The sequence below is a fragment of the Spermophilus citellus genome (assembly GCF_964194105.1).
Source record: "Spermophilus citellus genome assembly, chromosome: 1".
NCBI lineage: Eukaryota > Metazoa > Chordata > Mammalia > Rodentia > Sciuridae > Spermophilus > Spermophilus citellus.
In genome coordinates, this window is record NC_138182.1 from 86,454,563 (window position 1) to 86,579,101 (window position 124,539).

Here is a 124,539-nt window from a genome sequence, read left to right on the forward strand (position 1 = left end):
TTAGGACCTATTAAACTAGTATCTGTTTTCAAATCCATTAAAACCATTAAATGTGCTTCTAACAGATATTAATAGTAACCAGTAAAATATAAATTCATATTGTTCTTTAAAACATAAATGGGAAAACACACAAACTACTTTATTTGAAAATAAGATAGCCCTCACTGGTCCCCAAGCTCACGAACTTGATCTCTGGCTATTGCTGCCCAGTATATGTTTTATGCTCTAGGCAAAATGTCCACTTTTACAGCTATGATCAACAAAGTTTATTACTTTCTTTGGGCCTGGAAGCTAAAGACCTGGGTTCAAATATGAGGTAACATGTTGTTGATTAAGCAGGGCATGACCTCTCTGAACATCAATTTCCTCATTATAAAATGAGAAAAATAATACTTAACTCAGTTTTAAAAATTTATTTATTCTAATTTGTTATACCTGAGAACAGAATGCATTTCAATTCATAGTACACATATAGAGCATAATTTTTCATTTCTTTGGTTGTACACAAAGTAGAATCACACCATTCCTGTCTTCATACATGTACTTAGGGTAACCATGGCCATCTCATTCCACCATCTTTCCACCATCTTTCCTATCCCCATGCCCCCTCCCTTCCTCTACAACCCTTTTGCCCTATCCAAAGTTACTCCATTCCTCCCATGCTCTACCCTGCTCCCATTATGGATCAGCATCAACATATTAGAGAAAACATTCATCCTTTAGTTTTTTGGGATTGGCTTACTTCACTTAGCATGATATTCTCCAACACCATCCATTTACCTGCAAATGCCATGATTTTATTCTCTTTTAATGCTGAATAATATTCCATTGAGTATATGTACCATAGTTTCTTTATCTATTCATCTATGGAAGGGCATCTAGGTTGGTTCCACAATTTAGCTATTGTGACTTGTGCTGTTATAAACATTGATGTGGCTGCATCTCTGTAGTATGCTGTTTTTAAGTCCTTTGGGTATAAACCGAAGAGTGGGATAGCTGGGTCAAATGGTGGTTCCATTAATTTAAATTTTCCAAGGAATCTCCATACTGCTTTCCAGATTGGTTGCACCAATTTGCAGTCCCACCAGCAGTGTATGAGTGTGCCTTTTCCCCCACATCCTCCCCACCACTTACTGTTCTTAGTACTTAATAGCTGCCATTCTGATTGGTGTGAGATGAAATCTTAAGAGTAGTTTTGATTTGCAAGAAATGCTAGAGATGTTGAACATTTTTTCATATATTTGTTGATTGATTGTGTATCATCTTGTGATAGGATTGAGAATTATGTGTTCATTTATTGATTGGGTTATTTGGTTTTTGGTGTTAAGTTTTTTGAGTTCTTTACATATCATAGATATTAGGTGTTCTATCTGATGTGTGTGTGGTAAAAATTTGTTCCCAAATTATAGGCTCTCTCTTCACTTCACTGATTGCTTCTTTTGCTGAGAAGAAGCTTTTCAGTTTGAATCCATCCCATTTATTGATTCTTGATTTTATTTCTTATGCTATAAGAATCTTGTTAAAGGCAGCTGGAGCCTAATCAAACATGATGAATATTTGGCCCTAATTTTTCTTCTATTAGGCGTAGAGTCTCTAGTCTAATTCCTAGGTCCTGGATCCACTTTGAGTTTTTGTGCATGGAGAGAGACAGGGACCTAATTTCATTTTGCTGCCTATGGATTTCCAGTTTTCCCTATACCATTTGTTGAAAAGGCTATCTTATCTACAGTTTATGTTTTTGGCGCCTTTGACTAGTATGATATAATTGTATTAATGTGGGTTTGTCTTTGTGTCTTCTATTCTGTACCATTGGTCTACCAGTCTGTTTTGGTGCCAATACCATGCCGTTTTGTTATTATGGCTCTGTAGTATAGTTTAAGGTCTGGTATAGAGATGCCACCTGCTTCATTTTTATTGCTAAGAATTGCTTTAGCTATTCTGGGTCTCTTATTTTTCGAGATGAATTTCATGATTGCTTTTTCTATTTTTATGAGGAATGTCTTTGGGATTTTGATTGGAATTGCATTAAATCTGTATAGTCCTTTTGATAATTTTGCCTATCCAAGAACAAGGGAGATCTTTCCATTGTAGAGACCTTTCACTTCTTCCAAAGGTTTTTTTTTTTTTTTTTTTTTTTAGGCTATTGTAAATGGGGTAGGTTTGAGACTCAGTTTTTGTGAGAAATAATATTATGAGTACAACACTTAGCACAGTGCTGGTCACATGGTTACTTTAAGGTGTTGCATAATCATGAAATTGTGAATTGTGATTAGATAGTGCCTTGTGGCATTTCTGTGACTCAGTGAAAGTATTATAGTTATTAGGATTTTTAGAATTTACAGGTGTTTGAAAAAGTTGCAAGAGTATAGTCTGTAACTGGCAGGGCCAAGCCCTAGACTGCTGACACCAAACCTTATGTTCTTTCAGATTCTTTACATCAATCCTCAGCTCCCTAAGAAACCTTTTCAACATGCTGATTTCTCTTTATCAAGAGAAAGTATGCTTCTTAACCTTCCTTGTAGTGTTTGGTCCACAATGGATTCTGTTGTTGTATTACCTATGTGTATATCCTGACCCCTCAACTTTTAACTTCCTTGAGTGTTTGAGGATAGTGATTGTGGTGGGTTTCAGTTGTTTGGCCATAAGTCCTAACAGACTATAAAACAAATACAAATGCTCATTAAGTAACTAGGTAATGAATTTAATTCTATTGATCCCTCAAAATGCATTTCAGGTTATGAGAAAATTCATAGCTGCCCCTAGGTGAGATGAATATTTTGTAGAGTATTAATTATTCAGTAACATTTTGTGAAACAGGCACCCTGAACCTTTGTAGAATTTAAAAAGAAAGGTAAGTGAAGACTATTGTGTTCAGAAGTTGCTTTAAATATTTTAGCCCTGAGATTATCATGGCTCCCACATTCTACTTGTGCTCATGTAAATGTACCAAGTTTACTCATAAGGAACTAGGAAACATTTGGTCATAAAATGATCCAGAAAGTTTAACTTACCTGCTAGAGGAATTAGATCATATTATAATTCTTAAGAAAAAAAATGAATGTTATACACACAAACACAGAGTATAGACTGCCTAATAATAGCTAATATCTAATGAATGTCTATATGCTAGTTCTGAGATAAGTGCTTTACACATAAATTTAAGCAAATGAACTTGGAGGTATACTTTACATACAATGCAAATTACCAATTTAAAATAAACAAGTTTTGAATTTTGAAAAATGAATACATGTAACCACCACATGTATTCATTTTTCAAAATGAATGTTCTTACTGAACATGCATTTTTTCCTAGTAATATATTCCAGTACTATTTGTTAAAAAGACTATCATTCTCTGATTAAATGCTTTTGTACGTTTGTTGAAAATCAATTGCTTGTATGTTTTGGTCTCTTTCTAACTCTTAATTTTGCTCTCTTAACTTGTTTGCCAGTTCTTTCTTCTATACAACCTTGCCTTGATTATTGTAAATTTAGAGTAAAAGTCTAAAATCAGCTAATGTATCCTGTAATTCTTCATCCTAATTGTTTTGTTTTTCCATAATACTTAAAAAATAATTATTAATTCCTATCAGATAACTCCCCAGAAATTTGAATGTAGACATTTGTGAAGCATTAACATTGTCTTCCAGGGCTGGGGCTGGGGCTCAGCAGTAGCACACTCACCTAACATGTGTGAGGCGCTGGGTTTGATCCTCAGTACCACATAAAAATAAATAAATAAAATAAAAGCATTGTGTCCAACTACAACTAAAAATAATAATAATAATAAAATAAAAATTTAAAAAAATTGTCTTCCAATTCATGAAAACAGTGTAATTTCTCATTCATTTAGATATGCTTTCTTTCCTCAATGTTTTTGTAGTTTCCAATAAACATACTTTGAACACATTTTGTAAGATTTGTAGCCAAGTATTTCATATTTTGGGGGGCTATCGTACATACTTTAAATTTCTTTCAATTCCTAATTATTCACAGCTAGTTCACAGAAACTTGATCATTTATATATCTACCTTGTATCCTGCAACTTTGCTAAACTCACTACTGGTTCATGACTTTTTTGTAAATTCTTTGGAATTTCCCATATACACAATCATGTTGACTGTTAATGGAAACAGTTTCATTTCTTCCTTCCCATTCTGAATGTCTTTTACTTTGTTCAATTTAGTGCAAACTGATAGTTAACATTTAACAATGTGGGTAGAATAATTTCAGAAATGACTATAACAGCACAGCTAGAACAAATAAATGTTGATTATTTCAGTCCAGTTCTTTTTAAAATTCAAGTGTATAAAGTTGCTACATGCCTATTATATGCCAACACTATGTTAGGTAGACCATAGATCATTGCTCTGAAGACAAAGTAGGAAAAGTAGATACATTGTGACTGGCGGGAAGGGTGGTTAGCAATGGCCTCTCTGAGGAAGTGGCATGTATGCAGACCTAAATGAACTGAAGACAGCAGATAAAATCCACGGCAAACAAACTCCAGGCAGAAGGCACAGCAAACAAAAATGCAGAGACAGGATGTGCTTGACATTTTCGAAGGGGAACAAGGAGGGTAAGGTAATCAAGGTATAGCCATCAGTGGCACAGTGTCAGGAAAGGAGAATAGAGAGCAAGCTAACAAACTGGGCTATTTTAGACAGTATTAAGAAATTCTTACTAGTCAATGTGTGACAAAAGGCCACTGAAGGATTAAGAGCACTTGTGACCATTCTTATTTTTCTTTTTGGTGCTGAGGATTGAACCCAGGGGTGCTTTACCACTGAGCTACTGATGGTCCTTTTGTAATTTTTGAATTTTGAGACAGGGTCTTGCTAAACTGCCCAGACTAGCCTCAAATTTGCAATCCTGCTTCAGTCTCTTGAGTAGCTGGGATTATAGGCATGTACCACCATGCACTGCCTCATTATTCTTAAAAAAAGAAATCACTAGCTCTTGTGTGGCAGAGACTATAGCATGGTGGGAATACAAAGAAACTGAAACCAGAGGGATCTAGATGGTGTTGAGAGATGATAGGAGCCAGGGAGGGGATATTAAAATTTCTTTTGCTTGCACAACTGGGGTAAGTTGGTGACATGGTTTCATGGCTGATAAGGATGTACAGGTTCTGGCCATCTGCACTCAGTGAATTCATATGTTCTGTGTCACTGATGTGTGGCCACCTTCCTACCTGTTGACACTGCTCTTAACTATGCCTTTTACTTGAGGGGCCCAGGTTATTCACTAGGGAATGCCTACTTCTCTAACTTCTCTGTCCATCCTATTCTGGCGCAATAGACTCCATTCATTTCTGCCAATGTGCCAAGCCCATTTCCGCAACAGGATCTTCACACTGGCGATCCTCCTGTGTGCAAAGCTCTTCTGCTCACATTTCACAGGTTTCAAGTATTTTGCATTCAAGTCTCAAATCAAATATCACTTTTTTGGAATCTTCTGATGATCGACCTTAAAACTGGTCCTCAAAAACATTCTCCTTTACTTCATTTTGTTCATAGATTTTTATAATGTGATACTGTTATTTGTAACCTATATAACTTAACTGTTGATCCGTCAGATACAATGTACAGGAGGCTTTGTGCAGTTACAATGCACAAAGCACTGCTTAGCATATTGCTGGCATGCAACAGAAGGAATGAAACAAAGAATGAATGAAAAACTTAAATCCTAAGAAGAGGAAACTTCCTAAAACCTCCTACATCTATCATAGTGTTTGCTCTCTGACACCTCAACTTTTGATAAAAGCTGTCTCACCTTTATTTAATTTCTAGGTACCATTTGAATTCTTGTGGCAAGACTACTACCATTAGGTTGACCGTTTTTGTACTGATGATGGCCTAAATTAATTCATATATATGATTCTTAAAGTAATTCAGGATGAGCACACCAAATCTTTTGGAAATCATACTAGTCAGCTTTTCCTTGCTGTAACCAAAACACCTAACAAGAACAACTTAGAGGAGGGAGTTTATTTTGGCTCGCACACTGCTCTGGGCCCAAGGTGAGGCAGAACATCCTGGCAAAAGGATATAGTGGAGGAGCACTCCTCTGCTCATGGTGACCAGGCAATAAATGGAGAAAGAAAGGGGAAGTGGCTGCAGGGAAGATGAACCCTTCTAGGATGTGCCTCCAGTGACCCCCCTCCAGTCATGCCCCATCTGCCTACAGTCATATTACAACCTCCTAATTCCATCATGTCACCTCTGAATATTCCTGCATTAACATAGGAGCTTTGAGGGGACACCTAGTATCCAAACTATAACAGAAATCATGCCATGAGGGATGAAGTGGTTCTTATTGTGTTCAGCCTTAGATTTTTATTACTGAAATCTTTTTTCTTCTAGAGGTTATGAGGCCGACCTTAGCAATGTTCACCTATCTTTTTATATTGCCAGGGTATTATCATGCCTTGTGTTTTAACTGTCCCAAATTTTACAACAGCTTTTTTTTTTTTTGGCAGGGCGGGGGTGGTGCAATGCTAACTGTAATTGTTTTATGTTTTCCCTCTCCCTCTCCACCCAATACATATTCCATTATGTTGCAAGGCTTTAACTCTTTTCAACAAGTTGAAAAACAGAGGGCTGTAATTTTTAAGAAGCAGTATCTAGGTCTGGTAAACAAAGTAGACTTCAGCTATCTCATTTTTCTGTTGCAAAGGCCAAATAATATTTAAATGTTCATTACTTAAGTTACTAAATGAAGAAGAACTTTTGTGTTTCCAAGACTAATGAGAATCAGGAATTTTCGGGGTGGGGGTCACAGGGCGGGGGGGGGGTCAAGGTACCAGGGATTGAATTCAGAGGCACTTGACCACTGAGCTACATATCCTCAGCCCTATTTTATATTTTATTTACAGACAGGTTCTTACTGAGTTACAGGTTCTTACTGAGCACTTCTCTTTTGCTGAGGCAGGCTTTGAAATCAAGATTCTTCTGCTTCAGCCTCCTGAGCTGCTAGGACTACAGGCATGCCATCAATGTGCCCAGCAGGAATTTGTTTTTTAAGCAATAAAATTGGCTTAAGGGGAGGAAGAGGGAAGGTACTGAGGAATGAGATTGAATTATGTTATGTGTATGTATGAATATGGCATAATGAATCCCACTATAGTGTATAATTATAATGTACCAATAAAAACTTTGATAGTGACAATAAAAAAATGGATTATGGCTAGCATCACAATTTTCAAGAGTTATTTTTTTTCATTTTAGGGATGAACAAAATACGGATTCTATGATTGAGGGTTTTTAAAGGTGAAAGGCAAAAAAAGGAAGTATGAAATATGTAGATAGAAAAACAAATTGTAGCACTGATAAATGTGAATGAAGTCAGGATAAGGCAGGGGCTTTTTACTAGATTACAAGTATTTTGGAAAATGTGCATATAACTAATTTCCATCTTTTCAAAAATATTCTATAATCAAGTGTCCTTGTTTTGTGAGTACCTAGATGTGAAATAAAATAAAACATTTTCCAGGAGAAATAAAGTTCTTGTTTGGATATATTCAGTGTGAGATATTATCTGATACCAAAAAGTCCATTCATTCATTCACTCACTATGTATACTTCTGTTAAGGCCCTCTTCTAGTTGCCAGGACTATTGTAGAAAATAAATATGCCTCTCTTTTCTGGTGGGAGAGGAAAAATGGCCAATGGGTATTCTTGTTATTGATGCTAATGCTGCCTGGGAAAGCAATGGGAAGAAAGAGTGCTGGTGTGTGGAGGCAGGCATAGGCAGCCATTTGATATGAAGTGGAAAAGGAGTCTCTGAGAAGGTAAGATTTGAGCAGAACAGAGAGAAGTGAGAGTAAGCCAAGAACCTTGCTGGGGAGAACATTTGAGGGAGCCACAGAGGGAACAATAGGTGTAAAAGCCTGAGACAAGATGTGTTTGGCAGGCCTAAGGAACAGCAAGGATTGGGGAACTGAAGTAAAGCAGATGGAAAGGAGAGTAATAGAGGATGGTAAACATACAAAGAGTGGGGGCCGATGTGCAGGGACTCAATGGGCACAGTAAAGATCTGGCTTTTAGTGAGACAGATGCATTAAAGGGATGAGAGTGGAGGAGTGACATGATTTCAGTGTTAAAAAGCCTATGCAGGCTGCAGTTTTGAGAAGACTAGGGATTGGGCAAGGGTGGAAGTAGGCGGAAGGTTATAGGAGAGGCTCAGCTTCATGATCATAAGAGGAAACTATGATTATTCTTCAGTGTGCTATTCTGCTAAGCTAGTATGTTCAGTAGATTAGGTGGATTCAAAGCATTTTTCATTCAGGACATTTTCAATTTATGATGGGTTTATCAGGATGTAATCCCATGTATGTTGAGAAGCATCTGTATCCAATCAATCTTTCTTTACCACCACACCATCCTGCCCCAAGCCATTGTGAGCTCTTTTCTAGACTATTCCTGCTGTGTTGCCCACTGTTTCCAGAGAGGACAATACTGTATATCACAAGCCCACGAAAAGATCCAAATTTGAAATTCCAAAGTACAGTCTCCACTGAATGCTATGGCTTTCATGCCACTGTAAATCCAAACCATCCCAAAAGAGGCCATCTCAGACCTGCCAGCATTCTCTGTCCCATTCCCCAGCTTTTCTTTTTCTTTTTTGTGGCACTGGAGACTGAACCCAGGGTCTTGTGCACTGGGCAAGTGCTTGCCACAACTCCACCACTACACTACATCCCCACCCAGACTTTGTATTTTAAAAGAAAAGCTGGCAAGATTTGTACCTGGAATGGATACAGGATGTGTGAAAGAGGATGACACCATGGCTACTGCCTGGCCTAAACTGCTAGAAGGGTAGGCATCCAGTCATACACATGATTAAGTCTGGAGGAGTAGGGGGCTAAAGGCTGGAGCCTGCAGTTGCCAAATCTGGGTAAAAATACAATCAGTCTACATAACGAGAAGTATTAAGTCAGACACAACAGGCGAGTCTGGCCAGTTTGTCAAAGTTATAAGCCTGGATGACATCACCTACAAAACAAATATGGGTATAGAAGCAAGGTCTGAGATGGAACAGAACTCTGCTCCCAGGGAGCTTCCATTCTCTGAGAAGAAACAAAATTAGCAAAAAATGTCACTAGTCATGTGATAAGTGCTATGTACAAAAAAACTGTGGAGTGGGATACAGAATGCTGGCAAATGTGTTCAAGTGGATGTCACTGACATAGATGCAATTAAATACAGAAACCTGGAGCTCAGGGAGAAAGCAGGCTGGATGTGTGAATTCAGTGGTCGCAATCCTATTTATTGCCACAAGACTAGATAGGATCAATCAGGGAGTGAATGTGGATAGAGAAAGTAAAGACACCAGAAACCTCAGCCCTTAGGCACTCCTAATATTTGGAGTGAAATTTGTTATATAGTTTTGCTTTTGGAAATTCAAGTAGGAAGAGGAGATGGGCTGCTAAGAGAGCAGCCCTCTCTCCAAGCCTCTTAAATGCTACTGTTTGGCTCAATCTTTTGACCAGTTTGGAGGTGAGTGGCTTTAGAGCTATTTATTTGCTTACAACCCTTAGGAGCTCCCTGTGACTACAAAATTAAGAGCTATTTAGAGGCTGGCCTAAAACCTGTAATCTTATTGTCTCAGCCTCCCAGGTCACTGGGATTATAGGCATGAGCCACCACACCACATTTCTCAGAATGCTACATAGAACCAACTAGGGAAGCTTTTCAAGAATGAGGAATCCATGTTTCCACCTAACCCTACTGAAGCAACCTATGAGACTAGAACCTAGGAGAGACACAGATAATTCTCAAATTCACTGAGCATAAAAACCATTGCAATTGGGCAGGAAGGAACATCAGAAAACAATTAAGAGTGAAAGGGACATAAGAACGCATGGTAATGGGTAAGACTGACAGCCAAACTGTGGAGGGCTTTGACTTAATTTTGTAGTCATAGGGAGCTTCTGAGGGTTCTAAGCAGGCAAGCTTCACAATCAGATTTATGCAGTGTCTACGTAAATTGGGGCAGAAAGACATCAAATGGAAACAAGAAATCAGCTCCCCAATATTACCATGGGACTGGGGGTGTAGCTCAGTGGTACAGCATTTGCCTAATGTGTGCAAGGTCCTGCTTTCAATCCTCAGTACTAAAACAACAAAACAAAAAATGTTACTATTATGGTAGAGTCTATCAGTACTATGATTCTTTAGTTCTTAAATTTTTTAGAATGTTTTTATATGAATGAGTTTGAATTTTGAGTAAAAAACCATTATAACAATTGTTATTATTTTTAATCTTCTATATTTTGTCTTCAAGGAGGGGAAAAATAATTATTTGGGATTAATAGTCAAGTCCTTCACAACATGACACAGATGATTTAGGTATTACTCCAAAGATACCTTCCAATTAGGGAGGTGTCTGTATTTAACAACTTACATTCAAATACTAAGCGTAACAGAAGAATCCATATCTAAGACTTAAGACATTAGTTTATTATGGAGGCAGAACATATAGATATCAATCAAAAACAACTTAAGAGATTTATTCAGAGGCCATTGGTTAAGGCACATTTTAAAATTAAAACAAAGCCCTTTGTGTGTATAAAAAAGTACAGGTCACTCCATATTTTGATTTATGAAAAATAAATTTATTACATAACACCTTGTTTTTAACAATGTTCAATTTTTTTTATTCAGAATACTGGTGTCATTCATGTAAAATAGATTGATACAGTACATTGTATGTTATAGGTTTTTTTTTTCCCTCAAAAATTCTAAGGCTCTCCTACTCCTTCTCCTTTGCTGAAGTAAGGGCACCCTAAACAACGTGCGAACAAGTTAAAAAAGAAAAATTAACTGAACAAAAATTTTTTAATAGCACTACACCAACCAGCTTTAAAATCAGGACAAAATATCTGAATTGGATGCCGCACCTTTTAAAGGAAGTTATCATTCATGCTTTTTTCATCTTAAAGCATGCTCACAAATCAGCAACACCAACAGGAAAAATAAAACACTGTCTATGACAATCATTTTAGTTTGTTTGCTGAACCAAACAGGTTTATATCAATGACAACATATTTAATTACTATCAAATAGCAGCTTTAATACCAGTCAAGTCATAGATTGAAAATAAAAACAAACTTAGAAGTTGGAAATTAATCTTTGGGAGTTTTGTAACCTTTCTGGAAAAAAACTATGTGGCTTTTTGTACTTTCAAAAAAACCCAAGCAATGTTCTTGGTCAAAAAACACTGATTAATGTAGAAAACCAATCAACCCACTGATAAGACACTAAAAAGAAAGGTGTACCAAAATAATCTCATTTTGAGTCTTGGTTATTTTGTTGAGTTAACATACTGTATGTTTCAAGTACCAGTTAAACTTTGTGTCTGTGTGTACTATTGGTCAGATAATGTTGTTACACTGAAATAAGTCACCACATACAACAACAAATGCTTGCCCCTAGCACATTTCACAGCTTCAACTGCTACAGACTGTCACTGAAAAAAATGCATTGGTCAGTCTGAACCATGTCAAGTAAACTATGGAAGTAGCAAATCCACAACACAAACTGTGCTAGCACTTTCTTTTCAAGTCTAACTCCAAAATAGGTACAACTTGGAAGCCACTACCCCAATCTGTGAAAAGTGGTGGAACTTGGCTACTGGACATTTTGAAGATGTGGTTGTACAGTACATTCTCATGGCCCATACCAGGTTCCCGCGGAGAGCTGCACAGTCAGTCCTGCAGCATTAGCAACAGTGCATTGACAAGATTCCAACGCAGCTCAGTACCGATGTGTCTGATGTGAGTACTGTGGAGGCTGCTGGGAGGTAGCTGAGTATCCCATGCTGCTCTGGGGCTGTGATGTGCTTGGTCCAGGGTTGGGATAGGCAGCATGTGGATTGGAACGCTGGAAAGGAGATGAGGGAGGAATGTGACTCAGGTGCTTAGGAGTAGCTAGGTCCCAAGCCAACAAGGCTGGGGTGTGCCTGAAGTGTCATTATGTTTCAAGAAGTAAGGATGTAAAAGTTTTGTGCTAGGTAGTAACTTTAGAATTAAAATGACAAAAAACCCAAATTGTTCTAACATCAGGTCAGAAATATTGCATAGTAATAAGCTGAATCTTATTACTATGCTGTGCAGTAATTCCTTTTAATATGCTTAGTGTCTACCTGATAAACAATAACTAATTTGCCTGAGATGTTTCCACATGAGTTTAATGATGTATACATTAAGAAATTCACAGTTGCCAGGCTTAGTAGCACACCCCTGTAATTCCAGCTGAGGCAGGAAGATTCCAAGTTCAAGGTCAGTCTGGGAAACCTGGCCTGAATGAAGTTAAGAAAGAAAGATAGAAAGGGCTGGGCATGTGCCTCAGTGGCACAGCACTTGACTAGCTAGCATGCACATGGCCAAGGGTTCAATCTTCAGCACCACCAAAAACAAACAAACAAAAATACAAAAACAAAAAATAAAAGCTATGCTCATTTCTTCAACAGAAATCATTCCCAACACCCATATATAATTAAAGAATAAAAATGATTATGACAAGAAAAGGTACTAGAGAATCAATTTCTATGGCACTGAAATATTTTTAATGCTGTTTAAATTATTCAATCTTATTTTTCTGCTACAGGTTTATATAGACAAGTACAAATATAATCATTGAAATATAAGAAGAGTGATATTCTCAATTCCAAAAATGGCATAAAGGGAAAGAATAGTGATATGGAGTGTTCAATTTTTGATCTGGTATATTACTATTTTCTTTCCTGTACCTCTTATACTATTAGCTTCTAAGACAAACACTATAACAAATTAGCTACACATTTGCTCTTTCAAAGCAAATTCAGTAAGTCATTTAATTCTAAATTCTGCTAACTTAGCAAAAAAAAAAAAAAATTTTTTTTTAAAAGAGTAGACCAGGAAACTATAGTTAGAAATACTATTTTTGAAATCACCCACGAAACCACCACCAATAAAGAAGCATAACATCATTTTCTGAGTTTCAGAAGCAAAGGGCCTTAAGCCAAGAGAGGTGCAATCTTCCCTTCCAGATGGGGAGCAAAAAGATAATGGAATACCAACATCCACAGATGCCTTGCTGTGTTCCCTACTGGGAGAGGGTCACAACTCAGGCAGACCAAGATTTGTGGTGTGACTGGTGGGACCTCTCCTAAACTAAAGCAAAGAGCTAAATACCTAATCCTAGAAGTGCAGTAATGTTTAGTACTGAACTTTAAACCAGTTTCATTAGATTTCTGTAATCTTTTTGTAGGTAAATAACTAATTGGTTATGTTTTCAGTATAATTCCTATTTCCAGTTTAGCTGGCAAATGATGAGAATAAACTGAGGAGAAAGGAAGGTGGTTATGATTTTGAAAACAAGTCTTTCCACAAAGAAAGTGACAGGATGGACCCACAAGTAGGCAACCAATCTGAATCCTGGTTCTACCACTGGCTTACTGGCTGACCTTGTGAAAGCTATTTGCAGAGGTAAGCCTTAAGTCTCCTGAAATGGCAATAATAAAACATTACCTCCTAGAGTATTATGACTTAAGGATAAAGCTGACACTTAGTAATATAAGTACTCAATAAGCTGTTCTTATTATTAAGAGCACCTCCGGCACCACCACCAAAGAAGTACTTACTGTATACTCTAAATACTAAGAATTTTAATGGCGATAATAATAAAAATGATTTAAAAACTATTTGGTATCCTCTATTAAGCACTTATGTCAGGATAGCCACTGTGCCTGAGCCATGCAATATTCCAATTTAATCTTCACTACAACCTCAATTTACCATTATCCATATTCTACAAATAAGGACACTAAGAACACTTGAATCATTTACTCAAGGTTTCCCAGAAATGACTAGACTGGGATGCAATACATTGTTCCTAATCTGACAACTCCAAGTTAGGTTTTATTAGGCCCGTTGTGTAGAGGAAAGAACTAAAGCTAGGAGGTACTGTATCACTTAACATAATATCACACAATTAAATAATGGCTTAAGATGTAGGTATCGTTCCAAGATGCCTGTTTTAAAAGTCTACCCCTTCCTAGGATAGCACTGACAGTATTTTTCCGTAATAGTGTACTTTCTCATGTACACAAGAAGTCAATGTTTCTCAATTACAACTCATTTTCCAAATGTCACAAGTTCCCTCTGCAAACACTGACATAGCAGGTCAATACAAAACAAATTTTAAATACCTGATAGTCTGAGGTCATGATTAGTCCACCTGAGGTAGTGGTAGGAGGAACAACTCTCACTTTTTTCAACGGGGGTCCCTGTGTGTGACTGCTGTCTTGGTTCCCTGGGTGGCCAGTTCCATTAGTGTGGTTATTGCCCTGCTGCTGCTGCTGGTTCTTCTCAATTGGTTAAACAGAAAAACAAAGTTCAACTCAGAAGGAGAACAAAATACAGCCACATCAGAAATGTCATGAAGGCAGTCAAGAATACAACACTGCCAACTTGTACTTTAATACTTACTTTGTCTCCTTTGTCATCAGGTTCTTCTTCTGTTAAAAATTCTCGTTTTGGGTAAGGGATTTGACAACCGGCAAAAACACTGATTACAAGAAGAAAAAAAAATTGTATGCTATTTGGCATCTCAAATGCTTCACTTATTAGGTAGTTTTTATTTTAATCTGAGATGAACTCTATTTCCACAATTGCAAATATAAGTACCTTTCATGCAACTATGACAGAATGAATTTTTCTTCCAATCGGTGACATTATAGCAGGCCATAATGGTCTTTTTTGTATAAAAATTATCAATAATCATCCAATATGACTCTACTTTCTTCTTTTACCCAAAACTTACTCTGCTACTACTACAACAAAAATACAGATTCCAGCTGAAATTTGTCACTGTTTAAAGACAATTTTTTTTAATACTACCTTCTACATTTAAAATAAAAGATAGTATAGGGAACACAAATTTATTTGGGAACAGTATTTGTGATTTTGGAACACAAAACTATAATTGCAGGCAATAAGCCATCTCAGTGAGTCTAAAGGAGTTACAGCATGCATAATCAACCCTGTCACTGAATAACTGTATTACTGCTGAAACGAACATGATCTACCTTTCATAAAGCAAGAGAACAGGAAGTCCTCTTAATCATAAAGCTCCTAAGTGACACTTCAATCAGCAGAGCTCAATTTCTGCTTGTCATAAGGATTTCCTTGCATCTCCATCAAAGAGAAGGGGCAACTTAGGGTTGACAACTAAAAGAAAAAAATGCTTCAAAAAATGCCATTATACTGTTAAATTCATAAATCTATCACTTACTCTGATGTAGGAAGTGGGTCTTCTAAGAAATAGGGATCCTGCATAGCCTGTTCTGAGGTAATTCGCTTTATTGGGTCCATGGTAAGCAACTTCTGAAGCTGAAACCATAAATCATAACAACATTACTTATTAGTTCTTATAGCTACCTGTTAACACATATGAGAAAGAATATTGTTTGAGGAATGATACCACAAAGTAGACGATATTTATTACTGCTGAATTAACAATGAGAAAATCCTAATTATTAAGTTTAATGCAGCAATTCAAATTATAGTAATTCTAATATTATTTCATTTGATTCTCATCCAAAGAATAACTACATTTATGCCTTGTCTAACTAAACCAATGATCTTTTCTCCTTCCTTCTCTAAACTGCTTTACCCAATTTATAATAAGACTAAAAAAGGAAAAATTGTTCTAACACAAATGATACACTAGCCATATGTAACAATGTAGATTTAGATCCAATTTAGATCCATTTTTCCATTTAAAATGGAATTAAATTTTTAAAAATCAGTTACACAGTCAGAATTTCAAATGCCAAATGTAGCTAGTTACTACCCTACCTGGGCAGTGCAGATAATCGTAAAATGTTCTACTGAATAGTGTCAGACTAGTCTAGATAAATATGGTAACACACAACTTGTAGAGACTGTGGAAATAAATTGCCTGGTTCAAATCCTGACAAAATATTAGTGGAGTGACATTGGGCAAGTTACTTCAACTCTTTGTAATCTAACTGTCAAATGGAAATTAAAAATGGTACCTACTTTCACAGGTTTATTTTCAAGATTAAATGAATAAATAGAAAGCAATTATAATGGTGTCTGCCATAAAGAAAGCACTATAAATATAAATGCTATTATAATTATTATTGTTACATAAAGAAATGCCACACAAATATGAAGATTCAATCTTCTATTTTAGTTAAAACATAGTTAATTGAAGGCTCCAAGAACTAGAATATTTGAGTCTAGCTTTTGATGTAAGTGACTGTAAACTGTGTGGTCTCACAATTTATACTCTTTGAGCTTGTATAGTTTTTTCAGATTTAGCATGTAGTAGAATCACCCAGAAGACTTCTGTAAACAGATTGCTAGACCCTGCTTCCAGAATTTTTGATTAGCAGATCTGGGCAGAAGCCCAAGAACCTGCATTTTCAATAGGTTCCTTAGGTAATGTGTGAGCTGCTGGACTGAAACCACATTTTGAAAGCCAATGAACTAACAGACACATTGAGATTTAATGTGAAATAACACAGTTTAGAGGTTAAAAGGACATAAATTATTTAAAAACAGACAAAACATTGGGATGGCGAGATTCAAATTTTATTTTAATGATCTGATATTCCAATGGAAGCCCAATTTTATTCTTAAGAGTTGAAAGGGAAAACTTGGATTTGCTATTTGCAATTTCCAGCAGGTTAATGGGAGTATAATGGAGTTTTCAGATGGGCCCATTCAAGATTTAAAGACAGGTCACCCCAATAAAAATGACAAATTATCAGGAAGGTGTATCTCTCTCAAGAGTTCCAGGGGTGATAGTAGTGACAGTCACCTCAGACTACAATGAGTGGCAAGGACTAGGGATGAATAAAAGTAATTCCTCCAAATCATGACTTTCAGTCTAGCATCACTGTCATCATTTTGCCACAATAAGTCAGTAAATAATTTTGAAGAATCTAACTTTAACTTGCTAATTTGGGTATGGTTGTTAAGTACATTAGAATATACACCATTATTTGAAAAAATATACTGGTAACATGACAGGTTAAGCAGTGATTTTTAAATGGTTGAAAAAATATGAAATATATAAAATACAACTTGTTATAATAGCAAGTAGAAGATATAGAAAGCAAAAGCAGAAGAGAAGAAAAAGCAGAAATAAAAGAAATGTTTGCCATCAAACCTGGTTGCTATAAAGCCATGTTCAAACCTTTTAAGGTTAAAGAACCCACTTAAGGGGCAGTTGTGGCTCAGTGGTAGGCTGCTTGCCTGGCATGTGTGAGGCACTGGGTTTGATCCTCAACACCACATATAAATAAATAAAATAAAGGTATTGTGCCCATCTACAATTAAAAAAAAAAAAAAAAAACTCAACCACCACCACCACAACAAAAACAACCCATTTAAAAATACTTGGGAATAAGGAATGAAGAATTTTAAGTCAAGCAAAATAGAATCTGCTTCTCCAAATCCCTTTTGTATATGTTATAAACCTGTTATACACCCTTTTTTGAAAACATAAAACTGAAAACCATTATCAATTATTACAGTGCAGCAATGGAAATTTCATTGTGAACATATTTAGGTTAAATATAATCTTGTCATAAATTACCTTGCTAGTAAGATTCATTTAGATTCTAGATAATTCTTCATTGCACACTGATAAATATGCCACCTCTCACATTCTTCCAGAAAAAGCAAATAATGCATAACAGCACTGAACTTCTAATACTTAAGTTTATCAGAGATATCTTAGGAGTTAAAAATTTTATAATCAATCTTTCAAGAGATTAAATGCAAAATAACCTATAGAAGTTATTGCTGAATAGAGGGAGTGTTCGGTACTTTTATGAGATTTTAAAATACTGATAGAAAATAATAATAATTTAAAAAATGTTCTTGACAGACTTGTTATAATCATTACCTTTATAAAAATCTAATGGGATTAAACATTAGTTTGTCAAGCCAGATATGAGTTTGGAAAAGTGAGTGTTTTGATGCTTTTATTGGTATGCACAAACAACACCCATGTATCATTAAAGAACTCTTAACAGCTAAGTAACCTATATGGTTATTTTATATAATTTATATAATGGATCAAACAAAGCCTTAGTTTGTGCTACTAGATAAACATGGGAAATGCATTTCATTAGTACTGTTATCTAAAGCTTACCAAGTGGAATGCTTTACTATCTGGTTTTACTTTGTGTTTTTCCATATACTTGATAAGACTGCAGTTGGTGTACCTGAAAGAGAAATACTATGAAATATTTACATTAGATTTGAGGTTAATTTTACATTGCCTAAGGTCCTTCCAAACAGAATTTCTTTGATCAAAACTGATATATAATAAAGTAGCATTACATCAATTTTGTACTTCATTCAGTATCCACACTGGTCACTTTTGAATGAATACCAATGATTAAATGCAAGACAATTTCATGAGTAACATACTGAACAGTATTTTTTCACATAAATTATATTTTAACAATTATTTTAAATAACACGGTCTAAAGTTTAACTTAACCTTACCAGTAAGTTCAAAATATAATTTTTATGAACTGGACTTTCCCAATTGTTGGACTCACATTGTAAATAAATGAAATATTGAAATATTCATTCTTCTCTTAGTAAAACTTGATTAAAATTACTACACAACTACATGGATAGGCTAGTGGCTCTTAGCAACATTGTTTAATCTCACTTCTTTAGCTTGACATTTCCAACTAATGTTGAGTTTCCAGAAAGTAGTAATGAATTGAATCTTTTTCTCATACGCAAATCAGCCAATAATTTTAGTCACTATAATATCACTTAAATATCTTAAGAAATGAAGACTAACATCATGAAAAAAAGTATTTGACTAAGCACAGTTAGTTATTAGAATATTTTTATGTTGAGTAATCTATTACGTTGAATATTCAATTTTATACTGAGTATTCCAGAAAAAAATCAACAAAGGGTCCATTTTCTTTGCAACTTACGTATTTCTTCTGAAATCTTTCATTAATGTTGAATGTTCGGGCATCTTTTTTATATCTTCCCAATCTTTATCTGTGAAATACATTGATATATTTTTATGTTGCCTAAATTCCTACTGTTAAGAATTTTAACAAAGGTTATCTCCATTTCATTACATTTCCTTACTTTTAAACCTTTTTGAAAGCCCAGACTTCAAATAAATGCTCAGAAACAGCAAACATCTTGAATAGTAAATATACATTGTGATTCCTTTATGGCTTGAGATATCTCTACTTACAATTTAAATTTTAAACTGTGTACTTTCTGTATATTTTACTATAATCTGCCTCAATTTTATCATTCAGAAGGAATGTTATAAATCCCTCTCACCTCTGTGGCTTTAAAATACACCCCTCATTAATAATATAGCTCTCCTTTCACCTTATTAAACACACTGCTTTCCATTAGCAATCAAGGTAAGCAGTAATTGTTTGCAAAACAGGGTGGGATACAACTATTATATTACCCCATTTTTGTCCCATCATCCCAGAAGTGGAATGTACATAAAAACTAATACATAACATATAACATAAGTACATAACATATACTTATGATAATATATTATAGTAATATTAATGTAATATAAGCTCTAGATTTGATTTCCAACCTACTTTAATGCATGTGTCAATTTTACTGCAATATATACAGAATTGAGACTTGAGGGACTTAATGGATTAACAAGTCAGCTGGCACCTTGGGTGGTTCAATATTATCACTCAACACAACCTGAGATATGAAACATGTTTTGGTTAATTTTATTGGTATTGGAGTTGCTCCAACATGCTAGATAACTTGTCTTCTCCCTTACTGTCAGTGGGATGTTACTGAGAGCCCACTAGGTGCACAGCATTGTACCAGACAGCTAATAGAACCTTAATTTATTTACTTTTTGGTGGACAGAAGGGTGTGGGGGTCTTTTTTTGGCAGGCTGGGAATCAAACCCAGGGCCTCATGCATGCTAGGTAAGTGCTCTACCACTGAGCTATAGCCCCAGCACTACCTTTAGCTTTCAAATGGCCTTTAGAAGTTTGTTTTTGAATTTAGGGTTTTTGCTACTTAGACATCATCACAGAAAAATGTAAACTAAAAATATGCTTGAATTCCTGAATGGAATTTTCTCCTTAACTTTATTTCTTGCTACAATTTCTTTATTTGCCTACTTTTAAAGCAAGAAATATTTACGTAATCTTCTAATTTTCCCTCAATTACATACCTCCTATAAAAATGATATATCTGTCATGTAGGCACCTTCCTTATCACTTTCTGGCTATGGGACTGCTATAACAAGCAGGTGGTTTCCTGACCTCAGTTACTTCTCTTCAATTAATTTTTACATTCCACTGCCATACTATTCTTTCTAGAACAGAACATAAGTCATGTCTCTGATAATCAAGAATTTACTAAGGATTCTCACTCATCTGTTCATCAGATCTAAACTCGGCTCCTTGCCTTTCAAGGCCTCCTAGAAACTGAGCCCACCTTAATTGATTGTTGAACCTGCATTAAAAAGCATCTCTGATAGAGACCTTCAGCACCCTCAAGCCCCTCACCACTTTCCTTTCCCTGTAGGCCTCAGAAATCTGAATAGGCAAATTTACAAGCACCAAGAAAAGGCTATTCCTCTCTATCTACTCAAACCAAAACTATTTTTAAAGCATTCTACTTATAGCAATACAATGAAAATTCCAATCACATCTGCTATATCAATATCAGTGTTTTCTACTCAAGATAGTGTCTGATTCATGGTAGGTTCTCAGTAAATAATTAGTGAATAAGTAAAATTCCTATCATAAAAAGTGGTCTTCTAAAACTGTTGAACAATTTTAAAAAATGGCAATATCTAAATAGTTACTCTTCATTTATTGATAACTGATACCTTTATTAAGAAGAAATATGGAATAAAACTTCCAGATACTTCTGTATTAGTCTTGAGTTTTAGTGACCTGAGGAATATCCCTAATAATATATAATTCTATTCAGTATTTGACTAGCCAAAATTATTTTTGGTGTTTAAACAAATTTTCATTATTCTGGCCCTGTGAGCAGTTTTCAGTGACTGATGAACTACCATTCTTGGATATAACCAGGGTATGGATATAGTTGGAAAGATGTAATGCTGAGGATGGGGCATCTATAAATTTTCTCCCTGCTACAAAAAAAGAGTAGGCTAATTTGTCATGTAGTAATATGACTTATACCCATATTCTGACTGTTCTAACAGATTACTTTAAAGAATATTTTTATTGACAAAGGTTAGAGAGTAAATATACTATTACTTGATATAATGTGATTGTGCTAGTGCTCTACACAGAAATAATTGTCAAGATTTATATTCAAATGCCAAGTAGTAGCAGCATTAAATGCTGCCAGGAAAAAAATTCTATCATTAATTTTGGAGTTTCTGCTGGTAAGAATAAAATGCATCTTTTTAATATGGATACTGCAAATATTTTATCATTTAAAATATCAGACAACAGAACAAAAAAGTAAAACAAAAGAAAACAAAAACACTCCTCAAATTCAGGAAAATAATTTCATGTTAATATGTGAATTCTACAAATTTTGTTATTTCTACAAATTTTTGATAAATGCAGTCATAAAAACTAAGACTGGAGTAAGAGCAGCTTTCATCAGCCAAAAATATACACCTTTCCAATGAAGATATCTAAGATCAAATAACAGTGATTTAAAAACAAAAACAAAAACATATTGTGTACCTGCAGGAAATCCCATTACATTGAATATTCTGTCCAGCTGGTCATGGTGATAAGGATTACTAGTTTTGATGTCCTCTTGCCGACAGTGAAATATTGGTTCTGACGTTAGTAGTTCTGCAAATATACACCCTATAGCCCAAATATCTTTAAAATAAAAAGAAAAAAAAAGGAAAAAAAAAAAAAGGAAAAGGGGGGGAGGAAAAAAGAAAAAGTAGGAAAATAAAGTGGTTCTTTCCAAAAGAAAATGCATTTTTATTTTGGTGGGGAGTTGTTTTTTCCTTTTTTCTTCCCTAATAAGTCATATTAATTCCTAAGCAATGTAATTACTAAATATCATGGAACATTGTTTGTAAATACATATTCCCATACCACCCACCCAAATTTTTCATTTCATACTATACTGCAATCCTACCTAGGGACTTTATTCTAAGCCAAATAAAATTTATTAGCTGGATTTCTGGTGAGTTTTAAATGCCCCAAACATTGCCTTATATATGAAACGCATACAAAACTCCACATGGGACATGAGAACCATAAACAAATAAAGCTAAACAAAAACTAAACAGAAAACCCAAATGACCTTCCAAATTGGGCACCTGCTAAAAACAACAGGCACAAATTTTTATGATAAACTGATTTTTTCTTTATCTTCTTTACTTGTTAATTTACAAGGTCTTAGCAAGGTACTATGCCAAGAAGAAAAAGACAATGTCTGACCTCCAATATTCTAATGGAACAGTATTTCTATTTAAACAGTTTTTCTTTCAAAGTATTTATTTATGCTGTAGCAATGTCTGCTTCTGTAGTGTCCTCATTTGCAAATTTAAGTATTTAGTAAGTAGGACCAAAAATTTGGAATAAAAGACTATCTTTAAAATGGGTACAAAGGCTATAAATTAAAAAGAATAATTAAAAAGAATTATTTACAACAGCCAGGCAAATGTATTTCTCTATATATAACTAATTACGTTCCCTTCATTCAAAAGATATAGCCTTACTTTCTCTCATGTAAGTACTAAAAAGAACTATTAATAAAGGCAAGATCCATATGCCAATTTAGAATTTAAAGCTGAAAAATCAGTTAAGAAGTCTTAACAAATATCTAAGTTGTCAAAGTTATTTTCCCTAAAGTAAGTACAATGTTGTGTGTACAGCAGATACTCAATAAGTTTCTGAGTGATCCAAATAAACAGTGATAAATATAAATAATCATAGAGACAAATTTTTAAAAATAACTAATTTATTGAAGTTTATTGTTACTAACTACTACTTAAGTAGGAAATTAGAAAAATGTGATTTATAAATGAGAATCTCTAAACTTCAAAACTAGAAAACATTTAATTTAATGTAAATTATATTTACATTTTAAAGTTATAAATTAATCATTTATTTACATAAAGATTTACACTTTGACTACAAGAAAATGGTTTTTAAAAAATTTTTTCTCATCAGAGAACCATACTAGCCAATAATCTCATGTGGAAAAATCTCATAAAGAAATTCAGGCCAAGTTATTTGGTTTGTAGAATCAGAGAGTAAATGTGAAAACTAGTTATTTTGTGATTATTCTTTTTACATGGCTGCCCCATATAAATCTGACCTCTAAGAATCTGTGTGTGTGTGTGTGTGTGTGTGTGTGTGTGTGTTGGGGATGAACCTAGGAGCTCTACCACTGAACCACATCCCCAGCCGTTTTTATATTTTGAGACAGGGGCTCACTAAATTGCTTAGGGCCTCACACTCACAATCCTCCTTTCTCATCCTCCCAAGCTGCTGGGATTACAGGCATGTGCAACAGCACCGGCACCTCTTGAGAATCTAATCAACCGCCAAATAGGCCAGCTAAGTAGGATTACAAAAAAAGGATGATGGGTTATTTTTCATGTTTAAAACTTGACTCATAGTATACCAATATACACTAACAATTTGTCTGGTTAGCTACTAAAAATCCCAAAGAAAACATAAAATGTAAAGGAAGATGAAAGAGTAGTTATCTTTAAAGCCATACTGCTTTTAAAATAAAAAAGTAAGAAAAAAAGCGGTTATCTGAACCTTGTTTAGCCCTACCTCAATAATTTTTCTATACATTTTCTCTCAATTTCAGCACCCTTCTCTTCTTTGAAATCCTGATCAAGACAATAATCATGAACTTTGAATCAGCAGATTAGTCTATTATTTTAGACAGATGTCTAGTTTTTTCAAGTTGATATCCCCTTCTTAGCTTGCCTATATTTTTCAGATTGTGTCAAATTCATGAAAAAAATCTTTTTCTTGCTCATTGTAGCTGCCTAACTCTTTCCAAAAAGTCTTTCCAAATTAGAAACAAATAAAGCCTATCCACTTCACAAACTTTATGATGTTCCTATATACTTACTGGGCTCACCAGGCAAAATAGATAGTAACTGTCATCTTCTACAACCCAAATTGGGGTGTGTGTAATATTTTAATCAATAGGTATGTTAATAGCAAGCTTTAATCTTGACAAAAGGGAATAAATTTTCATTTCCCCTATTTTGTATATTTCTCACTTAGCAGAAAGTAACACATTTGTGAGCATTTGGCTCTCTAAGGACAGACATCAGAGCTTAAAATTCCACATCTTTTTAACTTTTAAGGTTGCTTTAGTGACAATTAGACAATCATTGTAACCCTCTTACAGAACTCTGAAGTCAAGCAAACATAAAAATAAAAAACAAAACATTCAAAACTGAATTCAAATTTGTTCTCAGGATTATAATGTTTACAGACTTATTACTTCCTCTCTTTAATAGTTCAGCTTGTAACCCTATACAATGAATGAATGACCAAAGCACTAAAATATGTTTAGAGTAGAGGGTAGGAACACATTAGTTTTATGTGTCCAGACCATATCTGTTCCTTCTTAGCAGTCTTCAGTTTAACATAATCCACCAAATTCCAGAAGAAATTTAATGCTTCCTAATGATGCTGTATGTATGTGCAAATTATATGCATGTTCACTAGGGTTCTTCTATTAGCTGCTCATACTTATCACACGGGGAAGCCAAAATGCTAGTGAAGTTCTTGGTAGGAAGTGTTAAAACTGGTGTGGGTAATTTGTTGGTTACTTTACTGAATGAACCTTTACTGAATGAACGTAGATAATAGAAATGGAACTATATGGTAGAAACTGGAACTAAGGAAGAAATTTCCTTTTTTTACTTTTAAAAACCCCTATTAAATGGCACATATATGATTTCTCTCAAACAATAAAAAAGCCTAACATTAATAAGATACCTAAATATAATTTTTTAGTCAATGTTTTGATAGAAGGAAAGTGTTCTGCAAGATTGATCTTGTTAGTGTATTATTCCATCTCTTTGGTTTAATGACTTAGCTTACAGTTCAGGTTCAAGGGACAGGAGGTGGGGACCACCCCGATGAAGAAATGGCATTGACTTTGGTTTCAATCATTTGCAGCGAAGTGGGTTCCCTCTGCAACTACCCTACCATAGAAGGCAGTGTTTAGCTACAGAACTTTCAGAGCTGAAGGAGACCAATGAGTTGATTGAAGCTAAATTCCTCTGTTTGGAAAGTGAGACTAAATGATTAAATAAATGTCTTACCTAAACACACTCCCCAGAGTAAAACTGTTAAGACTATAACTCAGACTGGTGGTCTTTGTTACTACCACTGTTCAAAGATGACATTGTTTTATGCATATATTTACACAATCTTCTCAACTAGATTGTAAAGCTCTTAAAGGTAAAGCCTATCACTTGCATTCTTACTGTCTTTTCCTATGTTAAGTTTAAATAGTAGTTACCCAAATTTTAACACTGATGACAAGGAGGAAGAGGGAGAAAAACAAGAAGATAGGCCTTCCCTCTCCCAAATTATGCAGCAATTGGAACAAGACAGTCTATCTTTTTTTTAATGGTTCTTTTTAATATATTTTATATATATATATATATATATATATATATATATATATATATATATATATATGTTTATATATATGTGTATATATATATGTTTATATATATATATATATATATATATATATATATATAAACATTAGGATTCATTTTGACATAATTATAAAAGCATGGGATATAATTTGTTCTAATTAAGTCCCCAGTACTTTCTAACAGCTGGTATTTTAACTTTCTGGCACACATCTTGTGTTAAAACTGCTGGACTATAGGACATGCTGGTGAACAAGAGGGTATCTGATTTTTCTTGATGTTCCCCATAAAATATAAATTTCTTAGAAAAAAACAAGAAAATAATTAAATAATGAGCCAGAGCCCAAAGCTTTTGAGATAGTATATTTGTTACTCAATTTAAATCAATTCAAAGTCTCAGGTGAACAGTCAATTGGAGTTAAAATTACACCATCAGTTCTTTATTTGTATAGTCTACTAATTTATCTTAACAAAAGTAATAATGCTTTGAAATACTCATCCTAGGTGAAAAACTAGCTTTGTATCATGTTACTTCACATATGCAACTTAAATGCATTTGGAAGACACTTGCAACAAAGATATCCAAATGGGTTTATATAGTAACATATTGAAAAAACAGAACTAGCTTAAATAATTCTTAATTTTCCTTCTAACTGATTTAAACAAATATCATTTTGGAATAATTTTAGATTTACAGGAAAAACTATAAAGATAGTACAGAGAATTTCCATATCTATCTACCTTACCTTTGTATTTATTTTTCTATAAAATGAAATGTGATCAAGCAGATATGCAGATTAGTGAACATGTTGGATTCAAGATTAACTGGGACAATGATCACAATCACTTCTCCTTTTCCTTTCTAGAGGCTATATTAAAATGATAGCAAAATCATAACAGTTTAAGTCCATAGTAACAAAAAGGACAAGAGGACTATCAGGGACAAGATTCATTCACCTAAGAAAGAAAACTAAGTTCTTTAAAAAAAAAAAAAAAAGTTTGTGCTGCATACCAGACAGACACTGGCTTCTGGTGTGATCAGGTAGGTGAGGTCTATGTGTTTGGTGGACTCTAGATACCATTCAGAGTAACAAAGCTACTAAGGTAGAAGTATAATGGGGGAGGATGGGACTACCTCACACTGTGTGATCAAGGAAGTTCTCATGAAAAGGCAGTATTTTGACTAAGGTCTGAATGAAAAAAAGAAATGCAGAAACCCATTTTAGGCAGATACATATAAAAATGTTTCTGGGCCAGGAGTGGTGGTGTTTGCCTGTAATCCCAGTGGTTCGGGAGGCAGAGGTAGGATTCCAAGTTCAAAGCCAGTCTCAGCAAAAGCAAGGAGCTAAGCAACTCAGTGAGACCCTGTCTCTAAATAAAATATGAAATAGGGCTGTGGCTGTGGCTCAGTGGTTGAGTGCCCCTGAGTTCAATCCCCAGTATCACCCCCAACCACACACACACACACACAAAAAAAGTTTCCAGAAGACGGAAGGCAGAAGAAATAGTTCAATGAAGGTCTCAGTCTACTGAACTGTTATTAAGTAGGAAGAACATTTTGTACTTGAAAATACCAGCTACAAGGCCTCTCTTTTGAACAATTGGTTCCCACCTCCCTGCCCCCCACCCCCCACTATTACACTGGACTGCCAGGTGTATACAGCTTGATCCAAAAGTTGGGGGAATCTGAATGGTCTTTTAATGGTCTCAGAGCAAAGACCTGGACATTCCAGCATTTAGGGTTTCTCTGGGTAATGGGAACTAATTAACCCCATTGGATAAGCCTGAAGTACGATCACCAATAGAGGAGCCCCATGATATAAGTACAGAAAGTTATCAAGTGGCTTTTAGTAACCTGATTCTTAAATACAAAGAAACAAATCGAAGGTCACCAAACAGTTAAAGCTTGTCATATGGAAGGAAGAGGTCAAGGTATCAAGGTATATAGTGATGAAAGAGCCTATAAAGAAAACACGGATTATTACTCTGATTATACTATAAATTACAACCAACAAATGTATACAGATATTTTCTTTCCATAAAACAAAACAAGATACCACAAAATAATCAGAGAATAAAGAGTTCCTAGAAAAGAGAAAACAGAAAAACATGAGAAGAGTAGTATAAAAGATTAATCCAAGAAGTTCAACACATGAAAATATTGAGTTTAGGTGGTGAAAAGTAGAAAACGTTGAGGAAGAAATTAAAGTACTACACGAGAGAATTTTCTAAAAGCAGATTATGAACTTCAGATTATGTACCCACAAAGTGGATAGCAAACCTATAAAATGTAATGATGAAAAGTCCTCGTTGTTTTCAGAAAGGAAAATTCCCTCAGGTGACCCACAAGTGATAGAGAATAAGAGTGGCATTCAATTTCATTAGTTACATTCATACCAGAAGTCAAAGGAGAAGTAACAAAGTTCTGAGGGAACATTATTTTGTGTCTATAGTTTACAAGCCTCTCTAAATACTAAACATAATAAAGAAATTTTTCAGAAAAATAAGAATTAGAAAATTTACCTGTAAGACATCAACACAGGTTACAGGAGAATACAGTACAGAAAAAAGGTATGGAATCATGGGATCCAGTACAAGAGATCCAACACAGAGGGAAAAAAATGGAAAAGCCTGGATGACTTGAGAACAGCCAACTGGACTGCCAAGAGAGGACTCCAGGATAGAGTTAGCTAATAAAAGAAAAATGGTTTTCGTTCCATCCTAGAGAATACAGAGTAAGTTGAAGAGGCCACAAACAATAAGGGTTGGGGGGTAGATAAAGACCACAAGAAAAAAATTCAACCAAATAAAAATGTCAGTAATGAAAATGTAGTAGTAAAGGTGGTAAATGAGTATTATATTCATAATATTATATAACTTAAATATAAACTACTGGGAATTATGTTAATAAACAGAGAAAAAAATGTATACACTGATAAAGAGATGATGATGACAATGACCACTATGATGACAACAACCATGATAGTACTAAGATTAGGCAAGAAGTATAAGAGCACTAACTTTCTACTTCTTCATCATATGTAAGTAATCAATACCATCAAATAAAGAGAAATGGATTATGATGTCCTAATTTCTACTTTCTTTCCAAAATTGTTATGGTGTGGATATGAGGTGTCCCCCTAAAATCTCTGTGCTAATGTAGGTATATTCAGAGGGAAAATGATTAGATTATGAGATCTATAAGCTGATCAGTATATCCTCATTTCATGTGGTTAACTACAGGCAAGTGGAGCAAGGCTGGAGAAGGCAAGTCCCTGGGGTCATTCCCTGGAAGGGCTCATCTTCCCTGCAGCCCCTTCCCCCTTGGCTCCTCTCTCTCTGTTTCCTGGCTGCCATAAATGAAGCAGCACTCCTCCACCATGCCCTTCCACCATGATGTTCTGCCTAACCTTGGGCCCAAAATAATGGAATCTAGCTAACCACAGACTAAACTTCTGGAACTATAAGCCGAAATAAACTTTGCATTCTCTTAAGTTGTTCTTGTTTAGTATTTTGGCCACAGTGATGAAGAGTTGACTAACACAAAAATCTTTTCCTTAAATTTTTGGGGAATCTTTTAGAACTAATATTTTGTTTAGTAAAAGAAACATTTGTCTGAAGTTCAAGGATTTCAAAATTGTACTGTTTTCTTTTTTCAAGTAAAATGAAACATAAAATGTTTGCTTAAAACAGAATGCATAATATGACCCTATTTATTTTTAAAAATTTTGAATATCTATTTTTCTATACAAAGAGACATGTGAAATAATATACTCCTAATGCTAATGACAGTATTTCTTAGTAGTGGAATTTTGGGTTAGTCTTTACTCTTACAAAAGACATGGAATTTTAATTAGTTGTACTCACCAATAGCTTTGGTATAATGTCTTGCTCCAAGAAGTAGTTCTGGGGCTCGGTACCAGAATGTTACAACCACTGGATCCAAATCTGCTAAAGGCTTCAGAGGTGAATTAAATAATCGGGCAAAGCCCATATCAGCTGTAAAAAAGAAAACAAACAAACAAACAAAAAGTTAAATAAATCGATTTTTACAAGTCTGATTAGTTTAATTTGCCACCATTATTTAGTAAGATATGGAAAATTTGTTAAAATCTAGTAGGGAGGGTGACCATAAAACATCTTACTCTTTTTAGAAGTCTAAACATAACACAAGTTTGAGATATTCTTTCTTTTCAAACTACTGTCACCCAGCTTTTCAATTGGGATAAAGACAAGCTCTGCTGCCAGAGGTCAAGAGAGACTCTATTTCTCTGGGCAACTTTTCATCTACCGCGTCACCACTAGGGTCAGGATTGCTGAGATGCATTTCCATTCTTTGTACTGGTCTCATGCATTGTTAGAGTAAGGCTTTCCATTATTTGCATTAACAAGCCTGTTCACTGGTGTAGTTAATCAGAAGTTGACTATGAAGTACTTTAACACCACTACTCTCCTCCCATTTTATTCAGGTTAATTTCATTAACTTAATTTTAGAGATCAAAGAATTTTTTCAAGCTGAAAGACCTTTAAAAGGTCATGTTATTTCATCATCTCCTTTTTCAAAGAGGAAACTGATGTTCAAGAAATCATAAACTCAAACCTCAGACTGATACTGACCTCAGATATAGTTCTTGGCACTTAACAATTTAACATATAACATAGCTGTTCAGGTATGGCTCTTTGTCCTGCTAAACTATAATCTTCTTTAAGGCAAAAACTGTGTCTTTTTCATTTCTTTATTCCTAATAGTGTCACATACAGTGTCAATTCACATAGCTTTTGCCTAACACAATCTTAATGACTACTATTCACACCTCCTATTCAAATATTTTAAGATTCATCCACTAGCGGATAATTTTACTTCTATTCTCCTAGTAAAGATTTTTAATGAAGTAGGCACTCCTTTAATTAACTTAATTATGGAGGGGGAAATAATTTAAAAATTTGGAAAAGAAGTAAAACCATGAGTCATATTACTAAATCCTGGTTTATAAAAGAATTAACAGCTCCTAAATGTGAATGCATTAGGATGTAGTGTCACCTGAACTTGCCAAAATCTTATGCATTACATAGAAGTATAATTCCAAACTAGATTATTTTATGGTATTATATAATGTTTTCCCAAATCATACAGTAACACATTTGTAACCACTCTTTGGCTGGGTCTTCTCTATTTTGCTTGCTTACTTGAACTTGCATTTGAATTTGATGCCACCAAATTGAATTGGACAGATTCCTTTAAAAGCACATTTGATGACTTAAGCATTTGATAACACAGGATGAATAATACTGACAGAGCCTAATTCTCAAATTCCAATGGTGTGGAGTACACTGAAGAGCACTAAATATTCTCACAACTAACAATTTGCAAAGTTTACATTATAAAAGAGTATTTCAAGTGTCTAATTAAAAATGGAAAGTGAGATTTTGGGGGGATTTATAAGGGAGGATAGGGGAAAATGGTTACGAACACCCAAGTTCTTCTGTGTTGTTAAAGTGGTGCAAATCAAGTTATAAACTCTAATTTATATTAAACGTTGCTACAAGAACTATTAACTTTATTATATGCTCTCACAATCCTACAGCCTTTAAATTAATTAAAGTAACTGAATTACTTTCTTCTACCCACACACGAAACAAACTAAATGTAAATAATAAACACAACTTAGAAATGACAATAAAAAATAACCAGTTAAGAAAAGAAGACTGAGCTATAAGAAAACATGTTAAGATCAAAACACCTATTAATTTTTTCCCATCAGGTAAAGGACTACCAGACAGTCTTGTCAGAACATAAGGTTCTGCACCTATTGGGCCTCATGGTTTTCCCTAAAGTTTGTAACTCCTAATCTAGATGAGGTCAACAGAGGCAATATGTTCTCATCTAATTTGGCTCAGGTAAATATGACGAATGGTAGAATTAACATTCTGTATGCCCTTGTGGTTCAAGGTGAGGGTGGCCTCTAACAGGGATAGAAGCCACTCACCTCCATAGGCTATGTTTAATGAAGGCAAAGGTTTCTAGGAAACTTGCACAGCTTGTTTTATAATTAGAACATTCCAGTCTCAAAAGATTGTCTGACACCTTTCAAGAGTGAGAAACATTTTTCACTTTTATGTATACTCTTTAGAAATGGTTTGGATCATATGGAACTACATGAATATATGCATATTATTACAGCAAAAAAATTAGAAGTGATATGCTGCCTGCAAAAGTTTTAAAAGAGTGCTACACTGTGACTTATCAAAGATATAACATACCAATTTTTACTCTTCCTCGCTCAGGACCTTCACCCATAACTAAAATATTAGCAGGTTTCTGTGGAAACAAAATAGTGTTTTTTTTCAGTAGACAGTAGTGTTTTTTTTTTAAATAGACAATATGCCCATCAATATAACATAAATCCACCTTTCAAAAAAACCTCATTTACTTCAAAATTAAAACCAAATATAGGAAGTCACCAAAGAAACTATACATGTATAAATGCAAAATAGTATGCAGGATTTCACGAAGGCCCAAATGTAGTGGTGCTTTTCTCCTTGGAGAACTAAGTCTTTTCGTGGTTCCCTTATTAGCCTAAGCTTTTTCACTACTGTGGAGAAACTTACAATGCTGATGTTCCTTCTTACTCTTTCTATTATATAAAATGTTGTGTGGCTTTAAGGAGAAAAGAATCTGCAAAGATCATTTAATACAAAGTAGCAAATTAATTACAGGCTGTGAGTCACCTGATATCCTTTTTTTGGAAAAAGCAAGATATGCATCTATGTTTAAATAAATGCAGAGAAATTTAGTATGTAAAGGCTACCCCCTCTTCCAGGAGGAAGAGCAGGAGACAGAAGAATGAAGGGTGAGGGAGAAAGGGAAAAGGCATTTGAATTTCCTCCCCCAAAATTCACCCCACTAACTATTTGATCTGACTTTAATTCTAGTATTGTGCTAAATACAAATAAAACTAGATTAGAATGCCTCTTCACATAATTAAGAATTTTAATGAAAACTGTTCAGAGTAGTAACCATTTCACAGGCTTCCCCAACATTATTTAGCAATAACCCCTATGCTATTACTTGTAATCTATATATACTTTTTTACCAATTACTAAAGATCTAATTTACTTTTATAACTAGAAGAGATAATGCTGAAATGGCAGAGTACAGATTTTTCTTTAACTGTTAAAACTTTTATTTAATGATATTTGGAAAATTTTTGCAAGATTAAGAAAAACAGAAAATTACATACAGACAAAATATAGAACTAAGTTTAAAAAGTTCCTAAAAATAAAAATTAGAACAAAAGCTATCAAAGTGACAGAGGCATGGATGAACTATTTGAAAATTTTCTTTGAATGTTTTCATTATGTTTATTTTTATTTTTATTAATTAAAATATTATTTTAATTCTAATTGGTCCCTCTCCACCTCTGAATAAGATTTATACCTTGCAATGGGATTCAAGGCAATTGCAAACAAGTTCTCAGCAACTCCAGCCCTATACCTTTCACAAATGTCATTTTTATACCATGACCCAAAGGACCTTTTCTTTGTTCTACTTAAAATTTGGTGCACCCCCTTAATGACAGAACAAATAAAAATATTTTGAATATAAACTGTTCAACTATAAAGTCACATATAGTTTTATAAAACATTGAAGTCTCTTTTAAAATATCTCTCTTTTGTCCTATCACAAATTACACATCTTTCATAAAGTACAAGTTAATTAACTGGTGATTAATTTTTCTAGCACTTCTATGATCAAATTTTTTAAGCATTTCAGTGTTTGATCCTGAAAGATTATCTCCATATATGACAACCCACTTGATTCTAATGTATGAAATATGATATGTCAAGAGCTTTGTAATGTTGTGAACAACCAATAAAAAAAAAAAATCTCACTTTCTCTCTCTCTTTTTTTTTTTTTTTCCCAAAACTCATCTTATTTATTCAGCAGCAGAGACTAGATATGAGAAGCCCTTGGATGGCTCCTATTGGTCAGGTTAGCACTAGAAAAAGGGGAAGAATCCTCTGACTTTTCACTTCAGATTCCTTTCACTCTAAATTTACTGGACTGAATAAGTTCGCACTGTTAAAGAATCAACAGATTCTTTGTCAAGGTCCAGATTAGTATTGGGCTTTAGGGACAAAGCTCCAGTTAATAAATTAAAAATTTCTTTGCTAAGCAACTCACAGCATAAGCTAAAGCAGGTCTTAAGGCAAAAAGCCACCTAACCAGCATTTCAGATTTCTCCCAATCCTACCTCTGCTTTTAAGTGAGCTCTGATTCAGTTTGAACATGCTATAGGCATAAATCAAGGAGAATAGTCTTCTCAAGCTTTGTTTTAATGATACTATAAACAATGGGTCCCTCCTCAGGTTATTTCCCATGAACAAGCCATTATAGTCTGATTTAATAGAGAAATCTAAGCATTATTTTCTTTTTTTTATCAAAGTAACACATGGAAATATCCAGAGAAAAATGCAGGAAAAGCCCAAATGATCATGACTACTCTGATCAGTGTTTCTGTGTTATTGATTAGTAAATATTGAGCAAGGCTTCAAAAGATTTGATACTGTTTCAGCACTAATATACTGAAACAATATTTTCCAAGAAAACTAATTTCTTTATATAAATTTCTTTCCTTTTCTCTCCTTATGTACCAGTAGCAGAATTTGGTAGCAGTTTTAAGATCTAGAACCAAAACTTCCAAGTGCAATGAAGCAATTAGTCATAACCATTATTATTATTTGGTAAATAATATCTGATCTTCTACATGCTATCAAACATAACCACCTTGAGAGACCCTACACAACTTTGCTGATAACATTCTGATGAAGAATATACTTCATTAAATTATATTTATTACCACAGAGATCAGAAGTCCAATATGACTTAAAAGCATTATAACATCATGGCAACATCTTCAAGTATAGCTATGCTATGTACAGAAATGATTACAAAACATGTGTTACTGTCTGCTGAACAATGATATAAATTAATGATATACTATTGTCTGAAGCGATGGTGTCTTAATTTCTCCCAGGAAGAAAAACAACTCTGTTTATAATGAAAAGAATATGGCCTTATTTTATAGTCTGATAGCTTTTCTTCTTCTATTTGTTGGTGTACTCCCCCCAAATCATTGATATTTCCTAAAATAGATGTTTGTATTGCAGAAACAACATTCCTATATGGGCATTTTGTGTGCTCCAAATTTTATTTCGCTGAGAGAAAGTGCACTGATGATTTTGGCAAACTGGATTCATTTTAGAGGTCAATCCTGACAGTACAGAGTTCTACCTGCAAAAAGACAAAGATTGGGCTGATTTATCACAGCTGTATGATAATGGCACAGAGGTAGAGAACAGTGTCAAGTTAACTGGAAGAATTTTATTCTAGGAATAAAATAGGATCTTCATAAGTTTATTAATGGGGCAGAGTAGACTACCAGTTAACAGGAAAAGTTGATTCTTCCTGGATCTGACTGTGAATAAAGAATACTGATTCATGAAAAAAAAAGCACTATATTAGTGCTCTCTGAGGTTTGTTCATAATCAAATCTTCACAAATATTATCCACAACACAATTACATGGCAATCTTTCTAGATACTCCATGATGAGATGAGTTTCAGTTTGGGCTGTGAACCATTTTTGTATAGGCTAAGTTGAGTGTATCCTTTCTGAACTGCTTGCAACCAGATGTGTTTCAGATTTTGGATTTCTTGTGAATTTTGAAATATATGCATAGGATGCATGTACCTTAGTGATTGGCCTAAAAGTTATGATGCAAGATTTCCTTATGTTTTATGTATACATAATCTGAAGGTAATTTTATACAATTTTTAAAGTATTTTATGCATGAATAAAGTTTTTTGTTATGGAAATTCCCATGCATAATATCATGCTGGCACTTAAAAAGCTCTTTATTTTGAAGCATTTCAGATTTAAGATATTCAGATTAAGGATGCTCAACCTGGATTACAATATATATGAAAAGAATCAACTAACTCTGATACATATATATAGGAAGTCCCCTACGAGATTCAAAAGCAGGCAGCAAAGTCTGAAATGGACACATTCTTGGTAATTAAAAAATTATTTTAATGAAATTTTTAAAGAATTAAGTTACAGGGTCTGGGGTTGTGGCTTGGAGGTAGAGTGCTCGCCTAGCATGCACGAGGCACTGGGTTCAATTCTCAGCACCACATAAATATAAAATAAAGACATTGTGTCAAAAAAAAAAAAAGAATTAAGTTACAGATAAAAATCTAGAAATCCAGTGAATGTGGTCTCTTAAGTTTATAAATTTTTATAATAAAGATTTTTTTAACCTTTTCTTTAAGATTGTGATTTTTTTTTTTTTACTTATAATACTAAACTTTAGTAGTATTGCTGACAACCTTTAAGCTAAAGGAGAAATTATCACCTTCCAGGAAAGTTATTTCTTTTCTGCCTTTCACTTAAATTTAAAGGGAATATAGAATTAAAAACCATTTGAATCTGCTTTGCGATAAGACAGCATGAATGTTATTGATAACAGCCAACTTCATCATCTATGGTATGAAGAGTACTACACAATCATTCATATTTTTACAGAATTAAGAGGAACTGTGGAATTAGAGATAAACAGGCACACAGACACTTCCTGCCTGAAAGACATCACAATCTAGACTAAGCGGGTGGAGTAAATTCAGGCTAGGAAGAACTTCAGATCTGACTGAATGGAAAGTAAAGGACAAGGCAGGGTGCCCCAAGGACTCATGAAAGCCCTGCATGCAATGTACGCAACAGCCACAGAGCTGGAGCTGTATCCTCCACAAGAGCACAAAGGGAGTATTTAGAGTGTACCACACACTGACAGTACTACTCAAAAACCACAGGGATGCTGACTAGTTTTGACTTATCTAAGAAGTCCTCTTTCAGGGACAATAAGAATGAGGTTCTTTGTCATCTTCAAAGCAAATCAAGTTCATGAGCATAATACTGCTAATAAAAGATGACATTTTCTTTTAATAACTTCCACATATTTTCATTGTATCCAGTCTACTTTTGTTTTCATCTACTTCTTATTAAACACTGTGAAAATGGCCTTTCAGCAAAATATTTTTCTCTAGAAGTATTTAAATTAACATGATTCAGACTATTAAGTTTAAAAATTCATGGGTTCAGAGTTTTTCAATGTAAAAATTCTTAAACTGTCCATTTTTGGCAACTGAGGCACAGCACACTAGTTAAAGTGCTAAACGATCAAGATGAAAATATAACCTATTTTCACTAATGCAAAAATCATTTACTAAGTGTTGCAGCCTAGCACAGGCAATATTTGCTTATTAACAAGGGAACAAAAGTGTATAGAACAGACACCACATGGCAATTAAATACACTTTTAAATATCCAGGCACAGATATAATGTATTTGTTCCTAATAAAGAATATGCTTGAGTGCGCATACTAATATGTGCATATACATATATATGTATAAATACATGTTCAAATATATATTTTCTAAAAAACAAAACTACATTTGCTCAAGTCTGATTCACTTACTGAATTTTTGTAAAACTGTGAAGTTCTATAATACAGTTTAAACAATCTCTAACAAAAAGTTAAATAAAAACAAAGGGATACACCTTTATACCACAATTTATCATATCTCTAAATTAAGAATTGTAATGCAAAAAAAAATAAGAGAGCTCATGTATAATGGCATAATTTGGCGTGAACATACTTTATATACAGAGTTACGAAAAATTGTGCTGTGAATGGATAATTATGAATGTAATGCATTCCACTATTGTCATGTATGTAAGAAAAAAAGAGTATTACAGTTATAAACAAACAAAAAACCAAAGGGATAACTGTTATTTGAAGACTAGAAAACTGAACAATATTAAGGAGACGAAATAATTCATCTTTTTTCTTTTTTTTTGGTACTGAGGACTGAACGCAGAGGCACTTTTCCACTGAACCATACCCCCAGCCCTGTTTTGTATTTTTATTTACAGATAGGGTCTCACTGAGTTGCTTAGTATCATCTGGCCATTGCTGAGGCTGTCTTTGAACTAGCAATCCTCTTGCCTCAGCCTCTGGAACCCTTGGGATTACAGGCATGCGCCATCTTGCCCAGCAGACCAAACATATCTTAAAGGAGAAGTATTAAGGAGAAGAGATAGAATATCAAAAACCTTTTTGCTTTCAAAATAGGTTGTTTTCTTTCACTATTATAGAGTATGAAAAAAATGAACAGTTTGTATTCAAATGTGATAATCACTGTAATATATAAACAGTATTGTTGACAATTTTAAGTTAAATATTTGGTAGTTATAACATTAAATAGTGAAAACAGTAATACTGTTTTGGGTTGTGTCTCCCCAAGTATTTCTTTCTTGAAAAATCAAATTTTGTGTATAAATTTTACTAACTATATTATATTCCTCTATTAATAGACAGATGGTTATACCACCCTATCCCCCACTTTACATTAATCTTAATGATGCTCCCATTCATATTCTTTGTTAAACTCTACCCCTCCCATCCCCTAAGCCCCTGATACATACTCCAGGTAATTTCCTTTGGATTAAACTCTCCAAAGTAGAATTATCAAATCAAATTAATACTGATTACTGATATAAAACTAGACTGAATTTTAGTTTCTAAGTTTCAAAAGTAATGTATGCTCAAACAACAAAACATGTGAAATGAAAAAAAAAGCACAATGAAAACAAATCATCTTTAAGCTAATAGATGATCACTAAAAACATTTTGGAATCCATCTTTTTTCTCTCTGTATAAAATTAACATTACTGTTTTCAGCCTTTTTCCCTCACTTAGTATTATATTGTGAATATTTTTTTTAATCTGAAAATTATTCTTCTGTTAGGTTCTATATGAAATCATTCTTCAGATACTGATTCACCATAATTTCAGAACTTGTCTCCTACTAAATAATTTAGGTTGTTCCTAGATCCTTAATAAAAGTATAATGCTATGCCAGGCACAGTGGCACATGCCTGTAATCCCAGCAGCTCCAGAGGGTGAGGCAGGAGGATTGTGAGTTCAGAGCCATGCCTCAGTAACTTAACAAGGCCCCACAGTGAGACTGTCTCTAAAATATAAAAAGGGCTGAGGATGTGGCTCAGTGGTTAAGCACTCCTGGGTTCAATCCCTGGTTAAAAAATATATATATAATGCTGGGGATGTGGCTCAAGCGGTAGCGCGCTCGCCTGGCATGTGCGCAGCTCTGGGTTTGATCCTCAGCACCACATACAATTATATTGTGTCCGCCGAAAACTAAAAAAAATAAATATTAAAAAATTCTCTCTCTCTAAAAAAAAAAAAAAAAAACCACACATAATGCCATCTCATTTTTCCCCCTTATGGTTATAATTAACCCCCTAAGAAGTCAAATTGCTGAGTAAAGATTATAAACATTTTTAAAGTTTTTATGATACAAATTAACAGATCTTGTCCTTGAAAGTTTAAAGTTATCAGTTTGGTAAATTCAACATCTTTTATAAACACAATACCATGAAATGTCCTAAAACCAATCTGCAAAACTAAAAGCTACATGCACACCTGCATCTTATATCAGCATCGTAAGACTGCATAATTTTACATGCTTAATTGACATTTAGTAGTAACAAATATTATAACTTGCATACTTTTTTTTTTTGAAACAAGAGATTGAACTCAGGGGAAACCTGACCACTGAGCCACATCCCTTACCCCATTTTGTATTGTATTTAGAGACAGGGTCTCACTGAGAGCTTAGTGCCTCAATTTTGCTGAGGCTAGCTTTGAACTTTCGATCCTCCTGCCTCCGGCCTCCCAAGCCGCTGGGATTATAGGCATGCACTACTGTGCCTGGCACTTGCATACTAATAAGTTATAATTTACTCACTCTAGTTTTTTTTTCTTTTTTTAAAGACTTTGGTTATCAAGCTTAAGTATTCAAAACAAGTCTATTCTAAATAGTAAATTATTTTACCATCTTTCTAACATTTAATTTGTTCTCACTACTAACTTTATATTTCATATTCTAGATAATTGTTTTTATTAGTATTTTTATATTCAGTCTATCATATCTTTAGTTATAGCTGTCAATTCTTAAGAGTTAGAAATTTACTTCTAGCTTTAGTTGTACTAAATATACTATTTTTTCACACACACTTTCTATCACATGATTCACACAGTAAATACAGTTTAATATGTAAGTAACAGTTAAAATTTAACTATAGATATGAAAATTCTTCTCCTTACTGACAAAAAGAATGATGATCTACTATAGTGATAAAGCCATAATGTTTATAGCAGTGCAATTCATAATAGCCAAGTTATGGAACCAGCCCAGATGTCTGTCCATCAGCAGAAGGTAAGTAGATCAAGAAAACATGTATTATGTACACAATGGACTTTCATTCAGCCATAAAGAAGATGGAATTATGGCATCTGTTTGTAATGGATGGAACTGAAGAACATCCCCTAAATGAAATAAGCCAGCATCACTCAAAGGTCAAATGTTTTCTCTCATATGCATACGCTAGAGCAGATGGTGGTAGGGGGGAGATTTCATGAAAATAGAAAGGAAATCAGTGGAGTAGAGGAAAAGGATAGAGGGGAGGGTGGAGTGACAGGAAAAGGGAGGAATCACTAAATTAGGCTATGTACACCTTATAAATATACCACAGTAAATTTCACATAAGTGTATATTTATAAAACACCAATTAAAAAAAAAAGACAACAAATAGAAGGAATACCAGTAGAGGAGAAAAAGGGGAAAAAGAGGAGGGGAAGGAAAGAAGAATTTCTGGGAACTACAATGGAGCAAATTACATTCCATGTATGCATGATTATGTCAAAATTAACCCTACTATTATGTATAACTACAATGCACTAATAAAAGCATTAAATAAAAAAGAATTTCATCTACAACTACGAAAAATTTTTTTAAAAAAGAATGATTTTCTTCATTGTAAAATAACTTCTGGTTAATCATATAACAAGTTCTTATAATTTTGAGTCTCTTCACACAATTTTTAATATTTCCAGCACTTTTTAAAAAACACATATATAATACATGCTGTCATAGGAAAGTTGATTTTTTCCTATATAATTTTCCTATATATAAAATATAAATATAATTAGCTATTCAGACTTAAGTACCTTTTTTGGTATATTTTCTTTCACTGATACATATTTTATTTCTATTATTTTATGTTTGACATTTTTTTACTTAACATTGTAACATTTAAATGTGCCATAAAAATAATTCTAAATGACTACACAATAGTTCATCTTTTCTATGTATCAGACCTTATGTTTAACTATTCTCTAGTTGCTAGATTTTTAGTGTGTCATTACCATTATTCTGTGATGGCCTTTTCTTCACTTTTTATAGTATGCATAGGAGAGTTTACTAAAAGCAATATTGTAAGATCAAAAGGCGTCTTTCAGAGTTCTTGATAATTCTTAACTCTCTAGAAAGGCTATCATTTTTGTCACAATAATTAGGGTTGAGCCTGAAAATAAAGTTAAGGATGCCATCAGCTGCCAGTTGTGTCACCTTAACCTCCATTTCTTCATCTATAAAATACAGATAAAAAGAATAACCTAATATTGCACAAATTAAATATGACTACTACACATGGTAATTATCATGGCACCTGATACATAAAAAGCTCTAAGTATATTATAATCATAATTAAAATGGCCGCTAACACTATAATTGTTTAACAATGATTCACTATGCAGGGATTCTTAAATAAAAACTTCTAGGGTCAAGGTGGGTAGAGGACCCAAGCATGATTAAATACTGCTTCCAGGATAATTTTCTACCCAGCTATAAGATGCCCCTAATAGTTTTTGTTTCCCACCTAGCTTTTAGTCTATGTCTTTTATAGATCAAAACCTTTATTATTTTATATATATATTTAGTTATACTTGGACACAATACCTTTATTTTATTTATTTTTATGTGGTGCTGAGGATCAAATCCAGAGCCCAGCATGTGCTAGGTGTGGGCTGAGCCTCAACCCCAGCCCCCAAAACCTTTATCATTAACAACAGCTTTAAAAAAATTAAATAAATAACAATATAATTTTTAAAATGAAATTTACCTGTAATAATCACATTAGAATTAAATCATTATAAACACTTTGTTGAACAGTTAAGTTTCTCTAAATCTATTACTTACATTTATTATGTAATAGATTTAGAGAAACTTAACTCTTTTTGATTATTTAACAATTAAAATACATATACACACACTCACACACACACACACATATACTATCCAACAAATAAATGAATAGTATAATTGCTTTCATCCCATTTTATTAACCTATCCCCTACCTTCACTATTTATTTCCAAACTAGAACTATTCCAGACTATTGTTAAATAATAGTGGTAACAGAAGGTTAGAATGATAATTGTTGCTGAATTGGAATATGGATGGGACACAGGATATATACTTTTCATACATGGAACTTTCCTTCCTTCTTATTTTATTAAATATTGTAATCAGAAATAATTACTGAATTTTGTCAAAAACTAATTTTGTAAAAACGTTATGTTACAATTATAACTACTGAGATAACCATAGTGTTATTCTCTCAGCACTATTAATAAGGAGAGTTTTGTTAACAGGTTTCCAAACATAGAATTAGTCACACATTCTTAAAATATATTTAACTTACTTAGAGCATTGTATTCTTTTAAATCTTTCTGGATCTTATTTATTAATATTTCATTTATGGTAGATGTAAATGTATCTACAAATAGGTCTAGTGAGCACCTTTTAAGTATGCTTACTACATAGTGGGGTACTATTCAAGATAATAATGTCCCCACTGGGACATTCTCAAAGGAAATCTCTACAGAGATTTATTTTCTATCAATTCTTACTCTTATGATTTAGGTATCATAAGTCCCCCAAAAGCTAATGATGATACAAGGTTTAGAAGAGAAATGATTGGATTATGAGAGCCTTAGCCCAATCGGTAAATTAGTCCCCTGATGGGATCAGTTAATCTGAATGCAGGTAGGATGTGGCTGGAGGAATAGGGTCATTGGGGGTATGCCTTTGGGGTATACATTTTATATCTAGCCAGTGAAGTTTTTCTCTGCTTTTTTATCATGTGAACTGCCTCCCTCCACCACATTCCTCTGGCACGATGCTCAACCTCACCTCAAGCCCCAAGAAATAGCGGCCTATGGACTGAGACCTCTGAAATCATGAGCCTCCAAATAAACTTTTCCTCCTCTACAGTTGTTCTGATTGGATCTTTTAGTAGCAGCAGAGGAAAAAAAAAGGAAAAAACTGACAAAAACACTTAATATGGCATAAAGAAACTCAATCTTGAGTAGATTTAGGGCAGGAGTGACTATAACTGAAACAGTTATGGTACTCTAAAACTCTCCAAATTTAATATACAATTTAATTCAACTTGAAGAAACAAAACTTTCATAATGAATTGAATACCCGCTCCCCCCGCACCAGCTTTCCAGGTTCTTCTGCTTTCAGGTGACATATTATGGGACTTAACCTCCATAACTGTGTGAGCCAGATACTCTAACAAATCCCCAAACATGCATCTTATTGGTTCTCTCTCACTGGAGAACTCTAATTTAAAAATTAATGGCTAATAGGCCAATCTTAAAAATACAATGTTACTTTTAATTTTGTAGAAAACATGTCAAAAGTCCAAGTCTTTAACACTAAGTGTGAACTATTTTAAGACCTGATGTAAGTGCATGAATATCAAACTACAGCAATGAAAGCATTATAAAATTACAAAACAAAAGCATCCTGAAAAACAAACTCTAAGTTAGAAATTAAAGTACTCATATTATGAAGAGTAATGAACTGATTGCTTAAATGTACTATAAAAGTTAAATATGAGAATTGCAAGTTCAGAAGAGCTGGTATGTTTAGAAGATATACAATGCCACCTTATCTGCAATTAAAAAGCAATTTACAAAGAACCTTAAGGTTTTTTTGGATAAAACAAGGGATGTATGTGAACTATGACAGCAATGTTCCAATGATTTTTGAATTGACTTGTAAGAACTGAGTTATTTTAGATAGTACAAGGAAGGAAGCTGGAGGATTTAAAATGTAGTATGAGTGGAAAAAGAAAAGGTTCTGTGCACCATTTTACTTCAATAAATCATAGCAGAGATAAAAGGGTAGTAAAAAGAAGAAATGGAACAGAGTTTGTATATGTCTGCAGATATGAAAAAACATCAGGTAATATCAGAAATAACATTCAGAAAATAACCAGGGGAAGGTGACCAAGGGAAGGGAGGAGAGGGAGGAAAGGAAGAAAAGGAGAGGTACAGGGAAATAAAACTAACCAAATTATACTGTTATGTTACATATGTATACCAATGTGTAACAATGAATCCCACTATTATATAATTAAAATCCTCCCATTAAAAAGGAAGAAAAATTTAAATTGACTTTAGATTGGAAGCTCCAAAACTATGAGTCAAAACAAACCCTTTCTCCTTTATAAGTTAATTATAGTGAAATATAAGTAATGAAATAATAAAATTATAGTAACATGATGCTGATTAATATACCTGTTTAATGTGAGTAGGCCTTGTCCAATTAATTAGGCTCTTAACAACAAATACTGACCATCCACAAACATGAAGGAATTCTACCAGCAATATTTGGACTTGAATTGCAAATCTTTCCTGGGTCTTCATGATGCAACCTACCCTGCAGATTTTGGATTCACCAAGCCTCTATAATGACATAAGCCAATTCCTTAAAATCTCTCTCAACCTCTTGTCTTTCTCCATACACACATCCATACCTCCTATTGGTTGTTTTCTGGAGAACCCTAATACAGATGGTAATGACAGAATTAACGCCAAACTATTTTCAATACTCCAGGAGAAGAGAGTAAAAGGAAAAAAGGGAGACTAGTCAAGAGAAATACTAAACCTAACTTAACAAACACCTTTGTCTTTGTTTATCCCTATTTCATAGCAAACAGATTAAATGTTAACAACTTACAGACATACACATATTCCAAAACTAATAAGTTGGTTTGGATCTATAAATTACCTCACAAAAATATAAATACTACCCATGCTTCCTTTTTAGACTCTTCTAAAAAAAATCCATATAGAACTAGGGATTTGGGGGCTGGGATTGTGGCAAAGCACTCGCCTAGCACGTGCGAGGCCCTGGGTTCGATCCTTAGCACCACATATACATAAATAAAATACAGGTATGTGTCCAACTACACTAAAAAATAAATATTAAAAAAAAAGAACTGGGGGTATGTTCAGTGGTAGAGAGCTTGCCTATCATGTACAAGGCGAGTTTAATCCGCAGCACCACAGAAAAAGAAGAAGCACTTACACATATGCCCTCATTAACACCCTCAGCCCAAAAGGATTCCAGAATTAAGAAATCTCTATTTACCACTAAGGATAACAAATTTTAATTATCGATCTGCTACTATGTCATGATTAATAGTGACAAGATAAATCTTTATTTAACAAATAGAACTATTAATTATAAAACTCAACTATACATATCAAAGAATTTCATAACTTTACCATCTCAAAGCAATATTTCCTCTTCATACTAAACCCAATTTTATTAAACAAAAATTTTAGTAGCATTCTAGGATATTATTAAAATGGTGTTTTGTGTGTGTTTGTGTGTGTGTGTACCCATCAGTGCGCCAATTATCTACCTTAGTATGTAGCTTCTGTGGCATGTCAATACCTCAACCAACTAGCCTAATTTGTACCTTCTGAAATCTACTGAGATTAATTAAAGTCATCATTGCCACAATTTATCCATATCTGACTGAAAATGAGAAGAAAATATAACGAAAGAACTGTTCATTTTATCTGTTCTGATACAGTAAATATTTAATATGCAAATAATAACAAATTTGAGAAAGCAAAGTTAGAAAAATGTTAAAAGACTTCTGAAAATGTTCTTAAAAGTAAATATAAAGCCAGGTGAGATGATGCATGCTTATAATTCCACAACTTGGGAGGCTGAGACAGGAGGATTTCAAGTTTGTGGTCAGCCTCAGCAATTTAGCAAGACCCTAAGCAATTGGCAAGACATTGTCTCAAAATAAAAACTAAAAAAGGCTGGGAACTTAACTCATTGGTAAAACTCCCCTGGGTTCAAATCCTAGTAGCCCCCATAAAAAAAGAGTAAATATGTTATTATCTTAATTAGTATCATAAGTATCTACAGGTGAAAAACTATATAACACAAAATTCCAAAGCTCAGTTACACTAAGGGCTCACATTTTTAAAAACAAGTCTTTTCTTGAGAAACTGGATTCAAACGGTGGTGGGTACTCGAACCTGTCTAGATTAGAGGCAGATAAACGACTCAGTGTTCTCTGTGTATATGAGACACACAGAACGGTTAGATGCTGAGAGCATTAAGAAGTCATGAACAGAAAATACAGGAAATATCACTTCAAGCACAGCAATCAAAGGAATAGATATTACATTACCATTTGCGAAAATAATTTTGGATCAATAAGACAAATTGCAAAGATAACAGAAGAGTAGGAATGGTTGGCCTCACTGAAGAGAAATATTTTGTTACTGATATTATTTTTTTAATATCTACTTTTTAGTTGTAGTTGGACACAATAACTTTATTTTATTTATGTATTTTTATGTGGTGCTGAGGATCGAACCCAGGGACTTGCATGTGCTAGGTGAGTGCTCTATTGCTGAGCCAGAACCCCAGCCCATTGTCATTGATACTGTTTAGAGTTGCCAACATCTGGTGATAATAAAAAGCAATAACATTTAATTTACTTTATTATTATTTAAAAATCATTGATAGGTAATCCTTTGTTGCCTATACTTAGAGTGCACTGATCCCCCAGGTCCTTATATCTTATTTGTTTGTTTTGTAGTACTAGGGATTGATCCCAAAGTCCTATGCAATAGGGAAGTGCTTTACCACTGAGCTACATTCTCAGCTTTTCCTACCTTTTAATATGCCTCTAACAGACTTCTTAAGTGATCTGTTCTGTGCTCCCCTTATGTCAAAGAGAATTGGTTTAAGCTACATTAGTATAAAGAGCTATACCAAAAAAGAGATAAAAGAAATTGAACCTCAAAATTATTTTTACTATTGTTAATTAGTACTGCTATAAGTACTTCAAATATATTATACACTATTAACATAAAAATGTAAATACTGGTTTGAAAAAAATCAGTCTGTTTCTCTAATAAACATACATATTTTTAAGAGAATAAAATTACAAGAAAAAATTATAGAGCCAACTTAGCATAATTGATTCTGTACACAAAAATGCTTTTTAGCTATGGAGTTTACACTTATGAAATGATAAAAAAGTCTGGCAGCCCAAAAGCAAAATGTTTTCCTTAACTTGACTCCACCACTAAAGGCTAAATTTTACTTTCAACTTCAAAAAACACAAAATATTAGTCTTCTGTTCTGTAACTCCATTATTGGTGAGCATTCTAATTCTACTAAAAATGACATTTGCGTAAGAAAAATAGTTCATCCAAAGTCCTACTCTACATATATTATGAGTATGAAAACAAAAGATAAAACAATTATTATTAAATGTACTATAAGGCAATTCCTTTAAGGTAGATGAAGGAAATAGAAATTGTATTACTGTATCAGCTTATCTGAAGGTCAGATGAACTACTGCTACAATAAGTACAGAGCAGATTGAAAAGAACATCATATGCCAGCCCCCCCAAGTCAGTTCTACCTCAAGTCTATGTACAAATATGATTAAAAACAAAACTGTTGTCACTCCTATCGTTGTGTCTCTAATTGCTGAAATAAAGTGCTATTATAAACCTTGCTAGAGTTACTACCTTTACAAAAGCATATGCAATTACACAATAATAAAATTAATCTGAGGTCTAAGTAATTTAAATGTATGAAGATTAAATGAATAATAATATGCTAGATAGTAAAAATACGCATAAACTATTTTGTCACATGAAGTAAAAATTAAAAAGCCAATTTGTGAAGTTTCTAAATTCTTAAAAGTTGAATGAACCTGAACATGGCAAGGTTTCTAATAATATATTTCAATTATGATTAATAAAGGATTATTGATTCCTTGCACAAAAATGTCTTTTAGCTATGGAGTTTACACTTATGGGGTTATATGGGGACTGCTAATATATGGGGTTAAAAAATAAGCTGATCAAATTAATTTTTCTCTTCTAATATGTAATAGTATGCAATAGATTCCAACAATTTTACTTTCACATTATTCATAAAACATTAATTTAGAGAGTATCCTTGGAATCTAATAATGGATGCAGAACAAGTCAATGGCTTTATTTATCGACTTAAAAAGAAATAACAGCTTAGAATAACAAATTTGTCTTCTTTCACCTTGCAATAAACACCAGCTAGTGAATGTCAGAGAAGTAGGATACATTACATAAAAAAGCACAAAGGCAGGCCATGTTTTGGGATTGCTGCACTCATTCCCTCAATAATGTTTGTATGCCTTCTTATAACATTGTTATCTACAGACAAACTAGAAATGCATCCAACTAGAATTGCATCTTTCTAGTATGAACACAACATAGATCAACTTACCAAATCCCTGTGCAACACCCAGTTAGCATGCAGGTAGTGAATTCCATCTAGGATCTGATACAATAGTGACTTCACCATTCCCCGAGGTAACTGAACTGGCTTCTTGTTTGCTTTAGAAGCTCTGTGAAACTTGATTATATGCTGAAAGAAAGAAAAAATATCATTTGAAGCTTGGAAAAGAAAAGAGGGCAAGATAATGTGAATATTCTCATAGGAAAAAAAAGAAACACTCAGGGATTCTGAAAGATACTGAAAGCATTATTTCACATTCTGCTGAATTAAAAAATAACTATAGGGGCTGGGGATGTGGCTCAAGCGGTAGCGCGCTCGCCTGGTATGCGTGCGGCCCGGGTTCGATCCTCAGCACCACATACCAACAAAAATGTTGTGTCCGCCAAGAACTAAAAAATAAATAAATAAATTAATAAATAAATATTAAAAATTCTCTCTCTCTCTCCTCTCTCACTCTCTCTTTAAAAAAAATGCTTTTTAAAAAAAATAACTATAAAATTCCCTAATTACTGAAGCTAAAAGTCTATTTCCCAAGCATACAATAGTGTCTTGGGAAAAAAAAAATGTTAAAAACAGAAAAGTAGAAAATAGTGTGCTTTTATTTTTAAAGTATAATTAAAATTTAATTACTTTTGAAGAATACTTGACCCGTGCTTACATGGTAGGAATTTTCAAGAACACAATCTTTTTCATTTTCTAGGGATTAAATGAAAATGAAAAATAACAGATACTTCTAGTTAGCTGACATAGTAGCTAACTATAATTCACTAAAGCATAATAATATTCAATAAAATACACAATACAAAATGCAAAAACTACACTATAAATAAATTTATCTGCAAAATTTTTTTATTGCTTCATTTTAATTAAAATATTCTTAAATTTCAGGAAAATTTTCAAGCAAGTATGCCTCACACATTATTATAGATATACCTTGTACCATATATTGCAAAAAAGTAGACTCTTGACCAGTATTTAGTGAATATCAAGCATGCTCTTCAAATTAATAAACATAATAAGAGTGAGCTTAACATTATATATTAACATTTTCATTTTCTATTTTCTTATGTTATAGAGAATACAGATGGATAAGGAATAACTAATGATTAATGAGTAAGTTTTACTTTACAAGAAAAAAATATACAGCAGAGAATACATGAGTAGAAAGTGAAGTATTATCAGTCAGAATATATATAGTATGCTTCATCTATAATTTAATAGTAGCATTATACTATTTTAAGTTTATGCTCAGTCTTTTTCTCCAGGTATTTGATAAACAAAATGGAGGCATAGCAACTTAATGATGTAGAACATTTTGTCCCCTATCCTAATGATGTGACAATCACGTCTGTTTTCCTTAAGAAGACCCATTGGCTCTCCACATTTCATTTAAAAAGGTTAAAATGGAGCATGTACAAAAAAAAAAAATTAAAATCCTGCCAGAATAAGAATGCAAGGAACAAATATGTAGGTGAGATAAGATCATTAATTTCATATACATTTCTTCAGCACACACTTTCATTAGAGTATTATAAATGACTTTTCTATTTCAATCAATAGTATAAAGCTACGGGAAACTATGGGTGGGAAAATACTTTTTTACTTTCATTTTCTTTAAATTCCAGGGCTCTACAACAAATATGTGATATATAAAATATGAGATCTCACCAATATCTAAGTTACTTTTTTTTTTTTTTGGTAGTTGTAGATGGACAGGACAGAATGGCTTTCTTTATTTTTATGTGGTGCTAAGGATCAAACCCAGTGCCTCACACATGCTAGGCAAGTGCTCTGCTACTGAGCTATAGCCCCAGCCCTCTAAGTTACTTTTAAAAATAGCCTTTTTATTACAACTGCTTTGCTAACTTCTGTTGCCTTAACCCAGCCTATTCACTTCAACATTTTAATTAAAATTAGAACACAGATAAAGGTATGGGTTTTAGTAAAGTGAATTATCATTAGTTTTTTTATGAAAATGAACATTAAGAATACTTATTTGGCTTTAACAAGTATTAGTTGAAAAAATAAAGCTAAACTCTACACATACCATACATTTATGCTATATAATTCACTGAAGTATAATAATTGTACCTGCATGTAAAATTAAATATTATACACCAGCCAGCTAGAAATCATGCTGAATGCAACATTATCTACTAATGTCTATGATAGTATACTACAAATTATATCTACAAACCTACCTTAAGAAAATTTGTCTTACGTTTGGATCATAAGATTGGATTTCATGTCAGGCATCAGTAGTATGAGTATTCAATGATAGCCACCCTGACTTAACAAATTTTCATTAATAAAATCCCAATTTGACTTGACTGCATTTCTTCTAAAATAAAAAAAGAAGCTATCACCTCAAAAAAGAATAATCACTATGGACAAGTTTCATAAAACATGAAGTTTCATAAAACATGTCTACTTCCTGTTCTCAAACAGTTCTTTCCAGATAACTTCTAAAAAATTTTATATCAAATCAAATTTGATCATGAAAAATGGTAATCCACAAATAGTGAATAATTCTTTGTGTACAGCTGAAAGCATATAAAACTCAGATCTAAGTTTCAAGTTTTAAAACTATTAAAGTTAAAATTATATAAGTGAGACAAACTCTTGAAATTAGTAAAACAGTTTGAAACTATTTTACTATTTTGACCCATTTTACTATTTTCAGAGGTAAATTTGTTTTTTAAAATAATTTTACTGACATTTGTTCTAGTTTTATTCCAAGATTTCTGTATACATTACAAACTACAGCTGACTTAAAACAAAAAACAGTTTTTGAAGATCTGGAAAATAAGCCATGATACTATGATCATTTGCACATCACTATATTCGTTCTCTTATATTTATCTCAATAAAAGTACAGGTATGCTAATTTAGGAAATACAGATTAGTATGCAATCTGATGAAATATTTGAAGACCTTCTTAAATATCAGGAAAAAAATATAGTTCACAAAATGTTACAGTTTGAACCTGGAATGTTTCCCGAAAGGCTCATGTGTTGGAGAAACAAATTTTACAATTAAATCTTAAGACTTTTTCAAATATCAATTTTAAAAACAATTTGCTTAGTAAACTGCAAAATATTAAAGTAGGTGTTTGTATTCAGCTATTTAGACAAAATATATCCAAATTCTTATAATTTTTTTCCAATTTAGTATCATTCTTTCATTGTATTAGCTAACCCAATAAACTACAGTCCCTTGATTTTGAGAAATCTTTAAATATTAAATTGGGTCTGAATATCTAAAAGTTTTACAACTAAAAGCCACAAGCCATAGTAGAATCTATTTTCATACTGATCTGTCATCTTGTGGTAGAGCTCTCATCTGCAAAGAATTTTTCCTACGCAAGAAGAAACCAATTCAAGTTAAGTACAATATTAAATTACTGCTGATTTAAAAATATATTAGACTATCAAATATCAATAGTGAATGATATCTAATAAATGATTAAGAGTAGTTTTCTACATCTGTATAGTACATTTAGTTCATAAAATCTGACAAACACAGAACCACTCTTCAGAAAAACCCTAACACAAAAGATAATATTATAGACAGGGAAAATGACAGACTTATATTCATGATTTAACACAATCATGATTAACTTCTCATTTTTAAACTCCTTCATACTTCAAAAAACAAGGGAAAAACATTGCTTTTAAGTTTATAGCAAAAGCTGCCTTTTTAATAAAAACTACAACAATAAAATAATATTTAATAGCATTTACAGGCTTTAGATTCTATTCTTTTAAAAAAATATGTGATACAAAGGTCAAACTGAGAGGATCAAAAAGTAGTAGTGGTTGAGAATCCCTAAAACAAAAAGTGAAATCCAGAATGTTCCAAATCCAAAACTCTTGTGTCAATAAGATGCCACTAGTGGAAAATTCCACAGCATTAAACTTTTCTCATGCACAAAATTATGACAAATACTGAAAGAATTATCTTCAGGCGCTATATAACGTGAATTTCATATTTAGAATTGGATCCATCCCCAAGATATATCTAACACACACACACACACACACACACACACACACACACACACAAACACGTATATCTTTTATATATATATGTGTGGACTATAAAGACTAAAAACAATTGTGTGTGTGTGTGTGTATACACACACACACACATATATATATATATATACACACACACTCACACAAACCCCTCTCTCTATATATATATGAAAAAAGCTGAAATCTGAAATACTTCCAGTCCCAAGCATTTTAGATAAGTACACTCAATCTATCAGACAAAGCAAAATACTCTAGTCTTGGTAATATATCATATCAGCCACATTCTATGAGGTAAGTGTTATTTTTAAAAATGTAAAGCTAATAGTGGAATTAGATTAGCTCCTAATTATTTTAACTCACTCTTAAAATTTCTGAATTCAGTGGCTCATCTCTACCAGCAATTCACCTTACCCAGAGATCATGTTCAGCATAATCAAATAGAAGCCAAACTTTCCGATCAGCATGAGACAGAAACACCTTCTGAAGAGAGATGACATTTGGATGTTTAAGCTCTCGAAGTAACTGCAAAATAAAGCAGATCCATTAAAAACTTTGGCCATAAAAATGTTAAAAAAAAAATACCAATATGGGCCTGATTATGTGCCTGTATCAGGAGGCTGAGGCAGTAGTATGGCAAATTCAAGGCCAGCCTAGGCTACTTAGGCCCTATCTCAAAATAAAAATAAATTTAAAAAGGGCTAAGTAGCTCAGTGATAAGAGTTCTCCTGGATTTAACACGTAATACCAAAAACAGAAAAAACTATCAAGCTGTGTATGATGTTGGGTGTCTGTAATAGCCTCTATTTAGAAGGCTAGAGGTGGAAGATGTGAAGACTGCCTAAGCCCAAAAGCTGGAGGCCAAAACCCATGCCCCTTCCCCCGCAAAAAAATTCATACTAGTTATAATTAAAAGACAATACAAATTCATTGGTAATCAATCTCAAACAACGAATAAGCACCCACACAACTTTGAAATACCTATACAAATTCTTCAATAATAAATGAAGGAAAATCTATGGGGAAAAGATACTGAGAAAGAATAACTGAATAAATTGATTTCATTATTATTTGATTGGTTGGTTATTTTAATATATTTATGTATATATCATAAAAATTATCTTTTTAACCATTTTTAAGTGTAAACATTGGTGACACTAAGTATATTTAATGTTGTGTAATCATCAAACTAATCATTTCAGAACTTTTTCATCTCCCAAAGAGAAACTCTGTACCCATTAAACAACCCAATTCCCCTTTTCCCTTAGCCCTTGGTAACCTCTACTACTTTCTGAGAATTTGCCTATTCTAGATCCCTAAAATAAGTAAATTCCCTGCCCTTTTGTGTCTGGTTTATTTCACTTAGCATAATGTCATCAAGGTTCATCCATGTTATAGAACATAATAGACTTTTATTCCTTTTTATGGATAAATACATTCTACTGTACATACACTTAGGGTTATACTTAGGGTTACCTCCCAATGAACTCATCATAAGATGAAAATCCCTAAGTCAAAAATGCATTTAATGAATTCACCTAATCTGTTTAACACTGTAGTTTAGCCACATACACTGTTGGATATGAATTAATTATTCTGGTCTCATGGAGAACTTGGAAAATGAAACTCACTGCCTGTGCTGAACATATTGCATATCAATTGAGGCAGTGGAAGGGTAAACTTCTAAATGTTTTAAATATGGTTTCTACTCAATGCATGTGGATTTCACACCACTGTAAAAATGAAAAGTCTTAGGTTGAATTGCTGTAAGTCAAGGACTGCCTGTATATTATCATGTATTTTTTTGATCCATTCATGCATTGATGGACATATAGGTCATTACAACCTTTTTGCTATTACGAATAATGCTACTATGAACATTGGTATACAGGTATCTATCTCTGCCTTCAATTCTTTGGTTATATACCTAGGAATGGAACTGCTAGATTGTTCCGTTGTTTCATAAGTGTATAAAAAGATAATAGTATTATCTTTACATACACTTATTGGTCATTAGTATATCTTCTTGGAGAGAAATGTTATTTCATCTATTTCATCTATTTTCTAATCAAGTTGTTTTGAACTGCAGAAGTTCTTTATCTAGTCTACATATTAATCTCTTGCCATATATAATTTGTAAATATTTTCTTCCATTGTAAATTGTCTATGTTTTGAAATTACAAAACAGTTAAAACAAATCTGCACCTTGTAATCATTTTTTTTAAAAATTCAAGGCTTTAACAAATTGTGATATTAGAAAATACGATATTCATCAATACCATACAGCAGTTGAGAGTCAAGATCAATAAACTCTGAGATACAGTACTTAATTTCAGGTATGTAAACTATGTAGTAACACTAATTTAAAATATGTAACCTTTTTCATAAAATAACACAGAATGTTACAAACAGAAGTATTGAAGCAGAGTATATTTTTGTGGGTTTAACCTTTCTAGTCTCCTAAAAGGATGTTCTTTTGTTTAAAATATTTTATATCTCCTTATTTTAGGATAACCAAAGTGGCTCTAATAATACATCTAGTTTAAAAGTTCGTGTACCTCCTGCCAAGAAAAAGCAAAAATAGCAACTACAACAAGAAAAGACATAATGCTCTTATCAATTAAAACAGACTTTTTCAGGGCCTTCCAAATGTGCTCCAAATAGCCATCTAAGAAAGTTAAGGTCTTAGAACTTAAGACTTCAGTGTCTTTGATAAGAACACTGCCAACGAAACAAGAAATCACCATAAATGAATTAACTAAACATCAAGTCACATATTAAATATTGTTCTCTGGAGGCAGTAAAAATTATTTCATGCAGGAGAAAGAAGATATTTCTGCTTTTACAATAAAATTTTTCAACTTATAAGAATTTGGAGGTTAATATACCAATTCTAAAAACCCTAAAGGTCACTACCAAAGGAACCATTTACTAATTAAATTAATATAAACCAGATGAATAACCTGACAGGCCAAGCTAGCTCTTGGGATCACCCAAGATCTTCCAGTTCACTGGAAGAGCTTAAGTTGATGCTAAGGCAGTATTAATTCCAGTTCAATGTTTCTTGTATTACCTCAAAACTGAAACATACTCCTAAACCAAATAGCTAGTTTAAATCCTTTCTGGAAACTGGTAGGATTTATAACTTAAACAAACTCCAAAACTTTGACAAAAGATCTCTCCAATTATTAGAAGCCTACATATAGTTATTTTTAGATGTCTCTTAATTTCAATTCCCATATGAAGTCTCACTCCTATATTTAAAAAAGAAACCAGTAGAAACTAGTAGCTTTTTCCTAGGTGCTAAGTATGATACTATACATATAAAATGCATTATCTCAATCATGACCTAAACCCATGAAATATTTATATTACTCCTATTTTTACAAATGAGGACACAGTGGTATAAGAGGGTTAAATAATTTATTCAAGGTCATATTCATAGGAAGACATAAGGCATACCTAAAATGTATTTAAAATTAACTTCCAAAATGCAAGCCAGTTCTTGTAACTACCGTGGTCTAATACCAATACCTCAAAAGAGATATTATCCTGAACAGTTCTCTTCAAAATCCAGAGACCCAGATGTTTTAAGAATACTGGATGGTTAACCCAACAATGTCATTCTCATCACTGCAGGGCTAGCTCCTAGCACACTGACTGGTACTTGGAGGACTTCATTAATTATTTGGTGAATATATAAATTAACAAAATGCACAACTAAACTGAAAGATGTTATATAATATACCATTGGGGCTTTTGATCTATGGACTAAAATCAATGCTTTCTTCATAAAAACCAACCTACTTGTTAAAAATACTTTTTCCCCCCAAAATTCATCTAATTAGCCAGACTCCCCCCCAAAAAAAAAAACTCAGAAGGCAATCACTAAGTAACTATTATAACAGTGGTAAGAGTATTATAAACTGAATTATGTTCACCCCAAATCATATGCTGAAGCCCTATTCCCCAATATTTTGGAATGTAACTGTATTTAGAGACAGGGCCGTTAAAGATGGAATGAATTTAAAACAAAGCCATTAGAGTTGACCTTATTCCAATCTGACCAGTGTTTCCTAAGAAGAAATGAAGACATACAAAGAGAAACCAAGAGTATTTCTGAAATGACCACTGGAAGAGACAGCAAGAGAAAGGTCACAGCCAACCCTGTCAGCACCTTGGTCCTAAGACTTGTAGCCCCCATACTAAGAAAATAAATTTCTTTTCTTTCTTTATTACCCAGTCTGTAAGTATTTTACTATAGTAGCCCTAGCAAACTAATATAGTAGGTAACTATCACATTTGAGTAAAACATCATCTTAGGATTTGTATTTTTGTTTTGTTTGTTTTGTTTTGATTTACGGAAGGCATATCAAGAGACAGGTCACTGTGGATTAAAAAAAGAAAGTCCCATACCCAAAAGACCTAAAAAGAGCATACTACAGGGACACAGGCACATCAATGTTTATAGCAGCACAATTCACGATAGCTAGAATGTGGAACCAACCTAGATGCCCTTCAATAGATGAATGGATTAAAAATATGTGGCATTTATACACAATGGAATATTACTCGGCACTAAAAAATATCAAGATCATGGCATTTGCAGGTAAATGGATGGCATTAGAGCAGATTATGCTAAGTGAAGTTAGCCAATGCCTAAAAAACAAATGCCGAATGTCTTCTCTGATATAAGGGGGGTGACTCAAAATGGGATAGGGAGGAAGAGCATGAGAAGAAGACTACCAATAAATAGGGAAAAGAGGTGGGAGGGAAAAAGAGGGAGAAGGGGAGTTGCACGGAAAATGGAAGGAGAAGCTCATTGTTATACAGAATACATATATGATGTTGTGATGAGAAAAAAAAAGTGTGTCACATTAGGTTGGATAGAGAGAAAGTATGGGAGAGGAGGGGAAGAGTAGGGGGGATAGGAAGGGCAGTAGAATAGAATAGACAACATGATTGATGTATGTACATTCCATGTATGTATTATATGTCAAAATACATTCTGCTGTCATGTATGACTAAAAAAATAAATAAAAATAAAAAATTAAAGTTAAAAAAAAAAAGTCCCTATATGGGCAGACAAAAAACAGAGACTGACAAACTGCAAGTGAATCTTTTTATCTGGGGACCCAAAAGTCTACCCTGCATCATATCGGGAATGAATCAGGTGAAATCAGTACACACATTAACCACAGGGTTTGTGTAGGCTAGGCATTTATCTTTATCCTTCCTTTTAAAAAATATAAATGCCAGGCATGAATGATGGTACACCCCTGTAATTCCAGCAGCTCAGGAAGCTGAGGAAGGAGGATCAAAGTTTAAAAAAAAAAAAAAGAAAAGAAAAAGAAAGGCCATATGAGATGAGAGGTGGAATCACAGAAGTAAACAATCTCTGTACAGAATCACCTCTCAGCAGATATTCATACCAAAAACCTTCTAAAAGACCAATATGCTGTGCTATTGCATTTGGCAGAGTTAACATCCATCAAAGCCCTCTATATGCCAGGCTCTGTGGAAGATGCCTTGCTACATCTTAGGGATAGCAAACGTTTTAAGAGCTTCTGCTGAAGTTCTCTAGTAGGAGACAAATGCAGGTATGCAGGCAATTCTGGCTGTAGCAGTAGTAACTAACATTTACTGAGTAACACTTTTTGAGTGTAGCTAACATTTAGAATGTATTATATCCTAGGAAATGTTCCAAGTTCCTCACAATAAACCCTATGAAACACTATTTTTATTCCCATGAGGAAAGTGAGATGCAGGAAAATTAAGAAACTTGTTTTGGTCTGACAGACTAGCGAAGTGGCAGAGCTCAGGGGGTCTGGTGAACATCCTGGCTACCAGGATGCTACTGTGTGGCTGATGCTCTGACACTGTGTGAATATGCCATTTTCCCTTCTGATGAAAAGGACTTCAGCACTATGTGACTCCAAGCAGAACACATGGCATACTGATGCCTAGTTCTTAACATTTTTAAGTTATTTTTGCCTTTTCAAATATTTTATGTTAAATCTTTTGAAAATAAAAGGTTTAAATACACTCATACGATGGTGGTTTCATCATAGGAATCACTTGTTTTTCCAATTCTACTGGGGATTTAAAAAAAAAAACTTACGATTTTCTGAGTATTAAGATTACTGATTTTAATCATCCCTGCTAAACTTTGACTCACTCACTCTAGCTGTTATCTACAACTTCACATTTCAAGTTTTAAAATATAAATAAATACAACATAAACTGATATTTAAAACAATGCTAATACATGCCACCTATAGTGACAAGTATGAAAGTAGATAAGAAAATTACTAATATTCTCAAAACTGCATTGCTTTCTAATATTAAAATTTCACAATATAGCAAAAACAAATTATAAATGTATACTGAAAGTACAGTGAAAGTTGAGTTGAAATCACTATTAGACAAATTAGTACAAAATTATTTCAAAAAAATTTTAAAGCTGTGGAACCTTTTCTTCAACTAAATTCTTATAAAAACCAAGATGTTTAGGTTAAAGCAGAAGTGAGCCTCAAAAGCTGAGACTCAATCTCTACCTCTGCTCCCCCATTCGAACTACAAGACAACTACTTGGAATACTAACAGTCTATTAATGCACAATTTAAATATGACAAAGTTAAAGAGATTCCAGCTCACAGGAAATTTTCAAAATGTATAAGAAAAACCACGTACAATAAAATGAAGATGAAAATATGCAAAGCCCTTTGCTTTTGAAGAAATTCTCACTTTCCTTCCTTCCTCCCTTCTCCAATTACTCTGAGTAAAGACCATATGACAAAATATATTAGAATACTGGATGGTTAACCTAACAATGGCATTATCATCACTGCAGGGCTAGCTCCTAGCACACTGACTGGTACTTTGCAGGACTTCATTAAGTATTTGGTGAATATACGAATACATATATGAATTAACAAAATGCACAACTAAACTGAAGGATGTTATATAATATACCATTGGGGCTTTTGGTCTATGGACTGAATTATGACACACTGATGAAGAAATGTGTTACCATCTAGTAGGGGTAACTGCTTAAAAAAATAAGTAAAATGAAAAAAACTCCTTTAAATTACAATTTTTTTTCTTATATGGGATGATTGATTCTGACCCCAAGAGGAACAAGCAGGCCCAGATATCTCCAAATCCACTTTTCTTTTCCTTCAATTCTTATGTGTCCAAAGACAGGGAACCAAACACACATTTGTAGGAGGGTATACAATTAAAATTTATAATAAATGTTATTAAACAAACAAGCTGGGTGTGATCATGGGAGTAAGAGAAGTAGGTGGTGGGGACACTGAGGGCTTCTCTGAGGAAGATTTAATAAATGGAAGGCAGGAAGACTGATAACATTTGCTAGAAATTATGGGAAACTTTTGGTTTCACAAATTTCACCTGTGTATATAGCCAATCTTATTTTACCTGTATTCATGCCCATTCCTCCCTCATCTTAAATTATTCTGAAAGAGATCCCAGATATCATATCATTTTACCAATAAATATTTTAGTATTTATTTCTAAAAACTGACTACAATGAAAATAAATTAATAATCAGTAACTATAACATAGCTAGAAAAATCTCATATTTAAAAATTAACAATACATTTCTAAATAATTCATGGTTAAAAGAAAATTTAAAGTAATTTGCACCAAGTGATATTAAAAATACAAAATTTGTGGAATGCAGGTAAAACACAATTTAGAAATTTATAGTTTTAAATGCTTCTATTAGAAAAGAATAGCTTTAAAACAAATGGCCTAAAGTTCTACCTTACAAAGATAAATATAAGCCCAAAGTAAATAAAAGAAGTGATAGAGCATAAATTTATGAAAGAAACACAAAGGTTACCAGAATCTACAACAAAACAACAAAAAAGGAAATCATTATCAAATATAAATATGAAAAGACAGTAAGGGAATATTATGAACAACTTTGTGCCAATAAATTCAACAATTTAAATTAAATGTACAAGATTATATAAAAATTTAACTTATTAAACATAAAATGAAAAATAAAATCTGAAAGGTTTTATATCTCAATAAGGTAAAATATTGGCTGGTGAAGTCTATCAGATATTTAAAGAAGAATAAATACAGATATTACCCAAACTGTCAAAAACAATAGGATAAAAAAGTAGTTCTTTTGCCACGTGCGATGGCACATGTCTGTAATCCCAATGGCTCTGAGGCAGGAGGATCACGAGTTCAAAGCGAGCCTAAAGCGAGCCTCAGCAACCTAGAAAGGCCTTAAGCAACTCAGCGAGACCCTACCACTAAATAAAGTACAAAAAAAAAAAGTGGGGGTTGGGGATGTAGCTCGGTGGTTAAGCACCCCTGAGTTTAATCCCCAGTACCAAAAACCAAACAAAACTATCCTTAACCATGTATAACAAATCAAATCCAAAAATATATCAAATATAGATTATCTCAGGAATGCAAAATTTAATAAGTACTACAAAATTAATTGTAATTTATGAACTCAATTATATATTTCAATGTACATACAAAAATACCTTTTATGTAAAAATTCTTAGGAAATTAGGACTAAAAGAGAACTTCGTAAAATCCTTATTGATGGCATCTTTGAAAAATCTATAGTTAACATTATACTAAATGGTGAAACTTCCCCTAAGATAGGGAACAAATCAAAGATGCCTGCTCTTACCATTATTCAAAATTACACAAAACACCCTGCCCAGTGCTAGGTAAGGAAATAAAAGAAAACAAAAAGCATACAGATGGAAAATAGTAAATATATCTTATTCATAGATGCCATAATTATTTATGTAGAAAATCCCAAGGAATCAACAAAAACCTGAATTTAGAAACATCTCAGATATGCAACACACAATTTTAAAGAATACAGAGTATAGACAGGAACAATAAACAAAAAGAATTTTTAAAAAATAATTCCATTTAGCATAAAAATATGAAGTGCTTTATGTTTTAAATTGATTCATGAAGAATCAACTTAACAAAAGGTGTGCACAACCTCTACATTAAAAACTATGAAACACTGTTGAGAAGAATTAAAGAAACCTTGCAAAATGGAAAGTATGTTTTTCTATTGGCTTGAAAGTCCCAATATTATTAATGTTAATTCTCCCTGGGTTCATAAAAATTATAATCCCTGCAGGTACTTTTTACAAGTAGAAACTGACTAGCTGATTCAAAATTTATATGATAATGCAAAGGATCTATAACAGTCAAAACAATCCTGATAAGAAATTAAAGCTGGTGAGTCTTACACAACCTGACTGTAAGTCTTCCTATAAAAGTAGAGTAATCTGGTACTGGCATAAGACTAGACATAGAGTCAATGGAACAGACTAAATAGTCTAGAAACAGCCCATATTTACAAAGTCCTTTAACAAAGACGTCTTCAATCAGATTGAAAAAAAAAAAAGGCATAAAAGGAAAACATCTGTAAGTTATATTTCAACAAAATTAAAACTTCATCCTATTTCTTTTTGTGTTTAACTGAATTTAGTAATCCTTATAGGTAAAGATAACCAAGTTTGTTCCAGAACTGAATGAAGTTTTGTATTTTAAAAACATTTTGTTAAAAAAAGTAATAAATATAAAGAAAAGTATATGAACTATAAGCATATAGCTCAATAAATTTTCACATATTGAACCCTTAGAACCAGACCCAGAACAAGATCAAAATACAGGACATTACTAGCACTAGTTCCCTGTCCCACTTCTTGTCACTGTTTCCTCCAAGGGCAATCACGATCCTGATTTCTAACATCACTGACCATAGTTCAAAGGATGTTAATTCCTTAAAACTGACTTGAATAAACAGAATAGTAAGATACTGATGAAATGATAGCTAATATATAGATATCTGCCTTAAGATTCAAGAGTATAAAAATTTATCAATTAACTGAAATACATCTTCCAATGTGATATACATACAGTTAAAAATGTCCTTCCTTATACATCCCTCATGGAAGTAATTCTTATATGTCCTTCAACACCTGGAACCTTACTTGTTTCTCTAGTCTCTTCCATTCCCACTTTTCTATCATGGTACTTTGCCCACTGTTTGCTTTATGAGATTTATGAGTTTCCTTCCTCAGAATAATATAAATACTTGAGGCTGGGGACCTCAACTTGTTCTGTATTTCTTTACTTTTCTTACTATAATCATTGACCTTGTCAACACAGTACATAATAAAGACTGTTGGATGAAGACATACTGGCATAGAATCTGTTAAACAAGTATAATAATTTAAATTAATATTTTAGTTCATAAAAGCTTTTATTTATGCAGAGAGAAGAGCTGAATATATATGTCCCAGAGTATTCTGATTAAAGCAGAAAATTAATTTGGTCCCATACTTTTTATAACAGTAAAAACTAAAGTAAAATCTCAAGGAAGTAATGCTGAGTTTAAATGTCTATGTAATTATTAAGTAATGTATTAACATGAAGAATATTTCCCCTTGGAATCAAAATGAGATTCCAATTACCATATGGAAAGTTATGCTTCCAAAAGGAAAAGGCATACATTTTTACATATTCAGATGAACAGACAGATATAATTCTAATCAAATAATACAATCTCATTTTAATTTGACATAAGTAATGAAATTAATCTTATCCTGTTAAGATAGAAATATTAATTTTATATGGTCTAACCACTTTTACTAACTCAAGTAAAATAACAGAAACTTAACTACTAGTGACATCTACTGAAAAGATATATATTCATATAAAATTACATTTATCTCAAGTAATTGCATTTATATTACACAGAAATATAATGCTACCTTTACTTCTTAAAAAGACACATTTTATAAATATTTAATATGGAAAATATTCATCAGCTTTCAATAAATGAGGTCAATTCAATACAGAAACCCACACAGTTGAAAAATTAGTTGGTAATAACAATGATAAAAAGAGTTTCACTTACTGCTATTTCTCTACATGCCGACATAGAGATCCCAGTTCCTTCTATTTGTTTTAGAGCATAGTCTTTATCATCCTTCCTATAAAAACAAAGATATTTTAATATATAATCAGACCTACATTTAGGTACATTCTAAAGTAAAATGTAAATAAAAATAAATCATGTTTAATATGCACTTGATACTTTCATATGTAATCGCATGTTATACAGGAAAAAATTTTTAGATAACCTAGGCCTCCCATTATTTGATGAGAAAAATTATCTTAAAAGGAATAAAAAGATTTATTCAAGGCTCCACGGTTACTTGTGAAAAATACAGATTCAAAGATAGACCTTCTGGCTCATGGTGACAAATTCTTTCTATTCTAATATTCGAATATATTTTCTCTATATATGCTGATGTGTTTGTATTTAAACAATATAAACATAAAACAAAACTTGCTTTCAAAAACGAAATCAGATTACCAGTGGATCAAAAAAGTTAAGAAAGTATCACAAAAGCACAAAATGGTTATAATTTTAAAAACCTGTTAATGATCATAATCTGATAATAACATAGGTCATCCCCAAATACCTTCAAGAGATATTCACTCAACATGTATTTACTTAGTGAACAATTTCTATGTATACAGAACTGTGGTAAATACTAAAGATATAACAGGAATTCATATCTTATTTTTTGTACCTTTTTGTGTCTACTGCCCTAGTCAAATAAACAGCTAAACTGTAATAATATAATAAGTGCTATAATAAGGCAAGAAAAAACCACAGAGACATCATCCAAAGGTTCCTTTCATGGAAGACCCAAAGCAAAGACTTCTCAAAGGAAGTCTCAAATGTGGAGGCCTATATGGCTCTTCTCAAAGTTTGGAGATTCCACTCCCATTTTTCCTCTAAGAAATTACTGAGAACCTGAAGAACTTTTTGTTTGTTATATCTATCAGTATCTGCCCTATGAGAATTTAAGGAAGGTAACGTTTTAAAACACACAAATACAAATGCCAATATCATTCATTAGCCACCAGAGCCATGGTATCATCAGACATTATCTTACCTCTACAAAAGAATCCACTATACACTCATAAGAATGGAAAAAGCAATTATCATAGCATAATTATGAAAACAGCACTGATCTTGCAGACCCTATGAAGGAAACTCATCAACAGCCAAGGGTTCCTGGATTACACTTTGAGAACTGTTGCCTCTGTATCAGTTAAGAGGTACTCGGTAATGAAAGCATGTGAGGTGAGAGAAAATGAAGCATTTTGGAAAGAATGGATACAGTATACAACTGGAGATCAGGGCAGCAATAAAATTAGGACCAGACCATGACAGACTTTTTAACTCAAAGAATAATAATAGAAAGTTGTCTTTAAAAGTTTTCTGTTAAGAGGCAGGAGGATCGTGAGTTCAAAGCCAGACTTAGCAAAAGGTGAAGCACTAAGCAACTCACTGAGATCCTTTCTCTAAATAAAATACAAAATGGGCTGGGGATGTGGCTCAGTGGTTGAGTGCCCCTGAGTTCAATCCCTAATTATCCCCACCCCCCAAAAAGAGTATCAATTATATTTTATTGGAAAATGTATCTCTCGTTGCCTTGTGAATGCTTAGAGTAAACAAGTGCAGGAGGCAGAATATTTAAAAGCAATTAGTATTAAAATTATTTGGAGAGTAATGATGATGGCTACTGCAGAATGGTGGTTAGTATGAAAACTAGACAGAAGGTGATTAAAGTAGGTTAAGGAAAGAGAAGGAGTCACAGGTAACAAGTGAATTACAACATTATTCACTGAAATAACAAACAACAGAAGGAAAAGGTTTTGGGGGGAAAAAGATGAAAATTCTCCTTTTGTGTAGGTTGAGTTTTCAGGACGTATGAGACATTTGGGTGGGCATGGCTGAAGCAAGCTGAATAAAATACTTCAAGCTCAAGGGTAAACTAAAAACATCAATTTATCATAATCAACATACACACAGCAACTGAAGAAGCTCTAGCCACGGGAGCAGATGTAATGTAACTAAAGAGAAAAGACAAAAAAAAAAAAATTCAAGAAGAGAAGAACAGTAAATAGTATCAAACGCTGCAAAGGTCTGGTAAGGAAAGTCAATTTAGTAATAACGAAGCCTCCTGTGGATAGTCGACTAGACAAAAATAGTTGAAATGAAGTAGTGACAGAGCCTACATTGCAAAAGGCTGAGGAATGAATGGAACATACACTGAGACAATACATGTAGGTAATTCTTTGAGGGGAAGAAAAAAAGGAGGTGGTGGAATAATGTATAAGGTTAAAAAAATTACGTTTAAAAAAAAAAAAAGATGGAAGAGCCAACAGGGAAGAATCCAGAGAAAAGGAGCTGCTCATGGGGAAAGAGCAGGTTAGGAAAGCAAAGACACTGAAATACTAGAATTAGAAGGGATACACTCCTTTCATAGAGCAAAAAGTGGATACAGATAGAAACAAGTTGGTTTAGAGGCAAAAGGCTGGGGCAGTTCCCATTTTGATGACTCTTATTTTTATGAAATTGGAAATGAGGTCATATAGTAAAAAGGTAGAGGTGACAGGAATAGAAACTTGAGTACAATGAAGGTTTGACTGAATGAGTTAATACCCTCTTATAAAGTCAGTTAATTTAAAACACTATATTTTTGCTTCTACAATATATTTTATACCAAATCTCAGTGAGGAAAACATAGCCCAATGGTAAATTATTTTCCTGGGAAAAAAATAATTTTCTGATAATCAGTTGTATAAGATCCTTTCCAGTAAAGCACTGTGGGTATTCGTTATATTAAAAAGACATTAAGAATATCTGTACTTAATGCTCACTAAATATGAATTATTTCTGAAAGGCCTAATGAAGTTAAAGGTAAAAAAAATGCAACTGGGATAAGAATATGTCTATTAGACATTTTCATATACAGAATATTGATTTAACCAGATGGCTAACTCAGGAGTTCTAATACGTGAGGTTAGCATCCTAGACTGATCTCTCCAAGATGGAAGACAGTGAGAATGGAAATAATAAGTTAAACCAAAGATTCACCCAGTCACTTCCTTTATTCCTACTACCTTTTCTTACCTAAAAATGGTTAAGTTGATAAATAACAATTTCTCCCCAATGAACTAAAAAATATTCTAACCTTCAATCAGTTCTCAAGTAATTACATGTTTCTTTCTTGATAAATTATTGGGAAAAAATGTGCAATGGGGAGAATTAATGTCAAATAAAAATGTTTAATTATAAAAAAGAGAACCCCTTCTTGAAAACTATCTAATATAAATACCACTATAATACAATGGAACTTTGTGGTTTACAAAGTATGTTTAATTTTTTATCTATCCACAAACTTTTTCCCCCCACATTTTTGTACTGGTGCATTATAGTTGTACATACTTTTTAATGAAAACACTAGTGCATAGTTTCACTGATATCTAGTAAAAATACTCAGATTATACAAATGAGTAACTGATGGAAGGGAGAAATACTATGGAGCACTACTGGACAAAAGTAAAGACAAAAAAGTCAAGACAAAAGATACATTTTACATATTATTATGTGCATGTATGAATATGTAACAATGAATCCTGCCATTATATACAACTACAATGCACTAATAAAAATATGGAAAACATGAATAATTACTATATATAGTGTTCTAAGTAGATGGATTTGAACTGTGTGGGTCCACTTACATGCAATTTTTTTTTAAAGACTTGTGACAATTTGTAAAAACTTGCAAATTGTATAGCCTAGAAATATTGAAAAAAAAATTAAAAGGTATGCCAGAAGTGCATAAAATATATTTATGTAATAATCTATTTTAACTTTTACTTTCATAAAATATATATAAATCACAGAGACTAATCCACAAAGTTACAACTATCTTATATTTGATAAAGGGGCTAAAAGCATGCAATGGAGGAAGGATAGCATCTTCAACAAATGGTGTTGGGAAAACTGGAAATCCATATGCAACAAAATGAAACTGAATCCCTTTCTCTCACCATGCACAAAAGTTAACTCAAAATGGATCAAGGAGCTTGATATCAAATCAGAGACTCTGCGTCTGATAGAAGAAAAAGTTGGCTCCGATCTACATATTGTGGGGTTGGGCTCCAAATTCCTTAATAGGACACCCATAGCACAAGAGTTAATAACAAGAATCAACAAATGGGACTTACTTAAACTAAAAAGTTTTTTCTCAGCAAGAGAAACAATAAGAGAGGTAAATAGGGAGCCTACATCCTGGGAACAAATTTTTACTCCTCACACTTCAGATAGAGCCCTAATATCCAGAGTATACAAAGAACTCAAAAAATTAGACAATAAGATAACAAATAACCCAATCAACAAATAGGCCAAGGACCTGAACAGACACTTCTCAGAGGAGGATATACAATCAATCAAAAAGTACATGAAAAAATGCTCACCATCTCTAGCAGTCAGAGAAATGCAAATCAAAACCACCCTAAGATACCATCTCACTCCAGTAAGATTGGCAGCCACTATGAAGTCAAACAACAAGTGCTGGCGAGGATGTGGAGAAAAGGGTACACTTATACATTGCTGGTGGGACTGCAAATTGGTGCGGCCAATTTGGAAAGCAGTTTGGAGATTCCTGGGAAAGCTGGGAATGGAACCACCATTTGACCCTGCTACTGCCCTTCTCAGACTATTCCCTGAAGACCTTAAAAGAGCATGCTACAGGGATACTGCCACATCGATGTTCATAGCAGCACAATTCACAATAGCTAGACTGTGGAACCAACCCAGATGCCCTTCAATAGATGAATGGATAAAAAATATGTGGCATCTATACACAATGGAGTACTATGCAGCAATAAAAAAATGACAAAATCATAGAATTTTCAGGGAAATGGATGGCACTAGAGCAGATTATGCTTAGTGAAGCTAGCCAATCCCTAAAAAACAAATACCAAATGTCTTCTTTGATATAATGAGAGCAACTATGAACAGAGCAGGGAGGAAGAGCAGGAAGAAAAGATTAACATTAAACGGAGACATGAGATGGGAGGGAAAGGGAGAGAAAAGGGAAATTGCATGGAAATGAAGGGAGACCCTCATTGCTATACAAAATTACATATAAGAGGTTGTGAGGGGAATAGGAAAAATAAACAAGGAGAGAAATGAATTACAGTAGATGGGGTAGAGAGAGAAGATGGGAGGGGAGGGGAGGGGGGATAGTAGGGGATAGGAAAGGTAGCAGAATACAACAATTACTAATAGGGCATTATGTAAAATTGTGGATGTGTAACCGACGTGATTCTGCAATCTGCATTTGGGGTAAAATTGGGGGTTCATAACCCACTTCAATCTAATGTATGAAATATGATATGTCAAGAGCTTTGTAATGTTGTGAACAACCAATAAAAAAAATAATAAAATTATTCTTTTCAGGTCTTTTTGGTCACAGCAGCAAAAAAGCTGACTAAAACAGAAATCCCCAAAGAACTGATAAAGATAAAAGCAAATCTAGAACTAACAAGCAATTATAACAAGGTTGCAGGAAAAAAAGGTTAATACATAAAAAGTCAGTTACTTTTCTACGTACCAGCAATGGACACTTAGAATTTAAAATTAAAAGCACAAAAGCACAACACCACTAATATTAGCACACACAAAGAGAAATACAGAAACATTTAGGTACATATCTAACAAAATACATACAAGATTTTTTTGAGAAAAACTACAAACCTCTGATGAAAGAAATCACAGAATGTCTAAATAAATGGAGGAAAGGTTAATTCAAATTTTCCCTTTTAGGGATTATGTTTTGGGGATCAATTTTCCCAAAAAAAAAAATAAAAAAGATATATATAAATCTACTATAAAAATTAAATGCATAAAAACTATACACAAAAATTATACATGGAGTTCCTACAGTTGAGAGAAATGTAAATGAACATAAGGATAAATATTAAATTATACTCAGATTTTAAGCTGCATAAGGGGATATAGGCATCCCTAATACCTACATTGCTCAAAGTGCACAATAAAAGAGACAATCAACTGTATCTTGAAGCAATGCAAAAGAAAGCTCCAGAAAGTGAGAAAAATAGAAAATCAGAGGAACAATCCATAAGATCCAAAACAGAAATACTTAGAGGAGTTCCAGAGAGAGAAAAGAGAGGAAGGAAAGTTGTAACTAAAAGAAATGATTTTCAAAATCAGAAAGGTCCACGGAGTTCCCATATAAAAGAATGAAAACAAACCCATAACACAATATCTACACATTTCAGAAAAGTAAAGACAAAAGATGCATTTTACAAGTTTCCAGGGGGGTGGGTAACAAGTTACTCAGAAAGGATTAGGAATCCTGACATCTTTGGTTTTTCTCAAAACAAATTTTAGAAGTACTAAGTTCTAGACTAGCTCCACATTTGCATAAGATCATTAAATACTGACTACTCTGTGAAAAGATGTAGTTTTGACAGTTGAGTCCTATATAGGAGTCTGTCTGGAGAATAACACTAGCAGTTGCAGTGGCAGGAGAACGTTCTGGAATAGTCAGATCAAGGAGCTCCCGCCAGAAGGCAAGACAATGCACTACTTTCTTCACAAAGTCATGCTTCAGGGAAAACAAACCAGATGAACTAGTCAATATGCTTAGTTATGTAGTAAAAACTATGAAACACATTGAGACTAATGTGTTAAATTTAAGTGTCTTATTATGTGACCATAAACAACTGTCACTGCATACTGAGTTATGATGGGTTATTAAGGGAAAAGGTTTTTAAGAATGCTGGACAAGGGAATAAAATCTTATTGATTATGCAAGATGACAAATAGTTGAGTCCCAATGGTTTAGGGATGTGGTTTAACTTCTTTGGTGTGCCATCTTTGGAATTTTTAATGACCCTAGTATTTCCAACAACTAGAGAAAGAATGCAAAGATTCAAAACAAAGATAGCCATTAAATACATTTTCTTGGGCCTTAATCATATTTTAGAAGATTTTTTAATGTAAAGGACATACTTGCATGGCTTTCAAAATTAGTATCAAAACAGTATACTTAAATCTAGTCATACAGAGATATAAACCCTTGTTTTTATACCCCAAAGCAGTATATTAAAAATCCAAAAGCAATACCCTTTGCTTATTTCCATTTAAACTACATGTAAACTACCAAAATTACTGTTCATGAGGCTCTCTATCTTATTTGGAAATAACACTGCTAGAATACTTTTGATATGTTTATACGTGAATTTAAATCTTTTTTCACAGTTGTAATTTTGGTTTTATGTACAAGTATACAGGTACCATTGTATTTCTACCTACCCTATACGGGTAGGAAAAAAGCAACAACAACAAAATTCTGGTTATAAGATATCGATCATTCTCATGATGCCACATTCAATAATCAACTGTACTGAAGCAACTCTAACAATGTAGTACATGCTTTACACATCAAATTCAGGAAATATTTTTACCAACAGCCTGATGACAAATAAATGTGTTGGTATAAAACATTTTCAATAAGAGTTCTTTATTTTAAAAAATCAAAGATCCTATTATTCTTAGTGCTATATTTTTAAATATCCCCAGGAATTTTTCTTACATTTAGATACCAAGAATTAGGTTTGCAATTATTATATCATTTGAGAGTCTTCTTCATTTTGCCTTTAGTAAATTTAGGTTGCAAATCCAGAATAATTAAACAATAAGATATAAGATATATTCTACATCTGAAATATTTTTGAATTTCCTGGAATGGCCACCAGGTAATGCAAAAATTTGCTCCTTCACCTTAAAAAGGGCAAGCTAGTAAAAATAATGATTTGATCAACATTCTCCAAATGTTATTTAATTCAAAACTATTGTGAAAACATTTCTAAATTGATTATCTGTCAAATCAAAAGAAGTATGGGGGCTGGGCACAATGGTGTACACCTGTAATCCCAGTGGCTTGGGAGGCTGAGGCAGGAGGATTCCAAGTTCAAAATTAGCCTCAGCAACTTAGTGAGCCCCTGACTCAAAATCTAAAAGGGGTGGGATGGGGTGGGGTGGGGTGGGCGGAGCGCATATGCATGCTAGGGATGTGGCATAGTGGTTAAGTGCCCCTGGGTTCAATTCAATATGGAAAAAAAAAAAAGTAGTGGTAGTATGGGAGCTGTAAATTGGTTATATGCAAATAAAATATATTAATGAATATATAATTCAATGATTATGTACTTTCAGAAGAGGCAGACTCATGTCCATAATACAAAAGTTGGTATTAATCATAGCACACTTGATAGAAATCAAAAGACTATACACATTTATCAAAGTCCTTGCTATTCATAATACATTCTAACTCCCTGGGCATTAGAAACAGTCACTTTATAAATCAATTATGTATTATAGTACAACAGATGATTCATTCATTTCCATTGTAATAATTCTGATTAACACTAATGTTCCAGGGTTCAATCTTGTCATTGATGGAAACAACTATCCTTCCTTGCTAGATACTTAATCAGTTTTACATGTTCTCAGAATAGGTGACTAGCTATCATTGGAAGTATCATTAGAAAAAGACTGCACTTGAACACTCCATGGAAATGATTTTGCCACATTATGGCATGAACTAATATAACAGTAAAAATCCTCGGGGCTGGGGATGTGGCTCAAGCGGTAGCGCACTAGCCTGGCGTGCGTGCGACCCGGGTTCGATCCTCAGCACCACATACCAACAAAGATGTTGTGTCCGCCGAGAACTAAAAAATAAATATTAAAAAAAAATTCTCTCTCTCTCTCCCCCCCCCCCCACTCTCTCTTTAAAAAAAAAAAATCCTTGGCCCCGTAGCTCTTGTAGGACAACACACCTTCAAATAACTTAAAGACTATCCCATCCAGAGATGTCAAGGTGAGTATTCTTAATATTCATATCTTAGAGCAACATACTATTTTTACTCAAGCCTTTGCATTAAAAAGCATCAAAGTCACTCCTTTCATCAAGGACCCATGGAACAAGATTTAAATAGCATGCATGGTTTTTCTATATTCTTCTGTGCCTGTTTAAATTTCTAAATTATTGCCAGGCATGGTAGCACACGCCTGTAATCCCACTGGCTTAGGAGGCTGAGACAGGAGGATCAAGAGTTCAAAAGCCAGCCTCAGCAGAAGGAAGGTGCTAAGCAATTCAGTGACACCCTGACTCTAAATAAAATACAAAACAGGTCTGGGGATGTAGCTCAGTGGTCAAGTGTCCTTTAGCTCAATCCCTGGAACCAAAAAAAAAAAAAAAAAAAAAGAATCTAAATTATTGAGACATTTGTTACCTTTAACAATGATACCCAAAAGACTCCTATTCATAATATTGTTATATGGGTCTCTTACCATTTCCTGTGTGAATCTAATACCTGGATACAATCTCTTTGTGATTTCACTAAAATATGTAATCAAATAAATGGTTGACACTGTAGCCTCTTTGTTTTGGGTGCAATTCAGTTCACTCTAGGTTCCTGAGTAATTACACTCAACAACTAAGCAACTCTTTAAACAGTGAACTAAAAATAAGCAGGAGAGCAGTCCCCATGATGTCACACCTAGGCAAGATTCCCTTGATATCAAAACTACACTCAGGGACCTTGGCTCTTGGCTTCGAAGTGGACTACAAACTGCTAAGTAACTCGGCATTTGTCAGTGTTACACTGTTCAAATGAAATCTCCTCAGTCTTAAATGTGTACAGCAATATCTGCTTCAGATGATTCAATTAGTTAACCTTACAAGAGCAACAAAAAGTATATATAAAGAACTATCTTCACCAATGTAGATGAAGCTCTCTGAATAATCTCCTGATCAATGGAATTTTACTAATAGTAAAAATTTGAATTTCACAAAGCAATGATCTGCTAAATGGCTGAATCTGACCAGAAGGAGGGACTCAGTGAAAATATGTTCTACTGATTGATCAAACTGTAATATTCCTAAGAGATCAGTGGCAAGGCCAGTTAATAAGGCAATGGGAAACAAGTTTTGTCCAAGGCTGTACTATACCTGCAAAATGAGTCTCTTGCTCCACCTTCACATCTCTCCTTACTCCTAAATGAACCCAATAATCAAACTGACCTTATTTCATGATAGCATCCAATCCAGAGCTGATCTTTTCCCTCTAGTCTCTCCTTAGAATCATTCAATCGAATCCTAAACCCTACAAAGCATGTTTTTCTTACTGAGATACCTCACAATTCATCTGGTGGGAGTTATCCCTTGCTATACACAGAAGGCTAATATTTTGGCAACAGGTGCACTGCTGGTGACCTTTTATCATTTACTGTGTTTAATAATCTTACAGTAGATTACAATGCATTAGAGCAAATTGAAATACTTCCTTACATTTAAATTGAGTAAAATCTGAAAGTACATTATAGCTAGTTATGTTGTCTTTTGCTTAAGGTCCCCTGAAATATTAATATATTGTGCTCTTTTGATGATTCTGACACATGAAATCCACAAGTTAACTTTTGATTAATGGCATTAGTATATTTAAATTATTTATTATTAGAACTACTAATTCTAGATCTGAGAGACTTTCCTAGCAATTTGGGAGTTCCTGTGGTTGGCACCACTACAGTCTCCAAGATACAACAGTGAACAAACCCTACAGGAATCACTGTCAAGTCTTCTGGCAGCTTCTGATGCCAAGCCCCAAGAAGTAACAAAGCTTCTTGTAAACCTATTAGTGAATACCTCTCCTCTACATTACCTCATGAAAATTAAGCCAAGTTTGTTGGCTCTCATACTTCAAACTCATTTTAATCTAGTTTGGAGAAATAACTATGCAGAGCTTTAAAAATATTTGCCTTGGAAGTTTAAAAAAACTCTTGGTCTTTTCCTGTCTGTTTGGTTAAAACATTACATCATCATTTAATATAACAAGAATATGGGGATTTTCCTTCAAACTACTTATCCAATAATCTTCCTTATATCGTTTCCCCAAAGTCTCGTTTTTCTTAACAGCTCTATTAAGGATAAAACAACATTCACTGTGTCTTCACTTCAAGAACCTTATTTTGAAACTGGTCACTTATAATCATTCTTTTCTTCTTAATATTCGTGCTAGAAGAAATGGGAGACACTAAAAATAGAAAATATTTTTCTATCTCTATAGAAATATCTCACAGTGGATGGGGGCTGAATAAGAATGAATGCCAGTGAGTTCTCATAAGGCAGTTATGCCAGACCGAAGAAGATAAAGTCTTGCAGCAATATTGACTTTTTATTTGAGAATTCCATACCATTCTGTAAAATATAAAAATTTGCTCCAGTGGACTTATAAGCCCTGAGTTTTCTTACTTCTTGAACCAAATTCAGTGCCATTTCCCAAAAGTCAAAAATACACCTTTGTCTGCAACTTTCCAGAATACCAAAAAATCCAATTCTCTGTAAGTAAATATTCTTAATGGAACTTCCTGGCAGAACCAGAGATGGAATCCCACAATATGATAACATTTATCAAGTATTTTAGCATATTTTAAGATATTAAGCACTTCAGATACATGTTAAAGTCCATGAAGCACATGTTTTAAAACTACTTACATAAAACATGTATTTCACATGACTGTAGATATATAGAAAATACATACATGCCTTCTCTCTAGGTATATTTATGCACATATAAGTATATAAATATGCACAAACGTATATATAAACATTTATATATCATCATGTAAACAAATTTATAAAGATATTATAAAGATACAAATAAAGCAGACATGTAACTATAGAAGAAGAAATAATTTCTTAATATCTTTAGATTACTGACTGCACACAGAAGGCCATTAGAACAACTGTAAGGTGTTTTATTAGGGGGGAAAAAGTGTCATACTTAGAAAGTTTACTTACTCCATAATACACAATGTCACTTCAATTATTTTATTGTGGTAAAATATATTAACATAAAATTTACCATGTCAACTATTTTTAAGTGTATAGTTTAGAAATATTAAATGCATTCATAAATATTGTATAACCATCACCACCAACTATCTCCAACTTAAACTATATCCACTAACAACTCTTCATTTACTTGTGCCCCCAAATCCTAGCAACTACCATCCTACTTACTGTCTCTAATTCTGATTATTTAAAATATCTTATATGTCATCATACAAAATCTGTATTTCTGTGACTGGCTTATTTCACAAAAGGTCCCTAAGATGTTGTATCACATCAGAATTTCCTTCATTTTTAAGGCTTAAGAATACTGCAGAAAGAGAAAGAAACAGACATTTTACTTATCCATTCATCCTTTAATAGACACCTGGGTTGCTTCCACATTTTAACTATTATGAATAATGCTGCTATCAACCTGGGTGTACCAAATATTACTTCAAAACTCTGCTTTCAAGTCTTTTGGGTATATTTCCAGATGTGGAACTGCTTATTAATCTGATGAGTGATTCTACTTTTTTTTTTTTTAAGGAACCACCATACTGTTTTCCACAGCAGCTCTATCATTTAAGATTCCCACTCACAGTGCACAAGGGTTTCAATTTCTCCACATTCTCACCTACACTTGTCATTTTCCATTTTTTTTTAATATAGTCATCCTAATGCATGTGAGATGATACCTTATTGTAAATTTAATTTGTATTTTCCTGATGATTACTATTACTGAGCACCTTCTTATGATGCTAATACAGTTCCAAATGCAAAAATCATTTACTACATATGCAAGGGTTTTCTAGGCCTCCGTTCTACTCTATCGTCTACATTTCTGTCTTTAAACTAGCACCATACTGTTTAGATTACTGTGATTTTGTAGTCAGTTTGAAATTAGGAAATTAGGAAGGGTGAGTTCTACCTCTCCAGGGTCAGCAGACTTGAATTGTACATGAATTTCAAGGTGGGTTTTTCTATTTCTGGGAGTGGGGTGGCAGAGTGGGGAAAGCCACTTGGATTTGGATAGATATTACACTGAATTTATAGATACTTTGGGTAGTATTAACCTTTTGACAACATTAAATCTCCCAATTCATGACTGTGGGTGTATTTCTATCAATTTATGTCCTCTTCAATCTCTTTCAATAACGTTTTGTTTTCAGTGAACAATCTTTTGCCTGCTTGGTTAATTCCTAAGTATTTTATTCTTTATGATGGTGTTTTAAAATGGAATTGTTTTCTTAATTTGTTTTTTCAGATTGTTACCTGTTAGTGTATGGAATGCAACTATTTTTTGAAGGTTGAATTTAAATGCTGCTACTTTGGGGCATCTATTGATTAGCTTAAAAAATGTTTTGTGTCTATGTGTAAAATCTAGTTTTCTACAGACAAGATCATATCATTTTTGAGTATAGATAATTCTACTTCATTTCCAGTTAGGTTGTTGTTTTATCTAACCCTCAGTATTTACAGTTACAAATTTCTCCTTTCCAACTGCTTTTGTTGCATTGTATAAGTTTTGATATATTGTGTTCTAATTTTCTTTCATCTCTAAGTATTTTCTAATTTTCCTTATGATTTCTTTGCCCTAATGAAGTTTAGAGAATGCATTGTTTATTTTCCAAACAAGATTCCTATTTAAATTGTTCTTCATTTCTAACTTCCTCCCATGGTATTAGGAGAATATAATTTATATGATATCTACCTTTAACAATCCATTGAAACTTAATTTGTAGACAATTATATAATCTATCCTGGAAAATCTATCCATTACAGAGAGGAAGTTACTGAAGTGACCTACTATTATAGAACTATCTACTTTTTCATGTAGCCTTTTTCCTTTATATATTTTGATAGTCTATCATTAGGTGTTTAAATGTTTATAACTATTACACATTCTTGCTGTAGACAGCCTTTTGTTAATATATAATGTCCTTCATCTCTTGTGAACTTTTTAATGTCTGTTTTATCTCATGTTAGTATAGCCACCCTTATTTGGTTTCGTTTTGCATGGAATGTCTTTGGGGTTTTGTTTTGGTACTGGTGGTTGAACCCAGGGGTGCTTAACCACCAAGCCACACCCCCAGCCCTTTCTTATATTTTATTTAGAGACAGGGTCTCACTGAGTTGCTTAAGGCCTCACTAAGTTGTTGAGGCTGGCATTGTACTCAAAATCCTCCTGCCTCAGCCTCCCAAGCCATTGGGATTACAGGCATGCATCACCATACCTGGCTGGAATATCTTTTTCTACCTATTGACTTTCAATCTCTTTGTATCTCTAAAGCTAAAGTGAATGTCTTATAGACAGCATATGGTGGGGTTATATGCTTTTACTTATTTATCTTTGATACACAAATGTTTAGTTTTGTATTTTTTTAATGGTTGGTGTGAATCAATACAAACAAGTTTGCACACTGCATTGGACATGTCCTTTTAGTACATGAGAATATTATGAACATATAGTGTGAAACTAAAATTCATACTCGGTTTCTACTATTCTACCTCTCACTAAGCTCGTGTGCTTTTATCGATTCTACCAATCTTTGTCTTTTGAACAGCTTATGCCATTAAGATTCAAAGCATATTCAAAAAATTCTCCTTTTTACAGCTCTATACTCATTCTTTCAATTACTGGTATTACATAATTACATCTTTCTACATTTTTGCCCCAAAACATACACTAATAGTTCCTTTAAATGCAATAATCTCTTGACCATGTAGAAAATGAAATGTTGACTTACAAACCAAAGTTACAATAATACTAGCTTTCAGATTAGTAATTTAAAAGCTGTATTAGTCTCTTTTATCATATAGAAGCCAAGAATTATGAAAATATTAGCTTTTATAATTTTTCATTCATCTGCCTTTATTGAGATCTTTATTCCTTCATTTGGCTCTGAATTACTACCTTATAGCCCTGAATTAAAACTTACACAACTCCCTTATGCATTTTTTGCAGGGCAGACCTAGTGGTAATAAAGTCCTTCAGCTTTTGTTGATTTGAAATGCCTTAATTTACCCTCACTTTTGAAGTAATTTTGCTGAATACAGAAGTCTTATACAAAGGTTGTTTTTCTTTTAGGATTTCTAACATATTGGCCTTCTGTCCTCCAACAATTTCTGGTGACAAATTTGTCTAAAATTTTATTGGTGGTTCCTTGTTATGTAACTAGTAACTCCCCTCTTGCTGATTAAGATTTTCTTCTTTGCCTTTCAAAATTTAAAGTATAATATCTTGGTATAAATCTCTTTCATCTTACTTGGATTTTACTGAGCTTTATGTTTATATTCACGTCCTCCATCCAATTTGGGAAAATTTTACCCAATATTTCTTCAAATATTCTCTCCCCATTTCTCACTGTGAAACTCCTACACAGCATGTTTTACCCACATGTCCCTTAGGCTTCAAATCTTTTCATTTCTATTCCTCAGACTTCATGTTTCCCATTGCTTTATATTCAGATTCATTGATTATTCCTTTTGCTTGCTCATCTCTGTCTTTGAGACTATCTAGTGAATTTTTCATTTCAATTATTATACTTTTCAGCTCTAGACTTGCTTTTTGGTTCCTTTTTGCATTTTCTAACTCTTAATTGATATTTCCCTTTTGTTCACAGACCATTTTCCTGACTTCTCCCCAAATCTTCCTTTATTCCTTTCAGCATGTTTAATATGTTTATTTAAAGTGTCTGTCTAGTATATTCCTGTATTGATTAGGGACAGAGATGTTCTGAGAACGTGTCACTAAGAATACATAGTCCTGTCAATGTCATAGTATTTACACAAACCTAGATGGCATAGCTTAATACACACCCAAGCAATATAGTATATACATCATCCTATATGCAGTCCATCATAGACCAAAAATGTCATCATAAACACCAGGACTGTAGCTCTGCCATCAGGTCTTTTTCAGGGACTGTTTTTATTGATTTCTTTTTTTCATCTAAACGGGCCCCACTTTCCTGTTTCTTTACATGCCTGTTTATGTTGTTGTTGTTTGTTTGTTTGCTTGGGGTTTTTGTTTGTTTTGCTTCTGTTGCTGAAAACTGGAAATCTCAATCTAATAATGTAGTAACTAGAAATTAGATTTTCTCCTTTCCCAGAGATTGCTACTTTTTTGTTATTTTTTTTTTTTTAGTGTTGTTATTGTTTTTTGATGGTTATAGACTGTGTCTGCACCAAGAATAAATCTGAGTTGTAACCTCACAATTTTTCCTGTGCCTGCACCTTTCTCCTAGCATAAGAAGTCATTTTCTTGGGCTGGGGCATTTGCCTAGCATGTGTGAGACACTGGGTTCGATCCTCGGCACCACATAAAACTAAATAAATAAACTAAAGGTCCATCTACAACTTGGAGAAAAAAAAAAGGAACTCACTTTCTTTTTTCTCTGTATATTTAGTTGTCTTTTAATGTCTGCATCATCTTTTTCTCAAAAGGAAAAACAAAAAAAGAAAAATGCAGGTGGAAAAAAAAAAGTGTGCCAGCCCTTTGAATCTCCTGGAAGTCATTTTAGAAGACTAGGGGCTTGCAACAATGGCATGGTGACTGCCCGCCTCTTGCACCTCTTGATTAGAAGTAGCAATTAATGATCAGAAACAAAAATAAGCACACAAATCCCCAGTAGTGGCAGGACAGGGCCCTTTTTCCCCACCTGGTTCACACAAGCCATGTGCAAGCTGATTCAAGTACATATGCACAGCTGCCTAACACAGTGCTGGGGATGGGAGATGGGCAGCTCCTACTGTGCTAAGAGAAAACTTGACCAACATTAACTGTGATTTACCACTCAAGCCTTTTTCTGGAAATTGCAAGCCTTCAACAGCTTTCAGGGTTCCAAAGTAGATTCAAAGGACAGATTCTGCCAGTGCGATTCTAGCACTGATTCTAGAGACATAGATTCTTAGTGCTTCCTCTTCTGCCATCTTCCCAGAAGTTTTTTACAGTCCTTTGCATGGCAAATGTGTTTTAATAATGACTTCATAACAATGTATTATTGTTATATATGAGAGAAAATGAAACTTTAGAGATCCAAAGTAACTTGCTCCATAGAGAATACTCAATCTATTGTGAATTGTGCTGCTATAAACATTGATGTGGCTGTGTCCCTGTAGTATGCTGATTTTAAGTCCTTTGGGAATAGACTGAGGAGAGGGATAGCTGGGTCAAATGGTGGTTCCAGTCCCAGATTTCCAATGACTGGATTAAAAAATGTGGTATGTATACACAATGAAATATTACTCAGCAATAAAAGAGAATAAAATCATGGCATTTGCAGGTAAATGAATGGAGTTAGAGAAGATAATGCTAAGTGGAGTTAGCCAATCCCCAAAAAAACAAATGCCAAATGTTTTCTCTGATATAAGGAAGCTAATTCATAGTCGGGTAGGGATGGGAAACATGGGAGGAATACATGAACTCTAGATAGGGCAGAGGGGTGGGAGGGAAAGGGAGTGGGGTTAGCAAAGATGGTGGAATGTGATAGACATCATTATCCAAAGTACATGTATGAAGACACGAATTGGTGTCAACATACTTTATATACAACCAGAGATATGAAAGAGTGCGCTGTACATGTGTAATAAGAATTTTAATACAGTCTGCTGTCATTGTTTTTTCAAAAATCAATAAAAAATAAAAATAAAAGTTAAAAAAAAGAGAGAGAATACACAATCTCTGCACTGTCAAGGAAATGTGACATCAGCATTTTTACAATTTGCTACCATTTAAAGTAAGTCATAGGCAGCTTTACAATGGGCATAAATGGATCATGTATGGAGGAACATCCCTCCTTTAGCTACATGAGCTAATAGAAAAAAATATTCCCAGGAATGCATAAACTCTACATGGCCCTTGCCTTCAAGATGGTCACAAACAAGGCAGAACAAAATAAAAGTACAAATGAATGTCCCTCAAAGAGTAACCACCAATCTGACCTGAAATTCATGGATGAAAGATGAAAATGATAAAGGCAAAATAGCCAAGTAAATGGTTCTAAAAGAAAATGAGCTTGAGATGAAAACACATAAAGATGTCCAGTGGAAAAGTAAGAGAACTGAAGGCTATAGACTAAGACACAAATTGTAGACACAAGAGTAGTATCTGAAGTTATTAAAAAGGGGGAAGTTTCTAAGAAAATTTTCTAAATGAACAGAGTACTTAAGACCAATAAAGTAATATGCTCACATTCAGTGAATCAAAACAAGATAAACACAGAAGCACAAGAACAAGAAGAATCAAAACAAGATAAACACAGAAGCACAAGAACACACAAGGAGAAGTAAAGCTTAGAGGAGTCAGTCACAAGTACTAGTTATACCAGGAATTGGCATTACTATAAAGTTAACATTTTTGATCAAATATTACTCCTGACTCTTTCTTTACAGAATGTTGATTTTTGTACAGATTTATCCATTTACCTAATTTAACAATGTGCCTCAGAAGAATATGACTTTCCCCAGCCCCACTGTGAGTCAGGATAGTCCAAAGGTGATATTAATTTATTTACCTGTCATTGGTTCAAGAATAGGCTACGAATTCTTATTCCAGCTAATGAATGACTCATGAGAAATAAGACTGCTGGGTGGGTTTCCTGGTAATAAAAGACAACCTCAAGAAGATAAAGACTCCACTCCCTGTGATAATCGTTTGGCATTGATGAAGGAACCTGTCTAAGGATGAAGGTGATGCTGATGACAATATGTAAACAGAGGGAAAGAACTTGAACCCTTAATGACTGTTATGGTTTGGATGTGAAGTGTCCCCCAAAAGCTCACGTGTGAGACAATGCAAAAAGGTTTGGAGGAGAAATGATTGGGTTGTAAGAGTCTTAACCTAATCAGTGAATTAATCTCTGATGGGATTAATTAAAGTGGGAGGGTGTGGCTGGGGAAGTGGGAATTGGGGAGTGGTTATGGGGTACATATTTTGTATCTAGCAAGAGAAGAACTATCTCTCTCCATGTCTCCTGATCCCCACGATGTGAGCTACTTCCCGCTGCCACCCTCTCCAGCCATGATGTTCAGCCTCACCTTGAGCTCCAAGGTATGAAGCCAGCCTTCTATGGGCTAAAACCTCTGAAACCATGAGACTTCAAATAAACTTTTCCTCCTCTATAGTTGTTCTGGTCAGATCCTTTCCTCAGAGGAGCAAAAAAGCTGATTAAAACAATGACATAACAAGATACTGTGCCTAGAGTTCTACAAATGAAAGACGCCTGAAGTCATGACTTAAAGGTTTTGTGATACTGAAATTTCCTTACAGTTTATATCATTTTTATACAGAGGGATTTTTTTTATTTCCAGCTAAATGCATTCTAATCAATCAATAAAATGAGAATTTAACAAATTTCCTATTTTATTTATGGAACAGAGGAAGGAGTGGTAAGAAAAAGGAATCTTTAAAAAACAACAAAATACATGGCAAGTTCACTGTCATTCATTCAACCATTTTATTGCACATGTACCATTTTTTCAATCATGTTACAGATGTTAAAAAGCTATAGTCTATAAGACAATAGGTTTCTTAAGACAAAAAGGAGCTTGGTGCTTGACAGATTCAAAATCAAACAGAGGCATATCAATAAGGAATGGTAAATCTGGGGGTATATAGGGAGGCAGACAAAGCACAAATCACCCAGTATTATCATGTTAAAGATTTTGACTATTCATGAAGTGCAATATGATGCCAATAAAGAGACTTGATTGAAGTAACATTTTTAGAAGATCAGAGTTAGCAGCTTTTGGGACAAATAATTTTTAAAAAGGGAAGTATAATGTGGGAAACAAGTTTAAAACCTATGGCTCACCAATACTGTATAAATACACCCATGTAAGATACCCATAGAAGTCAAATTCATCCACTAAAAGCAGATGATGGTGGCTGGAGACTAGAGATAAAGAGTAATGGTGAGATAGTATTTAAGATGTTCATAGTTTCAGTTTTGCAAGATGAAGAAATTCTGAAGATGGATATTGGTGATGGTTGCACATTACTAATTTACTTATTACCTACAGAACTTAAAAATGTTTAAGATGGTAAATGTTACATTAACTGTATGTTCTTATAATCAAAAGAAAACAAAACTTACAACTGTTTTTTTAGCTAATAGATGGTTAGTGGCTTGGTACAGATTAGTACCAGAGAAGATATCTGTTTAAATAAAGAGATAATTCTCAAATTACATAAAGAGAAGTAGACATACTCAAATTGTATTTTGAACATAAGGGTGATAGGTCTTGCTGAAGGACTACACATTAGATATGTGAAGAGAAAGGTATCAGAGATAAATTTCCAAATTAACAACAAAAGCAACTAGGTGAACCTGTTACCACTAACTATAAAGAAAAATACTAAGAAAAATCAATTCAAATTTGAAAATGTTCAGTTCGTGTGGGGAGCCATCCTGACACGTGACTGGGCGACTCCCGGTTTGGGTCTGAGGCGCTCTGGCTGTGTCAGAGCTTTCCCGGCCCTCTCCTGATGAGAGAACCCCACCGTGTGGGGGTGTGACTGACCACTGACCCCAGGGGCCCAATCACTGACCCTGACCTTGGAGTGCGGCCCCTCCTCAACCTTCATTGGATGGAATTCTCCCCTGAATTTCTTGTTCCCCAATAAAAGGCTACTCCCTGGCGTGTTCACTCTCTCTCTCCTGTTAGCCCTGAGTAATCCTTGCTGCCCTGCTGGGCGGTTAGAGATGGGAACCAGAGAGGGGAGCCGTCTGGGACCTGGCAATAGAAATAAGGTAACTGAGTCTGTGTGTTTTATTTCGATCTCTGCTAGCTAACCTTTATGCCAAGAACCTCATTAATGAAACCATTGCACTGGCCGCATGGTGGACGTTCGAAAAACTTATAAAATACCAAAACGAAAGAGAGCAATTATATAAATGGGTACTAAACTCAGAACATGTGTCTGGACTTGCAATGTAAATCTGACAGTATGCAGCACAGAAATGGTATTTGAAGCCTACAGGTGGGTGATATCAACTTAGGAAAGTATGGATAACACAAAAGAGAATCCGGAATCCAGGCTTTGGAGGATCTGATCTCAGGCTGAGTATGCCTTATCTATAATGCTTAAGACCAGAAGCATTTCAGATTTCTGATTCTTTCAGATTTTGGAATATCTGCATAGATTTTATCAGTGAGCATCAAATTGATACTCGAAAACTTGGATTTTGGAGCATTTCAGATTTTCAGATTAGGGAGGCTCAACATTTATTTAAAAGAAAAAACTCAAAATTTACATTCAGAGTAGAAGACAAGGAATTCCAATAGAAGAATGAGAAGGAAAAGCCACATGTACAAAATAAAAACTAGAAGTACAGTAATTCAGAAACTACATGGCTTCAGAAATGGAAAAGCCCTGTTAAAATACAAAACAATGAAAATAATATATATTTCCCTAATGACTATAATGTTCCTAGTACAGTTATAAGCACTGACTCATTTGTTTCCTACCACCCTCCAAGAGTTTCTTTCTTTATCCCTAAATAAAATGGTTAAGGGGAAACAAAGTCACATAGCTAGCAAGCCAGGAAGATTCCAAAACCTAAATTCTTAACTACTACATAATACTCTGTAAGTGTCCACTGTGTTTGGCAACACACAGAATGGTGACATTAGCAAGTACAGCTAAGTGGAATGGTGAAGAGAGAAGTCAGATTAAAGAGGGCTGACAAGTAGATGGGAAGTGAAGAACTAGAGGTAATATGAAAGATAATAGTGGTAACTGGAAGGAGACTGCTCTGTTAAACTTGCTACTAGAAGTAGTAGCACACTCAAATATCTTCTGGGATCAGACAGGTAATTGATACAGTGATAAAAACTTCAATATATTCACAATATGGTAGGTATTCTTATATATTACTGGAATCAGCTAATTAGCCATACTTTATGGATAAGAAAACTCATGGACAGAGAGGTCCATTACTTGGCCAAGGTCATGTAGTTAGCTGAGATTCAACTTGAGGGAAAAACTGGCTCCTGAGTATCCTCTACTAGTAGAAGGGTTAACATGTGTGTATATGATACGGGAGGTGGGGGTGGGGCACTTTGGTGAACTGAAAAGCACACATACCTTAAAGAGTATCTATGCCAGCACTGTACCAACAGAACACTAAAAGATGGAAAGGTTCTGTTTGCTCTATCCAATAAGTAGTTATCAGAGTCACAGAAGTACTGAGCACTTGGATTAGGCTGACGTGATAAAAATTACTGAACTTTACATTTTATTTTTCTTTAAATAGACATATCACTCTGATCTTGCTTCTGCTAATGTATCTCTTTTATCATTTATCACCTTCTTCAATATTTTAGCACCCTTATGCTTATGTCGAGCCCACCCAGAACATCAAAAGTAAACACTTCGTGAGACAGCATACTTTCGGCTCATGGGAAAAAATCAGCCTGTGGCTCATTTCTGTACTGCCCCAATGCTAACAATATGTATGTTAAAAATATTTTTAAAGAACTGCTAAAAACAAACAAATCATACAACAGAGACTATCCCACCAAGCCTAAGACATTTATTTACGTAGCCCTTTACAAAATAAGTTTGGTAATCCCCGCTATTCTTCTATTCTCTAAAAGGGAAATAGTGTTTATGAACTATAACTATGCCCTAAATAGACTTAACAGAAAATACAGATTTAGTGTTGGTTGTTGATAGATCACATCTTTAAAATTAAACAAGGATATGCTTGAACAGATCTCAACTAGGTCCTAGACTGTAATCTCTTGCTAGAGCCAAGATAAGCCCAAATGAATAAAGTGAATGCATTCACCAAAACTACCCAGTTATTGATAGAGATAAAATGGCTAATGTATGTAAACTAAGAATAGATTTGTTTTTGGGCAATCCATAATATGGGGATGCTTTGAAAACAATGATGGTTTTTTAATTCCATACTACTTCTTTTTAAAGAGACAGCTACTTCAGAGTTCATAAGAAAGCAAGAGAAACAAACAATCTGATGTGAAAATAAAATGTCTGGGCTAATCATTATGGCAGACAGGATTCCTTTACTATGACCCCAGTCCTCATGGTAACCCAAAGACCAAATCTTTAAAGCAGTACAAAGAAGATAACGGAGAATGTAAGCATTTAACACTTTTGCAAAAGGGGCATCGGCAGAAATGCTCTCAGGACAGTTTCTCTGTGGCATCAGTAGTACTAAAATGGAATCTGAAAAAAAAATTTTTTTTGCAGAAAATTATATACTCTGGCAATAACAAATTGATGATTGATGTCTCACTATTTTGAACACTTTACTAAAATTGCTAAGAGTGGGTAGTCTATGTCTCATCTCTCACACCATAATCCTTGGTTAAGACAGTAAAGGCACACAGACAAGTCCAAACCTCAAAGTGTCTTTGAACACCACTTAGTGGTTTTTATACAACTATTCTACTGCTGTGAGTGTGGAACATATGCTAGTCAATGTCTGCTTATTCTTCAGTTAAACATAAGCCTTACCCTGTTAGAAATCTACAGCTCAAACTATAGAAAAAAAAAACTTACTCAATATTGTGTTCCTAATCTGAGGAATTTCAACCTCTGAGAAACACCCATTTGCTAGAGTTGTTGTTAGAAGCTTTGCAAAGCCCTTCCACCTACTCAGAAACTCAAGTACATATCACCTCCAGTCTTTAAGAAAGGAAGAAAATCAAACATTTCTGAGGCTACTATTAGCAAAGGTATTAAAATAACATCTTGAATACCTAATAATATTGACACATCAAGTTTTATTACCTGATACCAGATTACTTTAGTAAATAAATGTCATGTTATAATACTCTTTGACAACCCCAATGTGGTTATTCTGCCCCAACAGATTATCGGGTAGCTCCTATAGATTAATATTAAATTCGTGGCATAGAAGTGTCAGTTTTTCATCACTATCACAAAAATACATGACAAGAACAACTTTGAGAAGAAAATGTTTATTTGGGACTTAGTTTTCAGAGGTTCAGGCCATCACCAACCAACTCCACCATTTTGGCCCAAGGTAAAGCAGAACTTCATGGCCTAAGGGCATGGCAAAGGAAACTTGCTCAATTCATGACAGGTAGGAACTAGAGAGCAAGAGAGCATGAGGAGCCAGGGACAAGATTTAATCCCCAAAGGCACACCTTCACTGATTTACTTCCTCCAACTATGCCCCACCTGCCAAAAGTTAACATCCAGTAATCCATTCCAATTATTAATTGATCAAATGACTTAATCCAAATTAGGTTACAGTTCTCATAATCATTTTTCCTCTGAACATTACTGCATTAATACATGAGACTTCTCCCCCCACCCCGGGTGGGGGAAGGGGATACCTCATATACAAACCACAACAAAAGTCTGTTGGCTACTACTTGCAAACTAATCAGGGATTTTCTATTTGAGTTAATTAATAACACCCTCCAGGATAATTCCTAATATCACTCAAAGCCCATTTTGGCCCATCAGTTTCCCTTCTTGGAAACAAATTGAGAATCTAATTTTCTAAGCACAAAAAGGAATTCTAAATTGCTTGCTTCTCATATCAAGCTTCCTGATCTCCAGCTTTACAAGCCCAGAAAGTAGAGAGAATTGTGTACACTACAGTTCAGAGAAAAGCATGGGACTAGATAATACCAACAAAGAACTTTCCTTCAAGAGGCTTATAAAATCAGACAGGCAGTAGTAGTTCACAAAAAAAAGCTACTTTTAGATACAAGGGGGAAAATGTGTTTACAACCTTTCAATCCTCTCTGGTACCTTTACTACTATTAAAAAGATTTCAGAAGCAAGAAAAACAACCATATAATCAGGAAATTTTGCCTGTAACTCTATTTGATTTTGTGGGTTCTTTGTTCATAGTAAAAATCTATTCTCTTGGCTTAATTTTGATACTTTTGATTCCTGGCTTAGAAGTAGAATGCAGACTCTAATCAAAAATTCTTTTCTTAGTATTCATCTGTGATGCAATGCTTGGTGTGTATTCAGAGTACTGAATGCTGCTACACAACTGTTGTCCAATAAAAAGGACCAAATAAATAACCACAAAAATAAACTTTGAGACTTACAAAGGTTAGAATGATCATTTCCCTCTTTCCTTTCCCTTGCTTCTTGTTATCTGATCGTGAATTTCATACAGTGATAAACAACTGGAGTTATCATTTTTTTCAGATGTTAATGCTTGGAGGAGGAAAAAGAGGAATCTGAGAATCAAAGCCAACTGCAAACACATACTATCTATATGAACATGTCTTTACTATTAACCACAATTCCAGTAATTCTTGCCCGGGAATATGAAGTTCCAAACAACCTTGTTTGATTCAGAAACATCTTCAAAATGTCTATCTGAGTAATAGACTAATCACTCCATCCAGGGCAATAACTCATTCACTAAGTTACTCTCCTTATTCTCTTAAGACTCAATTTAAAGCCCCTGCCTATTGTAATAATTCTGCCTTATCCCAATTAGAACTCTACAGTGAAAAGAGATATACTAAACCAAACCCCACTAGCCTCATAAATAAAGTCTCCTTTGCTTTCTACTCTGACCCACTACAAAGATTCTATTGTGATAGAAGAATCTGTCTTACTAAGCTTCTGTGCTTTACAAAGAAGATACTTTGATCATCTTTTTAGGAAGACTAAGGAAAAAGAAATACATTTATATAGAAGATCCCCTAAAAGGGAGAGGGCGAGCATTCCCCACCTGAATTTTCTACAAATAAGGATCCATCACTATAGGCAGATTATTTGGTGTTTTATTTTTCAGTATTAATAAATGTTTTATTTATATTTAAGGAAGCGTATAATGAAAAGAGCCCAAAATAGCTTAGAGGAAAACAGAAACAATGCCAGAGACAATGATGCAATAAGAGAACATTTAAAACAACTATATCACAAGCAAAGGATCTAAACAGACACCTCTCAAAAGAAGACATATGAATAACCAATAGGTAGATGAAAAATGTTCAATATCACTAATTCATCAGGGAAATGCAAATTAAAACAATGAGATATCATCTCACTCTAGTTAGAATACCTATTATCAAAAAGAAAAATTAACAAATGCTGATGAGAATACAGAAAGAGAAACTCCCAGATATTGTCAGTAAGAATCTAAATTAGTACAGCCATAATGGAAAACAGCATTGGAAGTTCCTCAAAAATATCTGAAACAGAACTACCACATGCCACAATAATTCCAATAAAAGGTATACATCCAAAGGAAATGAAATTAGCATGTCAAAAAGATAAAATGTACTTCCACATTCACTGAATACAAGGAACCAATGGAAGAATGGATAAAGAAAATATGGTACATACACATAATGGAATACTATTAAGCTGTTAAATTAACAATGAACAAATGAAATCCCATCATTTGCAATAACACAGATGAACATGGAAGACATGTAAAATAAGCCAGATGCAGAAAAACAAATGTCACATGATCTCACTCATACAGAGAATCCAAAAATGTTTTACTCATAGAGAATAGAATGGTTGCTACCAGGGGTTGAGGGGAAGAAGAGATGATGTAGACAACAGAAATAAGTTCAATAGATCTACTGTACAACAAAGTGACTCTAACTAATCATGATGTTTGTATACTTGAAAATCAGAGTAAATTTAAATGTTCTCACCACAAAAGTCAGCTAATTAGTTTGACTTAGCCACTCTACATTGCACATTTATTTTTTAAAATATCATGTTGTAAAATGGGCCAAGGACCTGAACAGACACTTCTCAGAGGAGGATATACAATCAATCAACAAGTACATGAAAAAATGCTCTCCATCTCTAGCAGTCAGAGAAATGCAAATCAAAACCACCCTAAGATACCATCTCACTCCAGTAAGATTGGTAGCCACTATGAAGTCAAACAACAACAAGTGCTGGCGAGGATGTGGAGAAAAGGGTACACTTGTACATTGCTGGTGGGACTGCAAATTGGTGCAGCCAATTTGGAAAGCAGTTTGGAGATTCCTGGGAAAGCTGGGAATGGAACCACCATTTGACCCTGCTATTGCCCTTCTCGGACTATTCCCTGAAGACCTTAAAAGAGCATGCTACAGGGACACTGCCACATCGATGTTCATAGCAGCACAATTCACAATAGCTAGACTGTGGAACCAACCCAGATGCCCTTCAATAGATGAATGGATAAAAAAAAATGTGGCATCTATACACAATGGAGTACTATGCAGCAATAAAAAATGACAAAATCATAGAATTTGCAGGGAAATGGATGGCACTAGAGCAGATTATGCTTAGTGAAGCTAGCCAAACCCTAAAAAACAAATACCAAATGTCTTCTTTGATATAATGAGAGCAACTATGAACAGAGCAGGGAGGAAGAGTAAGAAGAAAAGATTAACATTAAACAGAGACTTGAGATGGAAGGGAAAGGGAGAGAAAAGGGAAATTGCATGGAAATGAAGGGAGACCCTCATTGCTAAACAAAATTTCATATAAGAGGTTGTGAGGGGAATGGGAAAATAAACAAAGAGAGAAATGAATTACAGTAGATGGGGTAGAGAGAGAAGTTGGGAGGGGAGGGGAGGGGGGATAGTAGGGGATAGGAAAGGTAGCAGAATACAACAATTACTATTAGGGCATTATGTAAAATTGTGGATGTGTAACTGACATGATTCTGCAATCTGCATTTGGGGTAAAATTGGGAGTTCATAACCCACTTCAATCTAATGTATGAAATATAATATGTCAAGAGCTTTGTAATGTTGTGAACAACCAATAAAAAAAAATATCATGTTGTACAACATTAATATATATAATTTTGCTTGTTGTTTAAATAAATTTAAATGATCATACACCATTAATATATATAATTTTGCTTGTTGTTTAAAAAAATTTAAATGATCAAACAGATGTTATTATATCCAAAATATGTAAACAAGACTACAAAAAAATTGAGTGGGGCCTGGCACAGTGGTACATCCCTATAATTCTAGCAACTCAGGAGGTTGAGACAAAAGGATCCCAAGTTCAAGGTCAGCATCAGCAATCTATTGAGATCCTCATCAACTTAGCAAGACTCTGTCTCAAAAAATAAAAAGAACTAGGGATATAGCTAGGTGATAAAAGTACTCCTAGTTCTATCCCCAGTAACGGCAACAAAAATACCTAGATGAAAAATAAATATCAATTAAAACAAATAAAAACCTAAATAAAATGACTGAAACAACTGAAAAAAATCTAGAAAAAGATAACACAGAAAATGCAAAAACAGAAATTATCAAATAATAACTGGGCTTGGGATACAGCTCCATGGTAGAGCACTTATCTAGCATGCATGAAGCCCTGGATTATCCCTGCAACCTCCTGCTCAAAATCAAATAATAGGAACATTTCTAATTTCTAATTCAAAGTCCCTGTACTGCATCTCAGGATTCAGCATATTAAATGAAAATAGATACACAAATATACTTAATTGTGAAAGTTCAGGAAAACAAAAACTTAAAAAAAAAATTTTATATGCTTTCAGTTATACACAGAGATCAAGAATCTGAATGGTAATAGTTTTCAATGACACTAAAGTTAGAAGACAAAGTAATATTTTCAAACTCTGGGGTTTTTAAAAGGAATTACAGCCTAAAATTCCATACTCATGGGGCTGGGGTTGTGGCTTAGCGGTATAGCGCTCGCCTAGCTCGTATGAGGCGGCCCTGGAACCACATAAAAATAAATTAAAAAAATAAAGGTACAATACCTTTGTGTCCAACTACAACTAAAAATAAATAATTAAAAAATTCCATACTCAGCCAAAGAATCACTGCTAGTTTTCCCCCATATCACATCTATTCTTTTCCTCTTTCAGTAACAGAGCCCCTCCAAGTAAAGCTAAACACACAACAACCTAACTAAATAAGAGCTGTCCTCAATGTCTATGGAGAATTAGTATGAGAACCCCACAGATACCAAAATCCAAAGATGCTCAAGTTCCTTAAAAAAATTTCCTTGGTATTTCCACAAAGCCTACGCACATCCTGCTATCTATCTTAAATCATATAAATACTACCTATATAGTTGTTATATTGTGTTATTTGGGGAAGGACAAGGAAAAAAAAGCCTGTACATGTTATATAGACACAATTATTTTCAATCTGTGCATTTGGGTGAATCCACAGATGCAGAACCCACTGATATGAAGGGCCAACTGTACTACATCTTCCTGCTTCCCTTGTCACTCTTTATACTATATGGCTACTGGACAAACTTTTGGCCAATGAGATATCAGCAAAAATCACATGAGCAGCTTTTAGTTCATGCCTTTAGAACAAATCTACATGCCCTCCAGTTCCACTTTTTCTTTTTCCCTCACTTGAATACGACATCTTTGAACATATAAACAACCCCAAAGCAGTTTTTAAAATATTTTTTAGTTGTAGTTGACACAATACCTTTATTTTATTTTATTTGTTTGTTTATTTATTTATTTATGGTGCTAAGGATGGAACCCAGGGCCTCACAGATGGATGCTAGGCAAGTGCTCTACTGCTGAGCCACAACCCCACCCCACCCTTCAGCAATTCTTAAGGTAATGTGCACATTACCTTAAGTCTTGTTAAAGTGCATAATCTGGTTCAATAGATCTGACTGGGACTAAATTCTGCATTTCTAACAAGTTTCCAAGTGATACTGTTGTATTTCTGAGAATCAAACTTTGAATACCAAGGCCCAGGAATAGAGAATGGCACCTGGGTCCCTGATAACTCCAGGAACAAATCCAGTCTAACTACCCTTAATTGCTCATCAGCTTAAGTCATAAAAGAAAGAAATGCCTTCATTGTTTCAGTCACACATATACACAAACACACAATACAGCTTTTAAAACAGATTTTGTAAAATACATAGGATAACTATCCTTTCATAAAACTTTTCCAAATATCCCCAATTTTCTCTCTTGCTTCTTTTCCCCTTTTTGTCACTGTTGATATAAACCATATGAACATAATGTATGAATCTGTGAATCTAACTAATATAAAGTTGTAAACTAACACAAAGTTAAATAGCAACATTTCCTGGACAGACAATATACCATCCAGTTACTTCCTCTCAGAAATCTACTCAAGAAAGAGCCCTAGAAAAATAAGAGTAAACCCAAGAAAATTATGAGGATTCAGAAATTGAACTCCAACACAGAAAAAATCGTGTGAATACTCAGGATATTATGAAGATCTCAGACAATTCATGAGGATGGGGGAGAAAACTGTACATATTGCTAAGGGGCAAAGTGTACACCAAAACCAAATTCTTTATATTCTATTTCTGGAAACCAACAGATGACTCTAAAAGTTAAAAACAAAAGAAACAGGAGGAGGGGCTGGGGTCGTGGCTCAGCAGTAGAGCACTTGCCTAGCACATGAAAGGCACTGGGTTCCATCCTCAGCACCACATAAAAATAAATAAATTAAATAAAGGTATTGTATTCAACTACAACTGAAACAAATATTTGAGAGAGAGAGAGAGAGAGAGAGAGAGAGAAACTGGAGAAATGATATCATGTTATGCTGAAATTGTGAAGAAAAACACATTCAAAACTTGAAAGTTCTTGCCTCTTATTCAAAGATGAAGGCCAAAGGTGCTGTTGTTGTTGTTTTTTTTTATTTTGGCGGGGCAATACTGGGGATTGACTCCTCAGGCACCCACAGCCCTTTTTTATTTTTTAAGACATGCTCTCACTAAATGCCCAGACTGGTCTCCATCTTGCGATCCTCTTGCCTCAGCCTCCCAAGTAGCAAGGTTTACTTGTGCACCATCACACCCAGCTGTTGTAAACTTTATCATATAATATTACTTTTTAAATTTGAGCATAATTTATTTCTATTTTTAAAAATTTGGGGCAGTTTACTTCATTGTTGCTATTCCAATTCACTCATATGGCTCCTAATTTTGGAATTCTATTAAGACACCAGCACAACTACAACCTTTTCTCTATGTGGGTGTGCTACATAAATGAACAAATTATTTTAATCATCTTTCAGGACTTAGCATTGTAGTTTCAAGATTTCTTTTGTTTTGCCATGCATTGTAAAGAATTTGGATATATAGTAATTATGGTGATGTGTGAAATGAATCTTGGCCTCTTACACAATATGCAAAAATCAATCCCAAATGAGTGCTAATTCTAAATGTGAGAAAACAACTTTGATGTAGACAATAGTTTTTTAAACAGGACACAAAAAAACTGCTGCTTATAGAAAAGTAATAAATTAGACTGTATTAAAACTAAGAACCTCTGCTCACCAAGATACTGTTACAAGGGTAAAAATACAACCCATAGAATGATAGAAAATATTTGCAGTACAGAAAAGAGTGTGTATATATTCAACAAAGAACAGGAATTCTTATATATCAATAAGAAAAAAGTAGACAACTTGTAGAAAATTAGGCAAAACACTTGCACAGGTATTTCACAAAAGACATGGAAATGGTCATTAATTATACAAAGGGGTGCTTGGTATTCATTAGTTATCAGTGAAAGAAAACTTAAACCACATTGAGGTAGTACTCCATACTACCAGAATGATTTAAATTATAGACAGGTGATACCGAACTCTCCTACAGGTAGTCACTTTTGAACTATTTACTGTTTTGAAACCTGAGACCTGAACCTGTTGCCAGTGCCTCCATCTCATTATTTCCAAACCTTTTATCAAGTCAGGTTTCCAAGAGAAGGCTAAGGCTCAGGTTTTAATGAGATTATGACAATCCAAGTAGCAATGGGTCAAATGTTTATAAGATTAAATACAGAGGCACACAAGGCTACTTCTAGTGCTATTTCAGTTATGATATAGGTTTAAATGAATATTTGAGAGCTTATTTAAGGTACTGAGTCACCATTTATAAAACAACTCGTTTAAAATTTTTAATTATTTAATAAACTATCATATACAGCCATGAGATTATTATGTAATCATTAAAAATCACACTTTCAAAAAAATATTCAAAAATGTTCAAATCTAATGAAAAACTGTAGGATGTATAAAGAACTATATACTTTTCACTTATGCTAAATTAACATTTGACTACATCATTTTATATATACATAAAATTTTTTTCAGAAACATTTAAAAGCACCATGCTACTTCAATCCTAATATTTCAGCATACATCAACATTTTCCTACATAAGCAAATATCATTTACATACCCCTCAAAAACAGCATTCTTATAAATTCAATTAATGTGTAACTCAAGCAAAAATTACCCCAAGTGTTCCAAACATGTCTTTTATGTTGGTTTTTGTTAAAGTCAGGACCCATGCACTGAATTTGGTTGAATCTCCTTAGCCTTATGTATTTTTAAAAAATTAAACCCATCACTGCCACCACCATAAAGCTTCTCATGATATTTTCTTAAAGAGACTAACCAATTGATCTTACAGAACATAGGCAATCTTGTGGAACAGCACACGTTACTGATTTGTCTCATTATTCCTTCATGGTTAGATTGAAGGTAAACAATTTATCAAGAATACTACACCAGTATAGGGCACAGTGGTACACTACTGTAATCCCAGTGACTTTGGAGGCTGAGGCTGGAGGATCTCAGGTTCAAGGCCAGCCTAGGCAGCTTAGTGAGACCCTGTATGAAAATAAAATAAAAGGGGCTTGGAATGTAGTTCAGTGGTAGAGAATCCAGAGTTTAATGGCCAGTACCACTTAAATAAAAATAGCTAAAACTAGTGATTTTATTTTTTTCCTACTGAATCACATCAAAAGGCAAAAATGATGGAGTAACCCACTAATTGTGTGCCTGAGATTGGTTACTTTAAGCTGGTGACTGCCATTATCTCTCCAGTATAAAGGTACATTTTCTCGCTTATAATTAGTAAATAATTCATGAGGTAATACTTTTATTTCTCAAACTTTTCACCAGTGGCTTTATTATCTACTGATGATTCTTGCCTGTATCAGTTATTAAACTGGGAATTACAAACTGTTCTCTGATTCTCATTTCTTCTATATTTATCAACTAACATTCTTCTGTAAAGAATTCCCCCTTGGCCCTTTTACTATTAATATGCATTCATAGACTATTTAAATGACATAATAATACAACCTTTTTTGATACTCAAATTGTCCCAAATATGGCCAATAAAAACCTCTTCAAGTGAAATAACATCTGTGAAGAAGTCACTAGAGTATAAGCAAAATATAAAGCCTAAATAATTCATTGGACATAACAATATAAGACGGTTCAGTAAGACTACCCCACACAGCTTCCTACTCTTTCAAGTCTTACCCTTTCTCTCAGTTAATGACACTGCCACTGTCCACTCATCCCACCCTAGTCCCTGCCCCAGTACTAGGGATTGACAATAGGGCGCTATACCACTGAGTTACATTTCTAGTCCCTTTTGAGACAGGGCCACTCTCCATTGCTGAGGCAGGCTTCAAATTTGTGACCATCTTGCCTCAACTTCCCCAGTTGCTGGGATTATAGGCAATCACCACAGTACCCATCTTGACTCAGTTATTCAAGACAGAAATCTGGGATTAATTTTTAACACCACCCTAGTCCTCACTACTAGTTGCAGAAAGGTAGAGTCATCAGAGAATCGGGAAACTATTATTTTCTACCTCAAACTCTTATATTCTGTCTATACATCTTTCACGTACATTAAAACTTTAACATATTGTTTAAAATATATAAAGCAAGCCTGTGGTTCATCAACTTTGAAAGGCAAAACAACTATCTCCATAACCGGCGTAAGTTCTTGTACTCTTTCTAGATTTATAGCCCATTCAAGCCAATGTTCTCTAACATATAATTGTTCCTTATGTTTTATTATAAAATCTCAGAACGGGTAGGACCATACAAGTCATCTAGTTCCAACATCCATCCAATACTTGAATTTCTTCTATAACAACATAAATTTGTCAATTTAGATATGCCGAAACCATTTATAGAAAGAGCAAAATCTCTGCTTTCCATTCCACGTTTGGACAACTTTGTTACAAAGTTCCTCCTTATGTTATCCTGCCAAAGTGTGCTCTCTTTTGCTTCCAGTCATTAGTCGGGTCTGTGTCTTGGGTCACAAAACAGTTTTTTCCTCTTCCACTTAATAGCAAATACTTGAAATAGTACCCATATAGAAGAACATGCTTATGTTCCTTGATTTAAACCTCAGAAGACTAAAGATAAAAACCTTAAAAAGTACTTATTTCCATTTAGAAGTTAATTATGAACATATCTAACTATTCATTTATGGTTATAGTTTGGATCTAGAATGTCCTCTAAAGAGTCATGTCCCTCAAAGATTCAGGTTTGATCCCCAAAGCATCAAATTTCAGAGGTAGGGCTTTTGGAAGTGATTATATCATGAGGACTCTGACCTCAATGATTAATCCATTGAAGCTAAATGAACAACTAGGAGGTGGCGGAAACTACAGGGAGACAAGACAGAGAAAGTAGGTCACTGGGGCATGTCCCTGGAGACTATATCTAGTCCCTAACATCTTCTTGCTCTCCTTCCTGGCTACCCTGAGTTGAGCAGCTTTCCTCCACCATACTCTTCCACTATGATGTTCTGCTTCACATCAGTCCCAGAGCAAGGGAGCCACTCAAGCATGGACCTAAACCTCTGAAACTGTGAGCCAAAATAGACTAGACTTTTCTTTCATTTATGTCGGGTATTTGGTCCAGTGAAGAAAACTACCATACTCATGAATACACCTAAATTTTTATGGAAGTAAATTAAATTTTCAGCTTTAAAACAAAATATTGTAGGACTTCTACCATAACATCCTATTTCAAGACAGGGAAAGAAGCAGCAATGGCTCACCGGGATGAGATTTTAAAAAATAAAAATAATAAAATCACCTATATGAGTACAGTTTTCTATACTTCAAATTCCATTTCATTAATTCCCAAGGAGAAAAGCCCAAACCTTCTTAATTTATATACTATGGTACCTTCCCCTGAAGCATTTTGTTTGCCTTTCTCCAAATCTGTTCTAGTTCTTATTTTCATATAATGTAATAATATTTGTCAAAAGTAAAAAAGTACTATGATTTTTGTACGTTTGTAAGGATTCCATTTTCTAAAGTTTCAACCAATATCAAATAAGCAAGTTTACTGACTCAGACTTAAAAACCTCACTAAGTTAGAGTAATAATATCAAGTCTCAATATTTGAAATGTACCATCTGGCTATTTGTAATCAGCAAATATTTACAGTACTAACTACTCACCTTGTACTAGCAAATATATGCAAGTCTCCCAAAGCATAAGTTTTTATAACAAAATGTGGATATAACATCACCAATTAATTAGAAAAAAATGAACGCATGAAAGCATTATTATTACAATGCTGAGTGGAATCAGCATAACCTAAATAGGAAAAATAATAGTTGCATGTAGAAAATAGGCACATGTTGCTGCATTATTTGACTGTATGAGTGTTCTAGAACAGAAATGTTTTGTTTACTCAAGCATTCTTTTATTCTTTTGTTTACTGCTGGCAGTTGTGAATAGTTGTGCAAGCAAAACTTCATGGTCAAGAACAAAAATTCTACAGAGGCTCAGGACCTTTAGAATGTATGAACAAAAGGGTAAAGACAGAAATATTTTGGTTTGTTTTTGTTAATTTTGGTCAACAGATTAACTATTTTAGATACAGCTATAAAAATACCTATAATATTACAAGTCCTACAAAAACTCTCCTGTCCCTTTTTCTCAACTAAATTGCTGTTTCTGTAAGAGATTTATCAGTAAATTTTCTGAAAATACACTCATGAAATTATAGCAGAAAAAAAAACATAGGCTGTCATTGCAAACAAAAATATTTATGAATGTTTATCATCTGCTAATAAATAAATTGTGCTTGAAAAAATATAAATCAGAGAACTGGTACTGAAGAAATAGTTATCACAAATGTCTGAATAAGCAAGATTAATTTAATAAGTCTATGTAACTTACATGGTTTTATGAGAGCTTGAAAACTTGTTTTACATGTATTATCTTGTGATATTAAATCAAAAGAACTGTGGTATAATTCATTTTACAGATTAGAAATCTGATGTTCTCAGATTAAATGAATTGCTCAAACTCATAAAAGGTGGAACATCATATGTGTCAATCCTAAATCTAATAATATTAATTGAGTAAAAGTTAATAAGAACCAGATGCAATGGTGCACACCTGTAATCCCAGTGATGGGCTGAGGCAAGAGGATCACAAGTTTTAAGGCTAGCCTCAGCAATTTAGCGAGGCTCTGAGCAACTCAGAGCCCTTGGGTTCAATCTTAGGTACCAAGGGAAAAAAAAAAAAAAAGGTTAGTAAGAGCTTTTACCTAACAGAGAAAATTAAAACATTCTCTTTTAAAAATCAAAAGACAAAAATATCTCCAATACTGTCAGTAAAAAATCTAAGTAATTTTTAAAACCATTAAAAAGTTACTGCCAATGCAATAACACTAGCTTTTCTAGAGTTGGAGTACTAGAAGGGAATCAACAATAAAACTATTAATATTGATGATAATATGTATACCAACCTAGAAAATCCAGGACAGTGACCTTATAAAAGAAATAAAGATTTTAAACTAAGTAGACAGCAGAAAACTTACGAATATTGATTATGGTGAGTTAACAGGATTTATTAAATTATCTCTACTTGTAGGAATATTTTTAAAGTTCCATATAAACAGTTAAATGCAAATATATAGTTATCAGATTTAAAATGAAATATAGAATGCCCAGATAAACCTGCAATTCAGATTAAAACAAAAATTTTTTGTTATGTCCCAAATAATGCAGGAGACTTACTGAAGTGTAAACCTGTGAAGAAAACTACTGAAATAAATAAAATATCTTGTAATAAACAATACGCAGGGCCAACATGAAGAACACTACAAGGTCTTTATCAATATTCTTAAAAACCGAACAAACTGAAAAACAATCATGAGTAGGGAAAGTAATTAGACTTAACACAATTTAATCAAATCTCAAAATATTTTTTATAACTTGAGTTGTTGATTTTAAAGTTTATATGAAATAAGTGGACAAGAAAACCTATTTTTTAAAAAAAAAGACTAATTTAGAGGAATTGGTCTTACCAGACATTATAAATCTATAAGACTTACAACATGAGAATAACACAAGAACATCAATAGATCAAAGTCCAGAATAAACACCAAGTATATATGAATACTAAGAGTGACTTTAAAAAGTGAAATTTCAAATCAATTGTGAAAGTTATTCAATAACATTTAAATGATTTGAAAAGCTAAAATCAGAAAACCACCTAATATATCAAATAAATTTAAGACTAAATAAAAATTAAATTGCAAATATTTTTGAAACCTATAAAAATGTTAGAAGGAAATGTAAATAAAAGGCATACAATAAGGAAAAGCAAAAAGCAGTAAAAGAATGATAGATTTCATTTAAATATACATTTGAATATATAAAAATAGACATACAAAACTAGAAATACAAAAATAAAGAGTTAATATAACAAACCACTTCACAAAAATTAATTTTTAAGATTATTACAGGGCAAAATGATTGGACAATTCACTAAAGAAATTAAATAACAAAATTATAAATTAAAAAGTAATGAAGGAAATATAAATAAAACCCTAATTGTTATCAAATTTGCAAAGATTAAAGAAAACAATTAAAAAAAAGCTGATCATGGAAGAGGCAAACATTATTCCTGTTCATTACAAATAAATTCAAACTTTCTGGACTTTTGCATTTAAAAACGGATGCCATAAATTCACTTCTAAGAATTTTTCATAGGGCTAAAATAATTATTGCCTGCAAAGATATAGAAACAAAAAATGGAACTGTGGCAAATATTAAAAAAAAAAAAAAAAGTTCAAAAGGGCCAAGTGTGGTGGTACAGACCTATAATCCCAGCTTCTCAGAAGGCTGAGACAAGGATTCAAGGCCAGTCTAGGCAACACTGGTAACCCTGACTTGAGATAAAACTGATATTTTTAAAAGGGCAGGGATGTAGCTCAGTAATAGAGAACTTGCCTAGCATGCACAAGGCAATGGGTTCAACCTCCAGTGGTGGGGGGGGGGGGGGGGAGTGATCTTAAACACAGTAAATACAAACATTAAAATTTAACAGCAACAGTTTTTCAGGCTGGAACCATGAAACATTCAAAAAAAAGCAGAGCTGAAGATAAAGCACCTGAGAAAGAAGTTTGCCCAAGAGATGCCTGGAAGGCAAGGAGAAAGCTTATCTATGAAAAAAAGCCAGTGCCTCGACAGAGTAATTTTTCCTGTTCAGGATAGGATAAGCCTCCTGAGAAAATAGTCTGAAATAATTAGTGAAGAAATAAAAGACAGTCAAAGAATAGGTTTTAAAAGCAGAGCCCCTGATAGGTCCAACCCACACAAGTGCGGGAGCTGAACAATTAGAAAATGACTCTGGTGGATTTATTTAAGGAGGTACATCAAAGGCAGGGTAAGGTTTCAGGGGTAGAGTCTTGCTTCATGATGTCTTGCAGTCAAAAGGTTGATTTACATCTTGGCAGGATACACCCAATCTCCAGAGCTGTGCAGGACCTTTTTGAGCAGAGCTGAGGCGGAGTTCACACGTAATGGGTGCTCTTAATAGCAGGACTGCCACTACAGTTTCCAAATACCAGATTTACCCCCTCAGTGGATCCAATGCTGAAAAGGTCCTTACGCATAGTCCATGGATGGCTCTCGACAAATGAACCAAACGGAGATTCAAATGGCTATGATGGCAAGAAAAGCTAACAACTTCTATGTACCTGCAGAACCCAAATGCGCATTTGTCATTAGGATCAGAGGCATCAGTGGTGTGAGCCCAAAGGTTCATAAGGTATTATAACTTCTACATCTTCACCAGATCTTCAATAGCACCTTCTTAAGTTCAACAAGGTTTCAATTAACATGCTGATTATGGAACCATATATTGCATGGGAGTACCCAAACCTGAAGTCAGTGAATGAACTAATGTACAAGCATGGATATGGCAAAATCAATAAGAAACTAATTGCCTTGAAAGATAATATTTTGATTATTCAATCTCTTGGCAAATATGGTATCATCTGCATGGAAGATCTGATTCATGAGATCTATACTGTTGGAAAATGCTTCAAAGAAGCAAATAACATCCTGTGGCCCTTCAGATTCTCTAAGAGGTGGAATGAAGAAAAAACCACCCATTTTGTAAAGGTGGAGATGCTGGCAACAGGGAAGACCAGATCAACAGGCTTATTAGAAGGATGAACTAAGGCATCTATCATGGTATTTTTGTAATCTGGTCAGTTAATAAAACAGTACTTGTTCTTAATGTTAAAAAAAAAAAAACAAGATTAGGAAGAAAGTTAACGATGACACGGAATATATACATAATCTATTACTGAAGGAATGAAGCCGGTTTCAAAACAATAAAAAAAAAAACCTGTGGAAAACAATTTGGTAATTACTCAAAAAAAACGTTAAACACAGAGTTATCATATTGTTCAGCAATTCCACTCCTAAATATATTGAATAACTAGGAACTATAAGCAGGGACTCAGATTCTTCTATACCAATGTTCACAGCAGCCTCATTCCCAAAAACCAAAAAGTAGAAACAATCCAAATATTCATCAATTAATACTGAATGAATACACAAAACAAAACATGATACATACTGCAACATGGACAAAACAGGATAAATACTACAACACAAGTGAGCCTTGAAAACATTGTGTCAAGTAAAAGAAGTTAGCCACAAAAGACCACATACTGTTTGATTTACATGAAATGTCTGAAAGAGTAAAATCCAGAAACAGAAAGTAGCTTAATGGTTGTCTAGGCCTGGGATTGGAGGAAATGGGGAGTGACTGCTAATGCTTTCAAGATTTCTTTTAGAACAAAAATACTATAAAATTAGTCTGTAATAATAAATACAAAACCCTATGAATATACTAAAAGCACTAAATGGTAAACTTTAGGTAAATTATATCACATATGAATTATATCTCAATGAAGTTATAATAGAAACTTTAAGAATTCTAAAATTATAAATTCTTGGGAGATATTATTAACATTTTCTTCATGAAAATGTTGTGATTTAATTTCCCTGCTTTGTATACTGCAACTAAATCAAAACTACTCTTAAACAAGTCATAGTAATATCTTACATTCCAAAATGTCAAGAATAATTATAGTACAGAATTTCAATACAGAGAAATATAATTGTATTACATTCTAATGTGAAAATCAGCAACATACGTAAATTCAGTGAGTCCTGTTACAGAAATGTAGCAAAGACACTGCATGATCAAAAAATTATTTCAGGAGCCAGGTACAGTGGCACACATCTATAACTCTAGTCACTAGGAGGGCTAAGGCAGGAGGATCACAAGTTTCAGGCCTGCCTTATCAACTCAGTGAATCCCTGTCTTAAAATTAAAAAAAAAAATCTGGGGATGTAGCTCAGTGATAAAGTGCCCCTGGGTACAATCACCAGTTAAAAAATAAATAAATTTAAAAAGTGGTTCACAAAGTATTTTTGATTACATTAAAAATTTCAAATACTTGAGACCATCAGGCTGAATTGCTTTTTAGAATTGAATGGTCCCAATCAACAAAACAAAACAAAATAAAAAAGCAAAACAACAACAGAAAAGAAAAGAAAAAATTCTGAAAAGAAATAGATGAAATATAAGTGGTATGTGGTGTAAGCTGGGGCTGGGGCTCAGTAGTAAAGTACTTGCCAAGCACATGTGAGGTGCTAAGCTCAATCCTCAGCACAACATAAAAATAAACAAACAAACTGGGGCTGGGGTTGTGGCTCAGTGGTAAGAGGGATCGTCTAGCACATGTGAGGCCCTGGGTTCGATCCTCAGCACCACATAAAAATAAATAAATAAATAAAAGCATTGTGTCCAACTACAATTAAAAAAAATAAATATTAAAGATAAATAAAGCAAAGGTGTTGTGTCCATCTACAACTAAAAATAAATTTTAAAAATATGTGCTCTTCAACATATTTTCTTGTTTTTCGCTTTCACATTTCTGAACCCAGCTCATGTAACAGTTTAAATGGGATCTGCAGGGGTAAATTAGTCTTGGTTAACACAGGACAATAGTGACTTTCAACTCCAGGATATCTGGTTTAAATTCTCACGCTGAGCTGGGCTTATATATTAAAACAGATTTTCAGATAAAATATCTGTATACTTCCTTCAGCTTTCTAACTATAAGGAGGTTGCTTCCAACTTCTGAGCAGGAATTATGTCTATGATGAAAGAATTCTGTTTAGCAGGACTTTTAAAGTTTTTTTTAAAGTTTCTTTGAAATTAAGAAAATACATCAGAGCTGTCTCACCTGCCTGTACCTCCTGTGAAAGATTACCTCTGCTGAACATAAGTCAAGCAATTCCACTAGTAGCAGAAGGCTTCCCTGTTCTACAGAGGTAAGCCCAGAGGTGAGTTCAACTGAGAAGGGAGTCAAGGAACAAAGCCAATATCAGTATGAAACAGAAAAGACAAGCTAAAATGGGAAAGAAAGGAAAATATCAGGAGTAGGTCAGCACTGGGCAGAAAATGAGAATGACTAAAGCTAAGCAACAAAAATGAAGAGAAAGATGATTTGAGCAAGAAGAAGAGCACTAAGAGTATGCATTAAGGAAAAGTAGATTAAGGTAGAATAACTCAAAAAGTATCCAATCATTTATAATTGTAACAATATTAAGTTGGACTAGAGAAATTTGATGAAAAACTGAAAATAGTAAGGCACAGAATAATATTCAAATATTTCTCCGTATGTGTGCATTATCTGCTCAAAAAGAATAAAGCATTAAATTTTAAAGTCTACCATTGCACATACATTCTTTGATATGCATACACACAAGGAGATGCTGGCAACAGTTAGCCCTAAAGAGCAGAACTAAATCTGAAGTAGAGGGAGACTTCAATCTTCCTTGGTATCCTTATATACTTTCTGAATTTATCATAAAAATACATTAATTATATAATATAATCTAATTTTCTAATAAAAATATAATTGCTTTAAAGTATATAACTTTGACCTTGAAATTCCATTTCAAAGACCTTGCTATAGTAGAGAACTATGTCAGGCATATTTACTGACATACCCTGTTAACTATAATGGCTAAAATTTGGAGATTTAAATGTCTATCACTAAAGAACTGCTTGACTAAATAGATATTGTATGCATATCATATGATACTTTATAATAAAAATGACTTAGAACTATATTTACTATGGAAAATGCATAATAATTTTGATAAAATAATAAGGTCCCAGATTTTTCGATAGCCTACACATATTTTCAGAATTATCTGGTGAGACAATAAGGGAAAAATTAATTATCTCCTATCAGAGTTAAGGATTTTCAATTCTATACACATTTCTGGACTGTTTGAATTTTTTATAACGGACATGTATTATTTTTATTATCAGAAAAAATAAGTCTATTTTTGTTTTTTAATGAGATCTTAAATAACAAGCAACAAAAAAATACATAAATAAATGGCATCTACAGGTTTAGTTTTAGCAACACAGCCAACATAGTCAAAGATGAAAGTGAAGGTTTTTATTGCTTGGCTCTGAATTATAAGCCTAACCATGAAAGTACCAAAATATTTTAGATAAAACCTACAAAGCAAGTTATAATTTAAGCTTTGGTGTCCAAATATCTTTAGCTGAATTTTCATCTTTTAAAAAATATTTTAATTAACTCAAACACTTTATTATCTCCCTGAGTGGCACATGGCCCTGCCTGTCATTCCTCCTAGAAACACTCTCTCCCTGGCTATTATGATTCTGGGAAAGTATTGGTATTTCTCTAGGTTGCCATGTACAGTCAATAAATTGCACACCATTCAATTCCTGTTACCCAATGGAGCAACGAGGGGGTTCTTCCTATTTCTCTAGACTTAACTTCTTGGCCTCCTGAGTAGATATTTCTTTCTGTATACTCCATCCTAGGCCCTTGTCTCACTCTACAAACACTCTCTAGGCATTTTCATTACTATTCAAAGCTCCTACTTCAAATACTGAGGAATTACAAAGTCTACCTCTATCCAGACCCCTCTAATACAAGCACTAAATTCATGTGTTTGCCTAATAGGTACCTAAAATGTGATGCCCACCATCACTTACACACACAGGCACACACAATAACAATAACAATAACAATAAACTCCATTCATCATCTTCCCCCTCAAACTTATTCCTCTTCCTGTTTTGGATATCCATATAGGCAATATCCAGCTGCCCAAGCCAAACCTAGGCATTATCCTTAATTCTCACTCCTTCATCTCTCACAACAAATAAAACAACAAGTCCTATCAATTCTTCCTCCTCATTCCCTCCATTTCCCTAATTCAAGCCACCATCATCTTTCACCTGAAGTACTATTTTATTTTCCTATGCAGTTCTCTATGGCCATTTTGACTGGGTTGCTGAACAACTTTTTACATAAGAAATTTGAACTTATTACTACCCGCTTAAAATCCTACAGTCTCCTCTGCCTTCAGAAGAAAAGTACACAGTCCATAACACGATTTACAAAAACTCACTTCTCTAATTTTTTCTTTTCTTCTTTTTAACCCTTCACCCCACCCTTCACTTCTAAGAGCCAGCACTAGAATTCTCTCAATTTCTTCACCATACTTCCTTTCATATCTCTCTACATGCTATTCAGAAGTCACTTCAAAGGGTAGCTGGAAGAGCTAACCCAAAATTACCTCAAAGAAATAATTTCAGTTACAACTTGCTTACTACACATTACTCCACCACTTTTCAAGGAGACTGCAACTCCCACCCATATAAAGAAACTGTGAAGCTTTGGCTGATGTCACCTCTGTAGTCTGCACCATAACCACAAGCCCCATTCCCTCTTAGTTATGGCCCATTCACTTGTATAACTTCTAATTATCTTTCAAGTCACAACTAAAATATCATCTTTGAGCCCCCAGAGCAAATCAGGGACCCCCGAGGCAAACTATAATTTTCTCTATTGCAGCCCTTATTCTACTATATTATAATTGCCTATTTACTTGCTTGTGCCCCCCAAAAGTCTTTAAGTTCCCTAAAGAGTTAGATCATGGGCTGTTCAACACTGAATCTCCTCTATCTGGTATAGAACCTAGATGTAATAGATATTCAGTAAACAGTTATCAAATAAATTAATAGAATACAAATTTATAAAAAGAACTAAAGCTAAAGAGATACTATAGAATTAAATGCCAAATACTTAAATGACATTTTACATTTAAAAGAACCATCAATGTTAAGTCAGTATCGGAAAATATATTACAAATATCTTGCTTTATGCTTGACATTTTCTTGAAAATTATGCTAAACTTAATTTTTGCAAACTTAGTCACATGATAAAGTACTAGGGGAGCTCACTTACTTATATGGACTTTCTTCATAAACTGGAAAAAAAAAAACTCCAAACAGATTTCTCTTTTCTGTATGAGCTTATATTTTCATGTGATTTTCTAGTTTTCCTTAAAACAGAAGCCTTATAATTTTAAAAACAGTATTTCAATACATACTCTATATCTCCTCCAAAATGACTTATTTAATGTAAACCATAACAATAACTGCTTAACAAGTTTTCTTTTTATTAAAATCCTTTAGTTCTCTAGACAACCTATAAATTCAGGTATATAGAAACACTCAATGTAGGCACTATATTGTGATATAAAGAATTTCTCTCCAAAGAATGATTATTTGTTAGAATTCATGGACTACAATAAAGTTATAAATTTTATAGTTTGTCTAGAGAGATGGTAATCCAGTTATGTTTAGTAGTAGTTAACCTAAACAATTCTTTATTCACATAACAAAAAACTTAATATGTGAAACAATCATGCTATATAAGCCAAGAAGATCAAACAAAACTAAACACCATTATATTTTCCATCATGAGAAATACGGGTTTGATCCCCATTTAAACAGATTCATTTGTGAGGTATGATCCAAAAAACTACTTTATTCTTTCTTGTGGCTCAATTTTTAAATACTTGGACCATCCATTTGGATTCAGCCTACTAACAAAGGTTGCCTTTGCCTTTGTTTTTCCCAGTTCGTTCAAACAGCCCAAACTTTCTTTCCCTTGGCATTGAATTTCTACTCTCCTCCAATATGCCTCAAATTCTTAATTTTGGCAAGATTAGAAGAAAAATCTTCAAATGTGAATTTCAGTTACATATATACACACACACACAGAGTATTGAATAGCTGTCATCATTTGGCAATGTGCCAGTAATGGGGAACCCAATCACTGCCCTAGAGGAAATCTATAATCTCTATCCCATCAACATTCACCAGAAAGACCCAAAGGACATATAAACATTAACCACATATACACTGAGGTAGTTACATAATATATCAACAAAGGACAAACTATGTTTTGCAGGGTAATGAGTGAAGAGGGAATATTGGAGTTATATGTTGAGATAAAGTAGTTAGGATTTCTGAGACTAAATGTTAGAACTGGGCTGGGACAGTGGCAGAGCACTTGCCTAACATGTGTGAGGCACTGGGTTCTATCCTTAGCACCGCAATAAAAACTAAACAAATAAAGGCATGCTGTCCATCTACAACTACTAAAAACAAAACTATTAAAAATTTTTAATAAAAATAAATATTAGAACCTGTTTCAGTAGAAGGAAAAAATTTTCAGCACCTGACAAAAAGGGCAGAGTAAGTTGCAGCTATATAAATTTGTACTTCAAAATCACTGCAACAGATCATGGTATGAACATTGTCCTAGAATAAGACAAGGTAATAAAGTCATGTGGACAAAGAACAAAAATCTTGATCCTAAACCAGAGTCAATGCAAAGTCATTTAAAACTGGTTCTCAGCTACCTTAAATATGACCCAGAAATTCTACTCCCAAGAGAACTGAAAACATATGTCCAAATAACAATCCAAACATGAATGTTCATAATAACATGATTTCTAACAGCCAAAAAGTAGAAACAACCCAAATGTCCAATGATGACTGGATGAACAAAATATGATATCCACACAATACAATATATTCAGCCATAAAAAGGTATGGAATACTGGTACATGTACTATAAGTATGACCCTTGAAAACACTGTACTAAGTAAAAGACAACAGACACAAAAGGCCACATATTACAAGATTCCAATAATATGAAATGTCCAGAATAGGCAGATCCACAGTCAGAAAGGAGTAGTTGTCAATGGCTACAAAGAAGGGGAAATATGGAGAATAGGTGACCACTAAGGGGTATAGGGTTTTTTTTTTTCTGTAATAATGAAAATATGTGGAACTAGTGTTGATGGCTACACAGACTTATAAATATACTAAAAACCAACAAATCAAACACTTTAAAAGGGTAAATTTTATAGTGTGTAACTTACATTTCAATTTTATTTATTTATTTTTGGATGCCAGGGATTGAATTCAGGGTTACTCGACCACTGACCCACATCCCCAGTCCTATTCTGTATTTTATTTATAGACAGGATCTGAGGGTTGCTTAGCACTTCACTTTTGCTGAGGCTGGCTTTGAACTTGTGATCCTCCTGCCTCAGCCTCCTGAGCCACTGGGATTACAGGTGTGTGCCACATACTCAGTCTAAATTTTTAAAAGGGAATTTTCAGCATACTTTCTGCTTTGACACATCTGAAGGACATGACAATGTCATTTGTAAAAGCAGCTTACTACAGCAGGGACTATTGGGGGGGGGGGGCTGTTGATAATAACTGTAGTAAAGAATATTGAGGTTCATTCATAATGCCAGACTCTTCAAGTATTAAGGTCAAAATAACAGGCGAAAGCCACCTTTTAGTGATAAGATAAAGACCTGCCTTAAGGTGACAAAAGGTATGTACAGACAAAGATATCATAGTAATTTTGAAGTAACAAAGAGATGACCAAGGCCTACCTAAGCTGGTGTGAAGTAAAGGATTTACAAATTGTTCTGAAGGAGCAAAGGACAGTAGGATATTCATTCTCTAGCAGCAGCTAAGAACAGAAAAAAGAGTAAAGCAATAATAAGTACTGGATTCAATAAAGGCACACTACAAGAAAGATGACACAAGCCACAAAGAATAATAGATATTTATCAACATTGATTTGGATATAATGTATCACATTTCAAATGTTTGTAAATCAGAATTCTGAATTAATTTGCCCAGAGAATGTTCCACAAGTTTACAAATGGCCTATAATAATTTATAATTTGTCATTATTTCTATTTTCTTAAGTGAAATCCAGTATACCAAAAGCTCTGCACCTACCTCCTACCTCTCTGCATAACACAGCTCCAACAAAAGTAATATAATTAAATTACTTTAATTAAACTCAAACTGGGAAAGAACTTCTTACCCCTTTCAATCTGTTTCCACTACCACTTCAGCAATGTAGAAAATTCCAGCTCCTGACTCTTCCTGGAAATGAGGCCAAAGCAGAATCATTTGCCATCCAGAGTCACAAGCAAAATGAAGTTCTTCCATGGCAGTTTCACACATGAAAGGAATTCTTAACTCAGTCACTTCAGCTTATAGTGTGTGTGGCCAACATTCTTGTGATGGAAAACTGTCACACTCACTCGCACCCACCCACACACACAACTAAGGTGTTCAGTGTATGCTGAAAAGTGTGTCCCTGCTGTTAAAAAACAGACTTCACCATGGTCAGTGGGTGCAAAGGAACATTTGTAGTATATGCAAACAACACTACACACATAAGTGTTCAAAGAATATTGTCAAGGGAAAATAAATGGAGAAGAAAGATATAAGAAGAAAAAAAATCAAATTCAATAATTCACTGAGGTCTGCAGGAAACACAATTTAAAAATCCCTCTTCCTGAAATGAATTACAGTAGATGGGGTAGAGAGAGAAGATGGGAGGGGAGGGGAGGGGGGACAGTAGGGGATAGGAAAGGTAGCAGAATACAACAATTACTATTAGGGCATTATGTAAAATTGTGGATGTGTAACCGACGTGATTCTGCAATCTGCATTTGGGATAAAATTGGGGGTTCACAACCCACTTCAATCTAATGTATGAAATATGATATGTCAAGAGCTTTGTAATGTTGTGAACAACCAATAAAAAAAAAAAAAAGAAAAAAAAATCCCTCTTCCTATTCCTCTGGGGATAACCTTTCTGATGAGATCTTCCCCTGCATCTTCTAAGATCTAATCAAACGCTGTCACCTTGGAGAGGCTTTTCCCAACAACCCTAAGCAGTCAGAGGCTTCCTCTGTGTTCCAATAATATCTTGTATTAATTACCATAATATGCATCAAATTGCTATAGTTTTATTTACAAGTTTGTTTCTTCAGTAGAAATTCTTCAAAAAATAATGGAATATTTTTATCTTTGCCTTCCTAAAACTTTGCACAGTGTTTGGCACAGAAAAGGGTCCAACAAATAGTGAATTTATTCCAATGTTGGAATATTAGTGAATTTATTAGTGAGTTTATTCCAATGTTGGAAGACATAGTAATTAATATAACTCACATGAACAAATCCCAAATGAATTAATTTGCCAGTCTTACTACTAAAAAAATGGGACCTAATCATGAGACCCCCAAAATGGCCTAAACAGTAGATCTCAAGGCACTGAATATCTAAGGAAGATAAATTCAACTGCAAGTAGATAAGAAGTACACAGTTAATACTCTGCTTGGCCCTTTCTTAGGTGGTTATAATGAGTTCTCCTTATTTGACATATAAATTTTCCAGTGATGAAAAGAAACTTATTACATATTGTCTTTGGCATTTCTGATACCTAAGAAATATTTAAATAAAAATGAACTAATTAGATACAGGGTTCAGCAATATTCAGAGGGGAAGGGAAAAGGGTCAAAGAGTAATGACTTGTTTCTATTAGATCCCTTTGGGGACAAAAGACTCTAATCAAGTTCTGGGTGGTTTTGTTTTGTTTTATGACAGGGCCTCAACTCATGATCCTCGCTCCTCAGCCTCCCAAGTACCTGGGACTACCAGCATGTGACACTGAGCCAGCTCTGAGTTCTGATTATAGTTAAAAAATTACAGCCACATCAATGTTTAGAGCAGCACAATTCACAATAGCTAAATTGTGGAACCAACCCAGATGCCCTTCAATAGATGAATGGATAAAAAAAAATGTGGCATATATACACAATGGAATATTACTCAGCAATAAAAGAGAATAAAATCATGGCATTTGCAGGTAAATGAATGGAGTTAGAGAAGATAATGCTAAGTGAAGTTAGCCAATCCCAAAAAACCAAATGCCGAATGTTTTCTTTGAAATAAGGAGGCTGATTCATAGTGGGGTAGGGAGAGGGAGAATGGGAGGAATAGATGAACTCTAGATAGGACAGAGGAGTTGGAGGGGAACGGAGGGGGCACGGGGTTATTAATGATGGTGAAATGTGAGGATCATTATTATCCAAAGTACAGGTTATGAAGATACAAACTGGTGTGAATATACTTTCTATACAACCAGAGATATGAAAAATTGTGCTCTATATGTGTAATAAGAATTGCAATGCATTCCGCTGTCGTATATAAATTTTAAAAAAAGACTAGAACTAGAGATTAATATGGTTCTCTTATTTTCTAGGGAAATAAATTTAAAATAAGATCACTTTTACTGGGCTCAAATAACAGTTTTGATGTTATTTTTCTTGCAAAAAATAAAAACAAGTCTTCTTAAAAAAGAAAACTTAATTCAAACTTTGAGGCCAGCCTCGCAAGTTAGTTAGACCTCCACTCAAAATAAGAAAGAAAAAAAACTGGGATGTAACTCAGTGAGTGGTAAAGTGACCCTGGGTTCAATCCTCAATATTAAAAAAAAAAAAAAGGGGGGGGGGGCTGAGGATGTGGCTCAAGCGGTAGCACGATCGCCTGGCGTGCATGCAGCCCGGGTTCGATCCTCAGCACCACATACAAACAAAGATGTTGTGTCCGCCGATAACTGAAAAATAAATATTAAAAAATTTAAAAAAAAACAACCTTTTAATGAATTAAAGCTCCAATACAGATTTAATCAGAAGAGTCCCTATACTGGCCACCAAAGGAATGGTAAACAGTGGAAGCAAACATTAGCCCAATGTCAAGATAGCATAAGTCAAGTTTAAAAAAAAAAAAAATTGAAGCTCTCTACCTTTACAATTAAGGAAACCAAGGTCTGTAAAGGCAAATGATTTGCCCAAAGTCATACTGCAAGCAAGAGACAGTCTTGACTCATACTCAGGTCTCCAGGATCCCTAATTTAGAGCTCTTTAAACTCTTTAAAGAGCTTTCATATCCTAACACAACTTTCATTAGACTTTGGTATGTGTGTGTACGCACGCACACACATACATATGCATACATATTCATGTATATCAATATAGAGAGAGAGAGATACACAAGTATGTGTGTATGGATATACATATAGACACAACCATATAAAAGTTTGGTAGCGCCTGAAAAAACTATGTAGGGCTGATTAGAAATGTACCCAAAAAGTACACTGATTTATTGAAAAAAAAAAAAAAAAAAAAACAGTTCCATGGTAAGGCATTCATGTTTCCTGAATGACCCAAGAGAAATCAAACTCCACATCTATGTACATTTACTTATTAATTATATGAAGTTTAGTGCTTAAGAGTATGGGCTACAGAGTTAAAGATTTATTGGTAATCCCCTAATCCTAGCTGTCATGTATACAACTGTATACAATTAGCCTTCACCCATGGGGCAAATCTGATTAACTTTCTAAGCCTCAGTTTCCTCACCTGTAAAGTTGAAAAATAAATTTTCTTGTGAGGATTAAATCGATAATAAGCATAAAGTTCTTCACCCAGTTACATATTGTTTAATTACTCAATAATTCAGCTATTATTATCATCACTGCCAACTAATCTCTTGAGTTTTCTAAAAATGCCCCCAAGAAAGTTTTCTGTGTATTTCCCTCTCTCTCACACACACAGTCCCAATTATATAAATCTGTTCTTCTGAACACAGATTATAACAAATTAAGAATACTTTTGCTTTTCTATTTGGAGATAAAATTCATTCCAAATTTGTTTTTTAAATTCTATTAATGTCTAGTGCATATACTTGAGGGACTAGAACTTAAAAACAAATTTTCTTCTTACACTTTACTGTTCTTTCACATAAAAAAGTTTGGTTGTTTAAATACTACAAAGAGGATACAACTGACTTAAAAAGAAAATGAACACCCTGCTTCCCAGTGAATCCCCTTTCAGTGTTTAGACATAAAGGACATTCTCTCATGTATGGTGATATGAGAACAATTGCTTCAAAATGTATTGTACACTTATTTCAACTTTTAAAATTGGAAATTAACACAATTATAAAAGGCCCTTTTTTACTGCATAGAATCCTGCTTCAAATAAAGTATTTCCCCTTCCCTACATTCCTTAAGGTGCTGATTTTATCCTAAGTGTGGTATCCTAGAGAGTAGTATTACCAATTCATTAAATCCAATAAACACCTTTCAAACTATTTTATTTCCTAAAACTTAATAATTTAAGAAGCTAATTCCTCTGGTCTAAATTTTTTTACCAATTAACCATGCTCATTAAATAACTAAAAAGATACATTTGCACAAATCAATTTAATAGTCAAATATATCTCAACAAAATTTATTTACAGGATCTCATTTTATTGTAAATCCCACAATTCTCTTCGAAGGTGTTACTGACCAAATTCCTAGAGTACTGCGTAATTTCAGTAGTAGAACATATAATTTAATGTAAAAGTAAGTCAATACTAAAACCATTATTTAATAATCTTATTACAAAAGATTAAACTGCCACAAATTTTATTTTACCAGGACTAAAATGCATTAAATTACATTTCCCTGACGTAAGATCAAAAGAACCTCATAAATACAATGCAGTATTTTACCACAGTGAGGTTATAAAAAAGAAGCCAAACCGAAAAATACTCCCTCTGGAAAACAAAAACTGTTTTAAGTAATTTGAAAACTCTCTTGATATTTGATCCTTTACCAAAAAAAGTTCATCATAAACAGAATAATTAAAGGTTGCCGGAAAACAAATCCAAAGGATTACAAACAAAAAGTTCCTTTTATTTTACAAAATGCCATGATACTTTGCAGTCATCACAAAGGACTAAGAAATATATACTATGCCTTCAGCTATTTTTAAATTGTACAATTCTTCTCACATTATTAAAAGTCTAAATTAAAATTTGACCATCAAAATATAAAATGTGTTTAAAAGTATCTCCTGCCAATACATAATATAACAGATTTTAAATAAAACATAGAATCAAAGTTAAAACAAACTTGCATATTATTACCTTAAATTGGTAATTTATGAAAACAGGGGTATTAAACTGGCTTCTTTTACAGAGATTAAAAATAATTTAAAGTCACTAAAATTTTATAATAAAAGAGAACAGATTGGTAAATGCACTATAAGATCTAATCTCACAGGATTGGAGATGTTATGAATATGCCCGAAATTACATAATATTGGGGGACAGAGAGATGGTTTAAGTCTTTTGAAACACATTATATAGTAAGTTAAAAAGGACACTTTTAAAATGCATGTCATTACCAAGTAAAACTTCAATGAGAAATCTAATTAGACAACAACAGATTCAGCAGTATCTCTAGACACTGATATCTCAAATGTCACTAGACTATCCATTCTGCTAAATAGTACTTTTAAATACATGTGGCACCCAGAGTATCAAGTTTTCAAATCTCTACCTTTTGCCCATATCTGTATCCCTTAACTGTTGCATAAAAGAAATACAGTCCAAATTAATTAGAGCTACCTTCTCTTGGAGTCCATTTTAAATTATTTGAGTAAGGTATTTCAGTATATCTAAGAAAAAATGCTGAATAAAACATACACTTGCCTTTCCAATATCCAGAATACTAAAGTATTTACAAATATGGCCTTTCCCCCTGAGGGAATTTCAGCTTTATGAATGGTTTCATTTTTTGGTGCTAATGTAGTTCTGAACATACCCTATCTCATTTGTTTAAAAAAAAAATTTAAACATCAAATGGCAGCTAAACAAATTAATGGTGATGTTCAAGTAAAACTACTTTGTAATAAAATCTAAAGATTATACAATAAGCTTTGACATTTGCAATTATCTTTCCACAATTTTCTAGTATAAAAAGCAACAGACACAACATCCATTTTACATGAGGAAAACAAGGAGTTAATAAAATATATTTTCTCCCCAACTAAGAATTGCCTTCTCTTTTGTCAATATTACAATACATTCATCTACTGACAAAGGAAAAATGAACACTTCATTTGTCTGCTAAGAAACTAAATTGGAAGCATTACCAGTGATAGATTTAATTGAGTTATTTCTAGAGAAGAATATTTAAAGAAAAGAGATTAATATTTAAAGTTCATTGCCAGCTGCTAAATTTGGGGCAAACAGCATGAATAAGGTAGCCCCTATTTGTTACTTGCCTTTTTCCCCACCACCCACCCTGCACCAAACCCCCATTGTTCTATGTAAAAACTCACAGCTAATGGTATCTAAATAGCAACTGCTACGTTTATGTTGCAGATGATCACTATGAGGAACTCTCCAGAAACACATTTACTTGCTGCCTTCTTTTCCCCCGATAAAATACAAATTTGATAATAAATTGATCACAAACTGGTGATGGGGGGGGGGGGGGTGGATCACAGCTTCTCTTCCAGGCTGATGGATGTCACTCCAGAGGTAGGTGAGGAAATCCCCAAAAGGTTACCATAGAAATCGACCAGGGCGAGGGTTGTATTTAAGTTTGTATTTTAAAATAAATTAAAAAGAAAGAAATTCAGCACTGAAATCCTGGAAAAGTAGAAACCCATGAGGTGGAGGCTCCTTTTCCCTGTTGCTACCACTGTGGAACACAGACGCAGCATGAAGGATTTCTTACGGGTTTGGATCCCTTGGACACCACTTCCTCCCCAAACCTCAAACCTCGCTGGCGGGGACAGAAGAGAGCGTCGAGGAAGTAGGAACCCGGCACCCCGTTGGCCCCTCTCCCTCCGAGGAACCTGCCTCGGCCTGCGGGAGCGCCGCCCAGCGCCGACACCCGCACAGACACAAACACTCACCCATCTTTCCTCTTGGCTTTGTAGACGTGACCATAAGTGCCTCGGCCAACTTTGCAGCCCTCGTATTCAAACAGGTCCTCGACCCGCTCCCGCTCGCTGCTCAGCTTCACTTTAAAGTCATAGTCCATTGTCACAGCCTCAGAGGCCGGGGAGCTGGGTCGGGGGGCCGGGGGTTCGGGGTGGGGACCGGGGAAGCACGGGCAGCCGCAGCCCCCGGGAACCCGCCCGCTCTACACCCGCCGGCCGCAGCACCAGCCCGACTGATGCAGCAAGAGCAGGAGGCCCCGAGAGAGCGCCAGGGACATCCAGGGGAGCAGCGGGGCAGAGGCCGGCCAGGGAAGGACGGAAAGGCTCCCCCTGCGCGAAGGAGAGCCAAGGGACGAGAGCTGGGGGTGGGGAGCGGGTGTCTCTGCCCTTGTCCCCTCGGGCTCCCAGGGCGCCGGCACCCCTGCTCTTTCCGGCCGCGCGTCCTGCTCCCACTGCGGTGGAGCGGCGGAGCGGCCACGGAGGGCTCTCTTCCTCTCACACACGCACTCACTCTTCACCCTCTCACACACACGCGCGCTCACACTCACTCACTCACTCACTCTCCCATACACTCAAACAGAAAGGCAGCACCGCACAACAGCCGGTACCTCCTCACAGAGGAGGAGGGAGGGCACTCGCGCAACACGGCCGCGGCTGTCGCAAAAACGTCGCGAAGCCTCGGACTGCCTCAGGCCCTCCCTCCAGCGGACTCCCGGGACGGCTGGCAGTCCCAGCTGGCGCCCGCACCCCAAGGGCCGCGTGGAGGGAGCGGGAGAGCCACTGCCCAAGGCTGCCGCCAAACGCACCACGTGGATCCGCCCCATCGGTAGCCGGACCGCTGACTACAATACCCAGAATGCATCGGCTACCGCCGTGGCCTCCCCTTCTACGACTCCGCCCCTCACGGTGACAGTCTGGAGCTTTGCATGATGGGATTGGTAGTCCGAGTTTCGACGAGTTTCAGTCACTTGGGGGAATACTTTTCCCCCCACCTTCCCACGGAGGTATCTCTCAAGTCTGGTTTGTGCTGTAAACTTGACCAAAAAGAGTCACCTGTGGGGCAGACTAGTTTATATTAGAATCACATTTTGTGCCACTTCCGAACTCCAGATTTTTAAAGAGGGCATTATCGTTATCCAAAAAAACCTGAGTGTTTGTAAACCGCTAAAGGGCTCGCGGACTACAAATTGGACACCCTTGGCGGTCACGATCTGTTAAGGACTGCACGATGAAATCAAGATACTGAGGCCAGTTAAAATGAATCCATGACGAATGTCCGGGCTACTCCTAAAGATTATTACCTTCGTGCTTCCCATCCACGTAGAGGGGACATTTTGGGGGGGAACTGCGTGCTGCACTTATATTAACATCATCAATTTCAGCTATGATTACAGTAATGGATCTAAATCCTTGGAAGTTGGTTTGCTAATAATTTTGAGATACCAAAGATGTCTGCTGGAGCCATTCCAATATCTTGATAATACGCCTTTATTTTCTTTTACTCCTCTCTTTTTCACGCCTATTTTTAATTTTTGGTTTCCACGTGTTAGCATTTCCACTGAAGTCCCTCACACCCCAAAGAGAATATGATCTTTCTCCCTTTAAAATTCCCTTAACACTTTTCCCCACCACTACCACCTTTCCCGTGGTACTCATGAAATTCTGTTTTGTCTTTTTATTTTCTCTTCCTTGCTAAATTATAAATTCCTATAAGGAGTCATGTTTGCGTCTTCCATAACATCTGGTGTAACGCCTACGTTATGGTGCTCAGTATACATTTATTAAACTAATGCATAAACATTTTATGTCAAAAAATACTTATGAATACGATGGTGATGATAATGGTACTATTTTGTGAAAAATCTTCAAAAGTACCTTTTCTTATATAAATTTCCTTGGAGAAAATTAGTGACTTAACCACCACTTTAAATAAAGTTGTTTTAGGAACTTGGGATGTGATGTGACTCAAGAGATAGAGTGCTTGCCTAGCGTGTGCCAAGACATGGGTTCAACTTCCAGCACCACAAAAAAAACTAAATAAACAAATAAAAATAATATTAAGTTGGTTTTATCTAGTGTGCAAAGTATTATTTAGTGTTAAGTATACTGATCCTAGGTAGATGGGCCTGGGTTTAAATCCTGCTTTACTATTTATTAGTAGTTTTCCCTTGGAGCCTATTGTTTGTTGTTGTTTGTTTTTTGCTTTTTTGTAAAATGGAGATATGAAAGGCCCTAGTTTAAGTAAGTGCCCAAGAATTGTAAGTTCAAAAAATAGAATATTGTTTGTTTTTATTCAGTGATGTGAATTAGGTGATTCTCTAACAGGACCTCTCCTTTGCATCTTGAAGAATAATGACTTTTTTTTCCCTAAATATGGAGTTAAAGTAGACTTCCAGACTTCAGAAAAATATTGTATTTTATGTATTTTGAGGGATGTGTCTTTTTTTCCAGGTATTACTCATAAATCTTGAGAAAGCCAACCACCATCCTGGAGGAAGAGTTGTGAAAAAGCATGGGGCTCTGCTTGGCCCTGAACTGCTGGGTCCCTTCCCACCTCCTCTCCCACCTACACATAATATTTTGGGACACTGAAAGTCTCAGGCTTTAAAAAATGTATTTTTGACTAGTTTTTTCTTGCTCTACTCTATGGATAAAGGTAAAAATTATCCTTGAAGGAACTGAGAGAACTGATTCCCGGAGCAAGAAAGGAAGCTGACCTTAAACTAGGAGAAAGGCCTGCTTTTCTCTATGAAGCTAGGGTTAGAGTTAGGGATCTAGACTTCAGGTTGGACCCATATGGTAGTGTGAGGGAAGCTGGCCCTGTGACACAGTATCAGGATGGGGAGCTCAGGAAGAAATAGACATTAGGGAACCTTTAAAATGAGAGGATGAATGGGGAACAGTAACATCTAATATAGTTTTGTGTCTCTTTCTTATAGCAATTCCCTGCTCTGATTGTCAGGCTATTAACTTGGTCTTAGTGGTGGAGCCTGTCTATACTTGGAGGAAAGGGGGAAACCAACAGCCAGAGACTCAATGATACAAGATAAGAAGCAGCCCACAGAACCAAAGCAATGAGCTAGGAAGGGCTGTCATAAATACTGTTATTCCAAAATGTCGAGCAGTAGAACCTGTGTTTAAGATAAACTTCCTATAGATCCAAGAATGAAGGATGGGACCTAATGGTTATTTGAGTGAACTGAACCTATCAGGGACATGGAGTTGTCATTTATGCTTGATTTTCAACCCCAGATCACACTGATGTCTCTTTGCTCCATGATGACTTCTCACCATATTGTAGAGTTTATGACCTTCATCGGTCCATATTCCAAATGATGCCTAAATAATGCTCCTGACTTTTCTGCATACAATGTGTTTCATTTGCATTCTAAATTTGACATCTCTAGTGTTAACATGCCCCCCATAAAAGAGCACCATATTTTAAATGTCTCCAGTTCTGCCTAAGAGGATATTTTGCTGTCATCTCAAACAAAATTTCTGAAACTAAAATGCCATCCTATCCCCTGAACCTCCCAATTTCAATGATTGGTGATGACAGCAAATAGTCATTGAGTTGTTTCTGCCAACCCCTTTCATTCAGGCCTTCCTGCTCTTACCACCTTTGCCTGTCATTCCCTCATGTGAACTCTGACCTTTGCAGTCCTGCCCATCTCCAAGGTGCAACTCAAATGCCTAACTCGGTCATGAAGCCTTTCCTGAATTTTTGCAATTAAGTATAAACTTTCTTGACCATCAACTTCCATCCCAGCCTTGGCACCATTTCATTTTATTTGTAACTTGCTTTAGAAACCTCACAAACACCTTGTAGTTTTAGTCATTTATTATATGCACTTAAAAAAACATGTCCTTTAATAAATTCAATATTTGAGTCTCTGACTTAATCATCTTTGCTCCCCTACAGTGCCAAGCACATAGTTTGCATAATTACATTTAATTAGAATGTGTTCCATTGGATTGGTTTCTATTAAGGTTAAATGGACTTTACTAATAATAAAGGTGGGACTGTCATTTTATTTTATTTTTTTTTTAAGAGAGAGCGCGAAAGAGGAAGAGAGAGAGAGAAAGAATTTCAATATTTATTTTTGGTTATCGGCGGACACAACATCTTTATATATGGTGCTGAGGATCGAACCCGGGCCGCACACATGCCAGGCAAGCGCGCTACCGCTTGAGCCACATCCCAGCCCAGGACTGTCATTTTAAAACATTTTGCATCTTGACTCTGAACAAGTACTTTTAACAGCAGATTTTAATGCTTCATGATATATTAATGGAAAAACCTAGATGGGTCTTCCTATAGTTGTTCACTTTCAATCTCTGCAATGTTGAATTCTACTTTTCTACTCAGTATCAAATCATGTTTTCAGTGGAAGGCATCTAATCTCCTACTCTGCAGGTGGCACATTCATCATCTTTATCATCAAAAAGCACATATGAAACATCTTTATGTGAGTATAGTGTTAGACACAAGAAAGGACAAGTTAGATTAACCAACTCTCTATAGTTTTGTTTAAAACTTTTTAAAGGAAACATGGGTGCAAATTGTTCCCCAGTGTACTATATGAGCATCCAGACTATAACTTAGAACTTGGAAAAGCCAGAACCAACCAACCCACCAACCAACCAACAAACAAACAAAAAGAGCAAGAACTAACAAAAAAATCACTCTAAAGATCATTTCCTTTTCTCCTAATCATCATGTAAGCATCGTTGGCTCTTGTGGACTCATTTGTTCCACATTACTGGAAATATGACCACCATCAGTTCCTGAATTTCACATCAGACAATGTCATTAAGAATTTATTCTGTTTCTCAATTTAGTTCTGAAAATCCCAGGAAGGGCTCTTTTCCAGTTGTGTTGGAGTATCCTAGGCCAGCCAAATGTGGCAGTGAAATGTAAAAATGTGAGAGTTCCTTTGTCAGGAAGGGTGAAAGAGTAGGGGTAGAGAACTTGCAAGGAAATGAAGAAACTCTAAGTGTTATAAAGAAAAGAAAATAGGGCAATGTGATAGAAGATGGGACCGGGAAGGGATTACTTTAAAGTGGCAGATTGTCACAGGCTTTCTAAGGAATGATGCTTAAGCTGAGACCTAAATGTTGTGGGGCAGAACCTGCCAAGATGAGGGAGCAGAGTAGTTGAGACATATCAGACACACAGCAAGAACAAAGGCCTTCAGCTAAAATGAAGGGACAAAAAGAAAGCTGTGTGATGAAGGTGGTATAAGTAAGGGGTGAAATCATGTGAGGTGAGGACTGAGGCAGAGAGGTTGGAGTCATATAGAACCTTTAGACCATAGATAGGGGCTTGGATTATTTTTTTATGGCAGTGGGAAGCCACTGCAAGATTGTAAACAGGGGAGAGACCGACATGATTTATGCATTATAAAGGATATCCTGGATGATGGAAGGAGGTTGCATAATAGATACTAAAATCCAATTAGATAGAAGCAATAAGTTGTAGTGTTCTATACACAATAGTATTATTTTAGTTTACAATAAGTTATTATGCATTTTATAGAACTAGAAGTTCAAGGGTTCCCAACACAATATTTAAGGAGATGTAAATTCTTGTTATCCTAATTTAAACATACATTATATACATGTATCAAATTATTACCCCCAAAATATGTACGATTATTATATGTCAGTCCAAAACTTTTAAAAAGAAAAAAGAATATCCTGGCTGAAGGATGGATTGTCAAAAGCAAAACTGAAAGATGATAGATAATGGATGGATAACTACATAGATAGATGGGTATAGAGTAGAAATAATAGGACTTGCTGGTTAGCTGGATGGGAAGTAAAGAAAAAGAAAGAATCAAGACAATTTATGTGATGGTTGGTCAGCTTTTCATTGCTTACCTGTGAGGGAAGATTTGGAGAGGAACAAGCTTAGAAGGGAAAAAAATGTAATAGTTCCAATTTGAGTTTGTCAGACATGAGATATCTCAGCAATCTAAGAGAATATATTTAGTAGAAGGTAGATATGGGGGTCTGAAGCTCAAAGAAAGATTGGGACTGGAGTTAAGAATTTATAAATCAGCAGCCATAAGGGTTGATTAGATCACTCACAAATCATGTTACAGTGAGCAAAGATGTCCCTGAGAATCTCCAACATTCAAGGACTGAGTAAAGGAGAAGCTAGAAGGGAAAACTGAGGAGAGGAGGCCAGAGGGCTAATTGGGAAATCAGGGTTTATGATGTTATGAAACCCAAAGGAAAAACACATTTTGAAAAAGAGGGATGGTCCGTAATGTTGAATACTACCAAGAAGTCAAGCAAGATAAAGAGAGTACTGTTAAATTTATCACAGTGTTTCTCAACTTCTTTTGAAATTATTTCCTTATAAGAAGAACTTTCAGACTTTTTTTCCTTAATTGTCCATCACCCATGAAATGTTAATACCACAGATACTCTAATGGTCTGTTTATGCACTGAGGCACTTGTAATATCTTAAGATATTGAGATCTTCATATTTAAGATATTACCATTGTGATAGCTTTAATTTTTCAAGAATCAACTTTTGCCCCCTTGTGGAAAATACTGCCCCATTAAGAATGCTTGATTTATCTCTATCTATCTATATCTAACTATATCTATATATGATTTGTAACACTGACAGGAGTATGATGTTGTGATGGTAAAGTGAGGGTTGAAGCCAGTCTGGATTAAGAGTAAATTCAAAGTAAGGAGATGGGGGAGGGAGTGGAGAAAAGTAAATAAATTTGTAGCAGATTGGTTAAGAGAGCTGCCTCTTTAACCATACATGTGGCCTCTGCTCTTGAACCTGCCCTTTCCTTAACAGGGCAGACTGCTTTCTGTTCTTTTGTCTCAGTTTTCTTATTTGTAAAAGTGGAATAATGGTGGAAATAACCTCATAAGGTCATTATCAAGGTTAAGGGAGTTGATAATATATACAAACTATTTAGAATTGTGCCTAGCATGTGGTAAGTATGGTGAATAGGTTAGCTGTTAATTCTTCTCATTTACAATATTAGCTCTGAAGAGCAGATGAAAGATGAGGTCTAAAGCATAGAATTCAATATCAAAGAAAGGTGTATCATTTGAGGTAGCCATGGAATTCAAGGAAACATTAGTCAGGGAAGACTGAAAATATTTCATTGCTGATAGAATGGAACCAGATACAAGGGAAATATTGAGGATAATAACTTCATATCTCTAAATTAGCGAAAGGGAATGGCCACAGAACATGATGAAAAGGTTGACATAAACACAGGAGATGGATTCATCTTGTCCATGGCTAACAGGCAGAAGGAGAAAAA

At 34.3% G+C, this 124,539-nt stretch overlaps 1 protein-coding gene and 1 pseudogene across 7 annotated transcripts; one reads left to right on the forward strand and one right to left on the reverse strand.

The window, feature by feature from the left end:
* Nucleotides 1-10,361: 10,361 nt before the first annotated feature.
* On the reverse strand, nucleotides 10,362-117,341 carry CDK8 (cyclin dependent kinase 8). Of its 6 annotated transcripts, XM_081307321.1 has the most exons (15): nucleotides 117,209-117,247; nucleotides 110,482-110,543; nucleotides 110,039-110,118; nucleotides 63,256-63,331; nucleotides 52,725-52,835; nucleotides 48,265-48,405; nucleotides 31,928-31,985; nucleotides 29,534-29,665; nucleotides 21,741-21,884; nucleotides 18,987-19,056; nucleotides 18,176-18,248; nucleotides 15,278-15,375; nucleotides 14,473-14,551; nucleotides 14,193-14,351; nucleotides 10,364-11,884 (listed from the first exon to the last, which is right to left on the reverse strand). In XM_081307321.1, the coding sequence occupies exons 4-15, from the start codon at nucleotides 63,277-63,279 to the stop codon at nucleotides 11,759-11,761; spliced, it is 1,215 nt and encodes a 404-aa protein (XP_081163447.1). In that variant the 5' UTR covers nucleotides 63,280-63,331; nucleotides 110,039-110,118; nucleotides 110,482-110,543; nucleotides 117,209-117,247; the 3' UTR covers nucleotides 10,364-11,758. The 6 variants fall into 6 exon arrangements, with proteins under 6 accessions (XP_081163446.1, XP_081163445.1, XP_081163449.1 ...); XM_081307322.1 differs by lacking the exon at nucleotides 110,482-110,543 and having other exon boundaries at nucleotides 117,209-117,341; XM_081307319.1 differs by lacking the exons at nucleotides 110,039-110,118; nucleotides 110,482-110,543 and having other exon boundaries at nucleotides 10,363-11,884; nucleotides 14,193-14,348; nucleotides 117,209-117,340.
* Nucleotides 84,859-102,378, forward strand: LOC308652112 (large ribosomal subunit protein uL30-like; annotated as a pseudogene). The gene is made up of 3 exons: nucleotides 84,859-84,952; nucleotides 101,287-101,371; nucleotides 101,811-102,378. The product of its transcript is annotated as a large ribosomal subunit protein uL30-like (transcript).
* Nucleotides 117,342-124,539: the final 7,198 nt, after the last annotated feature.

Coding starts and splice junctions, on each gene's coding strand:
- CDK8 (XM_081307318.1), bottom strand. CDS start 117,336: ATGGACTATGACTTTAAAGTGAAGCTGAGCAGCGAGCGGGAGCGGGTC. Junction 48,406..52,724: donor ATGCTGAACATGATCTCTGG/GTAAGGTGAATT, acceptor TCTTTCTTTCAG/CATATAATCAAGTTTCACAG. Junction 14,552..15,277: donor GACCCACTTCCTACATCAGA/GTAAGTGATAGA, acceptor TCTTGTAATCAG/TGTTTTTGCCGGTTGTCAAA.